Source organism: Macrotis lagotis, chromosome X (assembly GCF_037893015.1).
Source record: "Macrotis lagotis isolate mMagLag1 chromosome X, bilby.v1.9.chrom.fasta, whole genome shotgun sequence".
NCBI lineage: Eukaryota > Metazoa > Chordata > Mammalia > Peramelemorphia > Peramelidae > Macrotis > Macrotis lagotis.
This window is the reverse complement of record NC_133666.1, coordinates 564918144-565062322: the sequence shown is the minus strand read 5'-3', so window position 1 is coordinate 565062322 and position 144179 is coordinate 564918144.

Here is a 144179-nt window from a genome sequence, read left to right as displayed (position 1 = left end):
TTCTTTTCTTTTCTTTTCTTTTCTTTCCTTTCCTTTCCTTTCCTTTCCTTTCCTTTCCTTTCCTTTCCTTTTCTTTTCTTTTTATTTCTCCTACCTGACTGCTCTCTCTCTCAGTCTCCTTTGTTGAATCTTTTTCTAGATCACATACTCCATCCATAGGTATACTTCAGGGTCTCTGTTCAGGTCACTCTTCTCTTTTCCCTCTCTACTACTTTACTTAGGGATCTCATCAGTTCCTAGATTTAATTGCCATCTCTAATGACAACTACTTATCCTGGGGGTTAAGTAAAAAATTGTGCTTTAGAAGCAACAACCCAAATGAATTCTCTCAATATCCCCCTCCAAACAACTTCTCAAATAAAATTTTGAAGTGATAAGGACACAAAATGTCAGAATGAAACATTTTTCCAGCCAAAATAGACAGATATTTAACAGGTCTGTGACACCTGTAGGTGGAAGCCCACAGCAGCAGTGGACCTAACAGCAATGACCCTGTAGCAGCTACAGCATCTTCTGGGGTAAAGACCAGAGTACAGACCAGGAAAACTGTGATCTCATCTCTGTTCAATCACACCAGTTTGGAAGTACCCGAAACATGCAAACCCCCAAATTAGCTCTAAAATCAATAGCACAAAGAAACCTAAAGCCTGGAACAGGGCCTTCCTACTCCTAGGTGTGCAGAGCATAATTTTGACATAAAGCTCAAAGTCAAGAAATAGCCATGAAAAATGAGCAAATGACAGAAAAAGACCTTGATCATAAAAAGCTACTATGGTGACCAGGTAGACTAAGACAAACTCAGAAGACAATAAAGTGAAAAAAGCTACAACAAATTTTCCAAGAAAAATATTAATTGGACAGAAACTTAATGAGAATTGCTTGAAGAATTAAAGGAAGAGATAAGGGTTAAAGGAAAATTGGGGAAAAGAAAAGAGCGTGTATGATGCAAGAAACTTATGAAAAAATATAGAGATTGTTAAAATAGTCACAAAAATAGCATCTTAAAAAAGAGAATTTCCTTAAAAAGAATCACAAAAATTCACTGGAGAAAAGAATTCCTTAAAAAAAGTAGAATATGTCAAGTAAAAAATAAGTACAAAAATTCACTAAAGAAAAAAACTGAAAATGCAGAATTGGCCAAATGGAAAAAAGAGGTACAAAAGCTGACTGAAGAAAATAATTCCTTAAAAATTAGAATTGGGTAAGTGGAAGCTAATTACTTTATGTGACATAAAGAAGAAATAAAACAAAAACAAAATCAAAAATAAGAAAAATAGAAGAAAATATGAAATATCTCACTGGAAAAAACAACTTAAAAATAAATTGAGGAATGACAGTTTATGAATTTTTGGATACCTGAAAGACAGGGTCAAAGGAAGAGCCTAAGAATTTTACTGCAAGAATTTATACACAAAAACTTCCTCAATATCTTAGCTACAGGGAGCAAAATAGAAATTGAAAGAATCAATTGATTAGATACTGAAAGAGATTACAAAATGAAAAGTTCCAGAAGTCTTATAGTTGAATTCCAGAGCTCCCAGGTCAAGGAGAAAAATTTGTAGGCTGCCAGAAAGAATCAATTCACTTTTTTATGGCAATTAGATTAAGTGACTTGTCCAAGGGCAGGTAATTATTAAGTGTCTGAGTCTGGATTTGAACTCAAATCCTCCTGACACTGGTGCTCTATTCACTGCTCCATCTAGCTGCCTCAACAATTCACTTTTGAAATCATAATCAGGGTCCCACAGCATTTAGTGAATACCACATTAAAGAAATGGAGAGCTTAGAATATAATATTCCAGATGGCAAATGAGCTAGGATTATAACCAAGAATAACCTATTTAACAAATTTGAGTATAATCTTTCAGGAGAAAAATATATGTTTAATAAAATAGAGGGCTTTCAAATATTCTTAAATAAAAGACCAGAATTAAATAGAAAATTTGACATTCAAACACAAGCCTCAAGAGAAGCATAAAAAGACAAACTAGAAAGGGTGATCATAAGGGACTCAATCAAATTAAACTGCTTGCATTCCTATAGGGAATGGTGATATATACATAACTCTTAAGAACTTTTATTTTTTTAGGGCAGAGAGAGTCCACACAGATAGAGAGCATAGGTGTGAGTTGATTATTTGGGGATCTAAAAAATTAAGAGGTGAGAAAGAGGGATGTACTTGGATAAGGGGAAAAGAGGCAAAATGGGACAAATTTGCTTACATAAAAGAGACACCCAAGGAATAATGTTAATAGTTGGAGGGGGGGAATGGGTAGTGGGTGGACAATGCTTGAATATCACTCTCATCGGAATTTGTTCAGAGGGAAGAAAATACACTTTCATGTACACATTCATAATCTACATACATATGTATACACACACACACACACATAAATTCAGAAATCTATCTTATCCAATAGAGAAATAAGAGGAAAGACATGAGAGTCTTTGAAGATGATAAAGAGAGAGAGAGAGAGAGAGAGAGAGAGAGAGAGAGAGAGACAGAGAGAGAGACAGAGAGAGAGACAGAGAGAGAGACAGAGAGAGAGAGAGAATTAATAGAAGAAAATGGAATGGAAGGAAATAGTAATCATAATCATGAATATGAATGGGATGAGCTTATCCATAAAGTAGATAACAGAATGGATTAGAAATGAAGACTCAACTCTGTATTAGATCTTTGGAGGAGAATTTAATGATAATATATTTGTAACCCAAGACTAATATGCTTATAATCCAAGAGATACACAATTACTTATATACATATTTATGAAAACATCAGAATAGATAAAGGAAAGGAAAGATAAAAGATAAAGAAGAGAAAAGTTACCCAATCTGAGGAGACTCCTGAAAATCTGACTGGTTGGGGAAGTCAAATCACAAGACAGTCTCCAGGGTCTCAGTTGGGAAAGTCCCTTTGACAGAGTATCCTCTCCAAAGGAGGTGACTTCCAAAGCCCATTTTCCCAAGTAAGATCTTTATAGTGCTCACACAAAAGTGACACAAATCCAAGGGTTTACAAGACTGAACTCAGTGATTAATGGGCTCTCTAGATCAAACTTAATGATCTGTGAGTTTCAACTAAAATACCCTCAGATCCTGAGTACAATCACTTTCTCCAGCTGTCTTGTGGTAAACACCCAGGGATGGGCCAAATCTCCAGGTATGGACCCCAAAACATGCTTACTAGGAATATTCCCCAGCTCCCCCCTGCTCCAGAATATACTTTGATCAACATGCTTCAGTTCAGTATGCTTAAGAAGTTCATTCTCCTTGGACCATGAGGGCTGTTAGGGAAGATCTCAACTTAACCCATCAACCTTTAGTTTTTTTATAAGAGACATATTTGAACTAGAAAGACATACAGAGAGTTAAAAGGGTTGGAGCAGAATCTAATATGCTTCAGTTGAAGTTAAAAAGGTAGAGTAACAATCATGATTTCAGACAAAGCAAAAAAAGCAAAAATAGACCTAATTGCAAGAGATAACCAGGGAAACTATATTTTGCTAAAAGGCACCATAGACAATAAACAATTTCACAGCAAGTTTCTCTAGTAAAGCCATCATTTTTTTAAAAATATACATAGAGAATTGAGTCAGTTTTATAAAAATAAGAGCATTTCCCCAATTGTCAAATGGTCAAAGAATATGAACAGACCATTTTAAGAAAAATAAGTCAAAGCTATCCATGGTCTTATTAAAAAAGACTCTTAATCACTATTGATTAGTAAAGTAAAAATCAAAATTCTGAGAAACAGTCCCAGATCTCTCAGAAATGACATTGAAGGAATGGAGGGGGAAGATACACTAATGCATCATTAGTTCAGTTTAAACTAGTCCAACCATTCTGGAGAACAATTTGCTACTATACCCGAAGGGCTATAAAACTGTATATACCCTTTGATGAGTCAATGCTACTACTATATCTGTACTCCAAAGAGACCAAAGGAAAAGGGAAAAGATCTTTATATACAAGCATATTTATAGAAGTTCCTTTGGAGGTGACAAAGAATTGTAAATTAAGATGATGATCATCAGTTGTGGATAAGATGAGCAAGTTGTAGCATATGATTGAAATGAAGTACGGTTGTACTATAAGAAATGACCTGAGTGGTGATTTCAGAAAAAAACAACACAAACAAATAAAAAACTTGGCAAGACTTATATGAACTAAGACAAAGTGAAGTGAGAACTAGGAGATCATTATGTACAATAACAACAATGTTGTAATGATGATCAACTGTGAAAGACTTGGCTATCCTGATCAATACAATGATCTAAGACAATTCCAAAGGACACTTGATGAAAAAATATCCAGGGACAGTTAGGTGATGTAGTGGATAGAGCACTAGCCCTGAGTTCAAATCCAGATTCAGACACTTAAGAATTACCTAGCTGTTTGACCATGGGAAAGTCACTTAACTCCATTATCTTGCCAAAAAAAAAACCAAACAAAAACAAAAATTACTATCCACCTACAGAGAGAGAGAGAATTGATGAACTAATTGAAATATATATATATATTTTTTTTCTTGCTTTTTTCAATGTGGCTAATATAAGATTTTTTTTTGTATGATATTAAGTGCAGAATGGATATATTGCTTGGAGGGGTGAGAGGGAGGGGGAGAATTTCAAACTCAAAATTTCAAAAGACAAATAATTTTTAAAATAAATAATTAAAAGGGCAGCTAGGTGGTGCAGTGGATAGAGTATTGGTCCTGGAGTCAGTAGGTCCTGAGTTCAAGTGTGGCCTCAGACACTTAATAATTGCCTAGCTGTGTGACCTTGGATAAACCCATTGCCTTAAATAAATGAAAAAAAAATTAAAAAAGAAATTAAAGCTAAAAATAAATAAATAATTATTTAAAATTTTAAAAGATTCTTAGAGGTCATCCGACCCAAACTCCCTATTTTACAAATAAGGAAACTGAGTCCCAGAGGGTAAATGACTTGTTGAAAGGCAAGCAGGAAAGGAAAGCTGAGCCAGGATTTGACCCCACTAAGGTTGCTATATGTGTAGACATCTCATGCAGGTAGCTATTCCCCTTTCCCTGAACCTCCAGAAGCTAATGCCTTCCTCCTGGGAATTTATGAATTTATTTTATACAGATTTTGTATCTTCTTTTGTGTGTATGTATTGTCTTCTTCGATAGATTGCAATCTCCTTGAAGGCAGAAATTCATTCTTGATTTTGTTTCCTTGGGGTCTGCCACAAAGCTTGACATATAGATAACAATGATGATGATGTTTGTCTTTTGTTCTGGAAGACCATGATGTCAGGGAGGTGGTGCCGTGGCATGCATATGAATTGGATTTGAGTGATGGAAGCTGTGCAAAGTTGTCCGCCTCACTTTCTCCTCTGGAGTCATCTGGGTCCAGTGGCTAGATATGAATCAGGATGACTGGAGATGGACCTGGATGTGAGGCAATTGGGGTTAAGCAACTTGCCCAAGTTCACATAGCTAGTAAGCTTTAAAAACTTAGATCCTCCTGACTTCAGGATCGGTGCTGGCACATAGAATGTGTGTCAACAATGCTTATTATTTGACTGATAGTTAAACTATATTTTTTCCCTCTTAGAGAGATAGTACCATCAATCCTTGACCCCTTTCTTCTATCAGTCTTATCAAAACACCAACTCTGACAATATTTGCTTCATGAGGGGAAAAAGCCAAATATGCAGAAATCATGTATCTGGAACTTATAATTTCATTGTTGATTTGCTTAACAAACTTTGTTTCTTTGAAACAAATTTGTAGATCTCAACCATATTCAGTCCATAATTCAATTTAACAAATATAATATATATATATATATATATGTATATATATATATATATATATATATATATATATATTGCTTAGTTTTTTCAAGGCATATGATTGAGATGAACTACTAGTAGGCTAAAAGAAATGACATGGGGATAGTTTCAGAAAAAACAAGAACAACAAACCTGCCAAGACTTATATGAAGTGAGGCAAAATGAAGTGAGAAGAACATTGGACAGTAACAGAAATGTAACAATTATCAACTGTGAAAGAATTGACTATTTTGATCAATACAATGATACAAGACAATTCCAAAGGATATCAAGATTCCAAAGGATTTTGCCAAAAGGCAATTCCTAACTTGGAATACCAAGTTAAAAACAAAACATTCATCAAGAAATTTATATTCTCCTAGGAAAAACACCATTTGCATATGCAAGGAAACATAAGGTATTTTGAGGAAGGAGGAAACTAATATGTCGCATTTATATGATTTTAGAGCTTAAGGTTCCCACTGTTTTCTGGTCCTGGACACCAAAGAAGGGAGAAGTATCCACCCAAATAATTATCTCTTACTTAATGACCAAGAAGACAGTTGGGGAAGTCTATCCTTACATATCTTATATGTATAAAGTGCTGTTTTGATTTAAGAAAAGACCAGAGTTGGGGTAGGGAGGAGATTTCAGAAAAACTTGGTAAGAGTTATATGAACTAAGGCAAAGTGAAGTAAGAATAACTAGGAGATCATTGTGCAGAGTAGTAACAATGTAATGTTGATCAACTATGAAATACTTCTTGTTTCTCCCAATAAACTATGAGCTCTTTGGAGGCACAGATCATCTTTTGCCTTTCTCTGTACCTCCATTGCTTAACATATAGTAGTCATTGATTGACTAAAATAATCTACCTATCCTGCCCTAACCTATGGGCTGACCTCTAGTCTCACTTCTTCAATTGCCTTTCAGTCATTTAGCCATCTAAAATTCAACATGTTCAAAATTGAAAGCCTTATTTTTTCCCCTAAACCTACCCTCTCCCATTGCCTTCCCTTTTACTGTAAAGTACATTATTCTTTCTCTTTCTCAATCTTGAAATCTAGGTTTCATTCTCGATTCTTTACTATCTCTCACCCCTTCCCTTTCCAAAACCTTACCAAGACCTGTTGATTTTACCTTTATGATATCTCTATCATCCACACCCTTCTCTCCTTTGACACTGCCACCACACTGGTGCAGACCCTTATCACCTCATATCTGGACTTGCTGGGTGATCTGCCTGCCATGAGACTTTCTCCACTGCAGTTCAGTCATCAGTCATCCAATAACCATTTATTAATTGCCTTCTATATATTGGTCAGTGTTCTAAGCAGTGGGAACAGAAATAAAGGTAAAAGATTGTTCCTGCTCTCAATGAGTTCAAAATCTAATATGAAAAAAAGTACAAAGTATTTCCAGGGTACATTAGAAATAATGAGTAGAAGAAAGGCATTGGAATTAAAATCTAGAGGGATCAGGAAAGGTTTTATGTAGAAGGTGAAATTAGCTGAGATAAGGAAGTTACTCAACTGTGCTTGTAATTTTTTTTTTTTTTTGTTTTTTGGCAAGGCAAACAGGGTTAAGTGGCTTGCTGAAGGCCACACAGCTAGGTAATTATTAAGTGTCTGAGACCGCATTTGAACTCAGGTACTCCTGACTCCAGGGCCGGTGCTTTATCTACTACGCCACCTAGCTTCCCCATAAGATTGAATATGATATTGTTGAGCTCTATCATACAGTTTTCTAAGTGAACATTAGATCTAAATTTTTTTTTTTAGATTTTTCAAGGCAATGGGGTTAAGTGGCTTGCCCAAGGTCACACAGCTAGGTAATTATTAATTGTCTGAGGTCAGATTTGAACCCAGGTACTCCTGACTCCAAGGCCGATGCTCTATTCACTGAACCACCTAGCCGCCCATGTGCTTGTAATCTTTCTAAAGTGTAAGTCTAATCATGAAACCTATTTACTCAACTCCAAGATTTCCCTATCACTTCCAGGATCACAGATAAAACCTTCTATTCAGTGTTCAAAGCCCTTCATAATCTGTTTCCACTACCACCTTTCCAGATTTCATATACTTTTGCAATTCAGTGACAATGGCCTCTTTGCTGTATCTTGAACAACAAACTCCATTTCCCAAGCTAGGACCTTTTGAATGATTGACTCAATGCCTGGAAGATTCTACCTCTTCATCTTTACCTCTTGGATTCTGTGAACTTCCTCAAGTCTCACCTTCTACAGGAAGCCTTTCCTAATTCCCCTTAATTCTAGTTCATTCTCTCTGTTAATTATATCTATTTTATCCTCCATATAGTATTTTGTATACAGTAGTTTATATGCTATTTCCTCCATTAGATTCTTATCTCCTTGGGAGCTTTTGCCTCTCTTTGTAATCTTGGTGTGCAGGACATTGTCTGAACTGTAGTAGGCACATTTAATAAATGTTTATTGACTGAATGAATGTGCCCACTTTAAGAACATCTGATATGTGAAACCATCGACCACAGAATCTGTATATGGAACCCAAAGAACTTCTACAAAAAAAAGTTAAGTAAACTCAATTCTAGAGAAAGTACATGTCTTTGTTTAGTTTAACCAGATAGAGTCCGTCTTTCCGTCTTTGTTGTTGGTTCCTCATCCAGAGTGTGCCCTGTAATCATAGGTGTTCCATAGGGTTGTTTCCTGAGCCCTCTTGTTTTCTCCATTTGTATTTTTAAATTCCCTTTTGATCCAATTAGCTCCCATGGATTTGGGCACAAATTACTGTAATTCTATCATCTTGGAGGTTCAAGAACCTAGCTTATCTCAAACTAGTCAGGTTTAGAGTGTGCATCCTTCTTGGGACCTGTTGAGTCAGCTATCCTGTATAAGGATGATCATATCTCATGTTTGTCTCCTTAATGTTTTTAAAGTGTTTTCCACACTAAAACCATTTGGGGGTAAACATTATAAATGTTGTTTTTTTCTGTTTTACACATGAAAAACTCAGATAGTAGATACTCAGTGGACATCATGGAGTTAACACATAGCAGAGCCAAACCTTGAACTCAAATTTTCTGGTATTTGTCCATTAAATCATGCTGCCTCAATTAAGGCTGTCTCTAATTGGTGCTGCCAGCATAGGCTAAAGCTGCTGAAATATGAAAAAGGCCAAACATCTTGAGTTTGATCCATCACAGATATAACAATAATTGACATTTATACAGTACTTTAATGACATCTCCCTTCCAGGGTTTGTTGTAAGGATAAAATGAGATGTCTATAACTTAAAGCACTTAGAGTGCTTTATAGATGATTTATTATCATTGTTTTTAATTACATTATGTCATATTTATCCCCACAAAAACTATATGAGGTAAGTGCTATCAATTAACCCCATTTTACATATAAGGAAATTTAAATTGAAATTAAATGATCTAGCATTCAATCCATCTTAATGTAAATCCCTCATTTCTTGTCTTGTGGCTGCTGGTAATTTAGTGAGTAGAGTGATGACCTGGAATCAGGAACATCTGAGTTCAGATCTGGATTTACTAGATGTGTGATCCTAGCCAAGTCAATCTCAGCTTCAGGTTTTTCAACCGTAAAATGAGGATTATAATAGCAGCTGCCTTCCGGGTTATTGTGAGAATCAAATGAGGTATCTGTAAAAAGTCATAGTGTCTGGCACATACGAGGTTCCATAGAATTGCTTGATCCCAGGATATAATTATAGGGGAAGTTTGAACCTAGGTTCAGATCTCACTCCTGAGTGCCTACTGCTGTCAGCAGGCACTCACTATGAAGGATGAAGTGAAGAGTCCTGAAGGGATGGGTGATGGTCTCCTTGTTTTCAGTCAATTCAAAAGCAGTTCTATTTAGATATTTGAATCTAGAGTGGTGGAATCATCCAATGTGGTAACATGATCAATCTTGGAGAAACCCAGAGGGAGCCCTACAGAGAATTCTCTTTTCTTTGTTAAGGGCAGGGCCACCCTGGAATGAGTTTGCCCAGAGAGAGGAATAAGAGACTTGGAAAGTATCATAGTTCCCATGACTTCCGATGAACTCTCATTTAAACTATCAAGTGACAGATTAGCTTTACTCTAGTGAAAAAAGTCTGTCACTATAAAATTATACCATCTAGAGTCAGGTTAACTTTACTGCACTATTGAAATTTGTCACCATTATATTACCATGCTGATGATTAGACAATTGAAACAGAAAGTTTGTCAATACCTTATTATAACCTAACTCTAAAAGATCAAGGTCTCTCATTGATCACCAACTATCCTGATCTAACCATGTCAAGCCCCTGGGCTCAAATGGAATAGGGAGAATGGTGTCTTTGCACATCCCCACCCCACCCCCTCATTTTAGTCAATCTTATGTGGAAGTCATGAGATCACTTTCCTGAGGTCGTGCTCTTCAGAAAAACAATTTCTAAGTACTAACAATGGTAGTAGACTTACATAAAAAATGGATTTATTACAAAAGAAATGAATGCGTATGTGGAACTCAGAGTTCACAGTTCTTACAGAAATTTTCTATTTACAACGGAACAACAAAAGGAGAAGAAGACTAGAAGTATAGGAGGGGAAAAGGTCAGTAACCCCCTCTCACAGGGAGGAGCAAGGTAGTGACAAAAGTCATAGTCTTTTCCCTTGGAAACCTATAGATTATGAAGATATGAGGGTGTTCTTATCCACAAAACACCCCAGCTGAACAAGAATTTTTCCCAATCTTTCAAATGGCATCTACCTTGCCTTCCAAGGACACATAAAGGAATCCAACCTGGACTGCAAATAACAAATTTTGTCAGCTCAGGGAGAAGCTTCATCCTTGACACATTCAGGCCTTCTGCATATTCTAGTTCCAGCTTTTCTTGGAAATATGATAACTCAAAAAGACCTCTTGACATTGTCAGTGCTGACTTGGGAATATTATTTAACTTCTCTGAAATTCAGTCTCCTTTCCTCCTCTGTGGAAGGTGAGGGATAGGCTAGATTGCCTCTGGGTGCTCTGCCAATTCTGAATCTAGGAGCCTATAAAACAGTCCCAAGTAAATGCCATTTATCATGCTTTTTTTTCCCAGTTTCTCCACATCTGTGTCTGAAATGATTAAATTAATTAAGGGAGATAGATGTGTGAGTGACTTCTTTAATATTACAAGGTCCCATGACATAAATTTATTAACCGCACAGATTGAATTTTAACCATTATGTGCCTGTGAGAAAAATGCTTACTGAGAGGCAGGAAAAAAAGATTAAAAAATTGAAGAATTTGGATTCAAATTTATAATTTGCTTGTTAATGTTTACAAAGTACAAATTAACAAATAGATAATAGAACATCACCTGCTTATTAATGATACTAGGCTAGGTTTGCAGGAAATGCAATTCAATTTGACAAGCATTTATTGTTTATACCCAATGACAAAATGGGGGCATAATGATGAACATAAAATAAACTCTGTTATCAAAAAAAAACCTTAATTTGATTAGTGAACATGGGTAGGCAGGTGGGAACAGACAAGCAAGCAAAGCAACCTAACAAAACATAAGAAAAGTAAATATGAGGTAATTTAGGGAGAAGAGGGTCTTATTGGAGGACTCAAGAAAGTTGTTTGTAGGATATAAAATTTGAGCTGAACTTTGAAGGAGGTCACTGAAAGTGCTCCAAGTATGAGGGACCACCTGGGTAAAGTCACAAAGGCAAGAGAGGGAACTCATGAGAATATGTCTGAAGAAAGATCTGGGAAGAAATGTCAAAAAAGTGATGTATAGACCAGTGATGTCTTAGGAATGAAAAACCTGAGTGGTCTCTTGCCAGAGTTCTAGCAGGAATGCAGACTACCTTTCAAAAGGAATAGCAGGAGTTTTGACTGAGAGCTTTTGGGTTGAATTTGGAATTATAATATGGGTTTGATTTAAGACATTTTGATTAATGGGGTCTATGTTTTATTAATGCCTTCTCAGAAGAGGTTAGCTGATTTTACCTTGTAGTGTTTTTGCTCCCACCCTTTGTTTTTCTCTGCTTGCAATTTGTAACATTGAAATAAATACCATTAATGGATTGAATTTGCTTTGGTGTGGTCTCAGAGCTTAACTGTATTCAAACACAGCCCAGATGGACTGTCTGTAGTTCAACACTCAAAAAACTGGCAGCCAAATTAGAGTATAAGTGTTCCACTACTTTTATCCCACCTCCCACTCCTTCACCCTTCTAGTCAATCAGACACAAATCATTTGCTGAGGGAATAGGAAACTATTGTGACTTATGCGGGCAATCTGACTTTTTCGTGAGCACTGTTGTGTGAGCTGCGAAATAGACGTCACCTCACAAAAGCTAAGTCTTGAAAAATCAAGCCAAGAGGAGATCTTGGCATTGTGAAAGTGGGTCTCTTAGAACATGGTAAAATTTCCAAGAAACAAATTAAATGTGATTTAGGGGAAATGGGTGTGTGCCTCTAATCTAGACATGAAGAGAAAATTGCAACCAGGGTTAAATGGAGTGGAGGGGCCTCATTGTGTGCCCCACACTAGTTATTTGTAACCACTGTTGAGGTTTGTTTCTTTTTTGTAGAATGTGAAGAATGGTGCTTGGGGAAGGTTTCCTTTGCTAGGTAGGACAGCAAGAAGATAAAGGGACAGTAGAGCTTCTCCAGGAGCTTCCCCTGGCAGACTGGGCTGGCAAAGGGAGACAATATTTGCCAATCACTGCTTTCTCTACTCTGTATAGCCAACAGGGTACTGGTTCTTATGTAACTTCTGGGTTCAATTATGGTCCTGGAGTATGCCTGATCCAGAGCTCAAACTACATGTGGGATACAGACCTAAAATTTTGAAATAATTTAAGGTTCATGAAGCAATTTCCAAAAAAAGTATCTCATTTGATTCTCACAATAGCCCTTTTAGGGGGTGCTATTATGTTATTCTCATTTCACAGATGAGGAAACTGAGAGCAAGGGAAGTTGATAGAGGATATGAACTCAAGTCTTCCTGATTCCAAGTCAGAGTTCTATTGCCAATAATACTTAGCTGCCTAAAAAAAGGAAGCACGATATACTGGAAAGAGCTCAATATTTGGAGACATAAGATAAATTCTAGGCTCCCCTCAAAGGCTTACTAGCTGGATGAACTTAAGCAAATCATTTAGCCTTTCTCAGTTTCAGTTTTGTGTCTAAAACCCCGTTCTCAGACATTTAGTAGTTGTGTGATCCTGGCATGGTTTGTCATTAACTTCTCCAGCTTGCAAAAACCTTAAAAAAAGTTATTATGGTTTAAGAACCTTGGCCTGGGTCACACAGTAAATGATTGAGCCTGGATTTTTAAAATAAAATTTTTTTAAGGCAATGGGTTAAGTGGCTTGCCCAAGGTCACACAGCTAGATTAATTGTTAAGTATTTGAAGCCAGATTTGAACTCAGGTACTCCTGACTCCAGGGTTGGTGCTCTATCCACTGCATCACCTAGCCACCCCCTACTGCTCCACCTAGCCTCCCCAAAGCCTGGATTTGAACTTAGATTTGAAGCCAGACACTCTGCCATCTAGCTGCCATACTAGCTACAGCTACTTGATGAACTTGTTAGTTGGTCTAAAATATAGAATCAGAATTCCAGAGCTGAGAGAGGCCCCAGAAGCCAAACCCCTAAAAAAGTTCCCATTAGAAATACTTAATAAATACCTATCCAGCTTCTGAAAGACCTCTAAATTAGGGCAACCCATTCCTTCTCAAGGTTGCTCATTTCCCTTTCCCCTGGGATAGCTCTGATTGTTATGGAATTTTTCTTTATATTAAGCTTAAACCTGATCCTTTACAACTTGAATTCATTTCTCCTACTTCTTTGTGTTGAGAAAGGGCAGCTAGGTGGCTCAGTGAACAGAGCAAAGACCTTGAAATCAGGAGGATGGTATTAAGAATCCCACCCCAGGCACTTGACACTTACTAGCTATGTGAACTTGGGCAAGTCATTTAACCCTGATTGTCTTGCTTCCAGGACCATCTCCAGTCATATTGATTCATATCTGGCTATTGGGTTCAGAGGACTATGGAGGAGACATTGAATTTGGTGACTTGGCACAGGACCCCTTCATTCAAATACAATTCATGTGCTTGTCGTGACATCATCATCCTGATGTTGTGGTCTTCTTCGAGAATGAAGGACAACCATTTCCTTTGAGACCAAACATAGCAAATCTAATTTCTCTTCCACAAGACAACTTTCTAATTCCTTGAAGACTGCAAACATGTGCTTCTTGAATCTTCTTGCCCTTGACACCAAGCTGAATATTTCCTAATTCCTTTCAATTAATCCTAATATGACATAGACTTGATGGTTTTCACCATTCTGATTGCCCTACCCTGGGTACTCTTCAGTCTGTCACCTTTTTGTTTTTCTTATCTGTGTCACCCAACACTGAAAATAATACTTTACTTAGCAGCTGAAGTGATTATCCTAAAGTTTTAATTAGATTATGTCACCCTTACTCAATAAACTCCTTGGACTCCCTATTTCCTTCAGAATCAAATATAAAACACTCTATTTAGCATTCAAAGCCTTTTTTATAACCTCACCCCATCCTATCTTTCAAGTACTCTTTGATCCATTGACAATGACTTGGATGTTCATGGACAAGATTGCTGTCTTTTGTTTGTTCTTCATTCTAGGAACACTCCCTTCTCTCCTCCAACTACTGACTCTCCTGGCTTTAAGTCCCAACTAAAATTCCATCTTCTCCAGGAATTCTTTATCCTTCCTAATTCCAATTTATGCCCTTTTAAAATTATTTCCTATCATATATATAATATATATATATATATATATATATATATATATATATATATATATCTTACTTTGTATATTTATGTACTTGCCACCCCCATTAAAGTGGAAATTCTTTGAGGAAAGGGATTGTCTTTGACCTCTTTTTTGTGTCTCCAGCACTTAACATACTACCCAGTTACTTAATAAATAATGTGTATTTATTGATTGAAATATAGCCTGATAAAGATAGAATCCAGCAAGACATTTATCATGTCTATAGCTGTGAGTGGGCTATGTGACTATGAAAACATACCTTAACTACTGTATGTCTAAGTTTCCTCATCTATACTTTTTTTTAATCTAAATCAGATGTACTTTTATGTCTTTTTTAGTTCTAAATATATGATTTTTTGACACTATAGCATTTTTATTCCTGGAATGTGTGCCTCTCAATCAAGCAAAAGGTAAAGTTAAGCATTGCCTTAGCTTTTTTGTTCACTATATCACATTAATGTCTCATATTTTACATTCAGTTCTTAAAAACTCCCAGAACTTTTTTTCCCCAAACAGTTGTCTAATGAATTCATTCAGGATATGATTTGAGGCCATCATTGTTCAGGTCAGGGAAAGATTACTTGGATTGTTAGCAGAGGTAGATAAAGGCTCCTAAGAGACACAGAGTTCCCCTTCCATTATAATCTGTCCTCTTGACCCCTCCCAAATATACTTTGCAAGCTCAATCCAGAAGCATCTCCAAAGGAAAAATCTGAATCATAAATGGGTCTAGAACTGAGTCTGCCAAAAGTAACATGATTTGAAACAGTTTGAAAACTTAAATTGTCCCTGAAAGGAATGAAAAAAATGAATGAGAGTTTAGAGACAATCTGGTGAAGACCACATGATTTCCCTGGAAGACATAGAAAGGAGAAAGAGGATAGAATCTGAAGTCCAAGGATCATCCTCTATTCAGTTGTCAAAATAATATTCCTAAAATACAGTATAACCCATGTTATTCCTTTCTTCTCTTACCCCCCCACCACTTAACAAACTTAACAAAAATGGCTCTTTATACTTTCAAGGATCAAATATAGAATCTTATTTTTTTTTTCATTCAAAGTCAGTTACTACTTTTTCATTTAAAGTCAGTTACTACTTTCTATCTGACCCCACCCTTTCCAGTATTTACTCCCTAAATCCTTCCTCAGAAAAGATACTCCATTTCTGGACTGTGGACTTTTCACTGCCCTGGAATTCTCTTACTCCTCATCTCCACTTCCTGTCTTTGCTATCTTCCTTTAGAGTCCAGAAATGCTACCTTCTATGGAAAGCCTTTCCTGTACACTCTTTATTCTAGTGCCTTCTCTCTGCTAATTTTTTCCTATTTATCCTATGTATAACTTGCTCTATTGCCTTTAGTGCTCCTTCTATACCATATTTTATATATGTTTTATGTTTGCTTTTAAATATATATATGGTATCTTTATAGAACAAAAGCTCCTTAAAAGGCAGGGTTTGTTTTATTTCTATCTTTGCATCTCTAGAAACTAATATAGTACTTTGTACATAATGATGATGATGATGATGAAGATGATGATTGTTTACTCTTTGTTCTTGAGAAAGTCCTGATATCAGGGATATGATGCTATTACAAGTAGATAAATGGACTTGAGTAAGGGGATGCTCAGCTAAGTCACTAGTCCCACTTTCTCCTCTAGAGCCTTCTAGATCCATTGATGAGAAATGAATCAGAATGACCAGAGATGGCCCTAGATGTACATAGGGTACACTTAAAATTGCTTCTAGGGGAATGACTAAATGAGTTGCGGCACATGATAATAGATTGTTATTTTGTTTAAAGAGTCAATGACCAAACATGAATATAGAGAAACATGAGAAGACATGCAAACTAATGCAAAATGATGTAAGCAGAGTCAGGAAAACAATATGCAAAATGACTATATGATGATAATGAAAAACACCACACAAAACCAGTAAAAAATTGTCACTATGGTTGTAAAGAACAAGATTAACACTGCCAAAGGTACATAAGAAAGTCACATTCCCCATTTTCCTTTAGAGAAAGTGACCATAGTTTTGGAATAGTTTATATAATACTGTACTTTTGGAGGTATCAGTTTTATCAAACTGTGTGTTTTTACCTTTAATTTTTTTCATATTATAAGAGATACCTACCTTGGAATAATATATCAGGATGTAGAAATAAAATATATTAATATTGAATATCTAAACCCCCCCCAAAATATGCTCCTAAATTGATTGATCAAAATTTTGCCCTGGTTTTCTGTGTCATTTTGTTTTGCCAATTGTTATATAGCCCTAAAGTTTTTGAAAGGGGCTTGCAAAGAAAGATGATGTCTCTAAAACATCTAGAGTTAGAAAAACCCAAGGCAGCTCTTGTTCAGTAATATCTCTTGGTATATCACATCCAGTAATTTTCTTTTTAGAAAATGCTTAGAGTGGAGCATTTCAGAAGACAGAAATGCATCTGGTACCTTTTGATTATTACTGTTTAAGGCTGAAAAAACTGAAGTGATGGTGTACTAGTTGACAGATGATGGAAGCTCCATTTACAGCATGAGAAAAGCTAACTATCTGCTTTAAGCTGAGGGAACAACAGAACTCTGGAGAACACTCTGTCAGCTATTAGAAGAAATATGGATTGTATGAGAGAAACAGCTGGATTTAGCAGGGAAGCAGCCAATAACATCTTATTTCATCGCTTCTAAACTCCTTCGATTTTGAGCTTTGTTTGCTGCTTATTGTCACAAGTGGTCTTCTGGATGGAACAGATTGTTTTAAAAATATCATCTAAAATAAGAGAGTGGGGCTGTCAGAGAAGAACCTGCAATGAAGTTGTTTCATTTGGAAATATGAGGAGGAAGAAGAGATGACTATTTCAAGATACTGGATCCAGGGAGCAGAACTTGCCAAAAAGATAGGTGCTGGGGATGAAGTAAGAACTGTGTTCCCTTAAGGTTTTGGTGAGAATAGATACTCCATCAGGAAAGGAAACTGTTGACAGGGAGGGTTACAGTTAACTGTAAGCAGATTCCTTTTGTTACCCTGGTTCTAATGATAACTATTCTATGTAAATGCATCGAAAATAGCTTCCACCTTGCCTCTGTCAAGAGTGGAATAGGTATATGGATGTAGAGCCAAATGGGCTCTAGCCCTCTAGAATCAGTAGTACCTACATGTAGGAATCCTAGAAATAAGAGAGGAGGAGGAGAAAGGGAGAAATCCCTTTCCTCTTGGTCCTATCAATATACTCATTTTGCTCAGGCATCTTGTAATGTTGTCTACCTATTCCCATTCAGTACCTTGAAAAGGAACACAGGTTAAAGGACATTCAGTAGCCTTTGGGGTCTAGTCACAAGATAGGACATTATCTTTTATGATGCCTAGTAAATAATAAGTACTTTAAAATATTTTAAAATTGTTTTAAGAGCAATATGAGTAACTAAGCTATTGCGATTATTATAAACACCTAAATTAACTACAAAGGACATATGAAGAAAGATGCTATCTGCATCCAGAGAAATAACTCATGAATAGAAGTATGTATAGAATAATTTGACATGAGTGTGTGTGTATATATATGTGTAATGATAATTGTCTCTGAGGCAGAGGTGGAGAGAAAAACATTAAAAAAGAAATTTTCAAAATAACTTTACTATATATTTGAAATGAATAGCAAGTTGTAAATAATAGATTTGCAGTTTCATGTACAATCTTTTTTTCTATCCTGTTGTGGAAATTCTTGTTTTGTTTCTTGAGATCAAGATAAAATGAATGAAAATTTAAAAATGTTCTGTTAATCTATCTAGTATTATCCTATCAGAAAGAGGATGCTCTGGGTTTATGTCTATTCTAGAAAAAGAAAGCCTTATATTGAGTTTGAGAGCCTCACCATACCCATTTGCTTATCTCTTTTCAAGTCCTTTTGATTTTTCCCCATTCAGATGTATAATCCTTTTGTTTTGGATAATATGCTCCAATTGTTTAATTTGGCTCAACTTTCTGTTTCTATAAAAAGGATAAAAAGTAGGGCTTCATAAGGAAATGTCATAATTCTATTTGGAAATGCTTTAGAATCAGGGGAGAGGAGATGATTACTGCTGCAGTATTTATATAGTACTTTAATGCTTGCAAATTATCTCATTTGATCCTTAAAACAACCTTGGGAAGTAGGTGCTGTTATTATGCTCATTTTACAAATGAAGAAAATAACAAGAGAAATTAAATATCTTGTCTAGGTAATTCCAGTTAGCAGTGGAAACTGGATGCGAATACAGATTTTTGACATCAAATCTTGACTCTCAAATGAAATGGGAAGGAGACTGCTTCAATCTTTGATCATGATAAAAATGTTTGATGAAGAAATCTATGTTTATATAAATAAATGTATGTTGCTATGCCTATCAGTTCTTATTAAATATCTGTAAAATGCTTAGAATCATTATAACTGTTTGTAATGAGTAGGAGAAAAATGCAGATTGAATGAACATACGTCTTCCTGATTTTAGACTCAAGGCTCTATCTAGCTGCCTCCCAGGTGAGATTTAAAAAAAAGTACTAGTCTTTCTTTTTTTTATTAATTTAATATTCTCATTTTACAAATAATGTTTTTTTTACATTAATAAAATATTCTTGTTTAAGAGTAAACGAAATACCCCCCTCCCCCCATAAATATAGACCTGCTTGAGCAATAAAGTAAAGGGGAGAGAGAAAAAAATTAAAATTTAAAAAAATAATAGTAATAATTGTAGGTATGGCCAGGTGATGCAACGGATGGAGCACCAGCCCTGGAGCCATAAGCACCGGAGCCCACATCCTGCCTCATACACCCAACAATCACCCAGCCGTGTGACATGCAAGCCACCTGAACCCCACTGCCCTGCAAACCCCCCCCCCCAAAAAAAGGAAAAAAAGATCCAAAATAAAACAAAATAGTAATAATAGTAGGGGTGGCTGGGTGGCGGACAGAGCATTGGCTCTTGAGCCAGGAGAACCCGGGTCCAAATCTGGCCTCAGACACCCAAAGATCACCCTGCTATGCGGCCCCAGGCAGGCCACCCAGCCCCATTTACCCTGCACCCCCTCCTAAAATAATAATAATAAAAAATGTGCTTGAGTCTTTGTTCCAACACCAACAACTCTGTTGCAGGTGGATCACATTCTTTATGGTAAGTCCATGGCAAACATTACTTCCATATTTTTCCACTGTTGCCATTGCTGATCGCAACTCTCTCCTTTTGTATTTCTCCACTACCATGTACTTTCTCCTTTCACTCTGACTCTGCTTTAGGGTAGCTGAGTGGTGCAGCAGACAGATCCCTGGCTCTGGGGCCAAGAGGCCCTGAGCCCCCATACCACCCTTTAGGCCCAGCATCTACCTGGCCCTATGGTCCTGGGCAGGACTTCCAATCCTAGCCCCTTGCAAGGAGTAAAAAAGGCCAAGCTGTTTGTTGTGTGCCCTGAGGGCTGGGCTTCCCGTGCTAGCTCAGGCAGAGCCCCCCCCCCCCACTGTTCCCCCCAAATTTGTGCCTGGTGCTCCCCGGGGCATAGCTCAGGAAACTCCCCTGCTTCTGTGAGCTTTGGGCTCCCAGCGCCCTGGGGCTGCCTCCTGGAGGCAGAAGTTCTTTGGCTCTGGCGGGCCACCCCTCTGACCTGGGGAGCAGAGCCTTTCTGCTCTTTTCCAGGTTACCTTGAGTAGGAGAACTGCCTCCTTGGACCCCTCTGTGGATTCTGCCTCTCGAAAGTTTAGTCAGAGTCCTTAGCTTATGAGTTTTATGAGAGAGCGCCTGAGACTAGATCCTTTGTTGTTGCCATCTTGGCTCTGCCCCCGTACTAGTCTTTCTTGCTCCAAGCCTAGCACTAGTTATAACATATCAGTTATATTACTTTTCTTAAAGAGTCATTTTAAGGGTCCAATGAGGTAATATATATATATATATATATATATATATATATATATATATATATATATATACATATATATAAGCAAAATTTCATGCAAATTATAAAACAATATATAATATTAGTTACTTCTGCTATTACTACTACTGATATATAAAGTAGTATCTAAATATCTGTTGTTAACCACTACCACTACTACTACAATTAATTAAAGCTATAGGATGCTATATATGTTTTATTTGTTCTTTTCTTCTATGCAATACTAGGTATATCTTCTTTATATGTTACTTTTATTTTCTTCTAATTATTGATCAGATTGGAATTCCTACTCCTGAATAACTTGGTCCATGTCCATGTATTGATCTGCCTTTCTCTTATTCCTCTCCAGAATATTCTTCACTATTCATACTTTTTCCCTCCAGCTTATTCCAATCTTCAGGATTTTTCATGGTATTAATTCCTGTTTATCTCAATTCCTCTAAATCTTTTGCTATGTGAGCTAATCTATTACACAAAGTTTTTTACACATAGAATTTAGAGATTCATTAGGATAATCTTTCTGGGCTTTGTTCTTCCTTGACAAACAAGAGTAAAGTGGATAGAACACTGGACATAGAGTCTGAAAGATCTGAATTTAAATTTGGCCGCAGACACTTACTAGCTGTGTGATCCAGGGAATGTTATTTAAAATATTTCTGCTTCATCTATAAAATGAGGAAAATGAAAATGTCTTACTTGCAGGGTTGTTGCAGGATAAAATGAGATATTTGTAAACTGCTTTGTAAGTTGTAAGACTATAAACTATAGAAATGTTAGCTATTCTTATTGGTAAGATAATAATACTAATAATATCAAGTCCTCTTCCAGCTTTAACATTTTATATTCCTATGATAATAATTTCCATATCTCCCATGATCCACCACCATCATTCTGCAGTCTTTACTTTTTAAATTTCAAATGTAACAACCAATTCAGATCCTGGTAGAAATAATATCTCAATGACCAGGACATTTACTCTCCTTTATCAGGTGGATGGATGGATTGATAGCTAGCTAGCTAGATGTTAGACATAACTTATAGTAAATCAATACTTGTTATCTGCTAGGCACATTGGGGAAATACATAAAAGCAAATAGAACAAGGAACTAACATTCTAAATAGGGGAAAACAGCACAAAAATGTTCCCAGGGTAGGGAAAGGACAAGAAGAAAGACACTTCCATAGAGTTGTGGTGATTTGTATCCTAAAAAGAAAGGGGGAAAATACTTATCTGTCAAAGTTGGAGGTTAGCTATAATGGAATTTTATTTTTTATTGGGGATAGAGATGGTCAAAGAATGACTTCCCTCCATCCCCAACTCTTCCCTCATTTTAGGGGACTCAAAATATATGTTGATGTTCTCTCAAACATCCTAATATCCTAGTTTCTCAATATAGACTCAGTTCCTTTGATCTACTTCTGTATTTTACCTCAGTTAAAATGGAGATGATCTTACCCTTGACCCTGCAATCACCTACAAGTGATTACAACTCCATCATCCCCAAAATTCCTTTATCTGGTTATAATATTTTATCCTTCCACATTTCAGCATGACCTCAATTTTCTCTACTCCTTAGTTCTTTGTCAGGCAGTCACCCTTATACTGACTCTACTCCACTCCCTTCCCTGTCTCAACCCCCAGGTTAACTAACTCAACTTTATAGTATTTTTAGTTCTCTTCTCCCCTTGTCCTGTTATTTTTCATCTGGTTTCAAAACCAGATCATTCCTACCATTGACCTCCCTTGCTTCTGAATGAAGCTGTATAAAGTCATGATAATTTCCAACTGTTATTAATTTTTATTTGTTAACTAATCTCAACTGGACACTCATTGCATCAATGTTGACCTTCTTCTCCTCTCTAATTGATTAAATAATCCATGTTCCCCAACTGCTTTTTCAACACTTCTTGCCTCTCCTCAAGTTTCCAATGTATTTATCTCTTAGCTGAAGATATCATTTAATACTTCATAAAATAATTGAAGCCACTTGAGAAGAACTCCCTTTCTCACTCTTCATATCTCACAACAATCAGATATCATCAACTCTGATTTTCTTTCATTCCTGTTAGAGAAAAGTGACACTTTTCTTCACTTAAAACCAAAGCATCTATAGTCATCCTTAATCTCATCTGTTTTTGGCTTCTCCAGTAGGTTGCTCCTACCATCATCCATTCTCTTTCTAATCTTGAATCTCTCTTTATATAATAATTACTTCCCTGCAAATACAAACATGTCCATATTTCCCCAATGCTTTTTTTTAAAAAAAAACCCTTTGTTTGATTTGATCAGCACTACTAGTTAACATCCAATATCTCTCCTCTTGGTTAAATTCCTTGAGAAAGTCATCTACCCTCAATGATTCCATTTCCTCTGCTCTCATTCTTAAAACCTCTGCAATTTGGTTTTTGATCTTATCATTCAGTTGAAATTGCCTTCTTCAAAATTACAAATTATTCCCTAATTGCCAAATTTAATGCTATTTTCCCTCCATATTTCTTTTTTTATGACTTCTCTGCAGTGTTTTAAACTATTGGCAACTTCCTGGGTACTCTTTCCTTTCTAGGATTTTTTGTAGTACTTTCTCCTGGTTCTCTTTTTATCAAGCTGACCATTTGTTCACATTCACCTTGCTAGATCATCCTCCTTGCCATGCTCACCAAAAGTTCTGTCCTGGGCCCACATCCCCCCCCCAATACTATTTCACTTGACAATCTCATTAGCATGGATAACTCTAGTTACCATCTCTATTCTACAATTTTTATTTGTCAACAAGTCACAAAAAGCTCTTTTTATCAGATATATCCTTGAATGGATATCTCTTATACATCTCAAACTCAATATGCCTAACACTTATCTTTCTCCTCAAATACTCTCTTATTCCAAATTTTCTATTACTGTAGAGGATATCACCTTCCTCCCAGTCACCTAGGTTCACAATATCTTGATGACTTTCCTCAACTCCTCATTCTGTTTCTGTTTTACAACATCTCAAATATATTCTCTTATCTCCACCCAGCTCTGATTCAGGCCTTCATCACCTTTTTCTTGATCTATTGCAGTATACTCCTTGCTTTAGTTTTTCCTTGCCTTAAATTTTCCCCCACTTCAATCCATCTTCCACTCAACTTCCAGAGTCACTTTTCTAAAGCGTAGCTCTGACTTTGTCATATACCCAACCTCCTCTCTCAATAAACAATATTGGTTCCTTATTATCTCCAGGAATAAATAGAAAGTTCTGTGTTTGAAATTTAAAGATCTTCATATAAAAGAAACAGAGAATTGAAAATTGAGGGAATAGCCATCTGGGGAATGACTGTACAGGTAAGTTCTTGTGTATGATTATGATGGAATACTATTGTACTATAAGAAAATAAAAGCATGATGCTTTCAGAAAAACCAAGAAAAACTTATGTGAACTGTGGTCTTGTTCTTCTCATTTCATTTTGCATCAGTTCACGTAAGTTTTTTTCCACACAAACAGCATGCATCTAAAACAGGATTTGCCCTGATATCTTCTGTCTCCCAAATCTTTCTTTTATATGTTGCCTCTTACCCTGTGAGTACAGACAGAAATATTTCTAGGTGAGTGGGCTTTACTGGAACCAAAGAAGAAAGAAATAAAAGTAAAACCTTAGGTTAATCATTAAAAGTAAGCAAAAGTTAATTTAAAAAAAGAAAAAAGTCACATCAAGGAAGCTCATGGTGCCTCATTCATAACGGACTCAATTTCCTGTAATTATATTATGAGTGGTTATGGTTTTTGCACACTGGATTTAAAAAGCTCTGAATTTAGGGGGCACTAACATGGTCATTCAAAGAAAGAAGAGTTCCTAGTTAGTAAGAATAATTAATTAAAATGGGAATCTAGAAGTTATCAGACTAGCATAATCTCTGGTTACTGTGACTTCCTTCTTCCCATCCTATGTATCGACCTCATGATAGTGTTTTAGAGTCTACCAAAAGGACAATGTTCCATCCTCTCCACCTGCAAACAAGGGGGCCTGTACCCTAGGATTCCACTTGTGGTACTTGTCTTGAGTGCAGAAATCTCTAATTGCTTCTTTGACTGCAAGATAAGAAAAGAAGGAATAAATATAAGCATAACCATAAACTAATCATTAAATGCAGCAAGAGAAGCTAATTAGAAAAAAAAAGAAAAAAAGAAACACATTGAGGAGATTCATAGTACCTCATTCATAACAGACAGAATTCAACTTGCTGTAATTATATTAGGAGTGGTTATGGTTTTGGCATTTATTTTATTATACTTTGAGCTCATGTACATCATTTAAGTCAGGGAACTTTTTTCTAGAAATGATATTAGTTTCAGTCCAAATTGAATTTATGAAAAGTAAACAATGCATATTAAATTTTAACCACAGTTAAATTGAACATCTTCACTTTGTACCTAACATTCTATCTTTTTAAAAAACTCTTAAAAATCCAACTGGCTTTCTTTTCCCTGTCCCCCACTCCTTTCAAAAACTGATCTTGATTCAACTGTGACTCTAAGTGACCCTCAGCCCTTTAATTTGGACTCTACTAACAGCTGACTCCAATTTTTGCCTGTTTATAGAAGTAAATTAAAAGAACACACTGTCTGTGTCTCAGTGGTTCTTTGTGGCCCAACACACAAGTCAGTCCCTAAATCAAAACCCAGCTAGTTGTTGGGAGAGCTAATTCTTATATAAACACTGTTGCATTTGGAGGGGAGAATGGGGGAGAAGTTCAGAATGACCAATCAGAAATATGCCACTTTAAAAAAAAAAGATACTTCAGGGATCAATTTATCCTTTGATTCAATTTACAAAATGAAGTGTTTACTGGACTCTCCATACAAGGGGCAGGCTGTTGTTGGCTGATCTTCCTTACATGATAGTGGATTTTCAATATGCAAGAAGTCATTTCCTAATCACTAAGAGTGCCACTCTGTGGTTGGTTTTTGTGCCTCCCCTATGGAAGGCATTTCAGGCCTGCTTCATTTTACATCATAGAGAGTCTCTGATTTCCTTACATCAGTGAGTGAGTGATGTTGGAAGAAGATGCTTTGAACTGTTTGACATGACAGTAGTCTTTTGTTTTAGACAAAAGACTATTTTGGCAAAAATTATGTATTAGTCTTGCAAAGAGAGACCTGATTTTCAGTATATAAACAGGCAGATTTACATTCACTGTTTCTAAGTATTATAAGCAATTAGTAAAGCCAAGAGATATTTCACCATCATTAAAAGGATGCTTTTTTGAAACAGCAATCCAGCCCACTTTATAACTAGAAGGATCCACTAATTCCTTGCTCTGAGTTATATCTTCTTCAAGGGAGTTTATTATCTTCTGAGATTTAGAATTATGCCATTTCCCAATGAATGTTGGGAAATGTTGTCTTATGGATTTATCTTTGCTTTGTTGATTTTCAGCTGCTTAGTTTTATTATTTGAATTGTAAGCTGCCCTATATTGACTCTTATCAGAGAGGAGTGTCATTTAGGGAAATGATTAGGAGATTGATATAAAAAAATCTCAAAATTCCAGATCTAAAAAGCAATCTCAGAAGCCATCTGCTTTTATGAAATTAATTATCAAGTTCTATCAATTTTACTATAAAAATAATTTCTCATATATCTCTTTCTAGTTTAGGTCTCATTACTTATTACTTGTATTGTTGCAACAGTTTCCTATTTGTCTCTTTAATTCTTCTGTCCAACCTATTTTGCACATAACTCCCCCTCTCCCCAAATCCTAAAGAACAGCTCAATCCTATGCTCAGATCTTCAGTAGTTGCTTATTATCTATAGAATAAAAAAAGTCAAGTAGGTAAAGCCTGTCACAATTTGGATCTAGGCTCACTTTTCAGGCTTATTTCCTATCATTATCCCACAAATGGGGTCAATTTTCTGTTTTCCTTATATAATCTTTCATCTCACATCTCTCTGCTTTTGTAAAAGCTGTTCCCCATACCTGTAATGAACTTCCTCTTCCTCTTCACTGATTTGAAACAATATCTTCCTTCAAGATTCACCTCAGATGTCACAGTTTCTGCTAACCTTTCTTGATTACCACCCTCTTAACATATTTGTTTCCCTCAAACTGCCTGGGATTTATTTATTTGTGCATGTAAACTTCTTGATGATAAGGAATGCTTCAATTTTGTCTTTTGATGCTGAGCACCTAGCACTTAATGAGAATTTAATTAATATATTTTGAATTAAATTAAATTCATTCTCCATGACAACGTTCTCAGAAAATCATCTCCAAGTCTTTTCTTCAACATCTCCAGTAGGTGGAGAAAACAATATTCATTCTCATTGTTTTCATAATGATTTAGCATAGATGAGAGTGCATGTATACAGGTTAATAATTGTTGAAATTATTGTAATCATTTTTAACCTTAAAAAGATTACTTTTTTTACCAAGATTTTGATATAGTCTTTTTATTTGTGTATTTGGTATATCAGTCCCACAAAACTCTCACATTTATATCATATCATTTCCAGTATGGATTTTCTTCAGCAATCCAGCTGCTTTTCCAATTTTTGTTCTCTATAATATCATTTTCCCTGACTAGCAGCATTAGAATGTTAGGCTCCAAGTATGGTGGTTCTACTGTCCTTGATGGATTAAATGATTTATTGCAATCATTTTTCTCAACTTTTCCATCTTTGTAATTATTCTTTCCATTTTGAACTTTAAATGCCTTGGGGATGACTTCAATTAGTTGGATGTATTGCCAAGATCTCTTTAAACTAATTTTACTCTCCATTGTTTCTTTCTGCTTTATGAGATGATACTGCTTATACTCATTCATCATCTCGCCTCGTAAGATTTTACAAACAAGCTTATATTCCACCAGGTATTGACTTTGGCAGTCATCTCTTTATTTGGCAATTAAATCAAATGTTTGCTCACCAAGGCACTGTCTCATTTTTGTTTCCTTTGTTGGGGCAATTAATTTACATTGGTTAAATTTATGGATAAAATTATTAGTATTGTAATTTCTGTTGTCTGTCCTCTTATTGGCCCCAAACTAGCTTTAAAACAGTCTCTTTTTTGCTATCCTTTACAATCCAACAATAGCAACCCCCAAATTAGATAGGATCCGTCCAAAGGATGTCATCATCAAAGAGATGTTTTATCTCACTTATTCAAGCCTATTCTCATACATCTTTGATTAATTGTTAACTTCCCCAAACTACTTTCCTATCCTGAATTCCCTATATTCAATTGATGAAAATCACTTTTTTAACCCATTTTTTGTTTATGTCTCCATAATCCTTACTTTTTTTACTTTTCTTCTGGTTTTATCATTTATTACTACAAGAATTATCAGAAGTGGGAGGGAGAGGGTAGTTAGGAGTTTGATTAGTCTCAGGAAGGTTCTCAGTCATATCTTGGATAGTGATAGACCAAAGGACTTGGAATCAAGAAGATGTGTTTTCAAATCCTGACACAGACTTTTACCTGCTATAGTGACCATGGGCATTATTAATATGGGATTGGGAAATATGGTGAATAATTAATAGTAACTGAGGAAACAATCTGAGCTATATGATTTATTATGGGTCGGTGAACTCCAAAGAGCCTGAATACAATGAGATATATTTTATGTGTTAAAAACAATCAAATAAGACGAATTAATTGAAAGAGAAAATAGCAGGGTACAAACTAGAATACAAAATTAGGTAATCTGATTTCTAATTGGAGAAAAGATAAGAGACCTTCTGAGTTGGAAGAGAACAATCACATGTAATTTCCTAAATTAAAAGATGGTGTCCCACTCCCCACAAGAGTCTGAGATTCAATCAAAGGAACATGTAAACAACAACTGATTGACAGTACAGAACCAGCTTTCAGATAAGCTATACAGTTTGCTTGAACTGTAGAATTGTGAGAAAACTCCTTGCATAGTCTTTGGATTTCCCTGGGATTCTGATCAACATAATTTAGCTTCTTAGATAAGGGTGTGTAAGCAGCAGGTTCAGCTTCTCAGCAGTGCAGGGCTAGACTGTTCAAACAATAAAATCAAGTTTTCTCACATTTCCCATAATTGAGTAAATTTTTCTCACAATATATTCTAGCAAGATAGAAATTTGGACTAGACTGATAAATGAATAGAAAAGGTAAATAAGCTAAAACCAGAATTGAGTAACAAGATGGAAATGGTGTGCTTCATTCAGTTCCAAAAGGAAGAAAATAAGCATTTATTTAGTATTTGCTATGTGCATGACACAAGGCTAAACATTATGCATATATATTATCTTATTTGATCCTCACAACAACCTTGCAGGGTTTTATGGTTGTGGAATCTGAGGCAGAAAGAGGTTAGTAACCAGCCCAAAGTAGCACTAAATGTGTGAGGCCAAATTTGAACTCAAAATCTTCCTTACTACAGGTTCAGAGTTCTAGTCACTATACCAACTAGGTAGGTAATTTGTGTAGTTTTCCAGTTAATTAAAGAAAAAATTAATAATCATTGTGTGGGATAAATGATGCTCCTAGGAATCAAGAGTCCAGAGTCTGAGGCAGGGAGAGGGGAAAAAAATCTTTATTTCTTCAAGGAAAGGACACATTCACTTGTCAAATAATATCTACTGGGAGTGTGTCAAAAATAATAACTTGAAGGTCATTTTTACAGTAATTAATAATCCTACCTCTAAATTCTGTCTTATCCCACCATTGGCTAGTAAGACAAGCTCATATTCTCTTTACTAATATTACCCAACTGGTGCAGAGCAAATTCAATCCTCATTATCCTAATTATACATAACTAATCTCTATCCAATTGGAAAGTTACAGTTTTCAATTCCTTATTAGCACAATTATTTATAACTTAATCTATACCCTTATAAATAGTGAGACTCTACAAAACCTCATCATGAATTTCCTGTGACCAAATTTGGAGATATCCAATAAGGAAAAGAGTCAATTTAATTCTTCTTAAAATTATTTCATTTCCTAGAATATGGATATCAGACAGTGTTTTTCCTCTCCTAGAAAATAGTATAGATAAGTGATATAATAATTTATTCATTGAGAATGTTTAAAGTCCTTCTTATCAGGATGTACACAAAAGTATATTCAAGGGGAAACTTCACTGAAGGGCCATAATTCTTCCTACCTATGATTAACAAAGTCCAAGGACAAGAGACAGAGAAATTCTATTTACATTAAATACTTGGGAATCTGTCTCCCAAGGCAAACACAGAAACTGTATAATAATAATAAGGTTTTTTTTGAGGAAACTTCAACTGAAAGACCATCTCTCACAATTACCTACTACCCAAAAAGTACTGTGGGAATCAATAGAGATAGGATATGAAGAAAAATGAGTTCCTATCCTATAAGATTTACAGTCAACAGTGGAGATAAGCCTGTGTATATATATATATATATATATATATATATATATATATATATATATATATATATATATATATATATATATATATATATAACTAAATTTCTCACACACACACAACACACACACACACACACACACACACACACACACACACACACACACAAGTTCTGGAATGCCCATGCCTGACTTTACAAGTCTAACTTGTTGGTTCATCCACAAAATCATATAATTTTTGAATTGCCAGGGATCTCAAAGACTAGGTTAGCATGTTCATTAAAAAGTATTCATTTTTAGAACATCCCTGAATAGCGACCTTCTAGCTGTCCTCTAAAGCCAAAGAATTCTAGGACTTCCCAGGGAAGGTAGCCTGTTCCATTTGGGGAATAGCACTAGTAACTAGAAAGTTTTTCTTTATCTGAAGTTTTAAATTTCCTTCTTTACAACTTCTACCCACCTACTGAATAAATATTTACTGAATGAATGTAAAATTCAACTATCTATATGCTCAGTTTTTTTTAATATGCTGTTTTTATAAATTCTGATCAACTGCTTTTTTACTATAGATCAGATTCATAATGATGTAAACACTTAATGGATTTATTTTCATTTGACATACATACATAAATACATACACATCTTCACACATGTATGGATAATAAATATATAAATATTTTCTAAACAACTTATTTATGCTCTAACTAAAATATGTGGCAAGAGAAATAAAATCTTTCAGAAAAGAACACAATCATAATAATCATAAGTCTGAGTTATAAAAATTAATAATTAATAAAATTAATTTTAAAGAAATCTAGCAACCTTTAACAAATACAAATATTAATATGTACAAAAAGCTAGAAAGTATATTGCATAAGAACTTACTATGTAGTTTTTTTAAAGTAATGGATTTATTATATAACATTTAATTATTTAACAAGGTAGTAACAAAACCATTGTTTATTTAAGAAAAATTGTAGTAAAATGGATAGTGAGTGCACTGCATTTGAGTCAGGGATATTTTCGTTTAAATCCAGCCTTAGTGACTTACTATGCAATTGCCTTTCATTTTCTTCATATGCAAAATTAAATCATTTGACCCCTTCCAAGGTACCTTTGAATTCTATAAACCTATGGGTATGTTCACTTCTTTTTATTTTCTCCAGTCCATTTAAAATATATATTTTTGAAATAAATTATCAGTCACTTATGTTTTCATTTTAAATGGGGAAAGTGTCATAGAGACAAACGAGGTATCACTTTCTTTGAAGAAGAACATCATGGTAAGGACTGGGGAACGGATGGGTATGGGGAGCAAAATTGAGGATGAGGAATAAAGCAGTGGGACTATAGATTTCATGAGCAATGATAAAAACACCTCATATTTGCACAGTTTCACAGTGTTTTCATATATGTGATCTCATTTGATCCTCCCAACAATCCTCTGAGGTTTATTTTTTTTTTTATATTTTAAGCAATAATACCTCCATCTCTTCATCCTTTCCTTTAAAAAGTGTCTGATAGACAGCGGGACTTGCATGACAAGTCATTGCAAGCAAAAAGCCAGAGATTTTGATGGAAGGCTGATAATTGGCCAAGTATAAGGATTCTAAAGGAGACTATTGAATTTATTGCACTACATAAAAAAAAAATTCTTTCCACATTTACCTAGTTTATAGTCTCTGGAGGATACAAAACCTTTCATCAACAAAATTAAGTATGTTCTTGGCGATGATCAGACTTCTTAATAGACTCAAATTGATATGTTTTAGAATAGTGAAGGAGTAGTATGGGAAAGCTTTGGTATAATAGAAAAAACTGCATTGTCAATCAGACAACCTTCATTTTATTTCCCAGGGTACCACTGACACATCACTTAATTACTTTAAGCCTTAGTTTCCTCTTTTGTAAAATGAGGATAATGATGTGTCCTCATCAAAAGTTTCTAGGAGGATCAAATGAGATAATGGATTTGAAAATATTTGGAAAATTGTAATATGCCATACAGATATGAGGAATTATTGTCCCTTGTTGTTGTTTAGTCATTTTAGTCTGGTTGATTCTTTGTGACCCTGTTTGGGATTTCTTGACAAAGATACTAGGCTGATTTGATATTTCCTTCTCTAGTCCATTTTTGGGTTAAATCACTTGTCCAGTCATATAGCTAGTAAGTGCCTGAGGTCACAACAATAATGAATAATGAACAAATGTGAATGACTTAGCCATTATCAGCAATATAGTGATCCAAGACAGTTCTGATGATATTGATGAAAAATGCTATCCACTTCCAAAGAAAGAACTGGAGTCTAAATGCAAATCAGAGTATACTTTTTAGAATTTTATTTTTCTTGGTTTTTTCATAACTAAGTTTTACAAAACAGATGATACATAACCTATATTAAATTGCTTGCCTTCACATTAAAGAGGAAAGTGAAGAAGGGAGGGAGATTTGAACTCAAAATTTTTAAAATTAAATGTTAAAAATTATTTTTAGATTTAATTAAAGTAAAATATTTGAAAATAAAAATAGTCAACAAAAGAAATTACAGGAAAGTTTGTTTAATATAGCATAAGAGGGAAGCAAGAAGAAGAGAAAGAGAGGGCCTGAGGTTGCATTGGAACAGGGAATACCATATAAGGAAACTCCTTGTGCCAATTCAACTCTATTATTCCTTTGAAATTTGTAATATTAGGAATATTTCTGGGTTGGCGATAGAATGAGTGACTTGTCCAGAGTCATGCAGTCAGGACACTAGAAGCAGGCTTTGGACTCAGATTTTCCTGAATTTATGGCTAGCTCTCTAACCACATTATCTCTCTAATAGATTATTGATGGCCCTTCTACAATATATTAAGATGAAAAGATGAAGGATATTATTGTTTAAAACATTAAAAAATAAGCCTCAGAGGATTGTTGAGAGGATGAAATCAGATCATATATGTGAAAGCATACTGTAAAACTCTGTGCAAATGTGAGGTGTTTTTATTATTGCTCATGAAAACTATGGGACCCACCCCTTTGCTCCCTATCTTTGGTCTGTTCCTAGTACCCTCCACTCCACAACCCATACCACCAAATGTTTCTCTTCCTCCTCCTTCATCTTTTGGTTTTTGCAAGGTAATGGGGTTGTGATTTGGCCAAGGTCACACAGCTGGATAATTATTACATGTCTGAGGTCACACTTGAACTCAGGTCCTCCTGACTCCAGGGCCAGTGCTCTATCTACTGCCCCCTACCACCATTTCTTCTTACCAGGAATGGATGGAAGTAAACATAACATAGGATCATAAAATTCATTGGAACCATGAGTCATAATGACTTCCTTTTGCATGATTATGTTTGTCCTACATTCTTGAAGAAGACCCTGACTTCAGGGAGGTGATGTTATGGCAAACCCATGAATTGGATTTGAGTGAGTAAGTGCTGGGCTAAGTCACCAGCCTCACTTTTGTCCTCTAGAGCCATCTGGGTCCTTTGGCCAGGTGAATCAGAACTACAAGAGATGACCCTGGATGGCAGGCAATTAAGGTTAAATGGTCTGCCCAAGATCACACAGTTAGTAGGTGGCAAATTTCTGAGGTCAAATTCAAACTCCTGTCTCCTGATTCCAAGGCCAGGGCTCTAGTCACTATGCCACTTAGCTCCCCAATTGGTATTTTAAAATTCATATGTGAAAGTGTGATAATATTCCAATGAGATTAAGTGGACCACTAATTGGATTGAGCTGCATATTAAACACCTCATAGTTAAATAGACCTTTCATCTTGCTTTCCAACAAAAGTCTTGAGCACCAAACAGTCAATTGAAAATTTTTCATATGACAATCTAAATTAAGATTCCCATAGAAGGATGTTACATAATTTTCAGTAGAAATTTTGGAATGACTAGTTTTAACTTTTAAATTTAGAAAATCTACTTGACAAGTAATGAAACTTGAAAGATTATGTTACAATAATTCATACAATGGGTGGGGCTAATATTTCAAAACATCAATGACTTTCATATCTTATCTGTTAAATTCTTGTTAGACTAGCTGCTCAGGATGTGTTAGACTCTTGCTGGCTCTATTATCTATTAGCCTTACCCAGGTGAACATTGAAGGGGTAGGAAACAAGGGAGACAAGGATGACAAGTTCTCCTTAAAGTTCTCCTAGTTCTCCAAGCTCTCCCAGATCTCCTTTTATTAGACCAAATACAAGTGTTTAAATACCTTTCCCAGTCCCTGGTCCACTCCCACTTCCATGGCACTCAGTAAAACAATGCTCTGATGTTAGAGGACACCAGGTAATAAAGATTTACAATACTCCCACATACAGCAGTCCCTTACATGTCCCCCCCTTTTTTTGAAGCAAAATTCCTTAATTCAATTATATAATGAATGCTTCATAAGTTGTAAACAAAAGTTCAAAAATAGTATAAGCAAATGTAAATTAAACAATAGTAAAAAACAACTAAGCATCCAAGTCAATCACTATGAGTTATTAAATTTTTCAAAATAATATTCCCCTCATTATATTATGCATGAATCCACAGATTTATCCCAGAAGGGGCTCATGATTTGTGATATTTCCCTTACCATAACCTTATGATGATAGATGAGACAAAGAATACATAAGTAATTGATAATTATATCAATTTAACATCAAAACAAATCAGATAGTACAAATATCTCTTTCCCAAAAGAAATCATTAAATTATATGATTCAATATTTTTTAACACACAAATTCTCAAGACTTGTTACAAAACTTAGGTGACTAAATTACTCTCAGATGGTTTCTTTTTTCTTTAAACACAAGATAGAGGCATTTTATCCTCCCTCTTTTCAAAGTAGGAAATCTACTCCACTTTGGGCTGCATTCCTAAATGCGTCTGGTAGTGGGGGCAGAGGCTGGTGGGGGAGATGTCCCCATGGCACCTCACTCCTGGTCCTGCCTGCTGTCCCTTGAAGAATGAAGGATGGAGGGGTCGGGAAGTCTACATTTACTAAACCTAAAATTAACATAAGTTGAATACAGCTGTCAATCAATATTAGGTTAACAAAAGCTTAGCTCACAGCTGAGATCATTTCATAAACGTGGCAACTTACAAACTCTCAAATGGTATAAGCGGATAGACTTAGATCCCAACTACATTAATTACTTAAATTAGATTTTTTTAAGCAATTAAATTCAAAACTCATACTAAGAGGAGTAACATTTAACTTTACCTAACAATTTCAGATCTGAATTACATATACATACACACAGGAGTTTAGACACAAACCCAAACACAGAAACAATTCTCTTGCATCACATTTACCAAGTTGAGATTGATAGCCTGGCTAGTACCAGATCTCAGAATATAGAAACATTTTCCCACCTCTCCAGGCCAGTAGAGAGATATAAAATGTTCTATTGATGATTAAATACACAGATACACACACATAGCACACCAAGATATTAGCCATTAAGTACAGGCTTCATTCAAGAGATGAAATCTGAATTTCCCAATCCCAGAAAAAAGTCTTCTTCGTTTGCTTAACTAATTGACCACGAAGCTTCCCAATCAATAGCCCAAGAAAAACATAGTCATTGCCCAATATCCCCTCCCAAAACTAGGAAGAAGGCATGGGGATTCCTTGATTTTTAAAATAAGCTTTTTGAGACATAGGTTTGAGATCCACACTTCTAGCAAGGAAGATTTCCCTTCTTCTTCTCCCCTCCCTCTGCAGAGAGGAGTGGCAGAAAATTGGAGAGAGAGCATTTGAAATTACTTGAGTGGTTAACAACAGTACAATTTGGAGTTGTTGCATTTTCTGAACAATAGCCAACACCATTACAAACTTTCCAATAGTATGTGACATTTTAACTCTCAACACAGGAAGTGCAGTTAGTGTGTCCTTCACGGCTTTCTGGGTGCTGAGGCAATGGTCTGGTGTGCTTGGTTGTAGGCTGGAGAGTAAAATTCGTTGTGGCTTCAGGAGTGGAATTTGTTTTAAGAGTCAGGTCCAGGTGCACCAATGAGAAGTCTCTAAAGTTGGCTGTAGGTCTTGGGGTTTGGGTTGTGTTTACCACAGCCAGACAGGCAGCAGTAGCCAAAAGGAACAGCGAACAGGTCCCCTGCATCCCGTTCATGGCACTGGTACAGAATGCTGCTGAGGAAGAAGCTCTGTCCCCTGTGATTCTGCCTGGGAGACTCCACTTCCCACTGACTCCTCAATGCTGAATACTTATTTGTTTATTCTTACTTTTGCTGGTTCCTTAATGCTAAATACTTGTTTCTTCTTACTTTTTCTTTACACCTTCTTCTTCCAACTTCCTTAAAATCAGCCCCCCTGGTAACAATCAACCTGTTACCTCTCTGAAGTCCTCTGCTCCAGGATATCACCTGGTTTCTCTTGCTTTTATCTGCTGGTCCTTATCCCGGACTCCACTCAGATACCTCCATGTTTGTGTCCCTGTTTCTTATGTTCCCGTTAGACTAGCTGCTCAGGAAGTGTTAATGTTCCTGCTGGCTAGATTATCCTTAAGCAGGTGAACATTGAAGGGGCAGAAGACAAGGGAGACAAGGATGACAAATTCTCCTTAAAGTTCTCCTAGTTCTTCAAGATCTCTCAGATCTCCTTTTATTAGACCAAATACAAGTATTTAAATATCCTTCCCAGTCTCTGGTCCACTCCTACTCCCATGGCACTTAGTACAACAACGCTCTGTTGCAAGAGGACACCAGTGGTAAAGGTTTACAGTACTCCCACACACAACAGTCCCTTACACTTAGCAATGTGTATTTCCTCTAACTATGCTATCAAAAACCTTTCTCATATTATTCATTGTGTTAAATTTTCATCCATTTCCTCCTATAGAGTCAAAAGAGAGACCATCTAAACCACCATATGACCATTTCCTCTTGAATTCTCTTCATTATGGATATCAACACAACCCACAAAGCATTCCACCTGTCCTGTCCTTTCACTTTCCCTTAATTTTTCAATATGACTAACTCATTCTTTCTTTTTTAGTCACATTTCTCGGAAGCCCTTCATAGAAATTCTACAAAGTTCCTCAACTATGATATGTGAAAATTTAAATTGTGCCAATTACATACTTTTACACTGACTTTGGAGGATGTGCCTCAACTTTGGATTCTTTGGATCCTACAGTACTCTGTGATTAAACTCAAGACAACATCACCAATTAGTGAGGAGGAAATAAGCAATTATCAAGGCATTTTATATATTAGTCATGATACTAATTTACAGGGATACAAAGAAGGGTCTTAAAAATGATCCTTGCTATTTAGCAATTTATATTTCAATAATAGAAATCACATGCATTATATACATATTATATACATTAATTACATTATATATGTACTTATATATAGTATACAGTGTAATATATCTATCTATCTATATCTATATCTATATAGATCTGGGAGGAAGGAGGGGAAGAGGAAGGAGTTGGGAAAGGCTTCCTAGGTGACATTTTTGTATTTAGTAAGACACTGAGGCTAGAATTAAACTAAAATATCCCTGACTCAAATGCAGTGCACTATCCACTATACTTCAATACAACAATGCTAGGGTAGCTAGGTGGTGCAGCAGATAGACCAACAGTCCTGGAGTCAGAAGGAACTGAGTTAAAATCTGGCTATAGATACTTGACACTCACTAGTTGTGTGACCTTGGCAAGTCATTCAACCCTGATTGCATTGCATCCAAGGCCATCTCTAGTTGCCCTTATTCATATTTGGTCACTGAGACCAGATGGCACTGTAGGAGAACATTGAGCCTGGTGACCCAGCTAGCACAGCACCCCCTCACCCAAATCTAATCCATGCATGTCATGGCATCACCTCCCTGATGTCATGGTCTTTTTCAAGAATGAAAGGCAAACATCACCACAATGCTATACTACAATACTTCAGAGTTACAATGTAGTATATCTGTAGTATAGCAATCCCATGGGTCCAACCCAGAGTGGTTCATAGCAAGGGTAATGAAAGGAGGAGCTAAATTGGGCATTTTAAAAAGGAGGGCTGAACTGAATTTGGAGATACTCTGAGAAATGGTACTAGGCTGTGCATTCAACTAAGTAAATAAACAACAAACATTTATCTGACATCAGTTATATTCTAGAGATTTGTTAGGCTTTGAGGGTATGAACATAAAAGTTAAGACAGTCTCTATCCTCATACATTCTTTTTCTCATTGATACCTGGCAGAGACCCAGAGGATTTATGATTGAAGAAGTCTTTTCCCCCTCTCACTTATCTGTGTGAAGGAGATATAGCCAAATTAGAACTAGAAAGAGAGGTATGAAATTAAGCATAATTTAATTTATTAAATAAACAGTGCCTAATCCAAACAACCCATAGAGTAGAATCTGAGAGTGCTTGAGAGAGAGCCTAACAGAAAATCTCTGAGTCCCTGAGTCACTTTTAATGGATGACCCTTTGGGAAAATTTATTTTGAGTGGAAAAACCACAAAGTGACTGCTTCAAAGCTCTTGCAGGGAATGAGGGAGAGAAGGAAGTGATCTGTGGTGCTCCAGTGTTCATGATTTTGTTTGGCTTGCAAAAGTTGACAAGATAGGGTGCATTGATGTATTCATTTTTGGTTAGTTCTAATGTTATGATTAAGCAGCTAAATTTATTTATATCTTTGTATATGTCATCCATTGAAACACCATAGGCATAGTATGGAGTGATGGAGTGTGTATATATGTGTGTGTGTGTGTGTGTGATTAATTGTTGAGATATTATTTCATTGAGTAAATTAATACATCTCCCCTCCCCAATAATAATAGTATTACCATAGAAGCACCTGAAACTCAGAAAGAGTGAATTTGATAATTACCCAAGACCACTCACTGAAGTGCTCAGTATGAAACTCTCTCTAAATAATGGATTAAATAATTAATGCTACATGCATGCATGAAGTTCAAGACAGAATTAGAGAAAGGGGAGAGAAGTAAAATCAGGATCCGTGGGGTCTTTTGGCTTCTTTGTTCAAGAGTGAAGATAGACAATGCCAATCTCACTTCAAGTTGATAGAAGGAGAGAAAAACCTCTGGAAAATCTGCCATCAGATTTCAGAAATCTTTCAATCCTCTTCCTGGATCCAATGATATTATTTGATAAAGGATAGCAAATGTACTTTGTACACATCTCTAGTGTGTCTCTTGTCACGATTTTCTTTGTGTGATGATGATCAAAGTGAGTGAAATGGTATTGACTAAGAGTGCTGGATCATGGAGCAGGAGTTCTGGGTTCTATTTTGAGCTTTATTGACTTGGTTAGCCTTGAACAAGTAATTTGGCCAGAGTTCATGTCGCTTATATTTCTGCCTTGTGCCCCTCCCCCAACTCTGACTCAGGAGTCTCCCTAATCATAATAATAGATGCATCAGCTTCAGAGAAGAGGACACCAACAGTTAAAATTTATAAAATACATTTATGTTCGTCATGTTTGTTTGCTCTCAGCTCAGCAGGCAAGATCATTGTACAGCCATTATCTAATGACAAGATTGGCATGGAAGGAAGACAAACTGATTTATGCAATGTAGACTAGAAAAACAAAGAAATGAAAGGAAAACACTTCAAAGAGGTTGTGTTTGGTTTTTTTTTTTTTGGTGGAACTCTAAGGCCAAAAAGTCATTTTAGGTTGGATTATTTTTTTTTAAATCTTGAGGAATACCCTGGAACTATAGGAAGTAAAAAGGGAAAAAAAATGTGAGCGATGGTGAAATGGTATATTATGGAAATCAGAAAAATCTAACATGGGCTTTGAGAGTCAAGAATAATACAAAATAATGTATTCTCTATACTCAGCCCTGCTCAGATAACATCTAGAGGATTAGGTTCAATTCTAGACACCATATTTAGGAAGAAGAGGAGGAAGATAGTAAAAGAACAAGAGACAATGTTATAAAAGGGTAGGGATGTTTAACATGGGGAGACAGAACTAGGGACAGAACTAGGAACTCTTGAAATAGTACCTCAGTAGCAGTTTTATAGTAGAAATGGTGGAGAAACTTTCTAAGGTCCCAAACTCATTAGCTTTCCCCTCTCTTTGCCTACTGTTTGGTATTTCAATGGATGTCATATACAAAGACATAAATAATGTCTGAATCAACATACAATCAAAAACCTTTTTATTAAATGTTTACTATGTTCCAGGCTCTCTGCTAAGCACTCTTGGGAGAGAAAAAGACAAAAGCTTCCTCATCTTCGTGATTCTGCAGCCACTATGTCAGTTTTCTTTACTCATAAGATCACCACTCTAATTCTCATTCTGATTCTCATTTCTTCATCATTTCTTTCCTGGACTATTACAATAAGCCTCCCAATTTATCTCTTTGCCTCCAGAGTTGTTTTCCCAGGCTGCTTCTCCTGGGAGGTTTTGCTGAAGAAAATAATCTGGGAAATTAGTGCTCTTTTTGAATTTCATTTTCCAGATGAGGAAAGGGAAATTGAATTTAAGTGACTTGTCTTGGGTCACACACCTGATTAGGGTCTGAGTCAGAATTTGAACTCAAGTTTTCCTGACTCTAAGTTCAGTATTCTCTCCATTTAATTTTAATGTTTTGATTTCAGGAGAAGATGATATTAATATTTTGCTTATTCTGAAGCTCTGAGGTATTTTAACAACCATTTCATTAAAGAAAATCATAAGGTTAGTGAGACTATATATGTATCATATCACTTTGCTTGTCTTTTTGTTTACATATTTACCTATTTGGTCTATATAGTTCTATTAAAAAAAGAGAAGAAACTTTCAGTATTAATAGAACAGGACAGGTAGACCATAATAAATTTTGTTTATTTTTAAACAGGATAAATTCTCATATGTGTAAAATAGTTTAGTGGTAAGCAGCTTGTTTGTCAGAGAAAAGGCACTTTCTCTCCAAAGGATTTGCATTTAAATCCCTCCTCTAAATTATTTGTATGACTTTGGGCAAGTCTTTTTAACATCCTTTAAATCAGACAAATGTTGGTTTGAGGTTGAACATTTATCCTTAAATGAAGGCATGGGTTCTGCTGGATCCCCCAAGATCTTATTAAACTTAATATAGATGTGTAATTATGAGATAAGGAAGGCAGATGAATTAGTATTTATTGGGTGAATAAGATATAATAAAATAACACCTCCATTCATTAGACATTTTCATTGTTTTTATAGAGGAGAAAAAAAGGAGAAATTTACATTTGGATACTAAAGGCTACCCAATAGATAATGCAAATTAATGATGTAAACATCATTTCCTAACACTTTCAAGCACTTTAGGAACAGCTAGGTGCTTTCAAACAATTGATTTGCTCATTAAAAATCAATCTAATCTATTCATGAGAATAGATCACCCAAGGTCCTCTCTCCTAGGCAACAGTTTGAATTAATGAAAGAAATAAGCCAGCTGAGACTAAGTCTGTTTCAAAGTTGATAAATTGAATTTGATAAGCTGTAATAAAATTGCATTTATTTAAAAATGTTCCATGATTTTGAATTTTTACTAATTCAAACCAGGTTTTCCCTCCAACAGTATTAATGGAGTTTACAAGGTAGTCTGACTGCATTTTCCACTATATTCTGCCATCTAGTGTTCAGCTATGTGAATAGCAGCCAAAGGTAGAGGCTAACAATACTTTGATAAAAGACAGTGCAGTGGCAATTGACAGAACTTTGGAGCTCAATTTTTGAACAAGAGTGAAGTACTTTCCAGGACATATATATTTTTAAAAACCTTATCTCTTGATTTTTCCTGTTTTTATTTACTTCTTTCTAATATGATTTTTAACCTATAAAATGAAATCTGAACTATAGCCCCTCCTCCCATCTATTGATCTGATCTAAACATTCTAGTCCCTAGTGGATAAAGTGTGATGTGGGAGACAGAATACTGGGGACAGAGTCAGGAAGATTCATCTCAAAGAGTTCAAATCTGACTCAGGTACTTACTAGCTGTGTGACCCTGGGCAAATAATTTAGCCTTGGTTGCCTGTTTCCTCAACTAGAAAATAAACTGGAGAAGGAAATGGCAAACCACTCCACTATCTATGTCAAGGAAACCACAAATGTGACATCAAAGAGTTGGATATTGCTGAAACGAATGAACAACAGAAAAAAAAATTTAAAAATGAGATCCAATCTCATTCCTCAAACGGACCAAGTCACTTTCACACACATATTTCTTTTTTTCCCTCTTTGTTTTCTTGCCATAGCTATTGTAGAGATAGTTCATGGCATTTCTGCACAATTTCATTCCATCTGTGAGTAAATTTCCTTTTGATTCTATAATAAACTTTTAAAGTTTCATTAGGAGCTTAGATGAAGTACATTTAGGAATAATTGTTATTATCACTACTTATTCTAATTTTCCAGTTTTATAGACAGAGAGCAATAATAAAAGATCATATTTACATAACTTTAAATAGTCAAAAGAAACTTTCACAGATTATCTCAATTTGGTCCTTCCAAAAACCCTTTGAAGTAGATGCTAGTACTTATTTTCTAGATTTGCGAATTGAGGCTGTGTAATTTGCCTCGGGTCAAACAACAATCCAAGTATCGTGAGTCAGTCAGCTTCCTCCCACATTTCGACTCCATTATGCACAATAACCTACAACTTTAACATGAGTCCCAGGGACTCTGAAGCCTTGATGCTTTTCCTTGGGGTCTCTGAACACAATGCCTCAGCTTCCTTCAAAAGCTGGTGTAGCAGAGACAATAATTTGCCACATATAGAGCAGACTGAGCAGGAGCTTTTCTGGACAATAATCCCTCCAGTCATAATCTCTTTCTTAGTCCCACAGGGTTACTTCAGGATCTGGGTTCAGATTCATCTCTGTCAACTGGGATGATCTTAGACAAAAAAAATCCAAGGATCCCAATGGACCTCAGTTTCCTCCTCAGAAAAATGAACCTTCTGTAAGATAGTCATCAACAGAATTTATTAAATGTACATTTGCTGTGTTAAGATTTAGGAAACCAAAAGGAGGGTGGGGCAAAAAAGTCCCTAACCTCTAGGAGCTGGGTCTAATAGAAGCTATAGACAGAGGATATGGAAAGGAAATGGAAACCTCAAAGGAGAAGGAATTATAAGGAATTAATTACAAGGAATTACTTATAAGGAATTAATTTCAAGGAAAAATATTCCTAAAAGAAACCAGAGAATATGTATAATTAAAATAACAACAAAAGTAGGTACCATTTATATAGCATTTACTATGTATTAAGTTCAATGCTAAGAACTTTAACATTATTATCTCATTTGATCCTTTCAACAACCCTGGGCAACAGTTGCTATTATTATCTCTATTTTACCAATGGAAACTGAGGCAAACATAGGTTAGGTGACTGTGCCAAGTTCACACAGTTAAAAAGTGTCTGAGAGCAGATTTGAACTCAGATCTTCCTGACTCTAGACCCAGAGCTTGAATTCCCACATTGGTGGTAGCCAGTTTTTCTGTCCAATATATTGACTATAAGCTCTCGTTATGTAAAAGCATTACTCTTGCATCCCACCATCAACATGACTGCATATACTATTAGGGGTGAAAGTAGAAAGGAGGCAAACAGAGTTTGACAGAGATCATCCAGTCTAATCATCTTATTTATTTATTTAAGGCAATGGAGTTAAGTGACTTGCCCAAGGTCATACAGCTAGGCAATTGCTAAATGTCTGAGCTGGAATTTGAACTTAGGTCTTCCTGACTCCAAGGCTGGTGCTCTATCCACTGCATCTCCTAGCTGCCCCCAATCATCTTATTTTTCAAGTGACAAACCTAATGGCTAAGAGAGGTGCAGTAGCTTGTCCCAAGTTGCACAGTCAGTTAGAAGCAGAGCTAGGACCAGAGGCTAGATTTTGTGATTCTACTTTCTAAGTCCCAGTAGTTAGTCTATTAGCCTATTTTGCCTTGGGAGAGATGTCAAAAAGCTGAAGGTAGAAAAATGATGCTCCAATTTTCAAAAAGGAAAGGAAGATGGATTTCAGAATCTATGGAGCCATGAGTCTAACATTGATTCCTACCAAACTGCAGGATTGATTATTAAACATATTTTATAAGTGCTTAGAATGGGAAGGAAGAATGATTAACTCATGAAAAAAAGATATGCAAAACCAGCCATTTTAATAAGATGATCAGAGTGGTAGTTTAGGAAAATTCTGAGGACATAGTATTAGATTTCAGTAAGGCACTGACAAATAATACTCTTATTGACAAGATTAAAAATTGTGAGCCGATTAATGGTGCAATCATTTAATTTTATAACTGTGATACACCGGCTGCATATCGACTTTATTTTGAGTATAACATATACTATGTAAAATACTGTACACGTGTAGGACATAATATGTATATTTATACATATTTATATATGCACATATGTTATATTTTACATATAGACACCCAAATAGAAACTCTAATTAGAAAATTTTGCTTTGCTAGGAAAATAGGTCAAGCCTCCCTGAAGTCAAACCTAACATCACGGAAACCAGGGAAGATTCATAAGTGTACAATTATAAAAAAAATAAGGATAGAGTTCCCATATTTCTGTGGCGAAATAAAATCCATAGTTCCATGAATTTTCAATCTCCTACTCTTTAATTTTCAGATGCATTGAAAATCAGTTTGTTGTTCAGTCAACAAGCATTTATAAATGCTTATTATGGGCCAGGTACTATTCTAAACAGAGTCAAAATTAAGTTTCTGCTCTTAAGGAGCTCACATTCTCATTGGGAAGACAACATGTAAATAAGTCCAAGTTAGATGCCTACAGAGTAGATGGGAGGGACTGGGAAAGACTCTTGTCGAAAGTAGGTTTTAAGTCAGTTCTCCCAGGAAGAAAGGAGGCAGGGATGAATTGAGGTTTTTTTTTTTTTAAGTTCCTCCTTTGTTTCTTTTTGGAATTGTTTGCTTTTGTATTTTTAGAATTTCATTCTTGAGATCTTCCTGGACATAATTAACAAAAGTAATTGATTAAATGATATTTTCAAAAATTTATTGTTGTTAAAGATATTATTTGAGTTTTACAATTTCCCCCTCAATCTTATTCCCCACCCCCAACGGAAGGCAATCTGTCAGTCTTTACTTTGTTTCCATGTTGTACCTTGATCCAAATTGGGTGTGATGAGAGAGAAATCATATCCTTAAAGAAGAGAGGAGAAGTCTAAGAGGTAACAAGATCAGACAATAAGATATCTGTTTTTTTCTAAATTAAAGGGAACAGTCCTTGAACTTTGTTCAAACTCCACAGCTCCTTATCTGGATACAGATGGCACTCTCCTTTGCAGACAGCCCAAAATTGTTCCCGATTGTTGCACTGATGGAATGAGCGTGTCCTTCAAGGTTGATTATCGCCCCCATGTTACTTTTAGGGTATACAGTGTTTTTCTGGTTCTGCTCACCTCTCTCAGCATCAGTTCATGCAAATCCCTCCATGTTTCCCTGAAATCCCATCCCTCCTGGTTTCTAATAGAACAATAGTATTCCATGACATACATATACCACAGTTTGCTAAGCCATCCCCCAATTGAAGGGCATTTATTTGATTTCCAATTCTTTGCCACCATAAACAGGGCTGCTATAAATATTTTTGCACAAGTGATGTTTTTACCCTTTTTTCATCATCTCTTCAGGATATAGACCCAGTAGTGGTATTGCTGGGTCAAAGGATATGCACATTTTTGTTGCCCTTTGGGCGTAGTTCCAAACAGCTCTCCAGAAGGGTTGGATGAGTTCACAGCTCCACCAACAGTGTAATAGTGTCCTAGATTTACCACAACCCTTCCAACAATGATCATTATCCTTTCTGGTCATATTTGCCAATCTGAGAGGTGTGAGGTGGTACCTCAGAGAAACTTTAATTTGCATTTCTCTAATAATTAATGATTTAGAGCATTTTTTCATATGGCTATGGATTGCTTTGATCTCATCTGTAAATTGCCTTTGCATATCCTTTGACCATTTGTCAATTGGGTAATGGCTTTTTGTTTTAAAAATATGACTCAGTTCTCTGTATATTTTAGAAATGAGTCCTTTGTCAGAATCATTAGTTGTAAAGATTGTTTCCCAATTTACTACATTTCTTTTGATCTTGGTTACAGTGGTTTTATTTGAGCAAAAGTTTTTTAATTTAATGTAATCGAAATCATCTAATTGGTTTTTGGTGATGTTCTCCAACTCTTTCCTTAGTCATAAACTGTTCCCCTTTCCATAGATCTGACAGGTAGACTAGTCCTTGATCTTCTAATTTGCTTATAGTATTGTTTTTTATGTCTATGTCCTGTAACCATTTGGATCTTATCTTGGTAAAGGGTGTGAGGTGTTGGTCTAATCTAAGTTTCTTCCATACTGACTTCCAATTATCCCAGCAGTTTTTATCAAAGAGGGAGTAAATGATATTTTAAAAAGGATGGAAAGTAGGAGCAAAAACAGGTAACCGAGGATGAATACATAGACCTATACAGGTAAAGAAAACTAAATTTTAGGAAGCTAAAGTTGCTCATAGATCCTAAGAACAATAAAAAAAATTTAAAGTCACCCTAGGAGGTGAGGATGATGAAAAAAATGACAGGAACATGGTTCCTTTATAATTGTGGAAGATGATCAGAAGGAAGAACATTGATTTGCTTAACGTGTTTTATCTAACTGATTGAAATAGATAAGACTAAAATGATTAATAAGGAGTAAGATAACTGAGAAGATAAGAGAGCACTTTAACAACAAGGTATCTAAGTCATCAAACAGAGACAAATTATATTTAAGAGCACTGAATGGATTCATGGATGTAATAGATAAGTGAATATCAGTGATCTTTGAGCTTACTTGTAAACACGTTTACTTTTTGATATCATGCAGGATTTTATTGATTCTCTGAGATCCAATCTCAAGAATTTTACATATGGGTCTGGTCTAGGAACTTCATTCTAACTCTAAGATGTAAGAGAAAGAAAAGGCAAGATTCTACAAAATCTCTCAATACACAGAGAACATGGAATGTATTGATAAACTATTTTCTTTTTATTGTGTCATTAATAAATTTACTTTTCTCTTTGTTTTGTGTGGTAGAATTTTGCAAAACACACTGATGATCTTCAAACTAAGGCTGAATGACTACTTATTGAGGGCATTGCAGTTGAGGATTTTACCTGGGAACATTACTTATTGTTTTGAACCTCACAAACCCCTTTGTTTGTTTGAGGTGTCCTTCAATTCAGCACGTGCCATTTATACCTGACTGAAGAAGTCATTTAGGACTAGGACTGCTATAAGTGAAACATGGGCTAGGAAATACCTTAATATGATCTGTAATTCCTGCTAAATGAAGTATTTTATATAAAAGAGTTAATGGTATTGTTCTCTTTCTCTCTCTCTGTGTGTGTTTGTGTAGGTGTAGGTACAAAATCAATTGTGTTGAAGAATAGGGTTTAGTTGGTCTATAGTTAGATAGTGAAATACCAGAAGCAGAATTTGAGCATATGATCATTTCTTTCCTCTCTGATCCACCCCTGTCCCTTTATTCCACATTGCCATGAATGCGAAAGACAGATTCTACCAACTAGAACTAAAATGTAAGCATTAAGTAAATAAACCACTGAATTTGGTATATATGCTGCAAAAGACATCAACATCAGGGCCACTATGGAAATCCTATAGAGTAAGAAGAAAAGTGTTACTTCATTATAAGGATATCCCTTTGGAATACAGTGACAAAAGCTATCTGATAAAGTTAATCTATCAATACTTGGGTAGAAGAAGCAGCATTGAAAGAGAATTGCAGTTTCTAGATTTAATATTTGACCTAGAGACATGCTTCGTATATCTCACTATACTGCTGCAGTATGTTGGTACCAAATGGGAACCAAAAATCCTGAAGTTCTCTAAGATTTGTGGGTCAAAAAGCCTTGAATTGACAAAATGTGAAGAGGAGGAGGAGCATGAACAAGAACAAGAATAAGAACAAGAACAAGAAGAAGCAATATTAGATAAGGAAGGGAACACCTTTTTGGCATGAAGGAGTATAAGGTTGGGATCTAGACTTGGGTGTATAGGTCTTATAGTTGTTACCTCAGATGAATGTCACAATGTTTAATTGCTGTTTGATTATGGTAAAATTTATTTTGGTGGATTTATTTCCATTTATTGAGGTAAGATATTTGTGTTTTCATAAGAAGGCATGTGATAGAGTTATTGGTCAATGTACCCAACATATCAGAAAGCAAAAAAGAATGGTTTTTCAGTTTTAATTTAATCCAAATATCAATTTATTACTCATTTACTATTCGAGGCATTATAATAGGTGCTGAGGTGTAAACATAAGACAATTAAGCCTAAAAAGCAAACCAAAAACAATATTTCATGCCTTCAAGGTGCATGCATTCACAAGTAAACACAATAAAATGTAATATAATTTGAAAAGGGAGAGAATAATTTCTTGAAGGTGTAGGATTTGAAATCTAAGTTGAACTTTAAAGAGAAATAAGCATTTTAAGAGTGAAGGTGAGGAAAGAAAATGCTTTCAGACAATTCTGGCAAGCTATTCCAAATTTAAGAAGGAGGAAAAATACTGAGATCAGAGTTAGAAAGTAGGAAGGTTGGACCAGAAGGATGAGTGTGTGAAATGGAAAAATGTGAGAAGAGTCCAGAAAAGTAATTTGGAAGCAGACTAAAATAAGTCTTAAAATTCATTGTATATCATAACAGCAATATAATTTTAAGAATAACTGTGTGACTAAATAATTTTGACTATTATAAAACACCCAAATTAACTACAAAGGACATATAAGGTATAACACTATTTGCATCCATAGAAAGAACTGACACATAGATGTAAAGAATGATTTAACACATACAGACATATACACAGACACACAAATATATACATTTGTATATAATACTAGTCATCTCTAGGGTGGGGACAGGAAAGAAAAACGATAACTTTGCTATACACTTAAATGGAATAAATAACTTTGTTATACATTTAAACGGAATAGCAAATTGTACATAAGAGATTTGCTATTTCATGTGCAATCATTTTTTTTCTATTCTAGTTGGTTTTAGAAATACTTGTTTTATTTCTCAAGTTTAGAATAAAATAAATTTAAAAATTAAAAAAACAAAATATAAATTTGGAACAATTAAAGAGCAAAAAAAATATAAATTGGAGAAAGGGAGAAATAGAATAATTGCAGGTAAATGGGAAGATGGCACACAAGTTTATTTTTCAGAATGGTCAATAAAGTTTTGGTTTTGTGATGAACCTAAAATTGCTAAAAGTAATTTAATATATTATTTCATGGTCATTTTGCCTTGCAGTACTTGTGATGACCATGTAGACTCCTATGAAAATCGCAAAGGATTAAGTAGCTGAAAAATTCCTAGAAGAATTTAGCATGATCTTCAAACCAAGTTTCTGTATTCTTAGATATTTCATGAATTTAGTTGCAGGGTAGTTATTGAGGAAGGAGAAGAGGGACAAGGTCAATTATACTCAGTGTTAAAAGAAATAGACAAGTAGACACAAAGTTTCCCTGTGAAGTTTTATCTTTTAGTAAACATCTTGGGGTCTACCGACCAGATTTAGCTCTGTTTTCCCATTCAACATTTGTTTCCTTGCTTATTCTGCTGATTTGCTTATGGATTTATCAGGATCTAGTTTGTATGGTGCTTCCATGTGTCCCAGTAGTAATAGGATGTTAGATAAGCAGAACTTTAGAAGTTCTCTGTTCAAAGCCTGCATTTTGTATATGAGATATTAGGACTCAGGGAGGTGAAAGTGACTTTTCCCCAATTAAATAAGGGGGAAAAAAGTGACTGAAACTAGCTTTAATTTTAGGTTTTCTGAGGATAAATCCAACACTTTCCCCCATTGTATCATATTACTTGATCTACCCTAGTAGATAACAATCTCTTTGATAACAGGACTAGCTAATGTTCTTCCTTTCTATTCTCCCCACCAAGGCCCAACCCATGCCAGGAAGATCCATCTTTTGTGTGTGTGTGTTCTGTTTTGTCTAACTCTTCATGACACCATTTGGGGTTTTCTTGGCAAACATATTGAAGTGGTTTGCAATTTCCTTCTCCATCTTATTTTACACTTGAGGAAAATGGAGACACTCAAGGGGAAATGACTTGTCCAGGGTCATACAGTTAGTGTCAGGCTAGATATGAATTTAAGAAAATGAGTCTTCCTGACTCCAGGTCGAATGCTCATCCATTATGTCATATAGCTGCCCATATTATGTACATATATATAAATAATATTTTATTTTTATATATTCTTTTTGTTTTATATTTATGTTATATCTGTTATATATTATAAATATAAAATAAATAAAAAACTATAATGAAAATATAATTTATTTATGTAAAATATTATTTACTGCATAAGAATATTTATTCTTATATATTATATATAATATGCTTATTTGAATGTAGTCAACCTCCCCTAATTGTGAATTCACATTATTGTCATATATACTCTCTATATAGCTTCTATGTGCCTAGACATATAAATTTAGTATAATCCTTAAGAGTAGGGGTTTGTTTGCTGGTGACTTTTCTTTGTATTCGCAGCACTTAGCATAGTGTCTGATGCCTGTTAAGTGTCTAATAAATACTACTGATGAATGAACATTTATTAAGCACCTACTAAATTTCATGAGAAGTGTGGCGTATTGGATGAGATACAGGTTTGGAAACATATAGACTTGCTTCAAGAACTGCCTCTAACTACAACTATGTCTTTTGTAGCAGGTGAAACCTGTCTTCAGAGAAAAAGATTCCTCAACGAGAATTCACTCTACCTATGAAATCACAGCTCTTTGAAATAAATAATGTGGAAAGCATATTGCTGGGAATATTAAGGCAAAATTAAAAATTGTTCCTGCCCACAAGGAGATCACATTCTTCTGAACAAATGGATTTTGAAATGGGTGTGCTCACTTACTGAGGACTTTCATATCCATTTGCTGCTTTCTCCAAGCACTGATTACTATCTCAAGCAAACAAAAGAAAAGACAGTGGTAGAATACATTCAGTTATTGATAGATACCTTACCCAGTACCTTTAGAGAGATTCCACACCAGAACAGATTTTAGTGACTTCCAACACCATTTACAACCACTCGATCAGTAGAGAGTAGAAGGATTATAAATAGAACTGGTTGATCTAAGTTACTGATATTCAAAGGTTTGTTCTTTTTTGGTCCTAGCTCATTACCCATTCTGTTTCCAATTTTGTTGAAAGAAGAGGTTGAGTTCAGTCTCAAGATGGCAATGTCATTCATGCTCTCTGACTTTTAGCATTTCATCACATTATTGTAAAGAATTTACAAGCAATGACTTGCAAACATTATTTCCTGTATCATTAACACTGAGATACAGAATTACTTATTAGGATATCTACTAGTGGTTCACCTGTTCAATAGCTTCATATTGCAAAAGAGGAAATTGAGGCCCAGAGGGGTTTAATCATTTGGCCAAATGAGACAATATATGATAAACATTTTGCATATCTTAAAATTTGAAACATCAGTGATTATGACTGTGATTATTGCCCATCATATGAGAGAACTAGATAATAAAACTAGGTTCTAAGAATCCAAATGCAATGTTCTTCAATTACTTACTGAATTTAAAGGCAGAAAGACTAAGAGATGTCCAGTGACATCATTTCTAAATGGTTATAAATGACTATAAAGCTGATCTCTCAGAAGCTATGCTTATCCTATCAAAGCATGACTTATCTGAAATTGAAAACAAAATGGACATTAATATTTCATTAAATCTCATTTCTAAATATCCTGCAGATATAGCGATAGTAAATATCAAATATCAAAATAATTCATGTTCAAATGCCACTTTAAGGGTATAAAAAAGTTTTATTGATGTTTTGTTTTTTTTAGATCACGGTCTTTCTCCAATGTACCCCTTCAAAGCCTTCCTTTTGTAACAAAGAAACATCGCTAACTGGCATGGCAACTACTTCAGATGATATGAACAACAACCTACACCTCTGGTCCCCCACTTCTCAACCGAGAGGAGCTTAATGAACTTGCCTATTTGACAAGAGTTTACACATTGGGTAGACATGGATAGGTAGCAATATGTTTTCCTGGAGGAATACCCAAGTCAATGAGATTACATATTTATTTGAATGTTTGAGTATCAGGGACACTCAATACACCCATTTATAATTCAACATCTAGTTTCTTATGAGAAAAAAAGAGAGTTTGGGAAAGTATAAAATCTATTATAAAATGTTAATATCAAACATATGTATCTTTTAAAGATTTCCTTGACATTTTCTATATTATCTCACTGGATCCTCATAACAACCCTTTTGAGTAGGTTTCATTATTTTCACCATTTTGCCTGAGAGGAATTTAGTTATTTGTTTAAAGTTAATCAGCTAGTAAATATTTGAGACAGGAATCATACTCTGGGATTCCTGGCTGATTCTAAGAACAATATTATATCTACTCTGCCACCTGGTGGCCTCTACAATAATAAGCCACAAATGAAACCACCTTTTAATACATAGTATTTGGTGAATATCAGATTCTGTTGGCTAGCAACGGATCTTTCAGTCCCCTCAATTCTTGCTCTTTTCATGGACTCACTCTTACCTTTATTTGAAGATTGCCAAAGAATTATTCCTTTAATTTTGTCCTTTTCTCCTCTTAAATATTAACAATACAAAAACTCCTTGGTTTTTATATCAAGGTCTTTATTGAAGACAAAGCATTATATCTGTGGACCACACTCTTCTCTTGGGTTTAGGACCTATTCCCTCCTATGGTCTTTGAGACTGATCCTTCAAGGCTTGTTTCAGTTTCCTCTCTTCTGACTTTTCATTCTTCATCCAATGTATTGACTCATATTCTAGCTTGTAAATCAGTGACTGACAGAGTCCTTTGCAATAGTAGGGACTTGGAAATATAGTGGGTTGGATTGAATTAATAAAATATCAAAATGTACATGCACGAATATGCACACACACATATTGATAGTTGTTTTCAGCATTTCTGAACTCTGACAACAAAGCACCAAAATTTTCTGGAAGATGCAGGTTTATAGGCAAAAGCAAGCCAGTCCTCCAATACATTCACAACACTTCATACATATACTCTAAATCCAAGCTTTGTGTTTCTAAATAGTAGTGCTAATCAAAATATTGGAATCACAGATTTAGAGATTAAAAAGACAGTAGGAAATTTGCAATACAACCTTTTAATTTTATTTATAAGGATACTATTAGTAACTGGGATTTAAACCCAGTTTACCTGGCTTTAAATTTAGTGCTACTGTCTACCAAATGATATTCAAACAGTAAATGCTAAGTCTCCCACAATCTTTAACAATCATAATTTTGCAATTTTGTCTCATAAATATGCTCTACCAAAGCTGAATTCTTCCGATCCATTGTCTAGCTCACAGTAAATGCTAAATAAATGTTCACTAACTGATCCCAAACATAAATTTACTCCATGTTTACTCAGATTAGACACTTTATTGAATTCCTATCTGTTCTTTAAAAACTAATTCAAATATTTCCTATTCAATTTCATTAAATTCAACAAACATAGGTGTTGGAGATACAACATAAGATGGCAGTGTCCTTTCCATATTGAAGCTTGCTTTCTATAGATAAGAGATATAAGGACTTTTGGGGTGGAGCCAAGATAGCAGTGTGAAGCTCACATGCTCTTGGAGGTTTTCCTCACCAAAGATAAATGAAGCCTCCAAACTGACATTCAAGCTACAGATGCCCCAAGAAAAGAGATGTCCCTTTGGGGGAAAAGGGGAAGTAAAGTCCAGGAGGTGGGAGAACAGGAAAGCCAGGTGGAGGCTTTTAGCCACAGTGCAATCCATGTCCCAATAGCTTGACAACAGCAGACAGATAGCAAGCCATCAGGGAGGATCCCAGCCCCAAACAAAGTCTGAACCTGGGAACACCTTGGCAAAAGACAGGACTGGGTTGAGAATAAACCACTGTTAGGTCAGAGCCTGGGCACAAAGGAGGAAATAAACCTTTTCAAAGGCAAGGTCTGGACTGCATAGGCAACATCTTGGCCAACAACAAACCAGGGATCAGAGTCCATACTCCCTAAATCCCAGGAGCAGAGGTAAAACAACAAAGCTGAAAAAAAAAACTAAAAGTGATCTCATTATAGAAAACTGGTTTGCAAATAAAGATGATGACAATTCTATGTAGAAATCAGTGAAAAATAAGTCACAGGCAAAATCTCAAAATAGTCTATGAATTGGACTCAAATCCAGAACTCACAGAAGAGCTTAAAAAAGAATTTAAAAACCAAAGAAGAGAGGAAGAAGAAAAATGGAAAAGAGAAGTAAGAGTCATGCAGGAAAATTAAGAAAAATTGACTAGAGAATTCAACACCTTTAAAAAGGAAGCACAAAAGGTGATTGAAGAAAATAAAAACCTAAAAATTAGACTTGAACAATTAGAAACCAATGAATCTGCAAGACTAAAGATTCCATTAAACTGAATAAAAGTGTTGAAAATATTGAAGACAATGTAAGTATTTTTTAGGAAAAATGAATGGCCTGGAAACTAGATCCAGGAGAGATGATCTATGAATCATCAAGCTACCAGAAAGCCTAGATCAAAAAAGAACCTGGAAAACATCATGCAGGAAATTATTAGAGAAAACTGTCCAAATTTGGTAGAACAAGAAGACAATATACTCATTGACAGATTACACAGCGCCCCTCCAGAAAGAGATCTCAGGACTAAAACCTCCAAGAGTTGTTATAGCTAAATTCTCAAATGCAAACTGAAAAAAAGGAAATAATTTAAATACAAAGGATAACCAATCAGACTCGAATAGAACCTATCTGTCTCAACATTGAAGGACTGGAGGATCTGGGATACCACATATGGGAGGACTTGACATTACAAACAAGAATTTATTACTCTGCAAAATTTAGCATATACCGCCAGGGAAAAAGATGGATGTTCAATGAAATATAGGACATCCAGAATTTCCTAACACAAAGACCAGAACTGAACAGAGAATTAAATTGCCAAATACACAACTCAAGAGATTCATTAAAAAGGTAAAGGAAAAGGGAAAGGAAAAAAAAACAAAACAAATGTTAGTTAAGACCAACAAACTGTATACAACCCTAAAAGAAAAGATATAACTCTTCTAATTCTTTAGAACTTTACTTCTATTAGGATAATTAAAGGGTCAAATATAATTGAAGACATTGGACTTAGCAGATATGGGTCACTCCATTGAAGAGGTCCAATCTGATATCATTATGTTTGAGACAAAAAAATCCTGATGAAAATCAGAGGTATTAACTCTAAATTTAAGTGTCACAGTATCCTCAGGATCAGTGTATTAGGATATGCTCAAAAGAAGTAGCAGCAAATGACCACAGTAATCTACTGTTTGACAAACCCAAAGGCATTTGCTTCTGGGATAAGAACTTATTAGACAAAAATTGTTGGGAAAACTAGAAAATAGTATGGCGAAAACTAGGGATAGCTCCACATCTCATACCCTATACTAAAATAAGGTCAAAACAGGTACAGGATTTAGACATAAAGGGTAACACTGTAGATAAATTAATAAACAAAGAAATACTCTATCTGATCTATGGAAAGGGGACAAATTTATGACCAAACAAGAAAGAGAGTACATTATAAACTGCAAAATGAGTGATTTTGACTGTATTATTACTTTTTCTTCTTTTTTTAAAATTTTCTTTAATTTATTTACACATTACTAAAAAATTCTGGTTTAAGAGTAAACATAATACCTCCCCCCCCCACAAAATATAAAACTTCATGAGAAATAAAGTGAAAGAAAGAGAAAAAAATGTGTTTCAATCTGTGTTCTGATACTATCAGCTCTGTCTTGGAGGGATCACATTGTTTATCATTTTTTTTTGTGGTAGTGAAATTCTTTCTGAAAAATTTAAACATTTTATATTATTTATTTTTTCAACTACAGGAAACTAGTTTTCAACAACCATTTTTTAAATATTTATTTATTCTTTTTGTACAAATAATTTTTTTATACATTAATAAAATATTCTTGTTTAAGACTAAACAGAATACCCCCTCCTCCCACAAAATATAGACTCGATGAGCGATAAAGGGGAGAGAAAAAATTAAAATAAAAAATAATAATAATTGTAGGTATGGCTAGGTGGCACAATGGATGGAGCCCCAGCCCTGGAGCCAGGAGCACCTGAGCCCATATCTGGCCCCATACACCCAACAATCACCCAGCTGTGTGACATGCAAGCCACCCCAACCTCAGTGCCCTGCAAAAACCGAAAAAAGAAAAAAAGACCCAAAATAAAATAAAATAGTAATAATAGTAGGGGTGGCTGGGTGGTGGACAGAGCATCGGCCCTTGAGGCAGGAGCACCCAGGTCCAAATCCAACCTCGGACACCCAAAGATCACCTTGCTATGCGGCTCCAGGCAGGCCACCCAGCCCCATTTGCCCTGCACCCCCCCAAATGATAACAATAAAAAATGTGCTTCCGTCTTTGTTCCAACACCAACAACTCTGTTGCGGGTGGATCACATTCTTTATGATAAGTCCATGGCAAAAGTTACTTCCATATTTTTCCACTGTGCCATTGCTGATCACAACTCCCTCCTTTCGTATTTCTCCACTACCATGTACTATATTTTCTCTCTCCTTTCACTCTGACTCTGCTGTAGGGTAGCTGAGTGGTACAGCAGACAGATCCCTGGTCCTGGGGCCAAGAAGCCCCGAGCCCCCCTACCATCCCTTAGGCCCAGCATCCACCTGGCCCTATGGTCCTGGACAGGCAATCCAATCCCAGCCCCTTGCAAGAAGTAAAAAGGAAAATGTGTTATATCTGACCACTCTCCCACCATGGTCCATCCTCTCCTCCATCACTCACATCCCCCCCTTCCCCCTGTCCCTCCCCTCTCCTTCTTACTCCAGATGCCTATACCCCACTGAGTATATATGCTGTTTCCTCTCCTAGCCACCTCTGATGAGAGAGAAGATTCCCTCATCCCCCCTTGCCTTCCCCCCTTCCATATCATTGCAATAGCTCATTGTAATAAAGAAAAAACTTATTATATGAGATATCATGGCCTATTCCCCCTCTCCTTTTTCTTTCTCCCATTACATTTCCCCTTTTTTTCTATTGACTCCATTTTTACACCATATTTTATCTTCAAATTCAGCTTTCTCCTGTGCTTCAACTATAAAAGCTCCCTCTACCTGCTCTATTAACTGAGAAGGTTCATATGAGTATTATCAGTGTCATTTTTCTTTGCAGGAATGCATGCAGTTCATCATCATCAAGTTCCTCATATTTTCCCCCTCTCCTTCAATCTCCACGCTTCACCTGAGTCCTATATCTGAAGATTAAACCTTCTGTTCAGCTCTGGCCATTCTAACAGGAACATTTGAAATTCCCCTGGTTCATTGAAAGTCCATCTTTTTCCCTGGAAGAGGACATTCAGCCTTGCTGGGTAGTTGATTCTCGGTTGCATTCCAAGCTCTTTTGCCTTCCGGTATATTATATATTCCAAGCCCTACGAGCTTCCAATGTAGTTGTTGCTAAGTCCTGAGTGATCCTGACTGCAGCGCCATGATATTTGAACTGTGTCCTTCTGGCTGCTTGTAATATTTTCTCTTTGACTTGGGAGCTCAGGAACTTGGCTATAATATTCCTAGGGGGTGGTTTTTTGGGATCTCTTTCTCAGGGTGGGGGGGGATCGGTGGATTCTCTCCATTTCTAGTTTGCCCTCTATTTCTAGAATATCAGGACAATTATCCTGTAGTAATTCTTTGAAAATGATGTCAAGGCTCTTTTCCTGATCATGACTTTCAGGTAATCCAATAATTTTTAAATTATCTTTTCTAGTCTGTTTTCCATATCAGTTTTTTTTTTCAATGAGATGTTTCACACTTTATTTGAATTTTTTCATTTTTTTTTTTTTTTGGTTTTGAAGTAATGAATCCTGGTTTCTCGTAAATTCATCAATCTCCCTGAGTTCCATTCTTTGTCTGAAGGATTTGTTCTCCTCAGAGAGTTTTCTTATCTCTTTTTCCATCTAGCCAATTTTGCTTTTTAAAGCATTCTCCTCAATAACGTTTTGAACTGTTTTATCCATTTGACCTAAGCTGGTTTTTAGCATGGCATTTTCTTCAGCATTTTTTTTTAGATTTCCTTGACTAGGCTGCTGACTTCATTTTCATGTTTTTCCTGCATCTCTCTCATTTCTTTCCTCAGTTTTTCTTCTAACTCCCTCATTTGATTTTCAAAGTCTTTTTTGAGTTCTGTCATAGCCTGAGCCCAATTTCTGTTTTTTTTCTTGGAGTCTTTAGATGCAGGAGCTTGTACTTTTTCATCTTCAGATTGAGTGTTTTGATCCTTCTTGGGCTCATATCTGAAATGTTTCTCAATGGTGTTCCTCTTATTTCTCTGCTTGCTCATTTTCCCAGCCTGGGCCTGTTTTTGGGGTGCTTCCTGAGCTTTTGGGATACTCCCACAAGGGTCTCAGTTTGTGAGGCTCTGTCCTCCCTCCTGGTCTGTGAATGACCATATGCGTCCCCCTCTGCCACAGGGCTGAGGGGGGGGGGGCCTGCTGTTCTATGGGGGTCCTAGACTGCGATCAGGATCTGAATGTGGTCAGAGCCCCAGAGTCCTGTTCCAGGGGCAGAGCTCTGCAGTCTCTCTCTTCACTCGCCTCCCTAGGTTCAATGAGCTCATGCCCTGGTGGCTCCTGCTTACCAGCTGTGCCTGCTTCTGTTCCTGGATCTGGGCTGCAGAAAGACCAAGTTGCTCGTTGAGTGCCCTGAGGTCTGGGTTTCACATGCTCGCTCTGGCAGAGGTCCCTCGCTGTTCCCCCAATTTGTGCCTTGTACTCCCTGGGGCATAGCTCAGGAGACTCCCCTGCTGCTGGGAGCTGCGGCTCCCAACGCCCTGGGGCTGCCTCCTGGAGGCTGAAGTTCTTTTGCTCTGGTGGGCCGCCCCTCCAACCCCGGGGAGCAGAGCCTTTCTGCTCTTTTCCAGGTTATCTTGAGTAGGAGGACTACCTCACTGGGTCCCTCTGTGGGTTCTGTCTCTCAAAAGTTTAGTTTGAGTCCTTAGTATCAAAGTTTTATGAGAGAGCTTCTAAGAGACATTGCTCTCTTGACGCCATCTTGGCTCCGCCCCCCTACTTCCATATTTTTCCACAGAATCTGTTGCTGATTGTAATTTCCTCCACCCATTCCTCCCCACTACCATCTATTATATTTTCTCTCTCCTTTCATTTTGTTCCTCTTCAAAAATGTGCTGTGGGGAAGCCGAGTAGTGCAGCAGACAGAGCACCAGCCCCGGAGCCAAGAGGACCCAAACCTACATCCTACCCCAGAGACCCAGCAACCACCTGGCCCCATGGTCCCAGATAGGCCACCCAATCCCACCCTTGCAAAAAGTAAAAGAGAAAATGTGTTATATTTGGCTACCCTTTCCTATGTTCTACCCTCTCCTCTGTCACCTACATCACCTCTCCCCTCCCTATCCCCCTGCTCTCCTTTTTCTTCTAGGTGTCTATACCCTATTAAGTACGTATGCTTTTCCTCTTTTAGTTATTTCCTATGAAAATGAAGGCTCTCTCATCCCCCCTTACCTTCCCCCTTCTATACCATTGCAAAAGTCACATGAAAAATCTTAGCCCTTTCTCTTACTCTCAGTACATTTCCCTTTCACCCATTGACTCCAGTTTTAGAATATATTATATCTTCAGATTCACCTCTCTCCTGTGCCTCATCTATATAATTTCCTTCTACCTGCTCTATTAAATGAGAAGGTCCAAACGAGTATTATCAGTATCATCTTTCCATGCAGAAATACATGTAATTCATCATCATTACGTCCCTCATAATTTACCCTTCTTTTCTGCTCTCTGGTTGTTTCAACAGGAACATTTGATATTCTCCTGTCTCACTGAAAGCCCATCTTTCTCCCTGGAAGAGGATGATCAGTTTTACTGGGTAGTTGATTCTTGGTTACATTCTAAGCTCTTTTGCCTTCTGGAATATTATATTCCAAGCCCTACTCATAATGTAGATTCTGCTAAGTCCTGGGTAATCCTGACTGTAACTCCATGATATATGAATTGTTTCCTTTTGTCTGTTTGTAATATTTTTTCTTTGATTTGGGAGTTCTGGAACTTGGCTGTAACATTCTTGGGGGTTTTTTTTCGATCTCTTTCCAGAGGAGATCATTGTATTCTCTTAATTTCTATTTTACTCTCTGCTTCTAGGATATCAGGGCATTTTTCCTTTAGAAATTCTTTACAAAGAAAACTCAACAGTTTTAGAATATTTTTGAGGGAGCTCCTAGGAAAGGCTGGTCTCATGCTACCATCTTGGCATCACCCTCCCAAAAATAATTTTGCCAATATTAGAAATAAAGCAGAAAGTTTGGAAACAATCTTCACAACTAGAAGTTTTCATTTCTAAAATAAGTCAAGAACTTCATCAAGTATATAAGATTGCAAGACATCCCTCAATTAATAAATGGTCAAAGGATAAAAACAGACAATTTTCAGATGAAGAAATTAAAGTGCTCTCTCTCTCTCTCTCTCTCTCTCTCTCTCTTTCTTTCTCTCTCTTCACACACACACACACACACACACACACACCTACACACACACATACACACATATATGTAAGATGGAAAAAAATGCTCCAAATCAGTATTGATTAGATAAATACAATTAAAACAACTATCAGTTATAACCCCTAGCTGATTGGCTAAGATGCCAAAAAAGGAAAATGATCAATGTTGGAGAGGTTGTAGGAGGACTGGGACATTGATGCTTTGCTGGTGGAGTTATAAAGTGATTCAACCATTCTGGAGAGCAATATGGAATTATGCCCAAAGAGCAATAAAACTGTTCATACCCTTTGACCCAGAAATTCCAATTATAGGCCTATACCCAGAAGAAATCATAAAAAATGTGAAAAGTCCCACATGATTCAAAATATTCATGGCAGGCCTTTTTGTAGTGTAAAAGAATTAGGAATTGAGTGCTTGCCCATCATTTGGGGAATGATTAAACAAGTTATGATACAAGACTACCATATCTATTGTTCTATAAAATCCATAAATTGTCAGACTCTAAAGAATCATGAGCTGAATTACAGGCTCTGATGCTGAGTGAAGGGAGCAGAACCAAGCACAACCATACACATCAACAACAGCATTGTGAGATGATCACTCCTGATGGACGCCCCTGCTCTCAGCAGTTCAGAGAACTAGGACAACCCTATTAGATTGGCTATGGACAATGCTATCCCTATCCAGAGGACGAAAAGCAAAATACAATGAAACAAAAAATCAGAATTTGAGGAAAACTACATTCACTTTTTAAAAAAATATCTCTCATGTATTTCTTTCCCTTAATCCTAATTCCTATACCAAAAATGGCTAACCTGCAAAGATGCTTAACACAAATATGTTAATAAAATATTAACCTGATTGTTCACCATTAAGGGTCAGGGGGGTGGGAGGGTGGAAGGAAATTTTGCAATTTAGAAATATATATATATATATATACATATATATATATATATATTAATAGGTATATGGATAAATGTTAAAACTTTCACAACATATATTTGGAAAAGTAAAACATCAATAAAAATAAAAAAGATAGGAGATATGATATGCATGCTATGAAGGATCATACAGTGTAGCAATTACTGAGGCCAAAGAAGAGATCCTTGCAAAATAACACTGCATTTTCAATTGGGAATATAGGAAAAGATCTGAGGAAGATGTACTTTGCTTTTGCCTTGAAGAAAGAGAAGGTCTACAAGAGTCAGAACCATAAACTTTACTACAAAATAGTTATTATTAAACTAGTAACAAAAAACTTAAAGATTGATAGATTAGATTGATTATACAACACATAGACAAATTTAATGTTTATATTATGTATGTTATCTGAGAACTATGAATAGAAGAAAATATTATGAGGAAATCAAATGATGACAAAAGTAAAATGGATTTTCATTCCGTGGTATTAAGAAGGTTTTACAAAGATAAATCTAGTAAAGCTAGTATTAAAAGGGAAACAAATCAACTAGGGGAAATATTTTGTAGCAAGATTCTCTGCCAAAAGTCTTACTTCTCAGATATGGAAGGAACTGATTCAAATTTATAAGAGAGTGATTGTCATAGAAACAACACTGGAAAAACAAGCAACTTTGAAAGCTATAAGAACTATGATCAATGCATGATCATGTATGATTCCAAAGGACCTCTGATGAAATACTGTTTTCATTATACAGAGAAGTGATGAATTTAAGGATTCAGAATGAGGTATACATGTGTTTATATATGCATATATTCACATATATACATATAAATGTTTTATACATATCTACATATAATTTCTTTATTGGATTTATACATGTGTATATATATATACACACATATATAAACACACACACACATATATATATATACATATGTACATATATATATATATATATATACATATCTGGTCAATGAAAGAATTTGTTTTGTTAAAAGAAATTTATTTTTTCCAAGTGCATTGGGGTTTGGGAAAGAGATAAAATAGATTTCTATAATTTTTTAAAATAGAGATTATCTGGGAGAGGGGACTCTAAGAATATGAAATTATGCATGAGCTTTCAGATCAGGTCACTATATTTTTAATTTTATTTAACTATTTTACTTAATAACTTACTTCAATGTTAGTTGCTTTGATACAGAGAGGGATTAATTGAGGATACTGAGTAGTTTGAGGTTTCCTCTTCCAGTTTGTTTTACAAATGAGGAAACTGAGGCAAATGGGTTAACTGACCTGCTCAGGGTCACACAGCCAGTAAGTATCTGAGACTGAATTGGAACTCAAGCAGATAAGTCTTTCTCACAGGCCACACACTCTACCTGCTCAGCTACCTAGACTCATCTTTGTTTCCTTGACTAAAAAAGGGATCATCACTATTATTTTCCAGGATGTGATACAATCCTCAAATGTTAATCAAATGTATCTTCTTAATATATCAAAACATACATGAGAGAGAGAAGAGACAGAGAAACAGAGACAGAGAGAGACAGAGAGAGAGAGAGAGAGACAGACAGACAGACAGACAGAGAGACAGAGAGACAGAGAGACAGAGAGAGAGTCTATGACTTTCTGTCATGGAATTTCTGGACATTGTCACTGATACTAAAAAGTACAAAGTTGTGATGTTATTTCTGGAAATATCCAGGGTGAATGTTTCCATAACTAAGAACTTCAACTACAGAATTGGAATCACTCTTCATTCAAAAGTGTTGATATTTTCTATGTTAATCTTCTTCACCTGACCCCTTCTCCCACCTATGAGATAACACAGAAAGATCATCTCAACATAGAAAAGACAGATAAAAATTCCTTTTAGTGCCTCTATGAAAAATTTATGCTTCTTGACAATCTTGGGGTTCTGATCCTTTATGGGAAAGATTTTCCCCCTAAAACAAACTTATCATTCTTTTCAGTCTTGAGTTTATGATGCCTCCCTGGAGAGAGATTACTGATTCCAAATTTAGCCATTTATTATTCTCTGAGAGCTGTTTACAAAGCTGCTTTAATTAAGTGCTGAGCTCTTTATCTGACATGGACAACCCCAAATTAGACCTCACATCCTCACAAAGGCTACTTTGTACTGAATTTTCAAGTGTTTGCTTCACTCAGAGTAAGTAGGAGATTGGCCTTAATGGTCGCTGATAGCACACTAATACTGTGAAACTCACCTCTTTCCAGTGATTGGAAGTGATATTTACATTTTTGAGGTAAAGTAGATTTGGTGCTTTGCTTTCGATATGGGCTTCTTGGGTCCTAGATATTCCTAAATTGAATGTGGAAGCATTTTATATCTTTGAGCATGCAATTTTTCCCATTTTTTTTGTTGACAACTTTTTATTTTTATAGAACATTCATTTTTAATATATCCCTTCCCATTATCTACCCAGCAGGACATTCTTTGTAACAAATATTTTTCAAAGAAAGAGAAAAACAAACAGTATAGCAAAAGCAAATTTTTCAAGCATTCTTTTTCCCTCCTCCCTTCCACCTTTCCCATGCATTGGATAGAAAATAGAGATAGAGAAAGAAATACAGAACTTCTCTAACATAAAGGCAGTAGACCAAGACAAGTTTCCACATCAGTCATGTCCAAAAATGCATTTCTTGCTCTGCATTTGAGTCTATCATCTTTCTGTCTTGAGGTGAACAAGTGTTGTGTTAAGAAGTTCAGCTGATACTGTCTCTTGCCAACAGCATTCCAGACCCCCACAGGCAACCATTATAAAAAAGACCTCCAGACCACATCTGACCAGGAGAAGGACTTTCTGGGAATCTGTGATGCCTCTCAGGCTGCACCGCTGATGCATCTCCACAGGACTTTGTCTAGTATGCCAAAGAAACCTCTTATTCTGGAAGGTCCCTTCACCCCTGGGTCCACTCCAAATCTCAAGGCTCACTTTCTGACTGACTGGTTTCTTTCCAATTTAAGGAGGTCCAGGCCAACCATGTCTTCCATCTTCTCCAGATGCATTCCAGACTCTCCACAAGACTGAACTGGGTTGCTTCATTACCCTTATTCGTATCTTTATCTTCTGATTTTAATCTCCCTTTTATGTGGGAGAAAGCAAGTTCTTTAAAGACAGAGATGTGCTTAGCATTGTACCTTTTTTATCCATAATAAAAGCTTAATAAATGCTTCTTAAAATTTTATGATTTGACTAACGCAACACAGCCAGTGTATTTTAAAGGTGGAACCTGAGTTCTGGTTGCCTGGGTTTGGGAGAGCATTTCTGATTATTTAAAATATTCCTTTCAAATATGTTTGGAAAAGAATAGATATTTTTGGGGGGTGGGTGGGAGTTTGTATTGGTAGTAGATAAGAACTCTAGGCTTTGTCCTGGGTTCTAGTCTTGCTTTATTATCTGTGTAACTGAATCAGTCACCTAACTTCTCTTGGCCTTAGTTTCCTTACTTAAAGAATGTATATAATAATTCATGTCAAATGCTTTTAAACCATAAAGCATAATCGAAAATTCACTTATTCTCACTGAGATATTTTATAATGGAAATCAAGGCAAGTAAATACTTTTAGTTTTCTCACAGGATATGATCCAACTTTGATCAAATAACAGATTTACTTATATAGAATAACTATCCTCAGAGTTAACATAGGAGTCTTCTGCAAAATGTTAAAGAGGAATTGTTTAACTAAGTAGAACATAAAATTAGTCAGGTAATAAGGTATAAAATTCTGTATAGAATATTAAAAATTTGAACTGTTTCTATAATTCCCCCCCCCCCCCGGTATATATTCCAGTTTTTCTTCTTGGAATCAGAAAGAGTTAAAGCAGCTAGCAAATATGAGGCAGACATCCCCCTGGGGAAGTCATTTATGTGTCTCAGGCAACTGCCTAGAATATATACAAAAGATTTATCTTTCTAACAAAAATCATAGTTCCTTCAAATATCATCTAATATTCTTCACCTCTATTAATTTAAATGTCATGATAATAAGCAAAAAACCCTAAGCATAACAATAAGCACTATATCCACACTGAGCTTCAAAGATTTTATCATTTTACTTTGAAAGATGCATGTTGCCATTAGTCCAAATACTCCTGGAGTGCATTTAGTAACCTTTCCAAGTTTCATTAGCTAACAAGGCCAAAAAATTCATCATATTTCAGGAGCCAACCTTAGGGCTGATGAGCCTCCCCACTTAGCTCTCTTGGTCCTTTAGAAAGCAGTCACATTGCTTAAAAGATTTCTATTTAGAAATCTGCTGACCCAGTCTCTGAGAACTTAGTGTCATCTTCATGTAGCAATGAAGAATCAAAGGTCTTCAGTTCTGTCATCATTATATAATTATAAGATTTATTGTTGAGCTTAAGGAGCTAGGACACTCACTCCACTAGCTTCTCCACTCTACTCCAGACATACTTGATCTATAGAAACCAACCATCCTAGGAAAGGAGTCAGACTCCTTTCCTCATGTTCTGGCTTCATTAGGATCTTTCCCAGGGGAAAAATACTTAAATTAATGCAACCTCCTCAAAGAAGGGAGTAGGGGGTTTTTCAATATACAATGTAAATCAGATACAGGTCAAATTTTCTTCTCCTAAACTCAAAGGAAGTGCAAAAAATATATATTAGGCTTACAGCCTACATGACAAAAATCTAAGCTTTCAGTTATTTACAACGACTGTCACATTCTTCCCTGAAGTGAAGTTGAATCATAAACCATGGGTCAGGAAGAAATTCCCACGACTTCTGAATAAGAATTGCTATATTTCTTTCTCCCCACCTCATGTCTTTTTAGATACCAAATTTAGATACCAAATTAAAGTTTTATTTTTTAATTAATATAAATCCTTTCTCCCTCTCTCTCACCATTTATTCCATTGGGGGGAATAGGGGAATAAAGATCAATTCCTTGTATTGGTATTTATAGGCAAGCAAAACATATTCAAACAACATGTTTCATCTGAACCCTAAATCTATCCATTTCCTCTCTTTCAGGTGTCAGATAGCATCGTTCATTATTAGTCCTCTAGATACATGCATGAATAATTACTGTCTGTAACAGTTCTTAGAGATTTCAAAGTTTGTTCTAAATTTTATTGATGCTATTTTGATAAATTGTTCTCTTCTTGCTGCTATTTCATTCTTCATCCATTTATAAAATCTTAATAATTATTTATTTTTCTTATGTTGTTGTTATAGTACAAATTATTATTCTGATTTTGCATCAATTCATACAAGTCTTGCATTGTTTTTTGAAATCATTCTTTCACTCATTTCTTAGGGGATAGTACTCTAGTGCCCCCAGTATCAAATATAAAATCTTTGGTTTTAAAAGTCCTCCATAATCTGACCTCTTTCTACCTTTCCAGTGTTCTTATATATTACTCCCCTCTACTTATTCTGCAATCTAGTGACAGTGTCCTATGTCCTGGATGCTCCATCTCTCAATTCCCAGTGTTTTCACTGGTAATCTCTCATATCTGAAGTACTTTCCACATTTCTGACTCCTAGTTTACTTGGTTTTCTCCAAGTTTCAGTTAAAGTTCTATGCTTTGCAAGAAATATTTCTCAGTATTCTTTAACTCTAGTTACCTTCCCATTGTATATTGTATAATGAATGGAAAGCAGTCTGAAAACTAAAAACAGGTCATACCTTCTAAAGAGGTGACCCAATGGAAACTTGATTTGGAAACCCAGTTTTGCAGAAAAAAGTTGTACATGCTAGGATTGATTATGTAGCAAAAATCATTTCAGACAAACAATAAAGATAGATGAATCAATCAACCACCAAACATTTATTAAATACTTCCTACACAGTAAGCTGGGAAGGTAGGCATAGAAAGAAAAAGTAAAAGAGTACATACTCTTAACAAGTTCACATTTTAATGGGGGGAGGGGAGGACCATGCATATAAATAGGTGTAAATAAGATCTTTTAAAAAAATTTTTTATTTATTTAAGGCAATGGGATTAAGTGACTTGCCCAAGGTCACACAGCTAGGCAATCATTAAGTGTCTGATGTCACATTTGAACTCAGGCCCTCCTGACTCCAGGGCCAGTGCTCTATCCACTGAACCACCTAGCTGCCCCTCTAAATAAGATCTTTGTCCTTTGTTTGCAAAGAAGAACATGACATCAGGTGAAGTGATACCATGACAAGCACATGAATTAAATTTGAGTGAGGGGGCTGTGCTAAGTCACCAGCCTTACTTTCTCCTCCAGAGACATCTAGGTCTAGTGCTCAGATATGAATCAGGATGACCGGAGATGGCTCTTGATGTGAGGCAATAAAGATTAAGTGACTTGCCCAAGGTCATACAGCTAGGAAGTTGCAAGAGACCATCAGAATTAAGTGACTTGCCCAAGGTCACACAATTAGGATTGGCAAGTGTCTGAGGTTAGATTAGAACTCCTGTTCTTCTGAATCCAAGCAGTATTATGACCTAGTTGGTGATGGGAAGTCGAAGCTAGAAGATACCATGGGACTTTGTAGGCTGCCTGGAGACCCCTGTCATTGCTGGCACTGGTAAGTATGTAAACAATATACTAAGTATATGGAAGACAATAAGAGAGTGGGCATTCCATCCAACTCTTTTATTTTGAGGTTTTTACAAGGCAATGGGGCTAAGTGTCTTGCCCAAGGCCACACAGCTAGGTCATTATTAAGTGTCTGAGGCCAGATTTGAACTCAGGTACTCCTGACTCCAGGGCTGGTGCTATCCACTGCACCACCTAGCCACCCCCATTCCATTTAACTCTTAAAAAATATTTAGTTTCTTACTCATTCCTCTCCTTCCCACCTCCATTTAACAATAATCAAGACAACAAAACCCTCATGACAATAAGTGATTGAGACAATTGACCAAGCATGAAAATATTCATTTTAATTTCTTCATGTCTCTTTCTAGAGATGAGGAGTATATTTCATCTTCAGTTTTCTGGACATGTGGTATGTAATTACATTGATCATAGTCCTAAAGTCTTTTAAAGTTGTTTTATTTGTAATGTTTTTATTATTTTATAAAATTTTCTCCTAATTTTGCTCACTTTTCCATGTTTAAAGTCCTTTTGATTTCTTCAGAGAGTTTACATTTTGTCATTTTCCTGGCAAATATTATTTCCTTTTATTTCTATATCATAATTTGTTTAGCCTTTCCCCAATAGGAAGATAACTCCTTAATTTTCAGTTTTTTTGAGATGGTATAAATATTTCTATATGTATAGATTTGTTTCTTCTTTCTTTGATCTGTGGTGTATAGTTCTAGCAATGATATAGCTAGGTCAAATGTAGGCATATTTTAGTAACTTTCTGGGTAAAGCTCCAAATTGCTTTCCAGAATGACCAGACCAATTAATAACTACCAGATTGAAAGAGTGTATCTATTTTCATTTGGCTTTTTCTTTTTCTTTTTAAAATTATATATATATTCATTTTGAACTTAAGTACACCCCGCATTCATGCACACAGAACAAAACAGTTTTTAATTTGAAAACATAAATTTACATTTCACACTGTTTACTGAAAAATTATGTAAGAAATATTACATTTTCAAAGCTACCCTGTTTATCTATGCTTCCTTCTGGCTTTTCTTCTGTTCTCTGCTGTGTACTTTTAAAATTTCTTTCCTCCTTTCCTTTATAGAAGGGAAACTCTGAACAAATTGCTTTTCTTCATTACTTTTTGGTCATTCCCTTTGCCCAAGGTAGGTAGAACATCTCTCATGCACAGTGAGTGCTGTCTTAGTCACTCCTTGAGGACTGTCCCTGTGGCACATTAGAGAATACCTGGAGCTAGATGCTAAACCACTCCTCAACACCACCCTCATCCCACCCACTGGAAAGGTGTTTGAGTGAACTTCCACCCAGGTTGAGTTCTTTTTCTCTTTGACTTCCAACTGGGCTCCCTCATTTTTTCTTTTCTCTCTCTAAACTGGACCCACATGGTCTGTTCCATGCTGCTGGAACAATATGGCCCCAGTTCCACATGCTTGGATCTATGTGAATCTAAGCTTCTTTTCTTTCCTTTTTTTCTTTTTAAAGCACTTTAGCCTTTCATAATCTCACCTTCTGCTAATCAAATTGTCCTTTAAGAAATTCACTCTCTAGCTGCTTCTCCACAGAATCTAACATGAACTAGTGCAGTAGTTTGTGATTTGTTAGGGATCTGTGAACTTTGTAGCAACTGTAACAACTGTAAGCTGTTTGTTTTACCTTTGAATTAAAATTAAATCTATCTTATCTCCCTGAGTCAGAAGGTGAATTCTTCACAAAAGTACTCCATAAATCTTTAAACCCCCCCCCTTTCCAAAGCCTCATTTCCTCCTGTCTTCATCTCCACACCCCATACTATAGAAGGCCACCATTAATCACATATGTGTGTGTTAATATAGGAGAGACAGACAGACAGACACAGAAGTGGGGGGAAGAAGGAGAGAGAGAGAGAGAGAGAGAGAGAGAGAGAGAGAGAGAGAGAGAGAGAGAGAGAGATTCTTTCTTTGAAGGTGAATAGTATCTTCCTTTTTGGATCTTTGAGATTAATTTGAGTATTTTTGAAACTCAAAATTGTCATTCACAGCTATTCTTCAAACAATATTGCTGATATTGTACATAACATTCTCTTGGTTCTGCTTATTTCATTCTTCAATATTTCATGCAAGTTTTCCCATTTTTTTCTAAAATCAATCTGCTCATTAAATATCTGCTCATCAAATAATGCATTTTCTTTTGTACTTTACATTTTTTGCCATCTATTACAGTATGGGAGATGGAACTTCAAAGATGTTTTAATTTTCATTTCTCTAATCATTTATGACTTATAACAGCTTTTTATGGCTGTTGATGGTTGGATGTGTTTCTTAGAAAGCTTCCTGTTCATATCCTTTAACTACAATTGGAGAGTGACTGTTAGTTTTCTAAATTTGAATCAATTTCTTTTCTAAAAAGAGACTTTTATCAGAGAAACTTATTGCAGAGATTTCTCCCTTCTACTTTCCTCCATCCCAATGACCTGATTCCCTTCTAATTTTAACTATTTAATATTGAGGGCAATACGTTTTAAAAAATATGTAATTAAAACTATTTATTTTATCTTTCATGTTCCTTTCTATTACTTGTTTTGTCATGAACTTTTTCACTATCAATAGACCAGAAAAGTAATTTCTTCCTTGAACCTCTAATTTGTTTATGATGTGACTTTTTTTTTTCCCTAGGTAATTTATCCATTTGGATTTTGTCTTGTTATGTGAAATGAAGTATTGTCTAAACCTAATTTCTCTCAGCTTTCCAATTTTTCTAGAATTTTTTATCTATTTCCTCCAGTAACTGAAAAGTTTGGGCCTATTTACTTCCATACATTATATTGTTCCACTGATCACTTGACTATTTTTTGAAAGTTATACCAAATCTCTTTGATGTTAACTACCTTGTAAGTACATTTTGAAATCTGGTGTTAATAAATATCCTTCCTGCCTACTTTTATCTTTCATCTATCCTTGAGATTGTTGACCTTGTGTTCTTCCACGTGAATTCATTATTACATTTTCTAGTTGTATAAAATATTCTTTTAGAAGTTTGGTATTGCCCTAAATAAATTTATATAGCATTGCCACTTTAATTATGTTGATTCTGCTTGTTCATCAGCAATTAATTTTTTTGAGAAATATCAAAACTGCCTTTATTTTTGCAAAGAGTGTTTTATATTTGAATTCACATTGTTCTTTGCTTCATCTTGGTAGATATATGTCTAAAATAATTTATAGCTTCTATAGCTATTTTGAATGGAATATTTTTAGATCTTTCTATTAAGTTTTATTGGTTATAATGAAATATTCTAATGATTTATATAATTGAGATTTTAGGTCTTACAATTTTTCTGATGTTATTACTTCAATTATTTTTTGATTGAGTCTTTGGAGTTTTATAGGAAAATCATCTGCTAAAAGTAATAATTTTGTTCCCTTTTTGCCTATGTTTGTTTCTTTGATTTCTCTTTAATATCTTCCATCTAACATCCCTAGTTTAGAAAATAAGTCACTAAGCATTTATTATATTCCAGGCACTGTACTAAGCACTGGAAATACAAATACAAGCAGAAACATATTCCCTATTCTCAAGGAATTTACATTTTGATAAGAGAAGATAAGAAATAAAAGAAAGTTGAAAGGGAAGAAAGGGACTAGCTCACTGGGACTTTTGAGTATCACTAAGCTCTTCTTAGAGTAAAGGAGACAGACCTAGTCTGAACATTTTGCATACAGTGGGGGGGGGTGGGTCTGTAAGCAGTAGTAGTAGTAGAAGAAGAGGAGTAGAAAGTAGTGAGAAGTCAAGGGGTAGAGTTTACTCCCAGGTGAAGAGGCCTCTGTGGCATTCTAGAGAAAATTCAGAGAGTAAGGAGAAAAGCCTAAAAAAAAAAGAAGGCTTCAGAATGAAATTCTTAAGGATACTATGTTAAATAGTTAAGCAGTAATCATAGGGATACTTGTTTTATTCTTCATTTTATTAGAAAGGTTTTTAATTTTTTTTACTATTATATATATTGTATTTGCATATATATAAATATATATATATATATAGGATATAGAGTGTGTATATAGTACATATATACATGTATATATTGCATACATTTAGTATTTATATTTAGTATATTTTACATATTTTATTATATCATATTATATATGTATTATTTATATATTATATAAAGATATTGTATGTTATATTTTAGTATGTATATTGTATTTAAATGTATATATAGTATATATTTATTTTATATATTGTATTTAGATAAATGTATTGCCATATTAATAAAATATCTTTTTACTCTTATGCTTTTTGGAGTTTTTAATAGAAAAGAGTGCTGATTTTTTTCAGAAGTATTTTATATCTATAGAGATAATTTTATTGTTGAACTGACCTTGTCATAGGATTGTCATATTGTATAATATTTAATTTATGTTTTTGTAACCCACTTTTTATTATTTTATTTAACATTTTTGTGTTCATTAAAGATATTAGTTTATAGTTTTCTTTGTCTAATTTGTTTTTCCCTGGTTTGGGTATCAAGACCATAGATTGAAAGGTACCTTCTTTTCTTATTATTGGAAATATTTTTATAATATTGGAGTTGTTGTTTGAAAGAGATAATTCATTTACAAATGTATCAATGCTCATAATTCGGACCACTTGATCTGAACTCTTTGGGAATTCATTTATAGTTTGTTCAATTTCTTTTTCTTATACTGATTTATGTAAATAACCTATTTCTTTGCAAACCTTCATAATTTATATTTTTGAAATTACTTATCTAGAATTTAGGGCTGAAAGTTTCCTCTAGTTTTCAGTTTTCATAGTAAATCATTGGGCAAAACAGTTTTTAATAATTTCCTTTATTTCATATTTGATTGAGTTTTTTCACATTTCTAGAAGCAATTTGATTTTCTTCTCATTTAAAAATCAGATTGTTTACTGATTTTATCAGTTTTAAAAATATTTCATTGAAACTACAGTTTTAATATTAATTTTATCCTACTTTTATTAATTTTATTTATCCTGTGGTCTTTTTTGCTTTCAATTTTTATCAGTTTCTGCTTCAATTCTTAGAGTTTCTACTTTGTGCTTAGCTGGTGATTTTTGATCTGGTGTGGTTCAAGCCTTTCCTTCTAATAATTACTCAAGTTATGTTGTGTGGCTCATCAGTGGTAGTGTCTTTAATTAAATTCTCTATTGCTTCTATGATTTGTCTTTGGACTTTCCAATTCATTTGAATTGCATTATTTAATCTTTAATTATTTAAATTTAATTTATTAACATTTTAATTATTTAATCTTTAAATTTAATTATTTAATCTTTAATAATTAAAATTATCTTTAAGAAATCTTTATTGAATTGGCATAAGTAAGTGATATTTGATATTTCTGATTGTCTACATTTTTAAGGTGGTATTTATCCTCTTCATATATTAGCAGTTATTGTTAAGGTGACATGTATAGGTGAAGGGTTTGGAAATTCCTTTCAATTTTCAATTTCCATCTAGCAATCACCAGAGAACTATCACCCCTAATTTTCCTGAACTTTCCTTAACTTTCTCTAACTTTCCTTAACTTCTTTCATTTATTCTGTTGTGTCATGCCTTCTTTTTGGATAGTTGGGCTTCACACAGGTCTATCAAAGGAAGACACAATACCATAAAGGTTAAGAATCCCCACCCTAATGGTTCAAAGGGCTCACTGGGCATTTTGATCAAATCTGTTCAAATATGTTAAGGGGAGTGAGAAGGTAAGGACACTCCTACATAATATATGGTTCTCTTAACCTGCTGTCTTCTGAAACATGTCCACAAATCTGTTGTTTCACCTGTTCCTGACTGGTAGTAGGAATTTCAAGGCAGGGATGAGAGGAGTAAGGGAGGAATAAGTAGTGTCTGTCAGTTTGGGGAATTTGAGGAGGAACACCATATAAGTCCTTGGAAGTCTCTTAAATCATAGTCTGTGGTTAGTTTTCCACTCAGTCTGGGAAAGTGACTTTATCTGGAAAGGAATTTAACATGAAAATGAGACAAAATGGCAAACGGTTGACCACAACATGGAAATATTTCTTAGAAAAGGACAGCATGAAAAACTTGGAAAATGGATGTTTACATTTATGACCTTTGTCCTAAAATTAATTCTCAACTCAACATCTGGTTTACAGAAACTTTTTTCATTGGTTATAGAGACAATTAGAAATGCATTTCCTGAGATAAAAGGCAAAAGTAGAAACAAAGTACAATGAAAACTCACTAAGGAAAAGTTCTACTTTCATATGCCCAACAGCTTGCCTAATAAAATAAGAACTGAATTGTTGAGTAATTACATTGATTTTTTGTTGTAGATATGTGTCAGATATTTATACACATACACACACAAATATATTATATGGACTTAGCTTTCTTTTTATTCCATTCTCAAAAAAGTAATATTTGAGAGGGAATTGTAGTTCTCCTTAAAAGAGCATAGGAATTGAAGTGCTGATCATTTTTACTTTGGCTTCCAGTTTCTATTCACTGGTTCTTCCCTTCTTCCTTTCTTTACCATTTATAAATGTCGATCATGCCTTTCCATCAACCAATAATCACCTATTTTTCCTCTCTTTCCCTGCCAAAGTCTTAGAAAGAACTATCTTCAGACATTTCCCACTGATGTCATTTCACTATCTACTCATTCTTCAATGATCTTGTAATCTGACTTCAGAATCTTCTTTAATATGAGAGACAGCAGAAAACAGGATTGGGAAGTCGGATTGGAACAATTGGTTTCATACCCTAATAAGCACTAGCTGTGTGACATTGTACAAGTCTCTTAACTTCTGTGTCTGAGTTTCGTCATTTTTAAAATGAAGGGTTTAGATTAGACAGTTCCTAAGGTTCCTTTCTGCTTTCAAATTAAACTCCTATCATTCAAATATTCTGCAAACCTGCCCTTGAGATAACATGGTGTTATAGACCATTGGACAGAAAAAGATGAAATGGATTATAATCTCATCATGGACACTATTTAACTGCTCAAAACCTTGGTTCTTTATAAAATGGGATTAATGATATTTATTCTACCTATATAGTTGGTTATTATGGAGACAGATTCTTACAGCGCTCAGAACTACATACAAATGTGCATTATTACTCTTTTCTCAGATTTCATCTTCCTTGACATTTCTGCAACCTTATACACTTTTGAAAGCCTCTTTTTCTTTGTTACTCCTTTCTCCCATGCCTTCAGTGATAATGCATTTATGTCCTACCCAACAGTTCTGTCCTGGTCTCCCTTGTTAATTCAGCTTTCTCCAGGACTTAGCTACAGAATCAGGATGGTACAGTGCAAGGAAATCTGAATTTGGAGGCAGAGGATAAGAGTTTGAGTTGTGACTTCACCCCTTACTGTTTATATGATCTTGGACTGGTTGCTCAAATTCTTTGCTTTTTCAAAATTTTTTTGGGTAGCCTTCAATTTTAATGCTTCAAAGTTTGTTATTTCATGTATGGTACATACAACATCATCATCATCATCATCATCATCATTGTAAATATATTTATAGAGTACTTTCAGTTTTGCAAGATAATTTACATCTCATCATCCTCACAACAATCCTGGAATATAGGAGTTATTTTTAGTTCCATTTTACTGGTAAGGTAATTGATGCTCCTGCTGATGTTTGGCCATCAATCTCAAAGAAGCTCATGACATCAAGGAGGTGATATCTTGACATGTATGTAAATTGGATTGGAATGAGGTGGGTACTGTTCTGCTACCAAGTCCACTTTCTACTCCAGAACAATCTGTGTCCAGTGGTCAGATATAAATCAGGGTGACTGGAGATGGTCCTGGATATGAAACATTCAGGGTTAAGTGATTTGCTCAAAGTCTTACAACTATTAATAGTTCATTCTATTCAATGAACTATCTTCTAGATGACTCTAAGGGCATTATTAAAAAAATAGCCCTTTAGGAAAACATCTGGGTTCATTAAGGTCATAAGAGAATATGATATATTAGCTACTAAAGTCCTTGGTGTTTTAAATAGTAGCTATTCAATACTACAATTAATTTCTTTTATAAAGTATAAAAGTCTACCTAGCTCATTTTGGCAATTTCTACATTAATATCATTTTAAATACATTATAGATAAGGACTTAAAACAAAGATTAAAAAATACACATGTAAAAGTTATCCTGTCAGAAATTAGGACTAATGAATATCAATAACAAGAAATTCAAAATATGAAATAGGCAATGTACAAATAATCAGGATGTATACTCATTCAAGACTAATGAGCGACAATAATTCAGCAAGTGTGATTGGATAGGGATAGCTAGTTAGCGCTAGTAAGCACTTACTATGATTAAAGCACTATGCTAAGCACTAGGAATAAAAATATAAAAGCAAAGAAGATAGTCCTTACTTTCAAGAAGATTTCACTCTTATGGGGAAGAGATCATAGAAAGAGTGGGTTGGGATAATATGCAAATAATATGACAAAAATAGACAAATAGGCATGCAAATAAGCCCACACAAGTGGGTTCAGATGGTAACCTTCTTTGGACAGATCATCTTAAAACCAATGGCCATAACACTGGTGTACTCTTAAAATCAACCAGTGGAGGGCAGCATGAGCATGGCTAATCCCAAACACTTACCTTAAAAGAAACTACTATTAAAGAATTTTGTTAAATCATTGTAGAGAAATAAAAATCAGTAGCATGTCTTGTGTTGGTTCTGGGTGCTGGATTAATTACCAACCTACAATATTGTTTTTTTTTTTTCATTGCAAAATGTTGCTTTTGATTTAAAAGTATCTAGTAGCTGAGAGCTAAAAGCTCTGTTGAGTTCAATCAACATAGATTTGGATAAGGTCCTGAGTCAAAGGACTTTTGTAGATTTACACTATTCCTGTCTCTTTAAAATGGTTAAATAAAATGTAGAAAGTTTGCTAGGAATAATGGATTAGTGCCTGAACAAGAGTGAAGATGTGTAAGGGCAAGGTGGTGAGGCTAGAGAAAGAAAGACCAACCTCTTCAGGTTCAGGTTTGTATCTTCAAAGTCAAATGTGTGAATTAGGACTCCCAGTTACCCAAGCTATTCAACTATTTTGAAGAAAAAATGGTATACTGACTTTAAATCCAAGTTCTTTTTAGTAGTTACTGGTGTGGGTTGGAGAAAAATGGGACAAAAATGGACTGGCCACAGCTTGCATCATCCCTTCTTGCCTCCATCGTATGCTGTCTAATCCCAGGAAGTGGTGAACCAGTTATCTGTCAGAACTCAGAACCTCAAAAAAGAGGCTCTCCCAGTTTAATTTTAAATTGGGTGAAAGTTAAGAAAGTTCTTATTTGCTCAAAATAATTTTACAGACTGAAAGGAACAGAGATAAATGTATGACTATACAAAACATTCACGCTTACTGCCACATAGCCACAACAATCTAGCCTGTCATTAGTCCCTCAAATTGCTTTTTGTTCTTAGTAATTTTTCTTCATATAATCTTCTCTTGAGAATTCCACATTATCTTGCTGAATAAAGAAAACTCTGCACCCCCCAAAAAAATTAGTCTTATTTCATGCTTAGCAAAGTCCATCCTGTTCACACATGCACTTTGTTTTTAAAAGGGTTTTAAGAAAGCTTATGTGATGGAGCTAGTCAGCACTCAATTACAGAAAATTTCTATTGACAGTGCATAGCAAGAGATGCATGACAGAGGATATGTTCACATGTGTCTAGGGTAAAAATAATCTTCTAGAATATTTCAAGTCTTTAGAATGTTTTCATTTAGAAATAAAACTTAATCCAATTAGTTCTTGGAGTTAAAATTGTTTTTGATTGGCTAAAAAACATTTTAAGAGGTTTTACAGAATTTTATAAATGGAAGGAAAATGAGGTGCTTCCAAAGCTAACATGAATCTGAATGAGAGTTATCTCTGAGATAGTCCTAATGAGAGATTATCCAAAACTTTGAGGTTCTCCAGTAATGGAGCTCCCCCAGGCAGCTTCTTCAATTTTTGGAAAGCTTTAATTGTTAGAAAGGTTTTCCTTACATGAAGACTAAATAACCCTCTTTGTACTTTCTATCTAATTCTTTCTTGAGGGCCAAGAAGAACAAGTCTATTCCTATTTAAGTATGATAATATTGATTTCCATTCGGTCTACTGAAGATGGTTAGTACAGGTCATTGAATCTTCTCCTAGGGTAAAGATCTTGGATTATTAATTTGCTAAAATTGAGGGTTTTCCTTCTTTCGATTTACATTGAATGACAACCTGACAACTTAGAATTGTCTCTTAATCTGTCTAATAAACGGAAAATATTTTATTTGGAAAAAGCCAAAATTCCATAAATACAAATATGATTGCTATATTAGGACTGACATGGAATAAATCAAATTAATAATTTTAAATACCTAAACCTACTCCATGTCTTGTCCTTCATAGCTCTAACATTTTTCTTCCTTATTCAAAAATTTGGCATCATCTTTAACCTCTGCCTCTGTCTTTATTTCTGCTTCCATCTAACCCTGTCTTTACTCACACATTAATCCTGTCATTTCTTACACTGTAGTATCTTTTCATGTGTATCTTTCATTATATTCCTTTGACCTTTTTTATCTCATGCCAGGGACTGTGGATACTAAAGCAAGAACAAACAAACAAAAAAGCCCCTGCTCTTATGGAGTTTATATTAACACACAAATATTTATTTAAATATGTCCATGTATGAGTATATATGGAATATATATATATATATATATATATGTATATATGGAGAGACAGAGAGATAAAGATAGAGAAAGAGAGAGAAATTGAGGTAGAGTCAGAGAGAGAGTAAATGTTATTTAATATGGAGGGCACTGGAAGTCTGTGGGAGTGAATCAAGGAAGGTACCATGAATGGAGCCTGAGTTATATTTTTGAAAGAATTCTATGAGATAGAGGGGGAAGGAGTGCATTAATGGCATGAGGTGATAATCAGTGCAAAAAAAAAAGAAAGATGAAAGAGTGACAGGTATGAGTGATTAAAGAGGAAGGGAAGAGGCAGAATTCATCCTGAAATTGAAAAGATGGGTTGGCCCTAAGTTGTGAAGGGCTTTAAAAGCCAAATAAAGGAGCTAATATTTTATCTTAAAGCAGGGCCATGAAGGATGTGTTTTTTAAATGGGAACAGTATGGGCATATTTTAATTTAAAGAAAATTACTTTGACAAATTGGAGTGGGGAGACTTGGAACATGGATAGCAAATGGGCCATTATTATACTCTAGGAGAGAAATGAATCTTCACTTAGTGAGTTTGTGAGTTGGGAGAAAGAAATTAGGTGATCATTACAATAATTTCCTCTAGTTTCTCTCTTCTCTAATTTGTTTTAAATACAGCTTCCTAGTCTGAGCTCCTCATCCTGGAATGTAAGTACCCTAAAACATGGTTCTCCCTACTGCTGCAGTTTTATATTCCAATGCTCTCCTGCAGAAATTCTCCATTTGAATCTTGATGTTTTTCTTATTCTCTAAGGACCAAGACCACTTCTGCCTCTGGACATTTTATCACATCTGTTCCTCAGTCTGGGATGACTCTCCTCCTCTCCACTTATCAAACAGCAACTCTTCTTCAAAACCCAAGTTTCACTTCTATATTCTCTGAAAAGTCTTCTCCTGCCTCTTCAGACATTGATAATAATTCCTGCCCTTGGATTCCTATGATCTTTTTTTGTATAACATTTAACTCATCATACAGTATCATATATTTATGATTATGTATGAATACCCACATAAGTACATATTCAGACCAATAGATCTTCTCTCCTCAAATAAGTTGTATTTTTCTTGAAGCTTTTTCTTTTTCTTTTTTTTTTTTTGCTGTTTTGTAAGGCAAACGGGGTTAAGTGGCTTGCCTAAGGCCACACGGCTAGGTAATTATTAAGTGTCTGAGATCAGATTTGAACCCAGGTACTCCTGACTCCAGGGCCGGTGCTTTATCTACTATGCCACCTAGCCACCCCTAGCTTTTTATTTTCATCTGTATTTTCACTACCTACCACACCAGGTGCACAATAAATCGGAAGGTGGTATGTTATACTAGATTTGAAGAAAGAGGTCAGTGCTGCTACTTATTTCCTGGGTAACTTTGGGCAACTCACTCAAGCTAAGCCTCAGTTTCCTCATCTGCAAAATAAGCAAGTTGGACTTTGAGGTCCTTTTCAGTTACAGATTTATAATCTTATGATTATTAAAGTTATTTCAAGTCTAAATATGAGTCCATATATTAACTTTTAATTTATCTTTATCTCATCTCTGACCATTCTAGGAATGGTCAGTTACAGACTTAAGGTTGTCTTCTCTATTATGGTCCTAGGAAAAAAGGGGCAGGGTGTGGTAGGAAAGATATGCAGGCAATATGGTTTTGAGACTCAATTTCTAATACTCAGTTTTTCCTCCTGAATATAAACAAGTTATTTGCTACCCAAAGTCTCAGTTTCCTCATTAGTAAAATAGGGAATATACTTTGTTATTCACTTTATAGATTTTTTTTGCAAGAGAGGAGTCTACTGTAATCTCAAAGTCCTTTGAAATATGAACTACATGATTGGAGAAAAAATATTTTTTAATTTTGGCATATGAAAATAGTTCCATTTTATTTACTTCTGAAATAATCATCAGAGTTATTTTTAATAACTAGACAGACATTTTAAAAGAATATGTATTCTAAGTTATTAGTTTTCCTATATTTCCGTCTTGTGGGGTACTGGGAAAGACACCAGGCTGGAAACTAAGGGACCTTTGGTTTTGGTTTCTGCTTTCTTTGATTTGTTGTCGAATGTTGAACAAATAACTTCTCTGGCACTCTGCTTTTGAATTTATCAAAATGAAGGAATGTAGCAGATCTCAAAGAAGATTTTAACTTTAAAATATTATCATTTTGGATCTATTAATGGATTTCTGCACAATATTGCTATGATATAAGAAATTTAAAGATTAATAGGATCACAGGTTTAGAGGGGAAAGTTAGCTTAGAGATCATCTAGCCCAACTCCTTTCTTTAACTGATGGAAAAAATGGAGGTTGATTGTTCTTTGGTGACTTGCTCAAAGTCATAACAGTAACAGTGGTTAATTTTAAACCAAATTTCTTTAAATCTGAATCAATTATCTTTCTAAGATGTCATGTTATTTCTAATAACAGAATCTTAACTAGCTTTTGATTAAATGACTTTACTTTATATTTCTTCATCTTTACCTTAGAATTTGATCTTCATCCAAAAAATTTTAATTACTAAATATTTTCATTTTTGTGTATTTTTTCTTTTTTTCTAACTGAAGTTTGTTTTAGGATTAGCATTAAAAACAGTTGAGAATTTCAGTTTCCACTCCTGATTATCCTCTTTCAGTTTGACAAAATGCTAAAAAAATATTTTCTTAGAAAAATAATAACCATAAATAACTAAACTATTCTAGAGTCACATTATTTCCTAGTATCTTTTTAATAGTGGTTAGATTACTAAAAGCAAAAATAACAATCTATCCTCAGTGCAAGCAACATTTTTTTTTCCTCATTATTGGATCCCTGTGGCAGGCTGGTGGTGCTCAGGGACTCCTTCTCAGAATGTTTTTAAATGCATAACATAAAATGATAGGATTAACAAGAAAAGTAAAGGTTAGTGAAAGTAAAGATGCAAAGTGCTTTTTCTTCTTCTTTCAAACCCTTTTCTGTTTTTGTACACCTTGATATCTATCTACTTACTCCTATGAAGTATATTGCACCTCTGGTTAAAAATTCTAGCCCTATAAGTATAAAATTATTTATCCTCTTCTAATTTTTAGGCATGACAATTATTTTTGAAAAAATTGTCAAACTGATATGAAATGTCTATTTTGTGACCAATCTCTAAACCTTTTTTATGAGATTAATGTCATTGCATGATATTACTATTTATTAGACTACCTCATTTCACCAGCTTGATTCAATTGCATAATGTAACTAGGAGTTTATCTAGGAAATTTCCCTAAAGATTCAAAATAAGTCTTTTCCAAGTATAAACTTAATAGTCTAAGTGGTCCCCTGAGGGGACAAGGTTTTAGTCTGAGCATTCACCAAGTTCATTTAAACTGCTACCATATGTCAGGTATAGGAGGCAAGGACAGGGTAGAGGGGAAAATGAATAAGACCAAGAGGAATAAGAAAAGGAAAAAAATCCAAATTAGGAAGCATGATTTGGCAATCTTCAAAGAATCAATTTACTTTGATGCTAGATTATTAAATTACTTAGGAATTTGGGAATTTCTTCAGGAAAATTTTGGCAAAACATAGATCATTTAATTTAATTATGTAAGTTGTGAACCCTCTGTGTACTGTCTCTAACTAGTGAACCTCCACACTCCTCAAGAAAACTTTCATTGTTAGAGAATCCACTACTATTCAAAGAAGTTCATTTTCTTTCTAGGAAAGCTGAAATTATTAGAAAATTTCTATAGTAGATTGAGGCAAAAATCTACTCCCTTATAGCTTGCTGACCAATGGTATTAGTATTGCCCTTTGGATATAAACAGACAAAAATTTCTCTGTTTTCTATGTGATAATTTTTTTAAGTATTGAAAGCAATTATCATATTCTCTGCTCTTCCTTTTGTCTTCATTTTCTTCTACTCAGGGAAGAGGGATGTATGAGGTATTCACAGAGAACTAGAACTTCTAGTGTGAGGGCTTGCTGAACCATTTTCAAGGTTATTTATTTATCTTTGGCGTTTATCTTCATCCAACTGTCACCTGAGACTCCAAAAAGCTAGAGTATGCACAGCAGTTAATAACCCATTCACTCAGATGTGTTAAATCAGGTTTAGGATAACCAGTAGAACTCAAAATCACTGGTAAGTTAGGGGGATATATGTCCCAAGCAAGTTAAGACTTCCCTCAGAATTAATAGATGAGAATTTGTTCCAACGACCATGAAGATGACTGAAGCAAGTGCTGTGAAACTCTTCAAGTCTCGTCAGACCTTGAAGACACCAAGTTTATCCAATGCATCCCAGATATCACTAGTTGTCTTGACCTTTGAACTGCTACTGGACTTCAATGACTCTGAGAGTGAGGCTTTTGACTTTGTACAATTCTGCTTCATTTACATTCAGTTCACAATCAAATCAAGACATAACCTGTGATTTTGTTGGTGTTCTTTCTAAATAAAGGATAAACGACAACTTAGGGAAGAAAATTAAATCAGAAGAAGCAATTGAAATCAAATCTCAAGCATATCTAGACAAGCACATATTTTTGCTCCTATATTCTTGTAGATGTCATTATTGATAGTGATGGGAAGGATGAAAAATTTTTCTCCCTTTTTCACTGAAAGTCCAAGGAAGAACTTATTAGGGCTCAAAGTTAACAATTTAAAAAAACAAGAGGGAGGAAGCCTTTCTTTTATTACTTAGTGACTGAATGGCTCTTCTTGGGCAGTCATCTTGAATGCATGGTCTCTGTCATTTGGACAAAAGGAACAATCAGGAAGTATGTGTTATCCAAACCTATATAAATACCAATGGGAAGTTCTACAAGCTACCAGTTCTAAAGAAATATCCTTATTTCCTGCAGCTAATACTCAATAGAATGGTTTTGAGTCTCCATTGTCTCATACTCCTTTGAATATACTCCAGTCTGTCAGTGTCTTAACTAAAATATGAGATGCAGAAAAAAATAGAATATTCCAGATGTCTGATAAATTAAAAGTAAAATGGAATTGCTACTTCTCTTACTCTAAAGGCAATTCAGTTCAAGTTCTCATTTTCTCTTTTTAATGATCACATCATATTGTTTGAATCATACTGAATATGAAAGCTGCCAAATTTATCAAATAAATTCTGGCTGTTTTCCCCATCCCATACTAGAATAGTTAAATTTAAGATCTAAATTCAGGAACTGAAATTAAAGTTCACCTCCTTAGATGAAGCCCATTTTTTAGCCTTTGAGAATTCTTTGGATCTCAATTTTGCTCTCCAATATATTAGCCATCCTTGATATACTTCTCATGCAGATCTAATAGGCATGCCAACTATACTTTTATATAAAACTGATTTTCCAAAATGTAGGTTGAAAGAATAGGGTTTGTAAAAGGAAAGAACTGGACCAAGAGCAAAGTGGCATAGCTCCATCTTGGTTGACATCAATTGATTAGTCAAACTTTTGGGTTCAGTCAATTAATCAGTTTTGAATCTGCATAAATGTATTATTATCTAGTCCATATCTCTCCACATTGTCTTCAAGGATATCAGGAGAGATTTTTGTCAAATGTCTTGGGGTAATCTAGGCATGCTATTTCTACAATAATTCCATGACCTGCCAGTTTAGTGACCCTGTCTAAGAAAGACTGGCATGACTTATTCTTAATGAACCCATGCTAACTCTTAATGATTAACACTTCCCCTTTTATATATACTTATAAAACATCTCTTTAAAAATCCATCCCTGAATTTTTCCAGGAAGATATGTCAACATATTCACAAAGTGTCCTCTGCAATCTTTTCCCCTCTGAAAATGGGCACAACATTAACCAATCTCTAGTCTCATTAACTACCATTCTTCAAAGGTCACTGACAGCAGTTCAGTAAAGATAGCTACAACTTCTTTGAGTACGCTGGGAAGGTCAGGTTAGGTGAACTAATGGATGGGGGGGGTGAGATACCTAGGTGCTGTCTTGCCATTCCTTCACTTTATTCCAAAGAAATGAGAGGGAGAGAGAATTAAGAGAGGTTGGAAACCATGGATAAGTGAAGAGTTTAAATCACCTGGTTTAGATGAATTATATCCCAGAGTACTGAAAATAACTTGCAGATGTGTGAACTGAACACACAGGCACACTCTCCCACCCACACACTTAGGGTGCTAAATCTCAGTCAATTTATTGTGAGATTCCTTATCCAAACATGAGCATGACTTCTTTTTTTAACCCAGCATTAGTTTCATCCTATAAACTCAGGGAGAATTGTCCAAACTTCTCTTATGTTTCAAAGCATTTAAAATTTTCTTCTCTAGGGGTTGGATTGTTCACTTGGTCTAGCGTTTGGAAAAAAGCAACTTCTTTCCTCTGGTAAGATCATTACCTAATATGTATGTCTTCCCTTTAGCTAAGATTCCTGGTTGTGCCTTGGAGACAAAAAATACAGTATTATACTGCTAACTGAACTTAACCCAAACAGAACTCATTTTTCGCCAAATATATTTCCCTACTTTCCAACTTTCCTATCACTTATTGAGAGCATTACTATTTTCTTATTCATCAAAGTTCTTCAAAATCATTTTTAGTTATCCCTTTGCTTCCTAACCACAAGGTTAGCACCCTTGTGCATATCCTTTTCCCCAAATTATTGGAATATCGCCTTAATTTGTGTTTTCATCTCAAGTGATTCATCACTCCAAAGCACCCTCCACTCAGTTGCCAAATAAATTATTTTAAAGTGTAGGTTTTTACTACATAACCTTTTGATTCAGTAGATTCTCTTTGATTTCTATTGTCTCTAGGATAAAATATAAACTCTCATATTTTAAGTCTTTCAAAAATTGAGCCTTTTTGACTATCTTTCCAGTCTTACACTGTATTTTTGTCCTTGTACTCTACAACTTGGCAACACTGCCCTGATTGGTTTTTCCTTGTATGTAACTTGGCACCTCCTGATTCTGTATTGTCACTGGCTATTACTCATGTCTGCAATGTTCTCCCTTCTCATTTTACCTCTTGAGTTCCCTCAAGACTCAGTAGAAATCTTGCATTTTGCAAGTTTTTTTTCTGTTTTCAACACAGAACCAAATTTGCCTCTAGAAAGAGTCCTATTCTCCCAATTCTATTCCAAATTCTGCTTATTGATTTCCATCAGAAATAGCTGCATATTGTTACTGAAGATCTTGACTTGTGTTAATACTCTCAATAAGGAAATTAGTTACTATTTTTAGAACGTTGTAATAAAATGGTGAATTTTGTAATATAGTTAAGTGAAGAACACTGTATTTCTGTATTTGACTTACTGAAAAGTGAGACTTATTACAATTTGACTTCTGTCTTCATCACTTAACTGAATCCATTTTATCCGTGGTCATTAGTGATCTCTTCTTCATTGTTGAACACTTCCTCCAAGATACTCTTTCCTTCCTGAGTTTCCATGGCACCGCTCTATTGTGGTGCTCTTCCTACATAGCTAATTAATCCTTTTCAGTGTCCTCCACAATTATAAAGCTTGTGCTCTGCCTGTGATATTTTCCTTTTCTCTTTGTTACTTTTAACCATTAAAAATAATTTTTAAAAATATCCTTCCATTTTTTTCCATTGGAAAGGAAAAAAGAAAGCTTTGGTTAAACTATGCCTAGTTAAGCAAAATAAATGCAACACTGGAATTTCATAAAAATTTGTCTTGTTCTGCACCCTGTCAAAAAGTAAGTATCATGCTTCATCAATGGTGTTTGGGATTCCTTTGGATATTGATAAGAATTCTTAAGAGGTTCAAAATTTTTTTCTTTTTACAATACTGGTATTATTGTAATCATTATTCTCCTGTTTCTGCTTATTTCACTCTGCAGCATTTCAAATAAGTCTTTATATGTTTTTCTAATCCTCCCTTTCATCTTCATCATCTTTTGTTGTTATTCAGGCATTTAGTCATGTCCAATACTGAAGGTTTCCTTGGTAAAGATATTGGAGTGGTCTACCATTTCCTTCTCTAGTGGTTTAAGGCAAGCAGAGTTAAAGGACTTATTTAGGCCCACTTAGCAAGTAAGTATCTGAGGTTGGATCTGAACTTACCTCTGCTTGACTACAGACTCAGAGTTCTATCCACTGTGCCATTTAGCCTCCATTTTATAATATAATAAGATCCTATTATATATAGATGTCATTATTTGTACAGTCATTCCTTCTTTAATTGATGGTCACTCTTCAACCTGATAGTCCTTTTACACACACACACACACACACACACACACACACACAAAATTGTTATAAAAGTTTTTATAAATGTCCTTTTTCTTATTTCTTGGATCATTTTGGGATATAGGCCTAAAAAATTTATTTCTCGGTCAGAGAGCCACTCTGACTGATTCATTCACTTCCCCCATTCAGTTAGCTGACAAATCTTATCAATTCTATTTCTTCAACTTCATGCCTTCAATATTTACTACTCATGTGACCTCGATCAAGTCACTAAAGTATTCCTCACTATAATAGGGATTTGTACTATATGACCTCTGAGGACCATTATACTTATGTATCTCTCATTATGTAATCCCTTTGTCTCTTTTCACACAGCAACCTCCCTTCTTTAGACTCTCATCAATTTTTGCATTAATTGGTCTCCCTACCTCTAGCCTCCTCTTTTTCAAGCCATTCTCCACATATGTACTATATTGATAATCCTAAAATTTTGAATTCTGATCACCATTCAAGGATCAGCTCAGGTGCCACCTCTTTCAAGAAGAGGTCTTTGTTGATTCTTCTGATAGCTGATGCCTCTCAACTTGAAAACTTAATTTGTTTTCATTTCTTATATAACCTATGTTTACTTATCTTTGAATAGATAAGTCTTGAGAAGAATGTAATCTCCTTGGAAGCTGGTATATTTGAGTATTGTCCTCCAACCTTATAGGCAAGAGTTTACTATAAGAATTTGTCTTTATATCTTTAGTACTTAGCAGTGACTGTAACACTATAGATTCTTCATAAGCACATTTTGATTGATTATCACCTCACCTACTTTGCAAAAATATATTCATTTGACAAAGGGAAACTGGGTAATTATTAGATCTGTTCCTGTTGTGGAACATGTCTCCAAATAAATTCTCTTAAATTTTTGCCTTTTTTATCTTTAAGAGATTGACTTTTCCTTATCTTTAAAGAGTGTTATTCTTCTCAGGATCAAAAAGATCACTGTTTCCCAGAGGAGCTGAAATCATATGTTTATCTTCAAACCCCAGGTGCAACCAGGGTGGGCTGTAATGTGATCATTTTTTTAGTCCTTTCACATTCACCTTAGCCACAAAGTGTGGGAGGCCAATCTCTTGGTGGCTAAAAGACTTATTCATTTTTTTAAAATACTGATACAGTCCTGTGGCTTTGATTAGCAGCAAGTACTTATTTTCAGTTTGTGTAGACCTTTCAGAATAGTAGCTGAGACAACAGACTTGACCTTGTGCTTTTTAGTTTAGAATTTGCCTTCAAGGATCAAAAGGTTACCATCCAATTCTTTATAGCAATGAAAGTCTACCTTTTCATTCTCTAGTGGACAAAATGAGCCCACGTTCATACCTGGAAAATTAGTTATAAAATTATCTCTGGTGCCATCAACTTGTCACACTAAAAAGGGTAGCTTTCTTCAGGGAACCCCAAGTCTTTATTGGAATCTCAGAGGATAATGTCATGTTTTTTTCAATCACCAGGAAGGATGAAATCATTATTGTCATTATTGTTGCATTTTGGGTTTCTCATATTCATCTTCATGGTCTCCACTTTCCTGATCAGATAGCACAATTAATTCATTGAATCAATAATAAAGAATACTTACATTCTCCTGGATTATGTGGAAAGGAAGTATTCAATCTCACCAAATGGGTCTGACTATAAAATAAAACCTTTTATTATAAAACATAATTGAAAAAATCAATTACAACATTCAAAGTGGTTAATAAAGTTAATTTTTGACTCAACAAATTAAATTTGACAGAGGAACAACAGATAATAATAACTGGTACTTAGACAGCATGGATTTAAAATATACTGATAGAACTTATCATGAAATTTCATGGGACTGGGTTCGTATGAAATATCACAAAGAAAAGGAAGGTTAGAAGAAATTTTAAAACAAAAATAAAAGAAATTAAGATTGTTTCATATTGTAAATGTCTGATCATGATAAAACAATCATTAAAGCCCATGTTTATAGTATTCATCAATTTGCAATGTATAAATTTTCACACTGAAAATTTAATAATCTACTTTTCTGAACTACTTCAAGCTATCTTCTGCAGATTTCTGAGTAATGTTAAGAGAGATAATTGATACAGAAAATGCAATCTGGATTCAGATAAAAAAGACTGTGGAGGCTTAATACAGAGCAAAATATACTATGGTTACTTTTTAAAACTTCTTTTGTGTTTTTTTCTTTCTTTCTTTCTCATGTTCCCCTCCTTAATTCTAATCATTCTTTCATAATATGACTAATATGGAAATATGTTAAACATGATTGCTCATGTATAACCTATATATACATGTGCATGTACAACATATATTTTTACATATATATATGTATGTACATATATATGTTATCATGGCGAGGGGGAAGGCAAAAGAAAGTGACAAAAATTGTGTAATACAAAAGTTTGTAAAAGGATGAATATTAAAAACAATCTTTTCATGTAATCTGAAAAAATATAAAAATAAAAACAAAAAAGTTTATAAAAAAGAAATAATAGATCAGTCTCAGTATTTTGGGTAAATGCTTGCTTGAAGATTAAGAGAAAGATACAGGTGGATAAGGATGGGAAGACTTTAAAAATTTTTTTTTTTATTTTATTTTAAATTTATCTTAGCCAATGGAGTTAAGTGACTTGCCCAAGATCACACATCTGGGCAATCATTGTCCGAGGCTGGATTTGAACTCAGGTCTTCATGACTATAGGGCCAGTGCTCTATCCATTGCACCACCTAGTTGCCCCCAGGATGGGAAGACATCAATGGATTATGATCTGATCCATTGAAAGTAGAAAATAATATGGATGAGATTATAAATTCTTTAAATTTTGAGATTAAGAGAAAAAAGCATCATTAAAATTATCTTAAAATATTCCTCATGTAACTCCTATTTACATGTAAAAAGAACATTAAGGATTCATGGACCAAAGTTTGTAAAACCACATGCAAAATTTGAATTTCATAGACTATTTGGTCAATGAATTTTTCCATTGTGATTTTTGCAGTCCTTTAACTATGTCACACAAGAGATCACAGTTCACTACAATATCTTGCGTATAGAAGGTGCTCCATCACTGTTTGCTGATTCATTTAATTATTGAATAAAGCTTATTAGTGCATTTTCTTTAAATAAAAAGCTACTAGTCACTGAATATGCTGTTAGCCACTGAATGGGAAAGAGCTTTTTGAAAAGGTTTCATTTTTGGAAAACCATGTTCATGGTCTATTATAAGAATGCTTGGTTGCCTTTCATTTAGAGGCTCCAAAATGAATTCATTTAATGAAATATGATGTTATCTTATTCATCATACAACAGTATCACTAGTTATTATTGGGGTGGCTAGGTGGCAGTGGATAGAGCACCAGCCCTGGAGTCAGGAGTACCTGAATTCAAATCTGGCCTCAGACACTTAATGATTACCTAGCTATGTGGCCTTGGGCAAGCCACTTAACCCCATTGAGTTACAAACATAAAAAAATCATTTATTAAATGCCTACTATGTTCAAGATACTTTGCTGGGTGCTAAGGATATAAATCATAAATGAAAAGCCATCCTAGCTTACAAGTAATTGAGTTTGGACAAATGGCACCCTGTTTGAGTCTTAGTTTTCTTATCTGAACTAAAAGAGAGCTAGACGGTTTCTAAGGTCACTTCTAGTTCAATATCTATGATCCTATCATAATTTGAGGAAACAGCTTACACTGATGGCCTTAGGTAAAGGCTGTCACTGGAAGGGGTGAATGAATTGAACTTAGAAGAAAATTACAAAGGTGAGGTGGAGGTGGAAGTAACTCTTTATATTTATATCTGTCTATCTCTATCTACCCATCTATCTCTATTTCTCTTTCTAGTTCCCTCTCTATTATCCATATCAATATTTGTTTCTGAATTTGTATCTAACTCTACATATCTATATCTTTGTATTTCTATCTATATCTATATCCATAACTTTGTCATTTATATCTAAATGTATCTCTATCTAATTTCTAGTTTTCATATGGAAAAACTGAGGACCAGTGAGGGTGATGAGAATTATCAAGTGTGCTATGCTGAAAGATTGGAAGACATATGGCTAGCTTTAAAACAACCAGCTCACATATACATGTTTTTACTGACAATCTGCATTTATGTGAAAAAAGAATGAGTATGATATCAAGTTACCACCTTCTTTTTAATGGTTGATTTATGTATTATTTTGTCTAAATAAAGATGCTGTAAGTTTTGAAAACTGACACTTTATCAAGGTTAAGGGAATAAAAGGCAAAATTATGAACAGAATTGGTTCTATAACTCCTAGTGTAGTCCTTCCTCCATTGAGTGCTTATTCCTTCTCTAATTTCTCTTTTAGTTCTTCCTATTGTTGGCATAAAAAATGTGAACATAATTTCTCTTGGGCAATTCAGTTTGCAGTAAAGTAGTCTTGGCTTTCACTCATTTTCCCTTTGCTCTGACATAGCTCTAAAAGTGCACTTAAGTGATACGCAAGCACTGTGCTTAATTAATTGTGCTTTAAACCACCATCTGGAAAGTATAACAGAACATCTGTTTTGCATATAGCCACCTAAGGATTATCAAAATCTGGTATTTTAAGTTCTTTGGTAATTTAAGTATCATGTGTTAGCTGTACACAAATATAAATGATCTGAAAAGAAATTAAGCAAACTGGCTTGTAGTTCAGGCCTGTAAACATAATGCTTGGAGGCAAAGTAAAGCATTGGGTGTGGAAAAGCAAACTCTCTCAAAGACAGGCCATGTTATTACTTTCCTAATTGAGTGTGATGAGAAATCAATATTGAATGAATATAGACAGTATAGTGTTATAGCAGGGTTGGAGAATTATTAAAATAATGTATTGTGATCCCTGTCCTCAAGGGGCTTCAAGTTAAATAGTCAATAACATTTTGAAGCACCCACTCTACTCTACTAAGCATTAAGAATAAACAAAAAAAGGAAAATATACTCCTTACTCTCAAGGAGCTTCCAATCTAATGAAGGAAACAACACTCAAACAACTCTATATGAACAAGCCACATTCAGGAATACTGGAAATAATCAACAGAGAAAAGACACTAGAATTAACAAGGATTGGTAAAGATTTCCTGTAAAAGACAGGATTTTAATGTGGACTTGAATAAAGCAAAATAAAATGGGAAAGTGAGAGTAATCCACCAATCGAGGATAGACAGGGAAAAGTTTAGTTGAGGGATACTTGATAATGCAGTTAAGAGCCTATAATTTTGGCAATATATTCTATCCTTTGAGGTTTTTTGGGGGGGGGCAGAAAGAGAATGCGTGGAAAGGTTAGACCTCAAGGAATATTTAAGTATAGGAAATAAGCATGATGGATAGAGAGCTGGCCATTGAATCAGGAAGATCAGAATTTAAGCTGTGACACAACAGACAAGTCATTTCAGGACTCAGTGCTCATAGCAATATTAGAAAACTATACCTTTCTGAAAATTTGATGAACAGCATCAGTAGAAGTTGCCACATATTTGAATTTTCCCAAGCAGATGAAGGCACGGGATCAAGCAATTGGCAAAATATACATATATATATATATATATATACATATATATATATATATGTATATATATATATATATATATATCCAAAAACCTACTCACACAAACACATATATACACACACACACACACACAGGGCAATTTTTACAGATGTATGCTCCTTATGCCATCCACTAAGCACTGATCATCTCATTGCAACAAAAAAATATACACTTCTTTCTGTGAATGTGACTCCATTGCCAATTCCATTTGAGTCTTCATAGCAGTCTCCCATGCAAGGAATTTCAGTGCTTATTTCTCTTTCCAATTGACAAGTTTTTATTAGCAGATCTTATTTCACAAATTGGGGTTACATTGTTTTACATTAGTACTTTTTATTATGAATTCCATATGGCATCAAAATACACCCTATGTCAATTTTTAGAGACATATTTGAATAGGGAGAATAATATTATTTATGAACATAAAGCATAAAAGAAGAAGGGTTAGTTTTACTGGTGAATGTAAATTTGGACCAATATCTAGTAAGTTATTCAAAACCATTTTTTATATTTTTCACCAATGATTTTGATAAAGGTGACATGAATCTGGGATGGTGAGTTGACACATTAAGAGTCTGACATCTTAAAACTTTTAGATAAATCTGTAATGAAATATGATGTTATCTTATTCATCATACAACAGGATCACTAGTTATTATTGGGGTGGCTAGGTGGCAGTGGATAGAGCACCAGCCCTGGAGTCAGGAGTACCTGAATTCAAATCTGGCCTCAGACACTTAATGATTACCTAGCTATATGGCCTTGTGTGATAAATACAATATTTTACACCAGCCTAAATAATGAGGTTCAAAAGTACTTGTTGATTTTATTGTGTTTTTTTTTTTTTTCCTGAAGAGTACTAGTAACAATACAGGGAAATATCTTGACTTGTGTTCGCATTGAATTTGAGTGAGGCAGAGCTGCACAAAATCATCAGCCTCACACTCTCTTCCTGAGTCACTGAGGTCCAGTGGCAGGACAAGAGTCAAGTTGTCTGGGGAAGAACTGGATTTGGGGTCAGACACAACCTCTCTGAGATGCAGGTTTCTCATCCGCAAAATAAGTTGTGTTAGATGATTTTAAGTTCCCCTCTAGCTCTAAGTCTCTGAGCCTATGTTAAACCTGGAGAAAAGAAAATTCATGGGCAGCCAGATGGAGTAGTCAGATGAGTCAAGAAGACTCATCCTCCTTATTTCAAATATGCCCTCAGACACTTTTTAGCTGTGTGATCCTGGGTAAGTCACTTAATCCTATTTGCCTTAATTCCATATTTAAAATGTTCTGGAAAAGGAAATGATAAACCACTTAAATTTTTTTTTGACAAAAACTCCAAATAGGGGCATGTGAAGAGTTGGAACTGATAAAAAATAACTGAACATGAGGGGCATGATAACTTTTTTCAGTATCTGACGGACTCTCATAACAAAAAGGAGTAGACTTTTTTAATGTTTGTTTGACTCTGAGGGCAGAACTAGGACTGATGTCGATAAAACTTCCTAACAATTAAAGCTCTTTCCAAGTGAAATGGGCTGTCATGGGATTTGGTAGGTTCCCCATCATTGTAAGTCTTTAAGCAAAGTCTGGATTACCACTTGTGGATATGTAGTAGATAGGAATTTCAATCATTTGAACTAGATGACCTTTGAAATCCTATCCTCCTCAAATTCTGTGAAAAAAAATCTAAAATAGATTTTATGTGATTGTGGAATTTCTTTCAGAGCCTGTGGTTTTCTCACCCTGAAATAGTCTTCAATCCAGTGATTTCTTGCTCCTATTAGTAAAGTCTTTCTAAAAGCTTTATTTTGGGGAAAGAGCCAGAATGGGTAGCCTACATTCCTTTCTCACCTCTGCTGGCTTCCTTAACTTCACTGTCAAGAAAGGGACCATTCCCCATCCTCTCCCAGATATTTAGCTCTCTTGTGTGTATTGTCATCCCATTAGAATATAAATGCCTGAGAGAAGATGCAGTCTTTCTTTTTGTTTCTTTTGCTTTGCAAAAGATGAGAATTTGTATCTCTATCACAATAGTGTCTGACATACAGTAAGCATTTAATAAATGTGTGTTGACTTATTCTAGAAAAGCAAATTTATTAGTTAGCTTTGCTCTGTCAAATAGTCACAAGCTAAATTAACAACTGTTTTTTTTTTTTTTGCAACAGTGTTCTCGAGAAAGTGAGTTTGGTTCATCACACAATCATGACTTTGTAAGCTTTCTGTATTACGGTTTCAAGATGAGATAAACTAGCCAATCAATATGGTACTGGGGTAAATGTGGCTGCCTTCCAAGCAATTGAATCGAGATTGACCTAGTCAGTACATTGAAACAGGAACACAGTCATGGAAACTGAGAAAAGAAGGAGGCAACGAAAAAGGGAGAGGGAAAAAATGAAGAGAGAGCACAGGTGAAATTTTTAGGCCATGGGAAAATGATAAAAATGAATCACAAATGTGTGGAAACCATGACAAATTTACTAGAGGTATTTATCCTTGGGTAAGAATTCCTTCTAACACATAGTCACCACATCTTTGATTGAAGGCCTCCAATAAAGGGGGACATATAACATTCCAAGGCAACCACTTTGGAATAATGCTTCAAAATTTATTTTTCCCCTCAATGCAAAACTGAATGTTTTTCTTGGCAATGTCCATTCATCACTCCCCAGTATTTTGTTGATAATAAGCAATTAGAAAAATTGAAGCAAAGTTTCAGAATGGTAGAGCATAAACAAATAGAAGTCAGACATATATTGGTACTACTTAATTTTCCCCATTGATTATCTGTAACCTTGCCCTAGAAGCATTATGTGTTAATGCTGCAATAAGTTAATCAATTAAGGTCCAAGGATATTTTTATTTAGGAATTTTTTGTTGCTCAATCCCCCAATTGGGCAAATAGTACAGTGGATTCATAGCCAGGTTTGGTATCAGAAAGACAAGTTAAAATCCAGTCTTAGAGCTCACTAACTATTAAATTATTTACTCCTGTTGCTTCAGTTTTCTCATCAGTAAAATGAGTTTGAAAAGGGAATGACAAACAGAATTAGAGATGGAGCCATTCAACAAGGAATTTTTAAAGTCCCTACTGATTTTTAACCATTCTCTCTGAGATAAAGGTTCCTCATTTGCAATATGATTTCGAGATTCCCTACAGCTCTAAGTCTATGAGTTTATACTAACTCTGGAGAAAGGAAGACTTATGGGGGGCATAATAATTGATTTTTCAAAGTAGACTTTTATCTCAAATGGCATGAAGAATTTTCAAATGCAAGCTTGGTGTAAATAAAAACTGTGATAAGTGCAAGATATATAAAGAAAGCCAGTAACTGTCTCTCTTCCCTCAAGAAATTTGTATTCCAATGGAGGAGGCAACATAAAAAAATAATTAGGTTCATACATGATAAATACAGAATTATTGGAAGGAAATATGAGAAGGATGAATACTAGCAGAAAGGAAACAGAGGTCAGAGATAAGGGACAACACTCCAGGCAAGTGGGGCAGCCAAGGCAAAGGCACAAAAGTGGGAGATGAAGGGCCCTATTTGAGAAATACCAGGTATGTAGTATAGCTGGATTATAGAATATGTGGAGGAAAATAAAGTATAAGAGGATTTGAAGGGTAGGAAGAGACCATACTATGAAGAATCTTAAAATCCTAGATAAAGGCATTTCTATTTGATCTATTTGAGAAGTAAGAAGGAAAAAGAAACACTTGGAATTTATTTTATAGGGGGGTAGAAGAGGGGGTGGTGAAATGGTCACACCAGTTCTTTAGAAAAATGAACTTGGGAGCTGAGTGGAGGATGGATTAGAGTGGGAAGACAGTTGCGGCTAGAATACCAGGTAGAAAGTTATTGTAAGAGATCAGATAAGAGGTGATGAGAACCTGAATTCAGTTTGTGGCCATGTGGTTGGAGATAAAGTAATGGATATAACAGATGTTGTGAAGATAGATATATTCAGATTTGGCAATGGATTGGATATGTGAGCCAAAGAGAGGGAGGAATTAAGGATGACAGGAAGTTAGTGGGTCTACTTGAGTGGGAGGATGGTGATACCTTTGGACAGTAAGATAGATTTTGGGAACAGTTGAAGATTGTCTTGCAAAATAACGTGTTCTGTTTTGAACATGTTGAATCTTACTGTTCCTTATGAATGAATACAGATGATAATTGAACCCCTGTTCAAAATGTTGATGAGATATCCACGTGAGATAAACACTGCACAAAGGAAAGATAAAAAGGCAAAGGGAAGAAAGAGACTTGGAGAATTCTCACAGTGAATGGGTATGAAATAGATGATGAACCAGGTTAAGTATATCAGTTGGTCAATAAGCATTTATTAACTGACTGATAGGCACTCTGCTAAGTAGCAAGACATAAAGAAAGTAGAAAAAGAGTCCCTGCCCTTGAAGAACTTTGAACCTAATGGGGGAAACAACATACAAACAAATATGTACCATTAAGCTCTGGTCAATATAATTAGGAAATGATCAACAGAGGGAAGAAACTAGAATTAAGTTATGGAAAAAGTCAGAGATGGAGCTGCACTAAGAAAGGCAAGATGGTGCAATGGAATCAGAAGACTTCAGTTCCAAGGTTACATCTGTCCCTTACAATCTGCTTGACCTTTTTTTCTAGTTTTTGCAAGGCAATGAATGGGGTTAAGTGACTTGCCCAAGGTCACATAGCTAAACCAGTATTAAATGTCTGAGACTGCATTTGAACTCAGGTCCTCCTGACTTCAGGGCTGGTGCTCTATTCACTGTGCCACCTCCTGCCCCTGGACAAAGCCGAATTCTTGACCTGGATCCATCCTCTTTATTCCCTAAACCTCACCCAGGCCCAAGCTTGCCTCCTCTAGAACACAATTGAACTGTTTCCCCAACAGTAACAAGTTCCTGCTTCTCCTCTACCTATTTTGTTGCCAGGGATGTCTGACATTATTCTCCCATCACCCCAGAACCAAACTCACACCCGCCTTCATTTTTTTTTAGGGAAGTATTTGTTGGCAACTCTCAGTATGTGTGATCCTGGGCAATTTTCCACCCTCTTTATCATACCTTAGTTCTTCTCCATGATTTAAATTCTAGTTCTAACTTACCTTTTTAATTTCATTTAATATTTTTTTCTCATTCATTCTCTCTTCATTTTTGCCAGCATCTCCCCATACTAGAAAGCTTGGGTGCATAGACACAGGGAGACTTGAGTTTAAAGTAAACCTTTATGTGAACTTGGGCAAGTCATTCAATTTCTGTTTGTCTAAGTAAAATTATAAAATGGGGATAATAATAGTATCTTAATTCTCAAGATTAGGAGAAACAGAGGATGCTATTTATAAAGGAAAAATTTAACTCTGCTACATAGTATCATGTAGTCATAGGGTATCATATAGTTAGCATATTATTTATTATTATTAATGTTATTATTTAAATATTTTATCTTTAGATTGTTTGTGTCAGTGAAATGAGCTCTATAGCTGGACTCAGAGGATCTGGTTTTAAGCTTTGATTATGTTACTGATAACCTGATTACCTGTGTGACAGTGTGAACTAGACATTTTACTTCCTGGGAACCCCTGAGGACTCTGATAATGCTATGATCCTCTTATCCTGGACCATGTTCGGCCCACTTTGACATGAGATAATGTGGGCTTCTTGAACCCATAGGTCCTAATAGGGGAGAGTGAGAACAAGAGCAAGAGTGAGAACGAGAGAGACAGAGAGAGAGACACACAGAGAGAGAGAGAGAGACAGAGAGAGAGAGAGACAGAGACACACACAGACAAAGATAGATGAGAGAGAGAGAGAGAGAAACAGAGACAGAGACAGAGACAGAGACATAGAGAGACACACAAAGATAGACAGACAGACAGGAGAGAGAGAGACAGACAGACAGACAGACACAGAGACACAGAGAGAGAGAGACAGAGACAGAGAGAGACAGAGAGAAAGAGACACACATAGACAAAGATAGACAGACAGACAGGAGCGACAGACAAAGATATATATATATATATATATATATATATATATAGAGAGAGAGAGAGAGAGAGAGAGAGAGAGACACACAGACAGACAGAGACAGAGAGAGAGACAGAAAGAGACAGAGACAGAGACAAAAGACAGAGAGACAAACAGACAGAGAGAGAGAGAGGAGAGAGAGACACATATGGAGAGACATGTATATACAGAGAGGAAAGGATGGAGGGAAGCAAAGAAAGAGTGGAAGAGAAGGAGAGAAGGGAACTGGTTGCACCTCTTTTAGTTTCCAGAGAGGAGAAATCATGATGCTCCCTAATCCTCTGTCCTCCAGAATAACTAACCTTTATAAACTTCCTTAAGCTTGTCAAGGCATTTTAAATGTTACCTCATATGATCACTATAGCAACCCTGAGAGGTATATAAGTATTATTTCCCCCCATTTCCAAGTTAAAGAAACTGGGACTGAGAAATTGAATAATCTACCCATTGTGACTTACCTCAAAAGAGTCTGTGGAAGGATTTGAACCTAGGAAGAGAGGCATGTCAGAGAACAGAACTAAACAGCTTCTGCTCTTCTGATAGTCAAATAAAGAAGGAAATCAACTGCATCAAGTCTCTTCATATTTCCTCAACTAGTAGTAAAAAAGACTAATAAAGAAATGCAAATTAAAATAATAATGAGATATCACCTCACACCTATAAGATTGGCTAAGATAAGAAAAAGAGAAGATGATCAATGTTGGAGAGGTTGTGGGAAGATTGGACATTGATGCAGTGATGGTGGAGTTGTGAATGGATCCAACCATTCTGGAGAGCAATATGCAACTATGCCCAAAGAGCAATAAATTAATTCCCTTTGATCCAGCAATTCCAATTCTAGGTCTATATCTGGAAGAAATTATGGGAAATGGGAAAAGTCTCTCAGGTTCCAAAATATTCATAGTAGCTCTTTTTGTAGTGGCAAAAAAATGGAAATTGCAGGAATGTCTATCAATTGGGGAATTGCTGAACAAGTCATGGTATATGAATGTTATGGAGTATTATTATTCTATAAGTATTATTGTTATATATTCCATTATTGTTCTAAATTGTCAGACTCTAGAGAAGTATGGAATGAGTTGTGGGAACTGATGCTCTGATCAAAGGAGCAGAACCAAGAGAGTAATGTACACATTAACAATAACATTGTGAGATGATCATCCCTGATGGAAGTAGCCCCTATAAGCAGTTCAGAGAGCTAGGACAACTGTACTAAACTGGTTATGGACAATGTAATCCTCATCCAGAGGAAGAACAAAACAAAACAAAAAAAAAGTTAACCCTTCAGAATCTGATAAATACTTTATAAAAATCATCTCTTGTTTTATCTCTCTTTCCCTTATTCCTAATTTCTCATACCAGAAATGACTAATCTGTAAACATATTTATCAAAAATATGGATGTACAACGCTAACTTGAATGTTCACCACTAAGTAGGGAGAGATGGGAAGGGAGGGTCGAAGGAAATTTTGTAACTTAAAAATATACATGTGTATATGGATGAAAATAAGTAAACAACAAATAAATAAATAAAATACTAGCAAGAGGAAGATCCCTCAGAAGATCTTAGAACTCTTCGTACAACTTCTGTTCAAATCAACTATATGTTCCCACTCATGTTTCTTCTTCTTTAGGCCAATTTCTGCTTGATTATTAAAGGCATGAAATGTTTGAAAAGTAAATCTCACAGGACATGTCCTCCTAAAAAGGAGTCAGTCATAATTCCTAATAAGTCATTATGTTTTCCAATAAGGAGGTTTTTGTAGCTTGAGCTGTACAGTGTAGATTGTAAAACTCTTTAACGGAACCTTTTCAACAATTTAGCAGTAATGTGGGATAGTAGAAAGTGTTCTGAATATGGATTCCTATCCTAGCTCAGCACCAACTAGGCAGGTGACATTATCTAGGCCATTTATAATCACTCTGAGCTAATTTGTTCATGTTACTATAATGAGTATCAAACCGTTTGTGATTACTTTACAGTCAAAGTGAAGAAGGCATTTTGTAAAATGGAAAGCTTTATAGAGTAACATGAATTTTTATATATTTCCTAGATCTATTGGGATTTCAAAATATAAACCCCTTTTTTGCTGTTTTATCTCTTTTTTTAAAAATAATACTCAAAATGAGAACATCCAGTACATAATAATCTAAAGAGTTTTCTTCTAAGGAGAAGTTACAGAATTCTCTTCCCTGAAGTCAGAAACTAAGGCATCATTCAAAGAACACATTAAGATAACCCTCTGCGATCTGAGTCTTTCATTACTTCTTCCACTAAAAAAGTAGGGCACTTTTTTTTTCATTAACATTTCTTTGTTAATAATTTGTTTTGATGCTTGCCAGCTTGGTTTGTGAATTAAATTATGTATGTGAGATCAGACAGCTAGATGGTGAAGTGGATAGAACTCTGGTTTTGGAATCAGGAGGACAGGAGTTCGAATTCAGCCTCTGACACTTACTAGAAGTAAGACCTTGGGGAAATTCAAGATGGCAACATGAAGGCAGCATTTTCCTGGAACTCCTACCCACCAAACTCCAAAAAAAAAAAACCCAAATGAGGGCTCTAGCCAAAATTTAGAGGGGCAGAACCTACAGAAAGACAGTGATACATTTTCCCAGTCCAAGATAACTTAGGATTTCTGTGGGAAAGGTATGTTTCACCAGGACCGGGGGTTGGAAAAAAGCCTTGGCTGCAGTGCAGCCCAGCCCAGCACAGCAGAGCTCAGCACAGCCTGGGCCAGAGATCACTGGCAACAGCTTGAAGGATGCTGTGAGAGAACTTTGCTCCACCAGGAGTGTGGAGTGAGGGAACACTGGCTGGCCGCAGAACCTGCAGTGAGAATATGGGGAAAGCAGCCTGCACCCCCAGAAATGGTAAAGGAAGTATGCAGAGATTTCTCTGCTCTCCCTGGGGTAGGACTCTGCTTTTTGCATGCACTCAGATATTGCAGTTTGGGCTTCCATATACTAAATAACTAACCTGGATTCCTCCTTATAGCCCCAGGGCAGAAGGAAGTGGGGGGGCATATACATATGAAAGCATAGGCTAGAGAGCACAAAACTTTGGAGCAATAAAGGTCCCAGTGGGGTGTCCCCCCAAAATGACCAACCCCAAAGTCTTGGAAGTGCTGTAAATTAGTCTTGGACTGAGGAAATGAGTAAGCAACAGAAAAAGAAGAATCTGACCTTAGAAAATTCTTTAGTACCATGGAAGATCAAAACATATACTCAGATGATGACAAAATTGAAGCTTCCATATCCAAAACCTCCAAGAGAAATAGAAAATGGGCTCAGACTGTGGATGAGCTCAAAAAAAGACTTTGAAAAGCAATTGAGCGAGGTGGAGGAAAAATTGGGAGGAGAAATGAGAATGATGCAGAAAAATCGTGAAAACCAAATCAAAAGCTTGGTGAAAGATATACAAAAAATACTGAAGAAAAAATATGTTAAAAAGCAGTTTAGGCCTAATGGAAAATGCAAAAGAAAAGGAAAATGAGAAGAATGCCATAAAAAGCAGAACTGGTCAGCTGGAAAAGGAGATTAAAAAAAAACTCTCTGAAGAAAATAACTCCTTCAAATGCAGAATGGAACTAAAGGAAGCTGATAACTTTGTAAGAAATCAGGAAGAAATAAAACTCCTCCAAAAACACCAAAAATTAGAAGAAAATGTGAAATATCTCATTGGAAAAATAACCGACCTTGGAAACAGACCAAGAAGAAATAATTTAAAAATTATTGGGCTATCTGAAAGCCACAACCAGGAGAAAAGCCTAGGTTTCATTTTTCAAGAACTAATACAGCAAAATTGCCCTGAGATCCTAGAAGCTGAGGGTAAAATAGAAATCAAGAGAATTCACCAGTCACCCCCTGAAAGAGATCCCAAAAGAAAAACTTCCAGGAATATTATAGCCAAATTCCAAAACTCCCAAATCAAAGAGAAAATTCTAAAAGCTGCCAGAAACAAACAATTCAACTAAGAAGGCTCCATAGTCAGTTTTACACAGGATCTGGCAGCATCTACATTAAGGTTTTGTAGGGATTGGAATATGATATTCTGGAATGCAAGAGATCTTGGTTTACAACCAAAAATCATCTACCCGGCAAAACTGAACATCCTTTTTCAGGGGAAAAGATGGACTTTCAATGAAACAGGGCTTTCAAACTTTGCTATTGAGACTACAGGAGCTGAACAGAAAGTTTGATCTCCTTGTACAGTACCCTGGTGAACCATAGAGGGAGTGGAAGAGAGGGACTAACTATGAGGAACTTGATGATGTTGAAATGTTTGTATTCCTGCATGGGAAGAAGATATTAATAACTCATATGAATTTTCTCATTTATAGACAGGACATTGGAAGGAGCGAATTATAATGGTATGATGTGGTAAAGGGGTAAAGGGATGGAGTCAATGGGTGATGGGGGAAAGTACTGGGAGGAAGGAAAAGGAGATGAAGAAGAAACTGAGAGATTTCACATAAGAGTCAAGAAAAAAGGTTTTTCAATGGAGTAGAGGGGGAGAAGGCAAGGGGGAATGAGTGAGCCTTCATTCTCATCAGAAATGGCTCAGGGAGGAAATGGCATACACACTTAATAGGTTGAGGAAATCTATGTTGCCCTGGAGAAGGATGGGAGGAAAGGGATGGGATAAGGGGGAATGGGGAGATGAAGCGGGGAATAGGTGATAGAAGAGAGGGAAGATCGAGAGAGAGGGTATTCAGATTCAGCACACTTTTGGACAGGTGCAGGATGAAAGGAGAGAGATAGAATAGAATAAATGAGAGTGGGGAGAAATAGAGTGGAGGTATAGCTAGTAATAACAACTGTGGGAAGAATATTGAAGCTACTTATCTGGTGGACTTATGATAAAGAAAACAACTCACTCCAGAGGATCTGAACACAGACTGAAGTACACTTCTCTCTCTCTCTCTCTCTCTCTCTCTCTCTCTCTCTCTCTCTCTCTCTCTCTCTCTCTCTCTCTCTCTCTGTTTGTCATCTTCTTGGGGGGTTATGTTTATTCTTATGTTTACTCTCAACACATTCAATTTACATCAACATATGGCATGGAAGCAATGTAGAGGCTATCAGACAGCCTTATGTGGGGGGGGAGGGAAGGGAGGGTGGGAGAAAAATTGTAGAATTCAGAGCCTTGCAAAAAAAATGATGGGTATATATTATTATTATTATTGTATATAATTGGAAAACAATTAAAATGTCAAAAAAAAGGCACTGGGGAAGTTACTTAACCATGACTGCCCCACATCCAGAGCCATCTCTAGTCATCCTGCTCCATATCTGGTCACTGGACCCAGAGGGATCTGGAAGAGAAAGTGAGGCTGGTGACTTAGCACAGACCCCTGACTCTAATCCAATTCATGTGCTTGTCATGGCATCACCTCCCTGTTGTCATGGTCTTCTTTGAAAATGAAGAACTAACATTGGATGTGAGATCTTATATCAAAGCACCTAGGATTTCTGATTAGAATATCTTTCAAATTAAGAGCAACTTGACATGTTTTGGCAGATTTTAATTTTATTACATGAAGAGAATAAAAATATTTTGGTTTGGATAATGATACAACCTGAAGGCAAATATCCTGGTAAACTTAGAAGAGCTCCAATAATCACCTTGCTTATATACAGATATAATATTCACCAGGGAAAAATATTTTATTTGTATGCTATATTACATTAATTCTTTGGAAGCTAGAGATGATGACTTATTCTTGACTAATAATTTCCTGGCTTCTGATGACTCTCAAGAGGTAGGAAATACGATAATTGGAAGGAAGCTATATCACTCCATTCAAGAATCCTACCAGCTTGGTCTAAATAACTGCAGTATCCTATAGAGAATATGATTTCCCATTTTTTTAGGGTTTTGCAAGGCAATGGGGTTAAGTGGCTTGCTCAAGGCCACACTAGGTTATTATTAAGTCTGGATTTGAACTCAGGTACTCCTGACTCCAGACAAGTGCTCTATCTACTGTGCCACCTACCTGCCCCTATTTCCCATTTTTTATAACCATTTATTGTCTTGTCATTTTAAAATTTTTCATTTCTTTTAAAATCAGTAGTGAAAAAAACTCTATCAATCCGAGGACTAATTTCAAATCCTTCAATTTTCCTAGCCTTTAGATCTTTCACTTGGGTTTCTACATAACTGGACAATGAGATTCATTGAGACTTTACAGGCTTTTTCCTTTTGAATTTTACATAAAAATAAAAGAACAGTTATTATAATCAATGTAATTCATGATTAATTGAAGAAATTGGTACCCTTTTAATAGGACTTGGACTCATGGATGGCAAGGCAAAAATAATGACACAAATATTTTGATGAGATTTAAGAAAACAATTAAGCTTAACTTTATTGAATTTATATTCATCCTAACTTTTAAAAATGTATTCTCCAGTGGGAGGCTATTATCTAACTAAAGGGTAATAAGTATTTTTTTTCCCTTTGGCATGGTCAAAAAATGATATACTCAGTTTCAGGAAAGAATATCATTTATATTCCATGTAAATGATCACTTTACAAAGAATTATAACATTCAATGCTAAAACCTTACTAAGCATGATCTATTTTTTCAAATGAACTAATCATTCCTCCCTCATTTTGTACTCTTTCATTACATTTTTAACTAAAGTATAAACCTTTATATTTACCCATTTAAAAATTCTTTTTTAATTATATTTAGTTCATTCATCTAACCTGGTAAAGTTTTCTTTAAATTCTAATTCTGCAACCTAATATGTTATTTTTCATTTTGAAGTTCCTATCATCCATAAATTTATTAAGATTTCTTTCTCTTACAAAAATACCTTCACAGGTCAAAATCTCTTCATCTCTTGGATGGACTATTACAATGACTTCCTCTGCCCACCCTACCTGTCTAGACACTGCAAATAGCTAAATTGATACTCCTAAAGCACAGGTTGACAATGTGACCACTGTATTGTTGAAAATGTTTCTGTGGCTCCCTATTTGCTCTGGTTGTGATGCAAACTAAATAGGAGGGAATAGATGTAATATATGTTAGGGTGATAGCCAGAAAAGAAAAGTTTAGCAACAATATGAAGGATGAAGAAGGAAGAGTCAAGGATTATGAGGTTGTGAATCTGAGTTGCTAGGAAGATAATTGTATCCTAAATTTAGAGAAATTTAATGCTAGGAAGATTTAGGATTGGGGGGAGATAAGGAATATTTTAGACATGAGTTTGAAATTCTTTTGGAATATGCAATTGAAAGTATACAATAATTTGTGTGATTTTGTTTTTGTAAGGCAATGGGGTTAACACAGGTCACTCAGCTAAGTATTAAGTGTCCGAGGTCACATTTGAATTCAGGTCCTCCTGACTTCAGGACTAGTGCTCTATCCATTACTTCATCTAGTTGCCCCTTAATTTGTGTGATTTTGAAGATTTCATATGTATTTTTTTCCTCAGATTTTACAGGAAAGAATGACATAGGAGGAGATTTCAAGGGAAAAGAAGATTTAACTGATTATTTATTGACCTGCTTGTTAAGAAACCAATTGGAGACTATGTAATTCAATGGAAAAAGACAGTTTCAATAAACATTTTTAAGCAATTATTCTCTTCCAGGCACTGTGTTAGTTGTCTCAAATACAAAAAGAAGCAAAAGACAGTCCTTGACCCTTTTTATTAGCACTTGACTTCAGTACTTAATATGAGTCAAGATGATTCTAATGTCTGAGCCTGGGAGACTTCCTAACCTCAGAGTAAAGAAAATTTGGGAAAAGAGGACAAGGGTGAGATAATAAATATTATGTTTGACATGCTGAACTTGACATTCTTGTGAGTCATTCAGGAGGAGATATCCAACAGTCTACTGGCAGTATAAAACTAGAGTTCAGGGCAGAAAAACATCTGTATATTGATGATGCTTGATATCTTGAGAGCTAGGAGGATCTCCAAGAAAGTATATGTAAATATAGAAGAGAAGAGTGCCCAGGCAGGACCTAGTGCTTGGAAACATTCACAGAGAGAAATGATCCATCAAATGAGTCTAAGGTCCAGAAGAAGGCACTGTTATGGGAACCAAGTAAAGAAATGGTATTCAGAGGAGGGAGTTCTAAAAGCTGAAAACTGTTCAAAGAGAATGAAGATGTAAGAAACATCCTTAGATCAAATAACTAATGGATAATCAATGAATTGCACACTATACTACTCTCACAGCTTCCGGCCTGTTTAATGTATCCACTCTACAATGATTTGTAACTCACCACTTGAGGAATTAGTGTAACTCTTAGTAATTTCTTTTTATTTTGAGCCAAAATTAACCTTCTTATAGTTTTGATTCATTGTTCTTAATCTTCTCTTTATAGAAGAATAGAGAAAATCTAACGAAAATCTTTTGTCATGACAAACGTACAAATTCATAAAATGAGTGTATTGTACTAGATAGTTAAATAAACTGATCCACAGCAAGGACCTGAATTCTAGAAGACCAGAACCACAATTTGAGGAAGATCTGGGCCATCTATACTTATGTTTCTCCTGGATCTTTTATTGGCTTTCTCGAAAATGGGCGTACAAAAACTTATCAAGCTGACATATAGAATTTAATATTTATTTATGACTACAATGTAATCCATGCTAACAGTGAGTATAGTAATGACACATGAATGGGTTTTGAAGGCTGAATGAGGATTGAACATGCCTGTTTTACACCTCTGCTTCAATTGTCTTTTAACCCTGGAGATGCCTCTGTTTCTACTTCTTTAACTTCCTATTAGTGATTCCTGCCCAGAACTTTCATTTGAACAGGTATTCAGGCCAATCACATTCATTTTTCTCTTGTTTTGATCCAGAATTTCTGGTCTTTTACAGGTTCTATTCCCTGCCACTTGCTTTTTAGCTTCCTTTTATGTTCTGATGTTCCTGATAAAATGTAAAGGGTTCTTGTTTCATTTTGCTTGTATTACTAGTGCTTAGTATAGTGCTTGTCTGTCTATCTGTCATCTATCTATCAATCAATCTATTATTTGTCTGTCTTATTAATTTTTTATCATCTATCTTTCTGTCATCTACATTATCTATATACTTGTCTTTATTTCTATTATTTATCTTTCACCCATCTATTTCTCTGTTTCTCTATCCACCTATAGGACCTTATGTTAATTATTTCATTCCACCAAGACTCTGTTTCCTTCTCTTTTAAATTAGGTAAACTAGACATCACTAAAGGCTCTTTCAGAGGATCCATGATCCTCTATAACAGGGAAAGTTTGAGGACCCAAACTTTATATTTACAAGGCATTTGGCCATATTTGGCTAAAACAATTGTAGGCTCTCATATAGGGGATTGTATAGACAAATTATATACTGAGGTCCATTCATTTACAAGTTATTAAACTAGAAAGCATAACTAATCTAGGATTGATTTTCATATGAAGCCCTCATGTATTAGGTTTCAAATGTTCCCCTATTAAGACTGCATGACTTGCTGATATAAAATAATAGATGGTCCTAGCTAGAGGATACATTAGTAGTTCTTTATGTAAGCTAAGGAAGAATCATGAGGTGGTTGGGATATAAGCAAGACCTGTTTATACCTGTTGACAACTTTATGCAGAAACATGGTAAATGAATAGAGAAAAATGAATTAAGATACTTTCCCTCTTAGTGTAAAGTTTCCAGAAAGGCATTTCAGAACTCCTCTCTTTCTTAGTTTGTTTCTATACCAAGCCCAAATTATCAGATCTTCTTTAATTTTTTGTCCCCTTTCCTTCCCATCTCAGATAGAAATAAATACACACACATTCTCATATATATTAATCTATAGATTATATGCCAAAATAGTGATGAAGAAAGCGGATATGAACTGTAATAATAATCTGCAGGTCTTTGTTAGGGTTGAATAATTATGAATTCTTGATGGAAGGTGAATAATCTGTGAGAAAAATCTGTGAGGAAACGAACTTGGAATGATGTGAGAAAAGTCACAAAGATTTTTCACACCTAGGAATTCCAGTACTAAGTGTATACCTCAAAGAAGTAATTGGCTGAAAGATAGGTATGTTCCAGTGTCAAAAAGTAGATGATCATAAATGGGGAAATAGATGATCAGAATATTGTAATAAAAATGTCATCAAATATTGTATCATAAGAAACAAAGAATCTGAGGAAGAACTAATGTAAAGGAAAGGAAATAGAGGCAGGAGAAAAATATGCACAGAGATTACAAAGAAAGTGACACTGTGAAGCAACTCTACTCTGATTCATTGCAATGTCCTATCAGATCTAGAGGACAGTTAATGAAACATACTTCTCTTTTTATGGGGAACAATATGGCATGTACTGTAAATTGAATTGCTTTGTTGGTTGATTTTCCTGAATTATTTTTCTCTACTGAATTTGGTGCGGGGTGGGGATAGTGAACCTAATAAGAACTTGGTATAAACAAGACAGCAATAAAATTTAAAAAAAGAAATTTCATGAGGAATCTATCTCCTTTCCTGTTCATCATTCTTTCATTTGACTATTAATTCATTTCCTTAAATTTCATCTTACCCCATTAGTCTTCTATGGATCCCAGAGAGACCATCTACTCTTTCTTTATTTGGCTCTATATCTAGATTGCAAAATAACTAATTATGACTTAGGCAACAGCTCAGAAATTTTGAAATGTTGGTAAGAAAGTCCTGAGAATACATATCAATGATAATGATAATGATAATAGTAATAACAATGATGATAATAATAATAATAATAATAATAATAATAATAATAATATTCAGTCATTTTTTCAGTTATATCTGATTCTTCATGACCCTCTTTGGAGTTTACTTGACAGATACTGGAGTGATTGGCTCTTTCCTTCTCCAGTTCTTTACAGATAAAGAACTGAGACGAACAGGTCAAGTGATTTTCCCAGGATCATACCACTGGTAATTATCTAAGGCCAGATTTTTGATCTCATGAATTGTTTTCCTGATTCCAAGCCCAATGCTCTATCAACTATACCTCCTAGCAAAAACAATAATAGCATTTCTATAGTTCTTATTATGTGACCAGTACTTTGCAGTATTATTTCATTTGATACTTACAATAGCCTATTTTACATTGGAAAAAGTGATGTTAGGTTACTAGTCCAAGATCAAATAGTAAGTGTTTTGAACTTAGATTTGAATTCAAATCTATCCTTGATTCTGGCCCATTTCTCTATCCTCTAAGATATTAACTCATTAATAGAGACAACCTCCACCTACTCCAGAAAATTTTCTATTATTGAATTCATGGAACTTTAGAAATTTGGGGGGACAATGTAAAAATATAAGGACATTAAATGATTCAGTTTATTCTGAATTTGTAAGATCATCTTTTATTCTTTCTTTCTTTCTCTGAATCTAGGCTTAATTGTCTGTCTTCTGAGGTTCCATTTACCTTCATTACCTTACTATTAACAAGTTGATCCAGTCAGTCAAGTATCAAAGTCAGAGAGTCATTGGTTCCAGATGGGATTGACATTCAGGACATTGTCAGAATTGTCCTACCATTGACATAAAAAAGGATTGAATGGAAGAAAAAAGGGATGTGGCAGTAAATGAATCTCTTTTAGTTATTCAGAGAATCATATATTTAGACCTGGAAAGGGCTTTATAGTCCATCAAGTACAATTACATTTTTTTATAGGTGAGGAAACTGAAACTCAGAAAGGTTAAGTAACTGACCAAAGGTCATATACTTATTATTCAAGTGATTCCAGGATCAATGTCATATTCATTATGCTTTGCTGCCTCTCAAGAATCTTAAAGCCTTAGGTCTTAGACCTAGTAAACAACTATACATATAAATGTATATATATATATACATATATATGTAACTAGCTAGAACTGTTATTTCCATGACCCAGTGAATGACACAATCTTCAGTCTTATGTGGATGGAATACTTCTCCCTCCACCATGTTCAATGTATGCTTAAAATCCTGAGGGAGCTCTTACTCGAGAATTTAGTGGTGGGGAAAAACAGTTGAGAGCTGGATCATACACTGACAGTGCAGGGAATGGAAAGTCTTCTGGATAGATTAGGATTGGAGTTTCATCTATTGTATTAATTGCCACAAAGGAGTTATAGGATTTCATAGGTTCTTGTTTTCATTTTGCAAAGACTAAGTCTAGAACATTTGCATGTGTCCCCATGCTAAAGCTGGGACTTTCAACATCTGATTATTGGAAAAGATTTCATTCCAGGTCAGAAACAGGTATATTGGAGAGATATCTGTAGGTATTTATTGGTTAGCCTCGGGACTGGTGGAAACAAAGTAAAATAAAGATTTTTCTATTAAGTTCAACTGCACATAGTTCAGTTTATATAAACTCATACCCCTGAATTGTACTTTGAATTCAGGCAGTAGGGAAATTCCCTCATGCTATGACTCCACAAGTTCAGTCTTCCTGTCTTAAAATATTGTGGTACCAGCATGTAGGCTGAGCTCACTCTGAAACCTTGACTGCTACAGAGGGATTGTCTTGGCATGTGACTACACCACTGGCTACCTCTATCTAAGCTAATTCATCTTTAATAGATACTATCAAATATCATAGACATTAATTTACTAGGATATGGGTGGCACCATGGATAGAATACAAGGCCTGGAGCCAGTAAGACATCTTCTTGAGTTCAAATCTGGTGTCAAATACTTGCTAGTGTGACCCTGGGCAAGTCACTTAAAATTGTTTGTTTTAGTTTCCTCCTATAAAATAAGCTAGGAAAGGAAATGACAATTTACTTTAGCACCTTTGTCCAGAAAACCTCAAATGGTGTTTTGAGGGGCTGGATGCAACTGAAAAATGACTGAACAATAATAACAAATTGATATTCTATTGTATTGACATTTCAAAAAGGTCATGGAGTAACAGATGTGAAACAAGAAGGGACTTTGTAGGTCATCTAATTCTACTCTATTTTACTGATGAAGAAAATGGATATTACATTTTTCAATATTTCTTTTCCTCCCTTGTTCCAGGGAATCTTTTAATTAGCCATTTTAGAATGGAGAGAAGAGAAATTATTCTTGAATTTATGGAAGAAAGCCTCCATGAGATGCAGTAGATTGGCTAAGACATGAGATTTGCAAGCAAGAAGACCTGATCACAACTTCATGTAAGACAAGGATGGGGGAAGATATCTGGGTGACATGTGAAGAGGAAGAAGAGAGAAGGGGTTCTCCTATAAAAATTTCAGCTTTTTGGACAAAGTATGGGATGAGGTCCTCAACTGAGAGCTGGGCGTCTGCAAGCTTTGAGCAAGGGTGACAAGGGTTGGAGGGGCCTCTGGGGTGAGGGGAAGAGTAAATTGATTACAAAAGTATAAAAGGATTGCCTTGCTTCAGTTTGGACAAAAATGATAATTATGTAATATAAATTTGTAATGTACCCAATCAGCACATTAGCAGCACACAATTGTAAATCAAGAATGCAGCTGGTAAAAATAACAGTGGGATTTGTCAGAGATAGTTGATGTCAGGGACAAGGTGATAAATCATTCCAATAGAAAGGATGGTGTAGAGATGCAGTGATTCATCAAAAAGTGGGCAGAGAAGAAATGAGATTTTAGCTATCCTGTATAGGGTGATGGCCTAGGCAAGAACTGAGAGGTGGAAAAATTTGAAGTATCTACTCAGCCTTTTGTAGTTAAAGAAATTAGCTCATAGTAGTATAAATTGGCTTGGATTCTTTTCCCTGCAAAGTTAAATTGGCTTATGTTCTTTTCTCTGCAAAGTTAAAGCTTAAAAAATATAAGCTATAAATGAAATCATATCAGCTCCTCAAGCTCTTACTCCTCAAAAAATCTCTTATCAGGCCAAGTTAGTTCCTAAACTGTTTAAATTATTGCATATTCAAATAGCCTCTTCCAGTTCCCCAATTTACATACTCTGTTCTCTAGGACTTGCACTCTACAATAAAGCAGTTAAGTCCAAATTTTATCTTTACTTAGAAATAAAACCTATCTTTTTGAAGAATTAACAAGATAGCAAGTCATAAAAATATAAAAAGAACAGGAATATTCAGGGAGAAACAATGCTTGTATTTGGACAGGCAATGATAAAGCAGAGGAAGAAGCAGAGAGTAAATAAATTCACTTCCACAGTGGAATTTTTGAAAGGGCAGAGCAGAGATGATGGAGAATTTCTAGTCAGCTTCCATGTTGTTTCCTGTATTAATAGTTTCTGTTGTGGCTGCTCTCTTACTATCTCCCTTTCAGAGATCTTCTCCAGCAACAAGAACTCCCTTCATCCCAGTTCTTATAATGTTTCAAACCCTTTCTGAACTGTGAAAACTGCATCTACCCTGCAACCAGGCAACTATAACCTGAAACTTGTCCCAAATGCAGGGATTGATCTGATATCAGGCCACATAACTAGGTACAAAAATGAAGTTGCCTGGATTATAGCAGTTATATTGTAATAAATTATTATTGCAGTTTTGATATTATTGTGAGATAGTATAGTGAATAGAGATTTGGGCCTGGAATAAAGAAAATGTGAGTTCAAATTTGACCTCATATATTTACTAGCTGTGAGACTTGGGGAAAATTTCTTAACCTCTCTAAACTTCAGTAATAATAATAATAATAATAATAATAATAATAATAATAATAATAATACATATCTCAAAGTTATTATAAAGATCAAAAGAAAAATTTGAAAATCACTTTACAAACCTTAAAGTGCTATATGAATTCTATTATTTGAATTGGAATTGCATAAATATGCGAATTTTATTTCTTTGCTTGTTTTGGATAGAGGATCATGCACAAGGAAGACCTCAGTTTCAAGATCTGCCTCTCCTAGAAATTGACTTGTGATCTTAGGCAAATTACTTAGTCTCTTAGGACTCCAGTCTGTTAAGACTATGAATTGCAGGAAAGTTGTCTATTTGCAACAGTGAAGAGAATTTGCTCACCATGAACTCCCTACACTGATGAAATTATGGGTCCTTTTCAAATAAAATTGAGTTTAAGATGTATCATGGTCCAGTAGAAAGAATACTAAATCTTTTTCCGTAAGTAGACTCAAATTTGAATACTGGTTTCAGCATTTAGAAGTGAATTTCTATTCCACTTAGAATAGGTTGATTAAAATTGTCTGTATGTCCCTATAGACTTGCTATAGTGTTACTATATACATTTTTGGAAGCATTTATGATATGATATATTATTATGACATTATATACATTTATATACATATTATGACATATATACATTTTGGAAGTATTTTATAAATATTATTATGTACTATTTAAAATATAATACAGGCTTACCCAGTTAGAATATGCATTCATCCTTGAGGAATCTTTGATTGTACTGTTAATCAAACATGGAGCCTGTTGCACCTTCTACAGGATAGAGCTATGGGGTAGAATTATGCATTTTCAAAGATCCTGAGTTCCATCAATTAGCACTACTACTACTAATTGCTACTCACATAGTAACATATACTTTTTTTAGTGTTTTTTTTGCAAGGCAATGGGGTTAAGTGGCTTGCCCAAGACCACACAACTAGGTAATTATTGAAGTGTCTGAGGCCAGATTTGAACTCAGGTACTCCTGACTCCAGGGCCAGTGCTCTATCCACTGTGCCATCTAGTCGCCCCAACATATACAGTTTTAGTCAATGTATCTTTTAGCACCAGGAAGTTCTATTTCAGTAAATTTTTTAAAAATTATTTTTCAATTTTTTAGAACCAACTTTCCAATTTAATTTAATTCAATAAGCTTTGTTACTTTAGGTTTGTCTTTAATTCTAACAAGAGAGGACATCTCTGCTTTGATGAAAACATGAATGTAACAGACATTGTCTATTTAAGTCTCCTTAAGACTCCAATATTTTCACATCTTATGCTGTTTGCCATAGAGCACAGAAATGCCTACCACATTTTTGTAACTTTGCCAAAGACCCTGTTAGCCATTACTTAAAACGGAAAGATAGGATGCTGACAAGTCTTATTAGTTGGTTATTATAGCATATGATGGTCTCTTAAATAGTGTCACATTTTATACATTAAATCCATCTGCACGTATTGAAAGAAGGAATAATTAATAGCCACATAGAGATGTGTCTTTTATTTCAGATGAGTGTCGCATATCTTCCATGAGATACAAGGGAATGATTCCCTAGAGCAGGAAAAATCCTTGTGAATTTCTACAGAAATAGAAACAAGAAAAGAACTTTTTACAAGGCTTTTCCCCTTAACAGTTAGCCAAGAGAGAAACCATGAAATAGGACCTTATTACAGAACACTGAATGTCAGGTCCTTAATAAATACTCTACTTAAGTTCCCAGTCTGTTCTTCTTCTAAGTAGTTATTTTCACATTAAATCAAGATGTATTTTTCTGTGGCATGTAAATCAATTTAAAATAAAACACTCCAAATACAAAGCAGGATCTCCTGACAACTTGCCCTGCCTCCCAAATCTGACTTGGTGCCAAATCAGAGCTATACCATTTGCAAATCTGCAAGTGAACATTGTCTGTTTAGAATCTAATACCCTACTGGCCTAACTTGACAGACCTCATTTCATTAGCTCAAGTTAGTTTACTCTGTGTACCACATGTGCCAGAAATGATTATAGTTCATTGAGAAGCCTGAAAAAAAAGGTGCCAGGAGAAAACCATGCTTAAGTGATCATATTAATGACCAGAGTAACAGAAGCTACCACATCAAATACTAGCCATTTTAGACTGGTAATAGAAAGTAATTAAAACTTTTCTCCCAATTTTTAAAAATAATTTTAAAATCTAAAGATAATTTAAAAACTAAAAAAATATTATCTTAAAGTTATTTTGTTTTCATATATTTTTAACATTGTTTTTTTAGGCAGCAAAGTATGAATGTAAGAAAGGGACTGTGACTGACTGAATTTTATGGTATAGGTAAATAATCTAGCCTGGTTTAAATTATCTCAATTGCTTGATAAGTAAATACTTGACTATCTATTTCTTTAAATCTATAGGGAATGATCCCATGTGTATAAATGTGTTTGGCTAATTCTTATTCAGCAGATTTTCTTACCCTGACTTTCCTGAACCTTAAAAAAAATATTTTGTTAACTATATTTCATTGTAATTAGTTTACTTTATTATAAAATGTATTTTATTTTATGTATTTAAAAACTTTATTTTGAGATTAGGTCCATAGATTCCACTGACTGTGTCAGTGTTCCATAACACAAAGAAAATTAATAACCTCTAGTCTAAGGGATGACTGTAAGGTAATGTGGTAAAATAATAAGATAGGGGACATTATTAACTCCATTTTAAAGATGAGAAATCTAATTCAAAGCTTAATTGACTTGGCTAGGATCACACAGCTAAAAGGGTATCTAAGATTAGATTTGGACTCATGCCTTCCTAACTCCAGGTCCAGTATTCTGTGATATAGTGGATAGATCATTGAACTTAGAATCAGAAAAATCTAGTTTTGAATCATTTCTTAGACATTTAGAAAAGTACCATTACTACCATAGAAGTATATAAAAATCATGAAAAGAATTTGTTAATAATCTCATGATACAGCAGAGAGAACCTGGTGTTGAATCCTGGTTTTGTCACTACATTGTGTCACTGAGCTATTCATTTTAACTCTTTTGGTCTTAATTTCCAAATCTGAAAAATTAGGAGATTTATATTTGATATTCCCTAAGTCCCCTTTCAGCTTGAAATTTATTGTCCTTCTTCATTGGGTCAACAGATACACTGACAAAAGCTCCACTAATTAAATATTTTGTGAAATTTCTTCTGATGCAGCTAATCCAACAAACCACTTACTGGTATCTTTAAATTTATGGAAATAGAATCATGAATGTAGTGTTGAAATGGACTTATTTTTATGGAAATAGTATTCTATTTTTTCCAATTACATGTAAAGATTGTTTTCAACATTTATTTTTATAAAATTTTGAGACGTGAATTTTTCCCCCTCTCTCCATTGCCTTACTCAAGATGGCAAGCAATCTCATAAAGATTATACATGTGCAATCATGTTAAACATATTTCCACATTAGTCATACTGTGAAAGAAGAAACAGAACAAAAGGAAAAAAATGCATAAACAGAAAAAGTGAAAATAGTATGGTTAATTCTACATTCAGACTCCAACTGAACTACATTCAGTTCTTTCTTTGGATATAGAGAGCATCAAAGGGGTCTTTTAGATGCTATGCTATCCATCCCATCTCATTTTACAAATGAGGATACAGAGGACTTAAGAAGTTAATATCCAAGGATAAATAGGTAGTAAATGGCATAAGCCAATATTTGAACTAATATTTTATTTCAAGTTCTCTACTCTATCCACTGTGCCATAACTTTGTGAACAGATCCTTTTAATGATTTCTGCTATGCTAACAATGCTGTGGTACTTAGTAAACACAGTGGATAGAGTGCTGGGCCTGGTATCAGGAAGACTTGAGTTCAAATGTGATCTCAGACACTAATTGGGTGATTCTAGGAAGCTACTTAATTCTGTGTGCCCTTAGTTTCCTCATTTTGAAAATAAGGTGCAGCAACCCATTCCAGATTGAAATGTCCAAAAAGAGTTGGAGAAAATCCCTCAAGGAACTTATTATCCAGTTAGAGGGGGATACAACACACATATTGACAAGAAAATATAATTTGAGACTAAGTAGAATATTTATATTTGATGGAGACCAAGAAACTTATCATAGAAGAGATAACTTGAGATGAGCCCTGAAGAAAAACTAAGAATTTTGAGATACCAATCAGGAAAAGATGTAGGTATGGAGTAGAGATTGTGCAAATTTTTGCAAGTTGGAAAATTGAATTCTGAGTTCTACCTAGAACAAGTAACATTTATATTCTGAAAAACCTATAGGGAAACATATTTCACAATTATGTATTAATGAACTCAAATTTCTTTGGCAACAGTTTTTTCAATTTATTGTTGAATAAGCATTCAATAGATTATATTTAGACACCCTCTTTAAATCTCAGTTCTCAGTGATTTTTCCCCCGTGGTACTCTTTTGCTATATGGAAATGAGATCTGGTGTTCTTAGTTTTTGGGTCTATGTGGATTTGTTTAATAAAAAGGAATGTTATCTTTGTCATGTACCTTATGGGAAAAAAATAAAACCAAAAGGCAAAACCTGAAAACAATAAATTCAGAAAAGATCTATGAATATAGGAAAAATCAGTCATTATCTCTAAAGTAATGATGTCTCCATGTAACCATACCAGAAGCAGAACATTTTCAGAGGTCTCTGATAAGATCCTACTCATTAGCTCAGGCCTCCTGAATTGCAGTTTCAGTAGTAAATTTTAGATCTCAAAATAATATTCGTTTTGCCCTCTGGGTTCATGTTACAGATCATAAATCAAATGTATTCTAATCCTTCAGTGTCAAACAACACTGTGAAACTGAGCCAAATACTTCTATTTTTTTACATAATGTGATGTGACTTTGGATAAACATAGAAAAACATTGATAGGAAAAAATGTTTACTTAAAGGAAATAAAAGAGGTTTGAGCATGTAATATTTTCATGAATTAATTTGTTCACAAAGCTGGAAAGAGCCAAAGAAAAAATAAAAATCCACTTGTGTGTAATAACAAACATATTGCCTAAATAAACACAGCATAGAACAGATACTTAATATAATAAAAATGTTAAACTGTAAACAGTACCACAAGAAAGTGAAATTACTTGTAAAAATGAATGTGGTCATCCAATACTAAAAACCAGCCTGGAAAGCAGACTTTTCAAAAAGACTTCTGACACAACTTTGAAGCAAAAAGGTGTGTTTAATTCTACCTGTCAGAATGGACTGATTCCATATTCTAATTCAGACTTCATATTTGAATTCAAATACAAATTACCTGTGGTCAAATGTTTGAATGGTTATAAAGTGGAAAAATGATTGAATTTGCTCTAAATGACCTGAGAAGAAAGAAATAGGAGCAATGGAATGGATGGAAGTTGCAAGGAGACAATTTTAGGCTGTATTTAAGGAAACATTTCATAACAATTAAACCTATCTCAAAGTTGAATAGTTTCCCCAGGGGAGCAATGGAAAGAATACTGGACTTATGGTCTGAAAGATTTGGATACAATTCTGATTCCCAAAATATGTGACTATGAGCAAATCTTTTAACCTCTCCGGACCTCAGTGTCCTCATCTATAAAACAGGGATAATGATACCTGTAGGATCTAATCACAGAGTTGTTGTATAGTTCAAACCTATAATAAATGTAAAGACATATCAATGTCTACTATTATAGGGCTTTTGAGTATAACAGGTTTTCTAGGTAGTTTATGGCAGATGTTGGAATAAAACTAGATACTTTAGGTCAATCGATAGTTAGCTATAACTAATTGGATATTAAGACTAGAACACGAGTTCAGGTAGAAGTTGCCCTGTCCTGGTTATTAATGATGATGTTTGTTTTGTCCTTCATTCTTGAAGAAGACCTTAACATCAGGGAGGTGATGCAATGACAAGCAAGGGAATAGGATTTGAGTGAGGGGATGCTGTGCTAAATCACCAGATTCATTTTCTCCCCCAGAGCCAGAGATGGATCAGGATGACTGGAAATGACTTTGGATGCAAGGCAGAGTTAAGTGACTTGCTCAAGGTCATACAGCTAGTAAGTATTAAGTATCTGAGGTTGGATTTGAACTCCTGTCCTCCTGAATCCAAGGTCATTTTCCTATCCATTGTCCTTCCCTTCTGGTCATTTAGGAATTTTACATAAGTGGGACTGTTTATGTCCAGAGAAGACTAGGAAATGGCATCAATACGGCCCAAAGTTACTTGGAAGCTACATCAATGGCAGCATGGATTACTAGGCCAATCAAATCTTGGGAATAGTTTCCTTGCTTTATTTTGCTGTTCAGTACTTCAGTCCTGTTGGACTCCTGGACCATCGCACAGTAGACCCTTCCACTGTCTTCTAACTGTCTGCTCGTCTCTCCAAACTCATTCCTTCATTCCACGACATTATCCATCTCATCCAATGTCATCCTTATTCTCTTATTGACTTCAATCTTTCCTAAAATGGGCTTTCATTTATAGGCAGCTCAGTTCTTCAAAAAGCATGTAGAACTATTTGGCTGAAAAGGAAAGTATTAAGAGAAATATTTAGAGGCATGCTGTGGAGTTTGTAATAAAAGGCAATAAGCAATCACTGTCATTTCTTAGGCAGGGGAATGATTCAGTCAGATAGACCATCACACCTCAGCTACTTATTACTAATGTTTATAATTGTTTGGTACAGGGTCTGCTGTATTCATTTCAAAAGTTCTCACTAGTGGTTTTTATTTTGAGAACTAATTACCAGATTTTGGAAGTATGAACAATATATTTTGGATCATTTGGCAAAAAAATGGCAAAGTACTGCAATTCATAATTAGTTAGACACAGACCAAAGGCAGTAGTAAAATTCACTCATATGCAACCCAGAAAATACAACTAATAGATACAGGACTTAGGAAGATCTAATTAAAAGCTACAGTTTGATTTTAGTGCTTCCCATTATTTATTTATTTACTTTTGGTACAAAGATACATTCTGAGGGACAAGCATTATTTAATTGATAGGATACTGGAATCAGTGTAAGAACTTGAGTCCTACCTCAAACTCTTCTTGGACAAGGAAACTAAAACTCTTGGCCTCTCAACTGTAAAAATGGTGTTATATTTGTATCATCTTATTGGTGTTGTTTTGTTGTTTTCAAACATGCCCAATTCTTTTGGGCTTTTCTTGGCAGATATGCTGAATGGTTAGCCCTTTCCTTCTCCAACTCATTTTACAAATGAGGAAATTGAAATCAATAGGGTTTAGTGACTTGCCCAGGATTACATAGCTAAAAAAATTTCTGATTTCAAATTTTAACTCAGGAAGACAAGTCTTTCTGATTTCAGGCCTCATAATTAACCCATTGTTCCACCTGTTTGCCCACAGGGACAATCAGAGGAATAAATATATGAACATCATTTTGAAAGATTTAAAGTGCTAGATAAATCTTAGTTATTATTACTATTAGGACAAGAAGAGGTGACAAAATCTTAGGTTGAATTGGTTAAAGTCTGAGGCACCAAACAATAGAGGTCATAGTCCCACTATTTGTCAATGTGACCACATCTGGATTATAGTTTTCAGTTCTGGGATCTTCATTTCAAGATAAACATTGGCCAAATTTAAAACATCACAAGAAAGATGGAAGCAAAAAGGTCTGTAACCATAATATATTATTGGAGAGACATGAAGACTATTTTTTTTTTGTGTAAGAAGTTTGCAAGAGTTGTTTTTTCCTTCTTCCATAAGAAGGGACTCTTTTTATGGAAAAGGGAGGTCTATTTTGTGTTAACATCAGATGACAGACCCACTTTAAAGTAATAAAATAGAGTTATATAATCTTTTTTAGATTATAAGCTCCTTGAGGTCAGAGACTCTCTTTTATATTTTTTTTGTATCATCAGACTGAAATAATGAGTTTCCCATCACTGGATATTTTCAAGTATTACCTGCCAGGAATACTGTAGGGAGTATGTGAAGCTGGGGAAAAATTAGTAGTTTCTTCCTTTATCAAAGGATGGAGCAAGAGAGAGAGTAGGAGCCAATTCAAAGGGACTTACCACTGGCAAGCTAGCATGCTCCTGGAATTTTTCCTGACACAACTTTAATACTCCACTTCTTTTTTATTTTTAAATTTCATTTATTTAAGACAATGGGGTTAAGTGACTTGCCCAAAGTGTATGAGGCTGGATTTGAACTTGGGTCCTCCTGACTCCAGGATCTGTGCTCTATCCACTGCACCTTCTAGCTGTCCTTACAACATAACTTTAAATGAGTTCTCGACTCCAGATATCACGGAGGATCTTCAGTAAAGGTCTGTCTCTCTTTGGTGCCAAAGGGGAACTATAGCCCAGCAATAGGTAGGAGATCTGGAAAACCAGTGGGAGACTCTTAGCCACAGAGCAGTTCAGGTCCTGGCATGATAGCAGACCAGCAGGGTCCCCAGATAAAATCCAAGTCCTGGAAACACTAGGGCAACAGACAGAAAAGAGTTGCGAACAAATCACTGCATAGGCAAAGTCTGAGTATAGAGGAAGAAATAAACTTCTGCAAAGACAAGTGGTAAGCCAGGGACCAGATCCCCATCCCAGTTATTCCCCAAATAGCAGGGGCAGAGCTCAACTATCAAACGGAGCAACAAAACCAAAAAGAGTGCTAACCATAGAAAGCTACTATTTGGATAGGAATGCTAAAAATGTCATCTCAGGAGTAAGCAACTTACCTACATGTGAAGCCTCAAAAAAAATTATGAATTGGCCACAAATCCAAAAGCTCATGGAAGAGCTCAAAAAGGATTTTAACTAAAGAAGAGAGTAAGAAGAAAAAATAGAAAAAAAAAAAGAAATGAGAGCCATGCTGGAGAATTACAAAAAACTGACTGATCAACTCCTTTAAAAGTAAAAATGACTAACTGGAAAAAAAAGAATATAATTCATCAAAAATAAAATCTAGCAACTGGAAAAGAAATCAATTTGTCAAAAAAGTAAAATTAACTAATTGGAAAAGGAGGCCATTTAAAGTCTCTGTGACAGAAGTGAATAGAAGGCTACTTCCTCTAGTTAGTAGTCGTGATTCTCCCTTCTTGTCCCTCTCCTAGAACCTAGGAAGTTCAACATGGCTTCATGGTTTAAGACATGTAATAATGTAATCCTTTGTAATCCTTCGGGAGAGCAGACTGATGTTTTTGCTATGTTTAGGATTATTGTGAAGGCTTTTTCCCCCCCATTTTGCAATTTAACCTTTGACTTATGGTATGAACAAAGCCTCAATCATCCCAGTAATCTTGCTTCCTACAGATTTCAGACTACATTATATTTAATAGCTCATAAGAGAAATGAGTTAACAATTCTTCTAGGAAAATTAACAATTTGAATCTCTTGTCAACTGACAATTTTTTGAGAGGAATCTTTAAAGGCAGAGAAAGCAATTATAAACAAAGCATTAAGGATTTTTTTTATCTCAATTGACTTACAATGCACATTGCACAGATAACTTTTATCCCCACTATATCCCCACAAGATAATATTTGAAGATTTCTTAAAAGATAAAGCTGACCAAAGTTAAACAAACTAGAGAGTTGGTCTCTTTTTATTTGATGGAGAGATATGATGTATGATTGAAATACAAGAGAAATTTCCCAGTAAAGTCAAAAGATAAATAAATCTATCATTCATAAAATGGATTTTCTATTATGAAATATGATTTTAAAAATATTTTATATATTTAATACATTTAGATAAGAACATATTTTTCATATGGAACCATAAAATACTAGAAGAGAAAAAGAAGTCATGTGGTCCAAATCTCTAATTTATGATTGATGTTTCACTGCTAAATTCTTATGAAGTCAATAAATTTAACATTAAGTTCTAAAGATGGGGAGATCATTATCTCATGAGCTAATAGCCCATTTTAGAGAACCTCTAATCCTTAAAGATTCTTTGTTTATATTGAGGCAAGAGCTACAAAGAAGTATAAAGTATATTATCTAATTTGGAAATAGGACCAAGGTCAGATATCTCTGAGAATTCTATTACATGCCACTCTCCAAGATGACATTCACCTAATAACTACACTGTTGGTCTGGTCATTATTTAACGGTTTCCAAATCCATTTAGCTGTGCTGCAAGCTTTACCTCTTAATCATAAGTATATTATAAGAGACCTTGTCAGGTGTTTTGATGAATTTCATTAAAACTATGCTTATAGGAGTCTTTTGATTTATCTTACAATTTTTTCAAAATAACAAAATTAATGTAATCTAGCACCTGTTCATGAAGAAACCAGGCTGACTCTTAGTTATTTCTCTAAGTCTTTTTTTTCATTTTGTTGCTATTATTAGACCATTTTCATTTTTTACTATAGAACTGGCCTGCTCACCTCATTTTTTGATTGTGCATTTCCCTAATGTTAACCTTTATGCCACTTTATAAACATAGAACAAACTTGAAAAGATACTACATCTTGCTATGTCTTTTTGCCCCACCCTCAACTTTGATTCATGAGATAGTGTGATGTTCCAACATTCACAAACATGCAATATTTCCAGGGGAACAGGTGGATAAGAAGATTGACTTCTGAATAAGCAGAAGTTTGGGATCATTAAAAGTATTCTAAAATTTTCAAATATAATATAATTTATACCTTCTACTCCAGACCCCTATTTGGTGTCTATCTGCAGAGTTTTACACATAAATATATATAAACACATATATACTGTCACATAATGTAACAATACAATAAAACATAATAGTAACATAAGGTATGTTATACTTCATATATCACATTGTTATGTTAGAGTGTATAATGTTATATAATAGAATAGCATATTTTATCATATCATACAATATAACAATAGATTACAAATCAAAATTTGAACCTTAGACATATTTCATCCATTTAGTTTTTTTAGTGTTGATTGTTTCCCTATATCCCATATATCAACAATCATGTATCTCATTAAGGTGACATTTAATATTCTGGGGCTTGATATGAGAAGCATGATGTTCTTTTTGCAATTTTATTTTTCTCCAGTTATATGTAAAAACAATTTTAAAATTTCAGTTTTAGCACTTTCAGTTTTAAATTCTCTCTCTCTCTCTCTCTCTCTCTCTCTCTCTCTCTCTCTCTCTCTCTCTCTCTCTCTCTCTCCCCAACCCCCCCTCCCACCCTCCATATTGAGGAGGTAATTCAGTATAAGTTACACATGTGTGGTCATGTAAAACATTTCCATAATGTTGTGAAAGAAAGTATAGAACAAAAAATTTATGAAAAATAAGAATGTTAAAAAAGTATGTTTCAATCTCTATTCAAAGGGCAGTGGTTCTTTCTCGAGGGATAAATAGTGTATTTCATAATTGTATTGCTGAGAATAGCTAAGTCATCACATCTTATAATATTATTATTATTACTTTGTGCACAATACATTTCACTTTGCAGCAATTAATGTAAGTCTTTCCAGGTTTATTCTGAGAGTATCAGGCTCATCACTTCTTATAGTAGAATATTATTCCATCATAATAACATACCACAATTTGTTCTATCAGTCCCCTTTTGATGGGCATCCCTTAATTTCCAATTCTTCATCATCAGAAAAGAGCTGCCTATAATTTTTAAACATTTAGGTCCTTTTCCATTGTGCTTTTTAGGGAATGCATGATTTTATAGCCCTGTGGTTATAGTTTCAAACTGATTGAATCAGTTCAGAACTCCACCAACAATGAATTAATACTTCACACCCCCCCACATATTCTCCAACATTTGTCAACTTCCCCTTCTGTCCTGTTAGCCAGTCTAGTAGGCATGAGATAATACATCAGATGATTTAATTTGCATTTCTCCAATCTATAGTGATTTAGAGAATGTTTTCATATGGTCATAGATAGCTACAATTACTTCACCTGAAAACACTTCTTAACTTTTAGTAATTTATCAATTATATATGACTTAGTTCCCTATAATTATGAGAAATGAAAACTTTATCAGAAAAAAACTTGCTTTAATTTTTTTTACACTTAGTATTGTTAACTCCATTTCCTTCCATTCTATTTCTCCCCCTGTTTAATCTATTCACTCTCCTTTCACCTTGTCCTTCCTCAAAAGTGATTTGTTCTGACAACCCCCTACTCCAATCTGCCCTCCATCAACCCAGCCTTCTTCCCTTATTGGACATGTTTATACTTCCCTCTATGAACCAATTCACTCATTCCCCCCCCCAACTCCTTTCTCTAACTGACAAAGATTTTACTTGCCTCTTTTATGTGAGATAATTTGCTCCATTCTATGTTTCCCTTTTCCTTATTCCAGTACATTCTTCTCTCCATCCCTTAATTTTAATTCTTTAAGATATCATTCCTTCACATTCAGCTCACTCCTGTGTCCTCTCTCCATATATTCTTCTTTCAACTACATTCAAAAGAAGAAAGTTTTTATGAGTTAATAGTGTCTTCCCATATAAGTATATAAACAGTTTAATCTTATAGAGTTTCTTATGATTTCCCTTTCCTGTTTACCTTTTTATGCTTCTCTTGAGTCATATTTGAAGCCCAAATTTTTTGTACAGCTCTACTCTTTTTATCATAAAGTTTGAAAGTTAACTATTTCATTGAATGTCCAGCTTTTTCTCTGAAAGAATATGCTCAATTTTGCTGGGTTGGTTATAATCTAAGTTGTTTTGCCCTCTATAATATCAAACTCCCTGTCTTCTAATCCTTTAATGTAGAAGCTGCTAAATTTTATATTAGCCTGACTATGACTCCAGAAACTAGTGTCTTTGTATCTGAAAACTTTCTGTCAACTTGAAATATTTTCGCCTTGACCATGAGGTTCTGGAATTTGTCTATAATATTCCCGAGAGTTTTCCTTTAGTGATTTTTTTCAGGAAATGGATTGGTAGATTCTTTTAATTTCTTTTTTACATTCCAGAATATTATTACATTTTCCCTTCATAATTTCTTGAAAGATGATATCTAGGTTTTTTTTTGATCATGGCTTTCAAGTAGTCCAGCAATTTTATTTAGTTATTTTCAGTGACTGAGAATTTTTTCTTCTGTTTTTAAAATTTTGTTATATTTTCCCATATACATGTAAAAGTAGTTTTCAGCATTCAACCATCTGCAAGGTAATGAATTCCACATTTTTCTACCATCCTTCCTTTCCTCCCCCCATCCCATGGAAGTGAACAATCTGGTAAAGTTGCCAAATATATTTAACATGTCTTTATTAGTCCTTTGTGATAGAGGAATTAGAACTAAGGGGGGGAATGAGTAAAAAAATTAAAAAGTTTTAAAAAGTAAGCAAAATATGCTTTGTTCTGCATTCATACTGTATATATTTTTTCCTTTGGAGTAGTATGAATTTCCATAGCAGGACTCTCAGGATGGTCTTTGATCACTGAACTGCTGAGATGAGCTTCATCCATCATAGTAGATCATCTCACAATGTAGTGGTTAGCATGATCAAACTTCCCTTGGTTCTGCTCCCTTCACTCAGCATCAGTTCATGCAAATCTTTTCATGCTTCTCTAAAGTCCAGCTGCTCATGATTTCTTATAGAATACTAGTATATTATAACATTCATATACCATAACTTGATCAGTCATTTTCCCATTGACAGGCATCCCCTCAATTTCCAGTTCTTCGACACTGCAAAAAGAACTGCCTTAAAGATTTTTAATATGTTGGACATTTTTTACTTTTTATGATCTTTTGGGGATATATATACCTAGTATTGGTATTTCTGTTTATGTACAATTTCATTGCCCTCTGGGCAGATTTCCAAATTGTTCCAAATTGCTCTACAAAATGATTGAATCAGTTTACAATTCTGGTGACAGAGTATTAGTATCCTAATTTTCTCATATCCTCTCCAACACTGATCATTTTCAATTTTTTGTCATCTTAGTCAATCTGATAGGTGTGAGGTGTTTTAATTTACAATTTCTCTAATCATTAATAATTTGGAGCATTTTTTTCATTTGATGGTAAATAGCTTTAATTTCATTATTTGAAAACTGCCTGTTCATATTCTTTGTCAATTTATCAATTGAAGAATGATTTATAATCTTATAATTTTGATTCAGTTCTCTATATATTTTAGAAATGAGTCCTTTATCAGATACACTAGCTATGAAAATTGTTTCTAATCTTGAATGCATTGGTATTATTTGTGCAAAACCTTTTTAATTTAATATAGTTTAAATCATCCATTTTGCAATTGATAATATTTCAATCTCTTCTTTGCCCATAAAACTCCCCCCCCCTCCAAAAGACCCAGCAGATAAGGTATTTATTTTTCCCTTATTTGCTCTATGGTACCACCCTTTATGTCTAAATCCTATACACATTTTGATTGTGAGATGTTTGTCTATGTTTAGTTTTTGGCATACTATTTTTCAGTTTCTGTCAATTAGTGCTTATTCTAGAAACTAGTGTCTTTGTTTCTATAAAATAGTAGATTATTATAATCAGCTGTACGTAATATTATAGACTGATCCATTTCTCTATTTTGCTGCCAGTATCAGACAGTTTTGATGACTGTGACATTATAATATAGTTCTAGATTTGATGCAGCTAGGTCACCTTCTTTTGCTTGTTTTTTTCATCAATTTCCTTGATATTTTTGATCATTTGATGCTCCATATGAAATTTTGTTACTATTTTTCCCCTGTTTTGCTAAAGATTTTGGTAGTTTGATTGTTATGATACTGAATAAGTAATTTAATTTGGGTAGAGTTATCATTTTCATTGTATTAACTCAGCCATAACATGGCATTTTCTAATTGTAGGGAATTTTAATTGTGTGAAAAGTATTTTGTAATTTTGTTCATATAGGTTATGGATTTGTCTTAGGAAATAGATTCCTAAGTATTTTGTGTTGTCTCTTTAAATGGAACTTATTTTTCTATCTCTTGCTCTGCGGTTTCATGGATCATATTTAGAAATGTTGATGACATTGGGGGATTTTTATATCTTGCTTTTTTGCTAAAGTTGTTAATTGTTTCAAGTAATTTTTAGTTAAATTTCTCAAATTCTCTAAGTATACCATCATATCGTCTGCAAAAAAAGTGAAAATTTTGTTTCCTCATTGCTTATTCTAATTCTTACAATTTCTTTTTCTTTTCTTATTGCTAAAGTTAACATTTGTAATACAACATTGAACAGCAATAGTGATAATTGGTATTCTTGTTTCACTCCTGAGATTTTTTTGAAATATTGCTATTTTATCCCCATTACACATAATGCTGAATGATGATATATATGTGTCTGTGTGTGTGTGTGTGTGTGTGTGTGTGTGTGTGTGTGTGTGTGTATTACTTATCATTTTAAGGAAAATTTTGCCAAAAGATTTTCAGCATCTATTATCATATAATTTATATTAATTTTATTATTGATATAGTCAATTATGTTCTTTTCTAATATTGAACTATCCCTACCTACTGGCATAAATCCTATCTGGTCAAGGTGTATTATCATATTAATAACTTGTTGAAAATTCTTTGCATCAGTATTTATTAGGGAGATTGACTTACAATTTTTTGTATGTTTTGGCTCTTTCTGGTTTAACTATCATAAAAAGAATTTGGCAGAACTTCTATTTTAAAAAATAATTTATATAGAATTGGCCTTAATTGTTCCTTAAATGTTTGGTAGTATTCTTTTGGAAATTCATCATGGGGATTTTTCTTAGGGAGTTTGTTAATTATTTCTCCTTTTTTTTCTGAAATTGGGTTATTCAAGTATTTTATTTCCTCTTTTATTAATTTAGGTAGCTTACATTTTTGAACATATTCACCTATTTAACTTAGATTGTCAATTTTGGGGGCATAGAATTGTGTGAAATAGCTTTGAATCATTAATTTTCTCCTAATTGGTGGTTAGTTCACCTTTTAAATTTTTGATACTGGTTATTTGGTTATCTTCTTCTTTTTTTTTTTCTTTTTGCAAGGCAAATGGGGTTAAGTGGCGTTCCCAAGGCCACACAGCTAGGTAATTATTGTGTCTGAGATCGGATTTGAACTCAGGTACTCCTGACTCCAGGGCCAATGCTCTATGCACTATGCCACCTAGCTGCCCTGTATCTTCTTTTTTAAAAAATCAGATTAACCAAAGGTTTATCAATTTTATTGTTTTTTTTTCATAAAATCAACTCAGTTTTATTTGTTAGGTCAAAAGTTTTCCTACTCTCAACTGAATTAATTTTTCCTTTGATTTTCAGAATTTCTTATTTGGTATTTAATTGAGGATTTAAAATTTATTCTTCTTTAGCTTTTTTTTTAATTACTCCAATTCACTGGTCTCCTCTTTATTTTATTCATATAAGCATTTAGAAATATAAAATTTCTCTTAAAACTACTTTGGCTGCATCCCACAAGTTTTGGCATGATGTCTCATTGATGTCATTGTCTTGGATGAAATTTTAGTTTATTTCTATGATTTATTGTTTGATTCAGTCATTCTTTAAAATTAGGTTATGTAATTTCCAATTAATTTTTAATTTATCTCTCCATGGTCATTTCTTATATCTAATTTTTATTGCAGCATGATCTGAAGAGGATGCATATAATATTTCTGCCTTTCCACATTTGATGATTAGGTTTTTATGCCATAGTACATGATCAATTTTCGTGTAGGTGCAAAGTGCTACTTAGGAAAAAGTACATTCATTTCTATCCCCATTCAATTTTCTACTATCTAAGTTTTCTAAAGTTATATTCATCTTAACTTCCTTCTTGTTTATCTTATGCTTAAATTTATGTAATTCTGAGAGAGGGAGGATGAGGTTCCCCAATATTATAGCTCTACACTTGATGTAAGTATGTTTAATATTGATATCACTTTATTGTTTCCAGTAGCTTTTAGGAAGATGTAGTTTCCTTCATTATCCCTTTAAATGAAATATATTTTTACTTTTACTTTTGTCTGAGATCAGGATTTCTACTCCTGCTTTCTTTACTTCAGTTAAAACATAATATAATCTGCTCCCCATCTTTTACCTATACCCTATGTATATCTCTCTGTTTCAAATGTGTTTCTTGTAAACAACTTATTGTAAGATTCTTTTTTTAAAACCACTCTACAATGGGCTTCCATTTTATAGGAAAGTTCAAAACATTGACATTTATAGCTATGATTAATAATTCTGCACTTCTCTCCATGCTCTCTTCCCCCCTGCATTTGTTCATTTCTTTTTTCTTTTCCTTTATCCTTTTGCACCAATGTTTTACTTCTGACTGCTGTTTCTTGATCAGCACTTTTGTCCCCCCCTTCTCCTTTCCCCCTTTTACTTTAACTTTTAATTCTATCTGTAATGTTCCTCTTACTTTTGCCCTACCTTTTATCAGTTCCTTCTTCCCCTTTCATTCCCCATCAAGGTCTACTTCTCTGTAGGGTCTGATAAATTTTAAACTAAATTTGGAATGTAGGTTATTCACTCTTTAGGCAACTCTATTGGGAATAAGATTTACTCAATGCTCACACCCTTCCTCCATTCTAGGTACTATAAAGGTCTTTGTGCCTCTTCATGTACTGTTATTTATTCTTTCATGCCTCACCTTCTCCTACATAATCATTCTTTTCATGTCTTAATTTTATGAAATCTGACTTGTACCCAATAACTTCTCTCAAGGTATGTTGCTTTTATCTGTCCTGATAAAAGAACAATTCTTAAGGGATGATTGTTTGATTGATTGAATTATAATCCTCATTACTTCATAGTCACTTCATACTGACAGGTTCTGTCCAAGTATGTTCCCCTCAACTATCCTTTTAGAAATATAATTTGCAAGAGCCATATACAACATCAAATTACAATAATTTATACTCCACTCTCTTTCCAAGGGACCTCTAAAGCTATGCAGTCCTTATTAGTTAAAGTATATAACGTAAAATCACTTTATGATCCATTTATGGATCTCTAAGTACATTCCCTCCAATTGTAACTAAAGTATCCTTAAAGCAAAATTATTTCATGATCCAATTATACCTATACTCTCTAAGTAGCTTCTTCCAATTGTCCTTATACTATCATGTAAAGCAAAATCACTTCATTTTCCATGTATAACTATACTTTCTAAGTATACTCCCTCAAACTGTATTCAATCCTCTTGAGCTAAAGTATCTTCACTTTTATGATCAATCTATGCCCACATCCTCCCTCTAAGTATGCTTCTTTTAACTATCCTAAGAGAAATACAATTCTCAAAATATACAAGTATTGTTTCACTGAGTTGGGATATATCGAATTTAATGTTATTGACTAAGCTTTTTTCTCCTTTCTGTTTATCTTCTCATACATCTCTTGAGTCTTATCTTTGAAGATTAAATATTCTATTAAGTTCTGATATTTTTTCAGATGATTTTGATATTCATCTATTTTACTGAAAATTCATCTTTCCTCCCAAAAAAGAATATGCTGAATTCTGCAGGGTAGCTGATTCTTGGTTGTAATCCAAGGTCTTTTGTTTTCTGGAATATGATATTCCAGGCCTTCTAATCCTTTATTGTTGAAACTGATAAGTCCTGGGGTTCTTTGATATTTAAGTAGCTTCCTTTTTGTCTGCTTGCAGAATTTCCTCCTTTAGCTGAGAATTCTGAAATCTGGCTACAATATTCCATGGAGTTTTTATCTGGGATCTTTTTCTAAACATGATTGGTGGATTCTTTCAAGGAATATTTTCCCTTTTTTGTTCTAGGTAATTATGGTAGTTTTCCATGGTAATTTCTTTTTTTTTTTTTTTTTAGGTTTCTGCAAAACAAATGGGGTTAAGTGGCTTGCTCAAGGCCACACAGCTAGGTAATTATTAAGTGTCTGAGACCAGATTTGAACCCAGGGCTGGTACTTTATTATCCACTGTGCCACCTAGCTGCCCCCCATGATAATTTCTTGAAGGATATTTTTCAGGCTCTTTTTTTTGCTCTTTTTTTGTTTGAGATGGACCAATAATGCCCAAATTATCTCTCCTGGCTTAATGTTTCATATTGGTCATTTTTCCCAAGTAGCACTTTACTCTTTTTTTAAGTAAAGATATTATTTGAGTTTTACAATTTTCCCCCCAATCTTACTTCCCTCCCCACCACAGAAAGCAATCTGTCAAGCTTTACTTTATTTCTATGTTGTACATTGGGTCCTTTACTCTTCTTTTTTTCCAGTCTTTTGGTTTTGTATGATGGAATTTTGGTATCTCATAGAAGCATTAGTTTCCATTAGTCCAATTCTAATTTAAGGTTTTATGTTCTTCAGTTAGCTTTTGTGTTTCCTTTTCTGGCTGGTTAATTTAATTTTTTTTTTCCTTTTGCTTTTTTTTGTTTGTTTTGGCAAAGCTATGGAGTTAAGTGACCCTATGGTCACTTGCCCTAATCACAGAACTAGTAAGTATCAAATATCCAAGATCATATTTGAACTCAGCTTTTCCTGACTCCAGTGCTGGTGCTCTATCCACTGTGCCATTCAGTTGCCCAGTTAATTTTGCTTTTAAATGAGTTGTTTTTCCTTTTCTGGTTGGTTAATTTTACTTTTTTTTTGATGTTATTTTTTCCAGTTGTCCATTTTCCTTTTAAAGGAGTTGGTTTCTTCAGTTTTTCATAATTCTAGTGCATCACTCTCATTTCAATTCTCCATTTTTCTTCTTTTTTTCTCCTTTGGATTTTAAAATCCCTTTTGAGCTCTTCCAAGAGAACTTTTTGGATTTTCAGTCAATACATAAATTCTTTGAGGCTTCACATGTAGGCATTTTCTCACTGCTTTCTTCTTCTGAGATGGCATTTTTATCATAATTATCAGGATTGTCGCTATCTATGTTTAGAACTCTTTTTTTGTTCATTTTAATAGTTGAGCTCTGCTCTTGGGGTACAGGGAGTATATTCCCATGCTTCTTGTGCTGGGCCTAGGATCTGGTTCCTAACTTAGCACTTGCCTATGTGGTGATTTGTTCCCTCCTTTCAGGTAACCCTGACTTTCCTCTTGCAAATGTGTTGCCTATGCAGAGATTTGTTCCTGTCTTTAGGGTAGCTCTGGCTTTCTGTTTGCCTTTGTTGTGGCTTATATAGAGGTTGTTTTTCTCTCCTTTAGAGTAGTCCTTATTTTCCACTTGCCAAGTCATTGCCTTTGCAGTTTGTTCCTTGCTTTAGAGTAGCCCAACCCAGTCCCTTCAGTTGCATCAGTGTTCCCAGGGCTCAAACCTTGTCTTCCAGAACCCCAGTTAGGACCCTCACTGCTATCTTATGGCAATGCTGGCTTTCTGAGCCAAGACCCGAGTGACTAACTCCTGTCTTTTTCCAGCTCTGCCTCCTTGGCTGGGCTATCTTCTTTTTTTAACTCAGAAGAGACATAACTTTGCTGATATCTTGAGTTGAGAACTTGGTTCTCTTTTTTTGTGAGATCTGTTGCTGTATGATCTGTTTAGAGGCTTCATTTAAAATTGTTTCAGGAAGAGTTTCAGGAGCTTCATAGCTTCGTGCTGCCATCTTGGCTCCCTAGTCTAATAATTTTTAAAGTGATCTGTTTTGGATTTATTTTCATGGATTTTTGCAATAAGACATTCTACATTATCTTCTTTTTTAATTCTCTTGGTTTTATTGTTTCTTGATTTAACACAAAGTCATTAGCTTCAGTTTGCTCAAATAAAATTTTTCAAGAATTGTTTTATTTCATGAGTTTTTTGTTCTCCTTTTCCATTTGTGCAATTCTACTTTTTTAAGGAGATTTTCCTTCAGTACATTTTTGTGCCTCTTTTCCACCTGCCAACTCCATTTTTAAAGACATTCTTCTCCTCATAGATTTTTTATGTCTTCTTTATGATTTGATTTGCTCTGTTTTTTTTTAAGTTGTTATTTTCTTTGGTGTTTTGTTTTTGGTGTTTCCTTTTTTCATGATTTTCATGCATCACTCTCATGGATCTTCTCAATTTTTCCTCTACCTCATTTATTTGATTTAAAAAAAATACCTTTTTCAGCTCTTCCATGGCCTAAGATCAATTCATATTTTTCTTGAAGGATTTGGATATAGGAGATGACTTTTCTGATGGTGAGTTTTTATCTTCCTTATCACTTTATTTGATCAGATTTTTTTTTCTGTTCTTTGCTCATTTTACAAGGCTATTACTTGATTTTTGTTTTAACTCTGACAAAGTAATGCTCTGCTTCCCAGGTGGAAGGTTCACTGCCCCAAATTTTAGGAGCTTTGTGCAGCTGTTTCCAGATTCTTCTAAGGATCTGGAAGTTTTCAGTGTAAGATCTAAGGGGAGGTGTTTACTACTCTCCTGGTCTGTGTTCTGATCTGTGATCGCAAGCACTCTTTTCTGCCTATAATTGTGAAGAGGGCCCCAGATCCACTGTGGTCACACACTCTGGGGCCCTAGTATTCCTTCTTGTCCTGGAACTGCCACCTGGGCCTGCTTCAGTGAGACCCTGTAATCTTCTTCTGACCAGTTTTTTGACCTCCTTCCCCTCTGTTGGACTGAGAATTGGAAGCAGCCACTGTAGTTGCTTATTCTTTCACTGCTAAAGCCTGATCCTGCTTTTCTGGGTCTGGCTGTGTTGACATGAGTTGCTCTCTTGCCCTCGTGCAACAGATCTTTCCTGGTTATCTTTTAAGTTGACTTTGGAGTCTGGGCTGAGAGGTACGGAAACTACCCCTTTGACGCTGATTCAGTACCCCATAGACCTGTCTGCTCCTGGGGTTGCTGGGTCTGAGCTGGCAGGGACCATCCTGGACTGTGTTCCCTTCTTACCCTGGTAAAATAGACTTTCCTACTGATCTTCTAAGTTGTCTTAGCCTGGAAAATTGTTTTATTCCATTCTTTTGTGGATTCTGCTGCTCTATAATTTATTTAGTCACAATTTAAAAATATTTGGCTTATGGGGAGAGCTCAGGAGAGTCCCTGCTTTTACTCTACCAACTTGTCACTCTGCAGGATTAGGTTTTTGCAAGGCAATGGGGTTAAGTAACTTGCCCAAGGCCACACAGCTAGTTAATTATTAAGTGTCTGAGGCTGGATTTGAATTCAGGTACTCCTGACTCCAGGGCCAGTCCTCTATCCACTGTGCCACCTAGCCACCCCTGCAGGATTATATTCTTAACAAAGGAATATCTGGAGAATTTGACCATTGATAGGGAATCAGAATACATACACATAGACATATAAACACCAAAATATAATCAGGTCTTCAATGCTTCTACATTCAGAGCTTCTTTTTCTATTCCCACACATGTTCTTAATAATACAATATACATCTTAATACAAAATCAAACTTCATTATCAAGCCTTTCAACACTATACATATTCAGCATATTCCTGCTGGTCACCAACCCTTCTAATTTTCTAAGAGCTGCATGCTTTTAATCATACCATTATAGACTCAGCCAACATGTGTTGTCATTAAATTTATTTTCTTTTTAAAGTCATGGAGAAAAAACACATTCCTATAGTTATAACTCCTTCTAGTTCCCTCCCACTCCCCAAATCAGAAAACAGCAGGCTTCTGCCAAAGACTTTCTGAAACATATTCTGCTTAGAACCATAGAATTCTTAAGTATGAGCTCAAAACTAAAACACCATTCAAGATTCTCCATTCTGATATTCTCTGACATTTGCAATAGCTGAAAATCCAGGATAATGATAAAATAGTGGTTATTTTTTTTTTGCTTTATTTTGCAGCCTCAATTTACTTTTTTCAGACCAGTCTGCTTGCCTCAGTGAGAGGGACAGCTGAGATTTGCATTACACTAAATTGAACCCCAGGGATAACTAGCTTTACTTGCCACTCTCCTTCTTTCCCCCCACCAAAGTCTGCCCAGTTCACAAAATAGCTTGGTTATACATGCATCTTGAAACTAGGAATGAATGATTGAATGGACGCAGAACAAACTTAGGATACAAGTAGAAAAAAAGGAGTAATAAAATCTCTATATACAAACTCAAACTTGTGATAATGTGTAGCTGTGTACCTACTAAAAGCATATCCCCTTTAATTAAAATAAAGTTGTAAGTGCTGTGCTGGCACTGGAGTCTAAGAATAACTGTTTCAAGTGCTGAATGGAGAAAATTGGTATAATATAGGATAGATGGTTGTGTGTGTTTTTACTTAATTCATCTGTATCTAATAAAATTCAGAAATTGGGACAAAAACGTGAGGTAGAATACGACTCTACATAAGATTTGAACTATTCCCTCGCCCTTTCCCTTTCCTTTGCATGATACCAAAGGAAAACTAAGGATCATGGTAGGGTGATTGTAGGTTGATGAGGGAGAAGACTTTAGACTCATATAACATTTATGTTATTTCTTTGGTAAAGCCCTACCCTATTATGGGTTTTCAGGTAATACAATTTTCATAAAGGGTTAATCATATATTATAAGGAAATTCCAATTCCAACTGTTACTTGTCTGGGACAATAGGCTCAAATTCTGCCTTAGATAGTCAATTCAAAGTAAGATTAAATGTCTGAGGTGTCTACTTAGCAAAACAGCTTTTTTATGTTCTCAGAACTTGTCCCCCTTCAGACAGTGACTTTCTTTTGGGAAGAAATATGGCTAAAACTCTAGGGAACTACTGGTAAATTTTTAACAACTGGTTCTCAAAAAGTATGAAATTTTAAAAAGGTTAATTTACTTCAATAAAATTTGATTTGTGGCATTTGCCAATTTCCAAAGTGGAAATGTTAAAAATTTATCAATCAGTTCTCACTAGTTGATTTGAGTTGGCTCCAGCTAAGCCTTGGAATAGACACATCTACCTTGTTTTACACACGGAGAGAGAACCAGAGTATCCTTAGTCTGATATTGGGTATGTGAATTTTCTGCCTCACTAAGCCTCTGTATTCTAAGCCAAAAGGGATAGTTGGTAGAACCTGTTCTTCCTCTTATGAAGAAGAGGTAGCACCTTAGCTGAGGACTTCAACTGAAGCTACATCTAAAAAAACAGATGGTCCAAGATTAATGGAACACTACCTCTTATACAATATATACCTCATGAGTATATGAGATCAGTAGGCTGCAAGCCTAACTGAAGCAGGAAAACTTTATGACCAGAATACATTCATGGCAATGCAATAACAGAGGTATATTTACTTCTATGTAGGTTTACCTAGGTCATATGATTCACTTTTTGTATACCTTTCTCTTTATACATCCTAGTCACTCAAATTCCCTCTGTGTGACTCTTTTATTTGTATAACCTAACCATACTACGTGGCTCTTCATGAGTTTCTCTGACACGTCCATTCATTGTATTAAAGGTATATGTATTTGTGAGAGAGGGTACCCCAGTTTTATGGGGAAAATATTCAATTATCATTATTTCTTGCTATTTTATTTCAATTAAATGTCTTTTCATTTAGCTAGTTATGTATGCTGACAAGAAACATATAAAGATCTTGTACTAAAAATTAAGATATCTCTGGGGGCTAATGAACTTTAGTTTTTTATAATGGATATGGATCAATACAATAGTTTGAAAATGGAATAGCTTTTGGGGAGACTTATGGAAAGAAGAGTTTTCCCTAGTTGCTACAGTAATAACTTGGATTACTTGGTGATTGTTAGAGAAAAAATTATTTTCTGTTTCCCCTCTATAATAAACTAATTTTCATTAATACTATTTCCTTCCCTAGCAAACTAGAATATTATATGTAATTTAGTGGCTATTGCTAATAGGTCTTGGGATGCTCTGTTAGAAATTAGATCTCCAGATAATCCAGCAGGGTTCCTGGGATGACAGTTGTGCCTACAGAATGGCAAACAAGTGAAGAATGTGGGTAAAAATCACACAATGGTATTCACTCCTGACTGCTTAGGATATAACAAGTCAAGCCAGAAATATTGGAGGAAAAAATTCCCACTAAAACTAATCATGTATACTGTCAGTCAATTAACTGACAGAGGTTCACAGCTGCTAAGACTGACTCTCAAGATATTGTTGGTTCCTGTTTTAAAAATACATCTAGAGATCCAGCACCAATGATTATCTTTCTGTTTTATAAAAGGAGCAGCTATCTGCTTGTTAACACCTTCCAGGAGTTACTTGGGCCACCCAGAAGAAAGACTGCAAATCACCCTGGAACTCCAAATCACTTTTGGCTTCCCGACACTCTATGGAGATAAGGCAGACAGACTTGTTACATCAATTATTTCTCTAATAACTAGCAGCATATGAGCATTAACAACATAAAGATATTTTTCAGTCACTGAAATAACGATAAATACTATAATAGATATAATTATTTTTCAATATTATAAAAAGTGGGAAAATAATTATGTAACTATTGTGTGTATCTGGAGGTTTTCTAAATTATGAACAATTCTAGATGCAATGACACAAAGGCACCTCTATTCCAAATCTAATTGTTATTATGAGAGAACTTTAGAGTGGGAAAGGATCTGATGAATAAACCAGTTTGGGGATTGTATATTCTTAATCTTTGATTCTGTCTATTGTATCTCTGTAAGGATAGAGAATTCCCCTTTACTGTAAATTATCCTATAACTTTTAGTATCAATCTGAACCCAGAGAGATTAAGTAACTTGCCCAAGGTCACCCAGCTTGTATATATGTAACCTTCCTTACCCTGGTCCTCACATTTCATGTATCCCCCAGGGTTCTCTAATACCTTTAGAGAGAATGGGAGGATATTGAGATTCTCTGCTAATGGCTTCAATTCCACCTGTGATGTTTCCCCAGATTATAGTAGTTCCTTTTAACTACTAATAGATTAACTTTTTAATTTTTTTATTTAAGGCGATGGGGTTAAGTGACTTGCCCAAGGTCACACAGCTATGTAATCATTAAGTATCTGAGGTCACATTTGAACTCAGGTCCTTCTGACTCCAGGACCAGTGCTCTATCCACTGTGCCACCTAACTGCCCCTGGATTAACATTTTTTACAAAGATATTTACTGCAGAAGATATAATCACAAATATGCAAACTTACTCTTTAACACAGGTGACATAATCTCCTTCCTATTCCATCTTAGCCTCTGAGGAGGGAAGGAGGATTATTAGCTTCATAGTTTAGCTGAATTCCTTTAGATTACCTTCCTAGTTCTAAATCCAAACCCCACACCCCTTGGGCTTGACTTCCAGGTACCCTGGCTTCTTTGGAATTCTCAGCTGAGTTGGTGACACCATCCCACTTGCAATGTTGTCTCTTGTATGCCATGGCTCCCATGTCTGGGATATATGAGAATCATTATTGGTACATGAAACCGACAACAAACAGCAAAAGCATAAAGACCCCCCTCTTTCTTGGAGTTGGGGTAAAAAAAGAAGCATAGTAATGAAGTCCTTTCTCACTGGTTCATAGACTGATCTTAATCCTCTCAGTGCAGAAAGGAGTGTTTAGGAAAGATTGTGATCCATAAAGAGCAAGAGGGTTTCAGTTGCTCCAGTTATAAAGATGCAGTCTTTCTGGTTTATTAAGGTTACATATCTAATCAAAAGGAGGCTCTCCCCCACCAGGTGGTAGGGAATGCGGAACACTTCCATGTTAGGTAGTCATGACCAGTCTAGTCCCTTTGGAATATCTATTTTTTAGATGATCTGGACATGTTCTGTTGCACATATAAAAAAGCAGGACTTGATCCCTGGTCTTCTGTATTTTGAGTCTCTCTATCTACTTTAGCTCTTTGGGTCTACAGATGAGCAAACTGAAACCCATAATGGTTGAGGGGGTCTGCTCCAGATCACACAGTTAATTGCGTATCTTTTTGTTTCTTTTTTCTTGAAATTACTGGTGATTTTCCATGTAATTTTTCCCTGTATGTACTATAATCTATGTTCAGTATTACCTAATCTTCCTCTGAAGGGTTCACATATCTGGAAAATAGAACATGGCAAATATCCATTAAGCTTTGTCTCAGCTCAGTGATTATTTGTAAATTTTCTGTTCAATATGCTCTCAACATTTTCTGCAGATTTATCACACTAGGTCTGGCATAATTCAAGGCTTTGAGATCATTTGTTAGTCATTTAAAATAAATACCATCTTAGATGTAACTATTTGCCTTTCTCATGGTCCTTTCTTGTAATGTGCTCACTTAAGGCAGCAATCATCTTAAAAGATACTTAGCTTTGGTGAAATGCTATGGAAGGACTCTCCTTCACTCTGTAAAATCAACTGAATAAAGTGTAACATATATAATGTGAACATTGTTATAATTGGATAAGTGCTACACTAATTTAGACCCTTTGGTGTGAATATTCTAAAATTCTATAATCATGTTAGTTTTTTTTTCCTTTCTAAGTAGGAAAAAAGTTTAAAATATTATTGCTCTGTCCTGATTCTTCTTACTGTCTTCTTGTCACTAAACAGACACTACAAAAAGCACATTATAATCCCCCTTGTTAATATTAAAGAATTAGAGTCTATTAGGTATATATCTATGGAGGGAGTGATTTTCTTTTCAAGGCTTTTGCTATGACAGGCACCTAAATTTAAATTAACCCTTTCTAAATGATGGTAGTGGTCTTGTCAACTTGACCAGTCTCAGAAGTTTTATTCACACCTTTTTTTAATTGGTAGCCTCCCCCTCAGGGCTCTTCTGGGGCCATTATGACCTTAAAAAAAAGATAACCACATACTGTAAATTCGGCTGGGAGCATGTTATAGTAGGATTTCTTTACATCCACTCTCCTCTATCAGCTCAGCTCATACTCTTGAAATTCCAGCTCTGAACACTGTTCTCATTTTGTAAATTGCATTCCTGAGTTGGGTGAATTGGTCTCTATCCAGGTATCATAAAAGGTCCCCTGTTCTTTTAAGGCAGATATGGTAAAGGAAAACAATACCATTTTATTTTTCATCCTCTGTTATCCTTTCAGTGATTTAGAACTTAAGGAAGCCTATGGGAGCTTGTGGTATTCCACTGATGCTATGATTTTACCGACAGATTCTTGTGTCTGGAAATATTTCTATTTATTGAATAGCACAAATTCAACTAAATAACAATGTGCTATACACCTTTATCTGGCAGTTGTCCCCCATGTCCTGGCTGGGTCAAAATTATGAAGTGCTTTTCTTTTCTTTTCAATCCTTTTTGAAATATGCTTATGGATATTATTGAAGATAGGAGTTATGTGAATTATTTTATTTAGCCATTTTCAGTTACTTCTGACTCTTTGTGATTCCATTTGGGGGTTTTGTTGCCAAAATATTGGGGCTGTTTGCCATTTCCTTCTCCGACTTGTTTTACAGATTAGGGAACTGAGGCAAACAGGGTCAACTGACTTGGCCAAGGTCACACAGGTAGTGTCTGAGGCTGAATTTGAACTCAGAAAGAGGAGCCTTCCTGACTTCAGACTAGATGTCTATCCACTTGCACCATCTAGCACCCAAATGAGTTTTGGTAGATAAAGATTTAATTTTCTTTCAAGTTGCTTCAAAGGCCCTCTTTTATAATTTTGTTGTCTTAAGATAGGAGACAGAATTTCCTGAGCAATATAGCACTTATGAAATCATTCCTTAGAATTTGTTCCATTCTGCTTCATTTTAGTCCATCCCTTGATGTATTATTCAAAGATGAGTGTGTAGAGAATCACAGAAATAGTGATTTTTTTCAGGTGCCAGGGCAATTGATTCCAGATAAAATAGTAACATAAATTAATTAGAGTTCAAACCAAGTGGTGGGAAACAAAGGTGGATGAAGTGAAGAAAGATTGCTCATGCCTGCTGACAGAAGGCTGGATAGTCATATGGCAGGGAAATAGCTGTCTATGTGGTCTGAACAGGTGATTTGCTAATTTTGTGAGTTTGGGTGGATCATTCACCAATCAAAACAGCAAGTTCTTCATCTGAGTGGATTAATTTCACTAGGGACTGAAGTTTTTTTTTTGTTTTTTTTTGTTTTTTTTTTTTTCCCCCTCTCAATACTTTGCCAGTAGGAAGAATAGAGGAGAGTGGATGACTAGATGCAATCTGAAGGAAGCAGGTCATTATTCCACAAGCATTTATTCAGTACTTTCTAAATGTGTCTGGCACTGGACTACTAAATTAATTTTCTAAGCGGTCTTCCTACCTCAAGGTAGATTATATTTTAAAGAGGAGACGATGTGTATTTCTCCAATTTATTCTAAACTCAATTGTCAAAATGATTTTTAAAGGACTTTCTTGCTCAAAGTCCTTCAGTGACTTCCTTTCCATATGCTCAAATATGAAGTCCTCTGTGTAGTATTTAAAATTCTTCACAATCTGGTCCCTTCTATTATTTCACTCAACTTCTCCCTTAACCTCATTCTCTGATTCAGCTACTGTGGCCTAAATTACAGTTTCATGAAACTAACCCTCTATATCTTCCAGGTCTGTGTCTTTCTAGGTCTTTCCACTGCCTTTCCCTAGGTCTCAAAAGCTCTGTTCCACCTCAACTCTGCCTCTCATTTCTCTAGTTTACTTTGACTGAGTTAAAATCCTACCTTTTGTAGGTCTTTCCAGGGACTTCCATCCATCTTCCATTCTGATTACCATTAAACTCTATATCTGATTACCTTTATACTCTGATTATCTTCATACTCTGAATATCATTATACTCTATATCTATTTTCTTTGTACCTAGATGATGACATGTAGTCTCCCCTAATTAAAATATACTCTTCTTGAGATTGGGAGCTTTTTAAATAACCTTTCCTTAAATCTGCAGTTTTTCACACATAGTAAGCTTTAATAAATAATTGTTGATTGATTGGATATAGGGAAATGGGACAAGAAATAATGAAGAACAGAATGGTGTAACCTAGAACTAAAACGACTGTGTATTAAAGACTAAAATATTTGGTATTATTTTTCCCCTCCTTTCTCTTGAACTAAGGACAAGACAAGCATGAAGAGTTTGATTAAACTTTCTCAAAGATAGGAATATTTGACAGTTTTGCTTAAACTTATAAAATGTGTTTGGGATGAGGGATATATTTAAAACAACTATTTTTGTAAATTATATATTTTAAAAATTCAATCATGGTAAACAAAGCAACTGCACTGAATCCTTCTGTAATATGCACAATCACCCTACTTTACAAATGTATATTTTCATATGTTTGGTTTATATTGAACTGAGTTACTTAAGAGATCATATGGAATCTCCTCTAGAAATCTTTAAAATAGTATGGATCAGTAGATTTTGCTCTCTCTGAAAAGGTTCTGTTGTTAAGCCTGAGAGTAGGACAACAGAAGAGTGAAATTTTTATATTTCATCAAACCCAAAGATTCTATTAATTGTGTCACATCACACAAATAAACTTTGCCAAGAATCAGGGCTTGAAGAAAAAAATGGACTCTCATTGAGGGATCTCAAAGGCGTCTTATAGAATGGAGGGATTTTAGCTGAAACATGAAGGAGATCAAGGAAGTCAGGAGATTGAGTTGAAGATGGAGAGGATTGTAAGAATGGGGAATAGTAAGTGAAAATTAAGGGAGTCAGAGATGAAGTTCATTGTTCAAAGAACAGCGAGGAGGCCAGAGCCACTGAATAACAGAATGTATGTGCATGCATTTATATGGAGATAAAAAGAATGAAAAGGATGGGAAGGGGACTGTCTTAAATGGCTTTAAATACCAAGAAAGATTTTATGTTTGACTTTTAAAATGTTAGGGAGTCCCTAACTTAGAGCTTACTGGATAAGTGTGGTGACATGGTCAGATGTGTGATTTGATCATGTGTATAAGAGTAGGGCCATGTCCTCAAGATGAAATTAACTTACCTTTCTCTAGATTTTAATGTTTACAAAATACTTTACATATGTTATTTCAATCCCATAACAATCCAAAGAGGTAGGATCATGTCACCATTTTAAAGACAAAGAAACTAAGACCCAGATATTAAGTTTCTTGCCCATGATTACACAGCTGGCAAATGTCAGAGTTTGGCTTTGAATAAGACTTTCTTACTACTAAATATGATTTCCTCACCAGACTAAAAGTTCAGACCTTTAACCTCTACACCATGCTGCAACATATATGATTGTAATAGGACAATCAATAATTCAGCACCTGTATTTTAATCATCTACCTTGTACATAGGTGCACAGACTGCAATAATTCTTAGCCAAAATGAGCTTACATGTTGCTATTACACACATTAAGGCATATACTGTAAATATAAATTGAATAAAATATTCAAAGTAGTTAAATACAATGTAGGTTAAAAGCGACAAC